At 44.1% G+C, this 111,408-nt stretch overlaps 1 protein-coding gene and 1 long non-coding RNA gene across 3 annotated transcripts; both read left to right on the top strand.

Annotated features, from left to right (window-relative positions):
- The first annotated feature begins 895 nt into the window (after positions 1-895).
- LOC120915507 lies at positions 896-6,358 on the top strand. Of its 2 annotated transcripts, none has more exons than XR_005743887.1 (2): positions 896-1,628; positions 6,243-6,358. It is a non-coding gene; the product is annotated as an uncharacterized LOC120915507 (long non-coding RNA). The 2 variants fall into 2 exon arrangements; XR_005743888.1 differs by having other exon boundaries at positions 6,233-6,358.
- Positions 6,359-21,083: 14,725 nt separating this feature from the next.
- LOC120915857 lies at positions 21,084-86,098 on the top strand. The gene is made up of 6 exons (XM_040326666.1): positions 21,084-21,239; positions 22,430-22,887; positions 37,323-37,344; positions 43,445-43,465; positions 45,589-46,026; positions 85,531-86,098. Exons 1-6 carry the CDS (start codon positions 21,152-21,154, stop codon positions 86,019-86,021), a joined length of 1,518 nt encoding a protein of 505 aa, XP_040182600.1. The 5' UTR covers positions 21,084-21,151; the 3' UTR covers positions 86,022-86,098.
- Positions 86,099-111,408: the final 25,310 nt, after the last annotated feature.

Raw genomic sequence — 111,408 nt, 5'->3', positions numbered from 1 at the left:
TCCACTACCCTACAAAATTGTAAAATGTTTACATTTATTTAGTGTGTGTGTAATATATATACATATATATATATATATATATATATATATATATATATACATGTGTGTTTGGGTTTTGGGGTGCACACCCCAATGCAATAAGCTGCGCACACTTATACCCCAAGTGCCATTGTCTCAAAGCTCTGGGACCCCAAGCGTCAGTGTGTCATTGCTATGGGACCTCAAGTATCTACTCAAGTAGTAGTTGGGAATGATAGAGGTATACTTGTTCTTCTAGGACAATGACATTCTCATTATCCTAGAAGCCCAAGTATAACTCTGTCATTGCCTATCTGCGGTCTATCATTTTTCAAAGGGCGGCATTGCAGTGGCTGGCATGCATTCAGAAGGCAATCCTGCTGGATTTTATATGAAAATACTGCACACAACTGTGAGCTAAGCGTTTGGGTGCAACCATTAACCTCAGTGGGCAAGTTGGACAAGCGGTCCTACCTGTCAAACTCTCCAGACTGAGTTAAAAATGCTTTGACTGTAAAACAAAACATTAGATACACATATGCGGCTGCATTGTTAGAATTTAGGTGGGTGGCTGGGGTGGAAAAACTGAAGCTCTGCTCAGGTACTGCCCCCTGGCTGCCCTTGTGAAAGAGCCCCCTACAGGTCTTATGTTGATGTCTCTCTCTTACTGTAAGTGGCCAACTGGACATCTGTAATTTCTGCAATCAGCTTGGGGCAGTGATCAGTCCCAGGATGGTGTGGGTACAGCACAGGGCCGATCCGCCCTATAGGCTCACTATGCAAGCCGCTTAGGGCCCCGCAAAGCTGCGGAGGACCCCCCAAAGTACTAGAGGCCCCGCCTGGTGAGAAGTAATTTTTGGCCCCTCACCCCGCTTCTTTTCAACTTTAATGCGACATGTAATTTTGCTTAGGGCCCCAGGGAGGTCAGGATCGGCACCTAACCTCTCTGATCTGCAGCTTCCTCCACAAATCATTGGAGTCAGCAAGTATCGCCCCCCCCCTCATATGGATAGGAACACATTTCGGGGCCTTGCCCCACTATCAGCTTAGCAACCAGATCCCATGCTGAGTCTTACATTTCATACATTTAGAACTTACAGCCAAGGATATAACAACTCTAAGCAAACAATACATAATTTGAATATCGATACAATTAAATACAGTTAATAATTTTGTTGGGATTTCATGAATGATAAATAATAATTCTGTTTGTTTTTTAAAATGACTTATTTTTCTCTGTTGACTAATGGGGTTGCTATACTGTATGTACATATGTATAAAGAAGTATAAATATGCCATATAAAGTGATTTATATATTCAGCTAATTTACTAAGTTCCTAACTTACAGCCAAGGTTATAACAACTGAAAGCAAAGTTATACAATACAAATAAAATAATTGGAAAATCAATACAATTAAATGTAAATAATCTGTTGAGATTTCATAAATGCCTGGCATTTAAAACTATTTTTTTTAATGTTTGATATATTGGTCTGTATTTTTGGTCTTAGCTAATCTATTGTTTTCTATTTTAAATTCTTCATTTAGCCAAGGTTATAGCAACAAATTTAAGCAAGATTATAAAATAAAATCATTAGAATATCAGTACAGGTATGAGTGTAAGAATGAGAGTATGGTTGTGGGAAGATGGGAGAGGAGAGGCCACAGGTGTAGCCCCACGGGGGAGCCCAGGTGGGCAGGGGGGGGAGGGGAGAGGGAGGGGGGTTTGGGGGAGAGGGAGGGGGGGCTGGGGGGGAGGAAGCTGGGAGGGTGTTCTGAGAAAGGGAGTTATCTTAATTAATACAGGAAAAAGGAGGAGTTGTAGCCTGCATGGCTGTCTGGAGGGGGGGGAGGGGGGAGGGCGGGAGAGAGAGAGGGGAGGGGGAGACCAGAAGGGGTGGCTCTCTATCTACTATCTCTACTTTTGCTACTTTTGCTACTCTCTATAATTGCTCGCTTCTCTACAGTCTATGGCATTGAGGGTTAGATCATGGAACGTACATGGACTGGGGGACCCCATTAAGAAAGCCTTGGTACTAGCGTCAATGGACGGGAGGGGGCCGGGGATACTTTGCCTACAGGAGACACATCTTACTAAAGATACAATGGCCCAGTTGGGCTCACGGAAATTTCCATTTCGCTATCATTCAGTTCACTCCTCTTATTCGAGGGGGGTGAGCATAATGGTGGGAAAGGATGTGCCATTTACCTGTGAGAAAAGCTGGATTGACGATCAAGGTCGGTACATATTTTTGGCCTGCTCTATCGGGAACAGGCCATTTGTACTAGCCAACATTTATATCCCCCCCCCCTTTAAATTTGACATCCTTCAGAGGCTGGTCGAATTTATGCTTGATAAAAACGATATCCCCCTGATTGCGGTAGGCGACTATAACGAAGTTCTAGATAGAGCCTATGATAGATTCCCTCTGACACACGAACCAAAGCTAGAACAAGTGAGCCGATTGACCCAATTCCTAGACGAGACAGGACTATTGGACATCTGGCGCACTCGCCATCCTGATATCCGACAGTACTCTTGTTTTTCTAGATCCTATTCTACCCTGTCGAGAATCGATTTGGCCTTGGGCAATGAGTTGGTAATGGATTTGGTTGAGAAGGTAGAGTATGGGCCAAGGGGGGTCTCGGACCACTCACCTTTGGAGTTAGTTATTAGGACAAACGTGAGAACTTCTCCAAGAGAATGGAAAATTAACCCATGCTGGCTTGAGTTGCTGGGCGAACCACAGGTACTTCTCAATAGCCTGAAGGAATACGTGCAAATAAACTCAGGCTCGGCAAAGCCTGGAGTGGTCTGGGACTCGCTGAAGGCCTACTTAAGGGGCTTGTTGATTCAGAGTGTGGCTAGAGTGCGCAGAGAGTCCAGGGCATGGGAGGAGGATCTAAGGAGTGAAGCGATGGTTGCCGAACAACGATATATCGATGCCCCGTCTCTAAACGCCCAAAAAGAGTGGCTGGACAAGCAAGAGGTTTATAGAATGGCGACTATGAGGAAAGCACAGAATCATCAAATATTCCAGAGACAAACCCAATTTGGGGAAGGGGAGAAAGTTGGACGAGTGTTGTCCATGCTGATACAGGCCAACTCTTCCTCTTCTAATATTGTAGCAATCAGGGCCCCTGCAGGAGATATTCGTACTGAGGGTAGGGAGATAGGACATGTATTCTATGATTTTTATAAATCTCTTTACAAATCCAAGGGAGGAAGTGAAGGTATGGAGTCCTTTTTTCGTGGAACTCCGGTTCCAACTCTGTCAGACGACGATAGGGAGAAATTGGAGTCCCCTGTTACATTGGAGGAACTCCGGCTGGTGATGGAGGGGATGTCTAACCATAAATCGCCTGGCCCTGACGGTCTCCCAATAGAGATCTATAAGCGGTATGGTGCAATTTTGCTACCAGAACTGCTTCAGACATTGGAAAGCGCGTTTCTGGAGGGACAGCTACCGTCCTCTATGATGGAGGCAACGGTTGTGGTAATCCATAAGGAGGGAAAAGATAAATTAGACCCTTCCTCTTATCGCCCAATTTCATTGCTCTGTACAGATGCAAAAATCCTTGCCAAGGTACTGGCAAACCGTTTAAAAGGGTGCATTGAGAGCCTTATCCATTCTGACCAATCAGGGTTCATCCCGAACAGGTCAACTAGCATAAACATCAGAAGAGCTTTCCTAAATATCCAGATTCCCACTGACATCGATAGGCCTAGAGCTCTGTTGGCTTTGGATGCTGCCAAAGCATTTGACAGCATCGAATGGCCATACCTATGGAAGGTATTGGAAAGTTTTGGATTTGGTCCAATATTTACCAAGTGGGTCAAACTCTTATATAACGAACCAAGAGCAAAAATAAAAATAAACGGTGAAGCCTCAGATATATTCAAACTTGAAAGAGGAACGAGACAGGGTTGTCCCCTTTCCCCACTCTTGTTTGCATTGGCAATGGAACCTCTTGCTATTAAAGCTAGACTAAACAAAGATATACTGGGGTTTAGAAGGGGCGCGGAGGAAGACAGGATATCGCTCTATGCGGACGATGTCTTGTTTTTCTTAGGAGATGTGGATAGATCGCTGGCTCCAGTGGTCCGTATGGTAAAGGAATTTGGAAGGTTTTCGGGACTGATTGTCAACTGGGATAAATCGGCTCTACTTCCAATAGATCCAATAGGGGAACAGACAACTGCCGAGATACCCCAGCTGAGAATTACAACAAAACTGAAGTATTTAGGGGTTTGGATTACTAGCGAGGCTAAGGAGTACACCAGTAACAATATAGCTCCACTATTGTTAAAACTGAAATTAAAAAAAGACATTTGGAACCGGCTCCCCCTCTCTGTAGCTGGGAGATGCAACCTGATAAAAATGATCTGGCTCCCCCAGATACTATATGTGCTACACAACTCTCCAATCTGGTTAAACCAAATATGGTTTAAACGATTTGAAACATTATTTAGGGAGTTAATGTGGAAGGGAGGCCAGTCCAGAATCAGATTGCAGACGATGCAGCTCCCGGTGAAGGAAGGGGGGATGGCGGTTCCACATCCAAGATCATATTTCCTGGCGGCTCAGTTACAGCAATTAGCGGGCTGTGGCAACCTAAATTTTGGTAATAACTGCTTTAGGTTAATGTTATTAAGGGCCCCACATAAAATTCTAATAGAAGCCCTGGAGGCAAACTCATTTGTCTACCAATGCCCGACTATAAGGCTAATTAACAAAGTGTGGCGGACTACGAAAGCTTTGTTGGGCTATATTGGGATAACTGAGTTTGCTCCCCTTTCGCACAATAAGAACTTAATGGAACTTAAAGATTTAGAAATTCCCAGAATTTGTGAGATTCAAGGAATAACACGGCTTCTACATATGTATGAGGGCAACCTTATTAAAACGTTTTCGAAACTGAGAGAAGAATATGATGTACCAAACAAAACTTTTTTTAGTTATCTACAGATCAGACATGCCCTCCAGACCCAGTTTAAGGCTTACCCAATGATTAGGACACATATTCCTGCGCTTCTTAAGACAATTCAAACGAATATCACGAAAGGCCAAATCTCAGTACTATATGACCAACTCGGCACTAAATCTATAAGCCAAAGTGGGGCGTCTAAGAGCCGAGAAAGATGGGAAAAAGATATTGGGTTGCTAACCTCGGAGCAATGGAACGATATTTTATATAGAGGGACATTGGTGTCAATCGCTCCAGCACAGAGATTGTCCCATTTATTTCTATTGCACCGGGTTTACCATACCCCTAAAAAAATGTTTTTTCTAGGTTGGAACCAGAGTGATGAATGCCCCAGGTGCAAGACATCTGGGGATCTTATTCATATGTTCTGGAGATGCCCGAAGCTTTTTAGATACTGGACAGAAGTGATAAACAGGATTAACAAAATTTTTAAAACTTCCTTAGAGCCGGAGGCTATAACCTGCTTGTTAGGAGGTATGGAAGACCATAGAATTCCCCCAGGAGCTATGGAAAGTGTACTTAGGTGTTTATTCCAAGCTCGGAAGCTGATAGCTCAGAGATGGCAAGCGCATGCCCCGCCATCTGTTGAAAACTGGGTTGAAACAATCAACGCTCTGATATGGTGTGAAAGGGTGGCCTTTATTAAGCAGTGAAACTATTGTAGATTTAGAAGAGTGTGGGGGCCGTGGCTAAGAGAAATGGGATTCCCCTTGGATAGATAATCGGTACAGGGGGTTTGAAAATCCTTTTTCCCCATTGGGTGCCAAAACTTCTTCATAGCTGTGGACTGTTGTTGAGGAAAAGCAAGGTCTCCCCACTCTCCAACACTTTTGGCTTGCTTACTGGCAATACCCCTCGGGCTTTCTTTCTCCTGACCTCCTCTTAATCTACTCTCCTGTGTTTGGATCACTAGACAGCCCGGATGAGGATACCTCTTACTAGGTTTTCCTCTCCTTTTCATTTTTTTCTTTTTTTCTTCTCCTTTAAACTCCTATAATGTTAATGGGGGGGTGGAAGGGGGGGAGGGGAGGGGGGAGGGAGGGAACATATGAATCTAGCTGATTTATAAATTATACGATTGCTTTATTCATGTATATGGTGTATTGATAATGTGTATCATCTACTTGTAATTTGATACACTTTTTTTGTATAAAAAGAAAACGGAAAACAATAAAGAGAAATTAAATCTAAAAAAAAAAAAAAAAAAAAAAAGAATATCAGTACAGGTAAATACAGGTAAATACAAATAATTTGTTGGGATTTCATAAATGGCAAATAATACTTATGTCTGGTATTTAAAATTCATAATTTTTCAATGTTGTCTAATAAACTGGTCTATATTTTTGGTCTTGGCTAAATTACTGTTGTATTTATTCAACTTACAAGCAATATTATAACAACAACTCCAAGCAAAGTTATAAAATAAAAATACAATCCTTAGAAAATTCATACAATTCAATACAGCTAAATACAAATACTTCTGGTGGGATTTCCTATCTGATATATTTATTATATCTGTTGTTTAAATGTCCTTATTTTTCATTGGTGTCTAATGGTGTCTCTATGTGTAAATATGCATCGAGAAGTATACATATGCCATATAAATTAGTTTATATTTCCAGTCTTAGATAAATTACTGTTCCCACTCATCACTGTTTCTAATTTTTTATTTGGCTAAGACTGATAAAATAGGAATAGTAATTTAACTAAGACTGAAAATATGATTATTTTTTCTAAACCCTGAATATCTTATGTACAGTAAAACCTTGGTTTGAGAGTAACTTGGTTTGAGAGCGTTTTTGCAAGACAAGCAAAATGTTTTAATACATTTTGCCTTGATATACAAGCAATGTCTTGATATAAGAGTAGCGTCATGTCACAACTGAGTATAAAAAAGAAGAAAGGAGCCTCTAAGGCCTCGTACACACGGGCAAACATGTCCGATGAAAACGGTCCGCCGGACCGTTTTCAGCGGACATGTCCCCTCGGAGATTTTTGTCTGATGGTTGTACACACCATAATACAGAAATCCACGCGTACACGATACGCGGTGACGAGGCCGCGCCGTCGCGACGTGTGCGGCCCTGGAAGTTCAATGCTTCCACGCATGCGTCGAAGTGATTCGACGCATGCGAGGGATGGCGGCCGCTCGGACATGTACGGTAAGTCTGTACAGACGACCGAACATGTCCGACGGACAGGATTCCAGCGGGCATGTTTCTTAGCATGCTAAGAAACATTTGTCCGCTCGAAAACTGTCGGGCGGACAAATGTACGCTGGAAACCTGTCCGATTGGCCGTACACACGACCGAACATGTCTGCTGAAACTGGTCCGCGGACCAGTTTCAGCAGACATGTTCGGTCGCGTGTACGGGGTCTAAGTGTAGAAATATGGTTACATTTAATGAAGGTACAACATTTAGCAACTTATTGCTTCAGAGGCGCCTCTCTTCTCTTTTATACCCTGTAAGAAAATGCTTTGATATACAAGTGCTTTGGATTACAAGCATGTTTCTGGAATGAATAATGCTCACAAACCAAGATTTTACTGTATTTATTTTCCTAGATTGCTTTGTGCTCTGGGGCGCAGTCATGTTGGAAAGGGCCATTCCCAAACTGTTCCCACAAAGTTGACACCTTAAGAGTTCCCTTCACTGGAACTAAGGGGCCAAGCCCAACTCCTGAAAAACAACCCCACACCATAATCCCCCCTCCACCAAATTATTTGGACCAGTATACAAAGCAAGATCCATAACGAGTTCTGACCTCAACCCGATATAACACCTTTGGGATGAATTAGGGTGGAGACTGTTAGCCAGGCCTTCTCATCCACATCAGTGCCTGACCTCATAAATGCTCTTCTGGAAGAATGGTCAAACATTCCCATAGACACTCCTAAACCTTGTGGACGGTCTTCCCAGAAGAGTTAAAGCTGTTATAGCGGCAAAAGGTGGGCCAACTCAGTATTTAACTATACAGACTAATGCTGGCCATACACTATACGAAAAATCATCCGAAATTCTGTCATTTATTTTTATTTTTTTTACTTATTTTTATTAAAGTAGTTTCAATGCTGTTGAAATACAAAACAGGGCCATAGGGGCATACCCCAGCCAATCATTGCACGTAACGACGTGCACCACAAAAAAAACAGAAAAAACTGTTAACATCACACCGTAACACTAGGCATGTCTAACTAAACAATACCTAAACACCTCTCAGGTTACACATGTCAGGACTACACAATAGGAGCTATTGTATCTTGTAGAACCTCATCTTAAAGGGTCACTAAAGGAAATGTTTTGCTGAAATGACTGTTTACAGGGTATAGAGACATAAAAGTTAACGGATTCCTTTTAAAAATGATTACAAATAGATTAAATTCAATCATATAATGTACCTGCAGTTTCACTTTCGTTTTTAAACTGGTTTCATGTTTCTGTGAAGTAAAGAGACCCACAGAACAAAAACAAACAAATCCAGGGCAGTGTTTTGTTTTTAAAATGAATCTGATTGGTTCTGAGGAGTTTTAGACACACAGCTTGGACCACAGTGAAAAGCTGTCATTAGATTTTTCATAAGGAGCCAGACAAGCAGGAAGTGTGGAGATCACAGCAGAATTACAGCAACTTCAAAGCAAAAACGAACAATGAGGACATGAAACCAGTACTGCAGTAAGGTAAAGGAAGTTATTTAGCTAAAACATTTTTTTCCTTTAGTGATCCTTTAATCGTCAGTGACTGAATTGAAAGCTACAGGAGCCCTTGGGAGTAAGTACGATCATCTCGTTATCTATGCTTCACCTCCTTTTACCTGTTCAGAATATGGATCTCGACTCTAAGTGTTGCAGGTGGATTCCAATGTAATCTTTCTGAGCTACTCCCCAGGGGGCTGGTCATCTGTTGTGGACTCCAGGTCTGTCCACAGGTGCCGGACTTTTTCATATTTTTTGGGGCATCCTCGGGCTAGATACGTCGCTTTGTAGAGGGGTATCATTGTATTAACTATCTGCTTCCATGCGTTCAGAGTGGGGTGGTTGACTTCCACTTCAAGACTATGGCTTTTCTCTCGTAAAAAAGAAGGATACTTATGAGGGTGCGTGTTGCTTTGGCAAATGCCAGTTGCTCCACCAGGCCGAGGATGCAGACACTAAGGCCTGGATTCACGTAGAACCGCGTATCTTTGTGCGGACGTAACGTATCCTATTTACGTTACGTCTCCGCAACTTCGACAGGCAAGTGCGGCGGCATATCGTAAATAGGCCGGCGTAAGTCCGCCTAATTCAAATGTGGTAGATGTGGGCGTGTGTTATGTAAATTTAATGTGACCCCGCGTAAATGCCGCTTTTTACGCCGTCCGTGAAAGTATCCCAGTGCGCATGCTCCAAATTAACCCGCAAGAAGCCAATGCTTTCGACATGAACCTAAATGACGCCCAGCTCTATTCGCAAACGACTTACGCAAACAATGTAAAATGTTCAAAATTTGACGCGGGAAAGACGTCCATACTTAACATTGGTACGCCTCATATAGCAGGGGTAACTTTACGCCGGGAAAAGCCTAACGTAAACGGCGTATCTGTACTGCGTCGGCCGGGCAAACGTTCGTGAATTTGCGTATCTAGCTGATTTACATATTTTTAGGCGTAAATCAGCGTACACGCCCCTAGCGGCCAGCGTAAATATGCAGTTAGGATACGACGGCATAAGAGACTTACGCCGGTCGGATCTAATACAAATCTATGCGTAACTGATTCTAAGAATCAGGCGAATAGATACGACGGCTTGGACTCAGAGTTACGACGGCGTACCTGGAGATACGCCGGCGTAACTCGTACGAGAATCCAGGCCTAAGTGTTAGGGGAATATGGATGGTAGTTAAGCTATGAATAAATTGAGTCACTTTGTACACGGAACTCAGTGAACATTAATCATTTATCACTGTACTTAGGACTCTGGAACACAGTAATTATGCAAGGTTTTATGGGTTTTGGTTGTTATAAAGTGTGGATATCTATACCTACCATAGTTCTATTAACTGCATACAGACCTGATTACTTCTCTCTTTTTATTATAACTTTTAGCTTGATTATAGCTTTTAGCTTTGGCTGATTAGAGCTCATTGGTAAGTTGTTGCCGACAGTCTGTTCCAAGAGCTGCCTCTTTTTCTCAGCACATCACTGCATTCTTTGAAAAAAATAAAATAAAAATGTAGAAACCCTGTGCACTGAAAACACCGCACATGCCCTTGTAGACAGGTGCAGTCTAGTTTCTTCACTGCAGGTGGCGCTCAACCTCAGCGGCATTGCAGACAGAGAGGAAGTCAAAAGGAACATGGTTCCTCTATGGCAGGCATGTCCAAAGTCCGGCCCGCGGGCTGAATGCGGCCCTTGTTCCGGTTTAATGTGGCCCCCCTGGTAATTTGGATATATATATCTTTTGCTGCCCCTGGGCTACTAAAGATATATACTGTATTTATTGGCGCTACCTCAGAGGGGACAGGGAGGGGGCATAACAAGTGCTTACTCAGCGGCATCTGTACTAGGAAGTTCTGTCTCCTGGGCTGCCATTGGACGACTGTTCTGTCTATCATAGAAGGCAGGACTTTGTATTAAAGAGGCCGCCGAGAAAACAGGATATTCTCCTGCATGTAATCTATTAGCACTCGTCCTGCCCCTCCCAGTCAAACATTCCCATAGACACACTCCTAAACCTTGTGAATAGCCTTCTCAGAAAAGATAACGCTGTTAAAGCAGCAAAGGGTGGGCCAAATTAATATGGAACCCTACGGACTAAGACTGGGATGCCATTAAAGTTCATGTGTGTGTAAAGGCAAGCATCCCAATAATTTTGACAGTATAGTGTATTACTTTCACATGCCAGTTGGGGGCACAGATGGCTTTCTGGGAAAAATAATGGTAGCTAGGTACATACCACATTGGTGTAGCACAAGCCATAAACTTGCAAAAGGAGGCTGATTCCATGAGCTGGAATAGGAGAAGCTGCGAATCCAACAGTTTTGCCCAGCTGCCATTAACCCCTTCCTGACTAGCCGCCGCAGTTATACTGCAGCAGGATGGCTCCCTGGGTGAGCCGTTGTCGCTGTATGTTGGCTCCTTAAGACGCTCTAGCAGGTGCGCGCACGTGCCCGCAGCATGTCCCCGGAGCTGATGCGCGTGCCCTACTACCTATGTGTGAAGAACCTCTACCTCTCACTTTAGGCCTGCTTGATTATATATATAATTTCTTTTTAATAATGGGGATTACCTAAATTTAATGGCAATTGTGGTAATAGGGTGATAAATATGTGGTGCTTTAGTGCATACTATATTACACATATGTTCGTGAATCGGCATATCTCCCTCATTTTCATATTTGAATAGATAATCAATGGGTGCGCCAAATACGTCCAGCGTAAATATGTGCCCACTCTAGGCAAGTTACGTCGGTCGTATGAAGCCTATTTTCAGGCGTATCTAGTTTTGTGGGCACGGCACACAGATACGACGGCGCATATTTGCACTTACGCGGCGTATCTCGATATACGTCGGCGCAAGTGCTTTGTGAATCCGGGCCATGAAGTCTACATTTTAAATGTTCTGAAGTGTATTTGTGTACTTTTTGTTAGCATTTTATTAACTTTTTAGGACAATGCAGTGTGGCATTTCAAAAAGGAAGCTCTCAAACTATACTATAAAATAGTTTTGTACTGGGTATTTACAATTACTGTTATAACCTTCTCGTCATTGTGCCTATATTTGTGTTCAATGTGTCTTTTATTGCTCACATTTTATTGCTAAAACCTCATAACCTTTGTTCTCAAGATTATACTGCTGGTTGGTTGTTACATTTTTTTAATTGCTGCTATGCGTGCCTTTTTTCAGTTGGAACATGCGCTGGTTCTAAATACTGGCACCTCCTGGCACTGGTCTCATACTGCATGCCTATTGCTAAATTGTAGTGTAAACTGCTCACTGCTCCCACGCCCATTGCACATATCTGTGATAACTGGGCACAGAAGAAGAGGAAGTCTATCTTCACAGATTTTATTTGAAGGTTGATTTATTAGATAATGTGACCTTCACCTGTTAGCTGCAAAGGATGTCTTTGCAGCAAGACTTCCTCTCCTGTGCCCAATGATTTCTGTATATATCCAGGGAGCAGTGATCTGTTTACATTGTCAATTAGCAGTGCTGCCGAATGAGGTCTAAGAGAATGTGTGTATTAGGGTGCCCACGTGTCCCGGATTGCCCGGGACTGTCCCAAAATTGACATGTCTGTCCCGGGTCCCGGGCACCTTCATTCCAGGACAATACAGTGTCCCGGAATGAAATAGAGGACACAGTCACCCCTACTAACTAGTAACTACATTTCCGGAACTGGCTGCTAGGGCCGTGGCTGCCTGGCGTCTTGCAACCAGTGACAATTTACTCTCAGACAATGAGGCCGGGAGAGAGGCCTGCGCCTACTGCAGCGCTGCTGTCCCCACCCACCTCGGCACCTCCTCCTTCTCCGGCACCTAGCGGCAAGCAGCAGGGACTGGTGGGATTTTCACTCTCTAGCTGACAAATAACCCACTGCCCAATTCCCCATCAACCCCAATACTACATTTCCCCCCCTCATGTTTTTTTGGGGAAGGTGAGGGGGGGCGGGGTGTCCCTGAATGGCAGTTTGGAAATGTGGTCACCCTAGTGTGTATGCATTGTAGTGGAATGTTAGTGGGAGTTGTGCAAAGGCAGCTCTGCCCCTCAGTCCAGTCTCCCTGATCAAAGCTCCTCCTGACTCCTCTATCTGCTCTGCCACAAATTAATATGCATGTAGCTGGCTGTAAGGGACAGCCTGTAGGTGGATGTGAGCTGATGAACTTGCGGTAATCACAGATGAATAGTGTCCTCCTGGGGCTTGCCACCTACAGCCAAAACAAATTAGCACTGGGAACAAAGATTTTTAACCAGACAGTGGGGTTTGTACATATGGAGGTCAGGCTAAAAAGCACACATTTTGTTCGGGAAAAAATGTCTTATTAGATCACTTTAGACTTCCTCTGTCATGAGGAGGTAGGGATTTGGGGGTAGCGGGAGAGAGCTCTGTACTGAAGGTGGGTGAGAGAGAAGTCTGCTCTGTGCAGCAGCTTGTGTGTTACCTACCGTACTGTAAGTACTGAGTACTGTAATCATTAGTAGGTAATGAGAAAAAAGAAAGTCCACAATCAGTTCCTTAAGCCACCCTGTTAGTTTTCTCAGCTGCAGGGGCGTGGGGGGCATCGTAAAGAGCGGGTGCTGAGACGGTGGGTGGGACCCAGGCTACACAAGTCTGTGTAATAATTCTGACTGTTGTATCTGAAATAATACGCTCTGGTTTTGTTTTCACATTTAACCTGCCTCATCTCTCCCATTCAAGATTCAGATAGCCCTGTGTAATGTTGTGCGGGCGTAACGTATCTCCGATACGTTACGCTGTCGTAAATTAGGGCGCAAGTTCCGTATTCAGAAAGAACTTGCGCCCTAAGTTACGGCGGCGTAACGTATGTGCTTCAGCGTAAGCCCGCCTAATTCAAATTTGGATGATGTGGGCGTGTTTTATTCAAATTTCATTTGACCCCACGTATTTGACGTTTTTTACGAACGGCGCATGCGCTGTTCGTGAAAGAATCCCAGTGCGCATGCTCAAAATTACGGCGCAAATCGTCAATGCTTTAGACGTGAATGTAACTTACGTACAGAACGACGTCCATACTTAACATTGCGTACGCCTCATATAGCAGGAGTAACCTTACGCCGGAAAAAGACTAACGTAAACGACGTGAAAAAATGCGCCGGGCGTACGTACGTTTGTGAATCGGCGTATTTTTCCCGGATTAGCATATTCCTTGCGTAAATCGACAGAAGTGCCACCTAGCGTCCAGCGTAAAATTGCAACTAAGATACGACGGCATAAGAGACTTACGCCGGTCGGATCTTAGTCAAATCTATGCGTAACTGATTCTAAGAATCAGGCGCATAGATACGACGCCGCAACTCAGAGATACGACGGCGTATCTGGAGATATGCCGTCATATCTCGTACCTGAATCTAGCTCACTGTTTTTAACTTCACATAAAAATCTGCCTTGTCTCTCCCTCTTCAATTGCAGCTTAGTAAAACTGCTTAATTTATGTGCAGCAAATCCATACAATATGTCTCTCTTTGAATGAATGAATGAATGAATGAATGACTTGTATGGCGCTACACATACGAACTGAATCGCCTCTAGGCGCTTTTTGCAGCCAGTGTCTTCCTGGCTGGTGCGTTCATTTTCCCCATAGGATCTTGACACGCTTGGGACACACAGTTGTACACACATATATACTGGGCCAATTTGGACAGGATCCAATTAACCTACCAGCATGTCTTTGAAATAATACTTTTAGTTTTTTACTTCTCTCTTTTACATGCCTCTCTCTTGCAATCTCTACTACTCAATATGCTAATATACTCTTTACTCTGTATTGCACTCTGTTTTGACTTTTTTTTGCTGGAAGTCCTTTTCCCATACCAGATCCCAAAAGACTGTATTGATTTTCTTGAAGTATTTAACCGCTTCAGCCCCAGAAGATTTTACCTCCTTCCTGACCAGAGCACTTTTTACAATTTGGCACTGCGCCGCTTTAACTGACAACTGCACAGTCGTGCGAAGCTGTACTCAAACAAAATTTGCGTCCTTTTTTCCCTACAAATAGAGCTTTCTTTTGGTGGTATTTGATCACCTCTGCGGTTTTTATTTTTTGCGCTATAAACAAAAGGACTTTATTAAAAGAGAACCAAATGCTGCATTCCTGTGTTTCTTTAAGAAAAAAAAAGGCACTTAAAAGAATATATAACATGACAGAGATTAAAACCAAAACTGGAACTTTTCAGAGACCTCATAAAAGCCAGAGATCGAGACTTTACGTACACACAAGATTCTTCAGTCACCTGGTAAGTCCCATCTTGGAGCAATCTGTGTTTAATTCTACTTTTTAGGAAGCAATATTTTCATATTTGTGTGATCAATGAGAAAATCTTATAGGATAGTGCTCTTTCTATTCATTTCTTTTCTCAGGCTATTTAGATATTAGCTCCTCATGTACAGTGAAATTAACCTGTAAGGAATTCAGAATGTCCTTTAGTAAAGGCTTTAGAATGATGTTCTACAATTCTTCCCTGGCAGGTACATACCATGGCTGCACATACATTTCTTTGTAATGAGTCTATCTCATATATTAGTTTGACCTTTTAAACGGCATCAGTGAAATAAATGAACTTTTGCACGATATTCACCTGTAAACAGAATTTCTTGATTTAGTAGTTACAGGTATCAAAGAACTAAATAGAAAGGAATTAGGCACCCTTTTTCCATGTGGTTTAATTGAAGATATTGAAACATTACAACAATAAATATGCTTTGCAAAAAAAAAGGGAAAAATAATTACTTTTCATCATTAGAGATCATAAACCACTTGCAATAACTAGATTTTGATAGATACATACGATACAATGTTTACAAATGGTTATAAGAGGCCTTAAAGGAGTTGTAAATAAAAAAAATGTTTTTGCTGAAATGACTGTTTACAGGGTATAGAGAAATAATAGTTAACTGATTCCTTTTAAAAAATTATTAAAATAGATACAAATCAATCATATAATGTACCTGTAGTTTCTAGTTTCGTTTTTGCATCTTGTTTCCTGCCTCTGCTGTACAGAGCCAATACAGGGCAGTGATGGTTTGGAAAACGAAACTGATTGGTGCTGAGGGGTTTAGACACAGTAATCACACCTCCTTGATTAGTGACCACAGAGAGAAGGCCTTCCTCATCTTCCTCTTTCCAGGCTCAGAAGGTCAGGATGTTCTGGCATGCGGAGAGTATGTCCACCGGCTGGCAAGCAAATACTAGGACAGCACTGGAGTGTATCGGACAATAATCAAGTCCATAAAATGTATCAGGAGTCAAAGTTCATGAAGTTCCATATGAATTAATAACTGTAGAATAATGCACCAGGGGCCACCATCATCAGAGTTTGGCCAGCTCTATTAAGATAAAAAGAAAAGGGGGGTAGCCACCTAAGTATAGTATGAAGATTAGAAGGTTTGTTAAAGCGGGAGTTCACCCGAAAACATTTTTTTTAACATTAGATTGGTGATCATTTTGTCAAGGGGAATCGGGTAGTTTTTTATAAATGAAGCCGTACTTACCGTTTTAGAGAGCGATCTTCTCCGCCGCTTCCGGGTATGGTCTTCGGGACTGGGCGTTCCAATTTGATTGACAGTCTCTGACAGGCTTCCGACGGTCGCATACATCGCGTCACGAGTAGCCAAAAGAAGCCAAACGTCTCTATACGGCGCCTGCACACCGACGTTTGGCTACTTTCGGAAAATCGTGACGCGATGTATGCGACCATCGGAAGCCTGTCGGAAGACTGTCAATCAAGTAGGAATGCCCAGTCCCGCAGCCCATACCCGGAAGCGGCGGAGAAGATCGCTCTCTAAAACGGTAAGTACTGCTTCTTTTTTTAAAAAACTACCCGATTCCCCTTGACAAAATGAGCCTCAATCTAATGTTAAAAATTTACATTTCTGGGTGAACCTCCACTTTAACAATAGATTAAACACACTCACAAGGTGTCAGGTAAAAGTATGCTTATCTAAAAACTCAGTATCCGCTGCTAGCCTCCGTTGTTCAGACACCGCTAATGGACCGGACAGCTGGGGATGGTGGAGATGGGCATTGGCGCTCATTAGTTACAGCTTTTAGATGAGCATACTTTTATCAGACATTTGTGAGTGCCTTTAATCTATTGTTAATAAACTTTTTGATCTTCATACTGCACTTAGGTGGCGCCTCTCCCCCCCCTTCTCTTTTTTTTTCAGGCCCAGAGCAGCTAGCGTCCCCAACAGCTGATCATGTGCATTCCTCTTCCTCCTGTTCTACTGCTAATCCTACCTAAGCCCACAATCTGGCATTGAGGAGTCGTTGAATTATTTCAGCACACCATCAGGAACCTGATGAAGGACTATGCACAAAATATCATGCTGTCAGATATAAAGGAAGAGAGGTAGAACAGCAGTGTGACTGTGGCAGGATATCAACCAGGGGTATGGGAGGTTTGCAGTAAACTGGAGGGAGGAGCCATACCATCGCCTACAGATAAGGGCCATTGCTATCCTCTGGGCCTCTCCAAACGATCTGTGTCCTTTTTTCACAAAAATGTTGCTGACAACACCTTTACAGTTTGTTTTGCTTCTTCCTGTGCTGTGTCAGTTGTGGTAAAACTACTAGACATTTTGGTACCACATGCAGGACGAGACACATAAATCTGCACCACAAAATGTGGTGAGAACTGCACATTGATGATACCAGTTGACATTTAAAGGCCAGCACTCCTCCTCCTACTCATTTTCAGCGGCCGCTGTTTTTTTTATTGGGGGGTAAACAACCACTACCCCCATGTAGATGAAAGCTGCTGGAAGCTGTCACTGTCTGTCACCATATGTCTTGAATGAAAATTGTAACTGAAGGAGCTTGGACCTACAACACTACCACACAGTGGAATCCACCATCAGAAGACGGAATTAAAAGACCTCTTATAAAATTCTGTTCCATGTCTCTTTTCTTTTTCGCCTGTCAAAGTAGAACTCCAGATGAATATAGAATCTTCTCTCCAACTCACGAACCATTTTACATTCAATGAAATCAATAAATAGACTTTTCTCAGGGGAGGGGGCACGCCACCATCAGGTGCTTCTGAAATGCATTGCAATGTTAGACCCCAAAACTATTAACCCCCACAGCTCCAGAAGTTCAGAGCAGGGATGAGGACTTCATATCACAGGACAGATGTTTTCTTTGGGAACCATCAGTGTGCAGGATGTGGGACATTCTTTGTTACAGGAAAATCTGACTACAGCAGCAGGTCAAAAAACAAAAACCGAATCTTCATATTTAAATGAAGGTATTGAAACACGATATCATCAATATACTCATTGATTCTTACCCCCCCTCTTTTTTTTTTTAAATACTTTGCAAGAAGTGAAAATACACCTATTTACCACTAGAGGGCATAAATCCCTTAGAATAAAATGTTTGCGCAATGAAAAGACATTATAGCTACTGTATAAATAAATGGGACTCGTGAGAAAACATTGAGACAGACACAATGAGGTTTATTTACGAAAGGCAAATCCTCTTTGCACTACAAGTGCAAAGTACACTTGAAATTGCACTTTGAAGTGCTGTCGCTGTAGATTCGAGGGGGACATGCAAGGAAAGTAAACAGCATTTTAGCTTGCACATGATTGGATGATAAAATCAGCAGAGCTTCCCCCTCACTTCAGATCTACCCCTCAGATTTACAGCGACTGCACTTCCAGTGCAATTTCAAGTGCACTTTGCACTTGTAGTTTACAGTGGATTTGCCTTTAGTAAATAACCCCCGATATATACAATATATAATTAGGATTCTATCAAAATAACACAAGTATGGGGAGTGATACATATTTATGCTTTACCTACAAATATTTTTTCATGATTTTATAGATTTTACCATTTCTTATATTCTCCTTTTGTCATGTGTGTGCCAAATTAATAAATAAAAATATATATAGATACACACATATATAATATATATATATATATATATATATATACACATATATATATATATATATATATATATATATATATATATATATATATATATATATATATATATATATATATATATGTATCTATATATATTTTTATTATTTATTCATTTGGCACGCACATTTTATTGCATTCTGACCAGTAGGAAAATTAGGACCCTTTCACATGAGTGTTCAGTTTAGATCCATCTGTCAGTTTTTCAGATGTGTCCATACTCAACCACTATGTATGTTTATGAGCAGGCAGAAGTAATTGGATCATTCATTTACATCTGTGTCCATTCAGGTCTATTTTTTAAACAGAATAAGGCTGTGTCCTTCTCCATTTATATATGTTTACATCCATTCTGTCGATGCCTCTTTTTATGCAAGAAACATTTAGGTCTCATTCACACATGACATGCGTGCCCTGTGCAGGACCGTGTTTTGCAGAAACGGGGATGCAAAGGTGTTGCATGCATCCCTTCTCAGCAGATACCAAGCTTATCAGTACCCCATCTCATTGATATCTAATGGGACACATGGCTGCACAGACATGAACGCAGTGTCCCAATATGACATCCAATGGTGGTATATTTATTTAGGGGGGGTGTGGCAAACAATCCACCCGCCGCCACACCTCCCTGATTGGTCGGTCGGGTCACAGGCACCCCCCGGTCAGTCGCCAGCCCCATACTTACCCCATCTAGGTCATGGGCAGTGATCCCTTTGGGCGTGTGATCCCTTCACACTACGTTTCCTCCTACTGGGCTTCAAGGCGGCTTATCCTGCGTCTCCTCCCTCCTCCTCCTCGGCAGCCAATAAGATCTCTTCTCCTCTCAGCCAATGGGGTGACGGGTCTCAGGAATATTAATTTGCTATTGTCACACTGTACAGGGGTCAAGTCCTGGGGAAAAAAGTGCGGCAACTCCCACCCAAGATCCACTCCCCCACCAAAAAAAAATGTGTCATATGCATAATTACTAAACTGCATATTTTTTTTTTTTTCGATCCACTGTACCTTAGTAATCCTTCATGTTACTGGCCACTTCCTGTATATGGATTTATCGGGTGGTTCTTTCTAAATCCTGTGATTACTCGCGGCAGACCTCCGCAATGTCTCCTGGGAACAATGACAAAAGCTCCCAGGAGACATTGCGGCATCGAGGAAGTGACGGAATACACGATAAATACATAAACAGGAAGCGGCCAGTAACATAAAGGATTACTAAGGTTCGCCTGCCCCTGACAGTGACTCGAGCTGGGCATCGCGGCTTAGTGAAGGATTGGCTCAGGCGACTCGGCTGCTCTCGGCTGCTCTAGTCCTGCAAAGGAAACTGCGTTCCTGCTGTGAAAAAAGTGCAGGGACTCCGTTCCCACGCATTCCCGCAGGACTTGACCCCCAAGCCCACCCATTTTTTTATAACCTATTAGAGCCTCTGGCTCTGCTTTCAGAAAATATAAAATGTTTGGGGGCTCTAATAGGTAGATTCATGTACGGCGGCTTAACTTTGTGCGGGCGTAACGTATGTTATTTACGTTACGCCACCGCAAGTTAGAGAGGCAAGTGCAGTATTCACAAAGCACTTGCTCCGTAAGTTGCGGCAGCGTAGCGTAAATTGGCCGGCGTAAGCCCGCCTAATTCAAATGTGGAAGAGGTGGGCGTGTTTTATGGAAATTAATCGTGACCTCACGTAAATGACACTTTGAACGAATGGCGCATGCTCCGTCCGTGGACGTATCCCAGTGCGCATGCTCCAAATCACGTCGCAAATAGTCAATGCTTTCGACGTGAATGTAACCTACGCCCAGCCCTATTCTGAATCGACTTGAAAAATACGACGCTGGTCCGACGTCCATACTTAACATTGGCTGCGCCATCTTTTTGGTGGTTTATCTTTACGTCTAAAAATGCCTTACGTAAATGGCGTATCTTTACTGCGACGGTCGAGCGTACGTCCGTGAATAGGCGTATCTTGCTGATTTACATATTCTAGGCGTAAATCAGCGTACACACCCCTAGCGGCCAGCGTAAATATGCAGCTAAGATACGACGGCGTAGGACACTTACGCCGGTCGTATCTTAGCAACATTTAAGCGTATCTCAGTTTGAGCATACGCTTAAATGTACGACGGCGCGGATTCGGAGTTACGACGGCGTATCTACTGATACGCCGTCGGAACTGTACATGAATCCAGCTATAAGTATTTTTCGAGCAAAAAAAAATGTATTTGAACATGTATGTAAAAAATAAAAAAATTCCCAGGTAGGCAAGCGATTAAATCTGAAACATGTGTTTAAAAGTTTCTAATTAACATTTGGACTGAATATATAATTGAAAATGTATTATGTTTAAAAGACATCCTGAAGACATAGATTCAACGTTTTATACAAGGGAAATATTATTTAGAGTATTAACATCTCACTTGTTGAAAGTGCATTTATGCTTCATTTCTAAAGTAACTTCCCAAGGCACTGATGAGCCAACTAATGAAAAGATCTGTGTCATGTTCCATGGGTCTACAACTATTGCAGCTGGGAGCACCGTCCGTGGAATTGGAATTCGTCAGTCAAGAGATGGCGTGCTAGGAAGAGGTGTCTATGAAAGTAGATGTTACCCCTTATTTAGCAAGGCAGACCAGGTTTTATGAAACGTAGGGTTACTGTACATAGGGTCATAAAAATGTATAGAAAAAAACACTTTCTGCAAAAGACATGGCATGATCATGGCTATGATACAGGATGAGTACCTCCATATGTGGTATGTTTGGAGGAAGAGTGTGTTTGGATCCCAATAGGATCAAGGCTGTTGGTGTAGCCCATGTGACTCCATGCAAAATGATGACACCAGTCATTAACAGGCCCGGATTTACTCCCTTTGCCGCCCCAAGGCCGGGTCCTTCAATGTCGCCCCCCACCTGCCAAAAAAAATTGAAAGTCCCCCCAACCCGCGCCCATCATTGCCGCCTCACTGTGCCCATCATTGCCGCCTCACCACCATTGCAGCCTTATCGTGCCCTCATTGCAGCCTCCCTCACCATCATTACAGCCCCCCCCCGCCATCATTGCAGCCTTACTGTGCCAAACAATGAAGCCTCACCAGTCAGTGTGTGCATTATGCTGTGTGTTACAACTGGCGCCTGCACCCACTGTCGCCCCGAGGCCTGGCCTCAATGGCCTTGTCGAGAATCGGAGCCTCGGATTGCAAGTAACGTGGCTAGCGGGCGTTTCGCAATACAAGCACTGTGTTTTAAAGAATTGTCTCGCAAAACAAGCATAATTCAGGCCAAAGCATTGTGCAGTACCGATCGGCGCCGTTCGGAAATGCACGGAAAGGCCTGAGGACAGTGCGGCTGACCTTGGCAAATCTTGGGTCTTTCTGAGGTGTGCCCAGGTCAGCCGAAGTGTCCTCGGGTCCTTTCGTCCGTTTCCGAGGCTCTCTGGCGCCCCCCGTCTCTGGCCGCATGCGGTATTGCAACCCATCGAAGTCAATGCGGAACAAATTATTTTTGTTTCCGTTGACTTCAATGGAGAAACTCGCTTTGATATGTGAGTACTTTGGATTACAAGCATTCTCCTGGAACGGATTATGCTCGGGGAGATGCAGACTAGAATACTGCAATCACTGAGCAGCAAATGATATCACCTGTGATGTATTTCAGTTATCTTGCAAACCTGGCCTGTTAGTGGGTCCTGAGGACGGGGTTGATGATAACCACTGCCTTAGAGTATTAACATCCTCCTTGATGACAATTTAATTGTTGTGTTTTTTTTTCTTCCACTAGCACTGGCCTTTAACTACATAAATGCCATTAATAGCATTGGAGACTTATGGGCAGAGGAGAGATTCTGCAACTTTTATGAAGAAACTCTTCAAGGAACTGATAAACCAACCGATGGAAAGATCTATGTCATGTACCATGGCACTACATCTTCTATAGCTGAGAGCATCATCAAGAATGAATTTCGTCAGTCAGAGGATGGCATGCTAGGAAGAGGCGTCTACGTTAGTAGAGATATAAGCAAAGCTCTACGTTACCCCTTGTTTAATAAAGCAGACCAGGTTGTTTTGAAACTTAGGGTTAATGTTGGGAAGGTTATCAAAATTGCCAGTAAACATCACCCCCTGAAAAAGACATGGCATCAATATGGCTATGATACAGCATGGGTACCCCCAAATTGTGGTATGATTAACAGTGGCTTAGAGGAAGATTGTGTTTGGGACCCCCAGAGGATCAAGGTTGTTGGTATAGCCCATGCCACTAACATGTATGTAGGGCAATATCTTCGCGTCGGGTATGCAAATTAGCTATTTCCGACGATCCACGAACGTACGCGCTGCCGTCGCATTCTCTTACGTCGTCTCTAGTCGGCTTTTACCGGCGTATAGTTAAAGCTGGTATTTTGCGGCGTATAGTTAGACTTGCCATGTTAAGTATGGCCGTCGTTCCCGCGTTTAATTTGATTTTTTTTTATTTTTTGCGTACGTCGTCCGTGAATCGGGATGGATGTAATTCACGTCTAAGTTAAAAAAAATGACATCCTAGCCAAGTCATTTAGCGCAATGCACGGTGGGAAATTTCGGGACGGCGCATACGCAGTTCATTCTGCGCGGGGACGCGCTTCATTTAAATGAAACACGCCCCCTAATTACCGATTTGAATTCCGCCGCCAGAGATACACTACGCCGCTGTAACTTACGGCGTGAAATCTTCATGGATTCGAACTAAAGCCAGGTAAGGTACGGCGACGTAGCGTATCTCTGATACACTGCGCGGGTGCAGATCTCTGTGGATCTGCCCCACGGTGTACAGAACACCCCCCCAGATATGCCATTTCCTGCTTGTGTGATTGGCTCACCGATTTTCCCAAAAGTCTGCACTATGATACAAGTCAGATTTTTGGCATCCCCTGCAATGAATATGTCATTTTTGGTGTGATACACTCAATAGGAAATCGCAATTAAAGGTATTTTTCTCAACAAAAGTGGTGTTACTCTTTAACCTGTTCGGGCCGAGAGTACCCAAATATGCGGCTTATCGGCAGGTGGGCCTTGACGCCAAAAGGCTGCATATTTGCGTACCCAAATGTAAACAAACCTGTGCTAAGAGAGCGCGCCCTGTGCACTCCCGCCACAGTTACCGGTGCCTGAAAGAAAGCTCCCGATCACTACTTGCGATTGGGAGATTTCCACTCACATGATCATAAACCCCACCCTGTCTCCTGGCCTCAAAACCCCTTAAAGGACTGCGAGGGGCTGGCGTTAAGGGGTTAAATGTGAAATGATCAGAAAAAAATGCAGAATGTTAGAAAATAACAACACTATTACAAAAAAATATATATTTGTTTGTTATTGGCATATACCTTTGTTACACAAGCCATTTTGTGATTTTATTTAATTAAATGTGCCATTGCATTTGAATTTACAGCCATAGTGATTTTATGTGACCTGTTAAAAAATTCCAATATTATTTCCATGCAACATGGCAACATGGTGGTGTTTCATAAAATATATATATAGTTATACAGATCTTTCCAGAAAATATCTGCTTTTCCCAGTTGCCTGGACCGAGCCATAAATACAGTTACAGGCACACCCTTGCAGAAAGTGCAAAGTGTAATTTTTGGTAAAATCTCTTTTAAGGTTTATTCACACATAGACAGCATCTATGTCTAGACAGCCCACCTTCAACACTTTATAGCCACCTTTCTAGCCAGGGCCAGATTAAGAACATCATGGGCCTGGTGCTGAGGATTTTGGTGGGGCCTTTTATGAATAATAAATAAATGCGTGGGAATGACATGAACGCAGCCCGGCCAAGGCAAGTGACCAAAGGCACAGAACCCAGAAGGAAGACCGGGTGAAGATGGAGGTGCCCGGGCCCCGCCTGATTCATCACAGCGCAGCACTGGAGGGCTCAGTCTGAAAATGTAAGTGTACACTAATGTGCTAATATGCTGTGCATACTTGTACGTTGTGGCATAACCTACCCCAGGGCCTCTAAAAAGTAGTAATGTCAGGAAAGTTTACTACCGCTTTATTATCACAGGATCCCAGGAGCCTCTCATGGGGCCCCTACTGACCCGGTGGACGGTGGCCCTTGGGCAGTGCCTAAGTGCACAGTTGCCAACATTTAAAAAATATTTTCACGGACACTTTTTTATATAAGTGCTATATTTAGAGTAGCTGAGATCCCCGATGTTCCTCTATACATCACAGTAGTAATCACAAAATTAAATGAGTACTAATAATGGGGCAGATTTTTTTTTAACCACTCGCGGTTTACTACCGTTTTAACTTAAACCTTAACTTAAATATGACTAAAGACATTTTTTTCATTTTGGATATAGTATGGAATGGTTAAACCCATGTCAAGTTTTCTTTTTGCCATTTTTAACCCTTTTAACAGATTTCCCTTTGCTTCCTGTCCTGTACACACAAATGGAAGTGAGAGGAAATCTATTTGAAATTAGATTAGTTCCCTCTGTAACAGGTGTAACATGTCCATTCTATTTCTGTTGTTGTGACTTTATTAACAATTTAGATCTTACCCCACTGACAAAGTCACCATAAAAAACAAACAAAAAAAAAGTTTCTATAACTGCTTAAAGAGGGAGTAAACCCAGTTAAAAATAAATAAAAAAACACCACCTGCAAGACAAAGGCATAGCATACTAGCTCATTATGTAATACTCACCTCAGATCAAAGCCCCCGCAGCCGTCCTCCAACGCTTGGGTAGCCGTCATCTTGCCCGGGGGTTACTTACGGGTATCGCGGCTCTGGCGCTGTGATTGGCCGGAGCCGCAATGACATCACTCCCTCGCATGCGTGTGGGAGCCGCCAGTGACGGCACGGCCTCAATCAGAAATGGTACTCTTCAGTGCGCTTGCACCGTAGACAGCGGCGCCCATTATTTTAGTAAATATCTCCTAAACCGTGGAGGTTTAGGAGATATTTTGAGCACCTACAGGTAAGCCTTAAAGCGGTTCTCCACCCTAAAGTGGAGTCCCGCTGATCGGAACCCTCCCCCCCTCTGTTGTCACATTTGACACCTTTCAGGGGGGAGGGGGGTGCAGATACCTGTCTAAAGACAGGTATTTGCACCCACTTCCGGCCACACGCTACGGGCAAAAGACGGGTTTTTCTGACTTCCCGTCTGTCGCCCGTTGTGTGCTGGGAACACTCGGCTCCCAGCACACAGCGTGTGAGCCAATCGGCGGGCGCAGCGCGACTCGCGCATGCGCCGTAGGGAACCGGGTAGTGAAGCCGGAGCGCTTCACTTCCTGGTTCCCTCACTGAGGATGGCGGGGGGAGCAGCAGAGAGACGAGCGATCGCTCGTCCTCTGCTGCGATCGGCGCTGGACTCCAGGACAGGTAAATGTCCTAATATTAAAAGTCAGCAGCTGCAGTATTTGTAGCTGCTGGCTTTTAATATTTTTTTCCCATGGCACATCCGCTTTAATCTAGTGTGTGTGTGGGTCTTTGCTTCTTTGTAACTGGCAGCCTCTGTACAGTACTGGGAGATCTGGGTACAGTCTCAATTGCCTCTACAGGGGTAAGTACTATATGTGGGGGCTCATCCTTGGATTATCCCTAGAGTACATACTGCTATTACCAATAGAAACTGACAGAAGATTAAGAAATTGGGGTTTTTCTTTGGACTGACCGGTATATGCATAACAGGAGGGCACTGCTACAGTGCCTATTAGCTGGGAGGAACAAAGTTTGCCAGAAAAATAGCTGCCAACACTGGGTGCATTTTCGGCTGGGCAGGGAAGAGTTAATCTGCACAGTGGGAGGAGCCTGGCCCCGGCCGGAGAAGGGCATAGCTACCAACCACAAGCCAAGGGGCCGTAGCTTAGCCACGAGAATGTGCATGTGAAGCTGTCCAAGATGGCACATTACCGCTACTTTACCAGGTATTGTGGTGAACCTCAACTGAACTTGCTGTCAAGTGACCCTAAACCCCTCTCCTAATAAAGTTCTTCAGCAATAAATCCTAAAAAGACATCCCCTAGATTAGGAGTGTCAAGCTCAATTTCATCACGGGACGCATCAGCATTATGGTTGCCCTCAAAAGGGCCAGTTGTATCTGTAAAGCCTCGTACACACGATCAGTCCATCCGATGAGAACGGTCCGAAGGTTAACCGATGAAGCTGACTGATGGTCTGTCACGCCTACACACCATCGGTTAAAAAAACGATCGTGTCAGAACGCGGTGACGTAAAACACAACGACGTGCTGAAAAAAACGAAGTTCAATGCTTCCAAGCATGCGTCGACTTGATTCTGAGCATGCGTGGATTTTGAACCGATGGTTGTGCCTACTAACGATCAGTTTTGACCTATCAGTTACCAATCCATTAGTTAAATTTAAAGCAAGTTGGCTTTATTTTAACCGATGGTTAAATAACCTATGGGGCCCACACACGATCGGTTTTGACCGATGAAAACGGTCCATCAGACCGCTGTCCTCTGTTTAACCTATCGTGTGTATAAGGTCTAAGATTAGATGTCCAGAGCACTTTCCCACTCCTTACATCAGATGTCAAGACCATCAGGAGACCAGAGTCCTCCACCCTCCCTCATATCACATGTGCTGCTGCCGGGAAGAAGCTGGGTGTGGAAATGGGAAGCAGGAATTGTAGGGTCTAGAGGAGGACCAGAGGAGCGCTGAAATCAGCTGCCAGAGTCTACTGAATGCTGAGACCAAGGGAGACAGGGACAAGGGTGTGCTGTGGCTGCACAGGATCTGTAGAAGGCAGTTCCGTCCTCATCTCTGCTGCTGATTGTTGAGACAGGAGGATGGCAGAGATGAGCCTCTCCACAGCTGCATGGGGAAGCACAGGATCTATAGGAGGAGTTCTGTCCTCCTCTCTGCTGCTGACTGCTGAGACAAGGTGGGGACAGAGATGAAGGGGGTTCCGCAGCTGCAGAAGAGGTGTGAGGGCCACATGGAATGGCTTGGCAGGCCGCATTCAGCCTTGTGTTTGTCACGTGTACCCTAGATTAAGCCTGAATTGCAGTGGGTTGTGTGACTGCCAGCCTCAGTTCTATACTGTAGACCTGGGTACACAATTAGGCGCCACTTTGAGTGTAAGCTCTATATAAACACATAGAAGGACCTATTTAAGCAAGTTCCATTGTGCTTTCATGTTTTGATGCAGAATCATTTTTAAATTAAAATAAAATGTAAAATATGAAAGGCAGCTGGGGTGTAACTGTATGCTACATGTTATTCTGTGACATGCAGTATTTCACATGATGAATCACATTAGTGCTCTAAAGTTTCTTTCTATTTCCAGTAAAAGGCGTTGTCTAAAGATACAAATCCAGGATAGAAAACAAACAGAAGAGTTCCGGTATGGAGGAAAGGAAACTAAAACTGCTGGATGACGTCCACGTATCTGACGTGTAATGGAATGCAGATGACCAGACTGCGTAAAGTGAGTTTTTAGCCAGTGCTATGTCAAGGGGGATTTCCAGACGTGAAAACAATCCCAATTTAATACACAGATGTTTTCATATGTATTGTGAAGAATAATTTTTAACCGCTTCTCATCTGGCTGCTTTCAATATGGGAGGTCAAAAATATATCCTGCATCGGCTGCTAGTGCATGGGTTTTAGAGTAGGCAGTGGCATGCCCTGTTATCGTTGTGTCTCTTGGACATAGTGGATCACAGGGCCTGTACCATGTGCTTGCTGTGTCCAATCACAGCAATCACAAATGCAAACAAAGGCTGCACGATGCAGCTATCGGCTCTCTCTCCTCAGAGGAGAGGAGACCGATGGTGTGTTCTCAGTACAGAGGAACACCGATCTGTCCCAGCTCCCTACAGTTAGTATCACTCCCTAGGATACACATTTAACCCCATGATCACCCCCTAGTGTTAACCCCTTCCCTGCCAGTCACATTTATACAGTAACCAGTGCATTTTTATTGCACTGATCGCTGTATAAATGTTAATGGTCCCAAAATAGTGTCAAAAGTGTCCGCTGCAATGTCCCAGTCGCAATAAAAACCGCAGATCGCCGCCATTACTTGTAAAAAATAACAAAAAAATGCCATAAATATAGCCCCTATTTTGTACTCTATAACTTTTGCGCAAACCAATCAATATACCCTGTAATTTGGGTACAGTGTTACATGACTGCGCAATTGTCATTCAAAGTGCGACAGCGCTGAAAACTAAAAATTGGCCTGGGCGGTGATCAGCGACTTATAGCGGGACTGCGATATTGCGTCAGACAAATCTGACACTAACTGACACTTTTTGGTGACCAGTGACACTAATACAGTGATCAGTGCTAAACAATATGCACTGTCACTGTACTAATGACACTGGCTGGGAATGGGTTAACATTGGGGGGTGATCAAAGGGTTAAATGCATGCCTAGGTTGCGCTTACTTACTGTGGGGGAGGTGCTTTGACTGGGGGGAAGGCAAAGATCCAAGTTCCTGCTTTGCAGAAACACAGGATCAATACTTTCCCCGCTGACAGAACGACAATCTGCCTTGTTTACATAGGCAGATCGTCGTTCTGTCTGTGTCCTGTGTAATCAATGGGCACTGGCGGACGTCAAGTCCGCAGTACCTGCCCCTGGACTCCTGCTGTGTATAATCACAGCGCGCGCCCCAGACCCGGACGTGTCAGATCACGTACTATGTACATGGTCTGGCACAGAGCGTCGTCCTGCCGCAGTAAATGTACGTGGGGCAGTCCGCAAGCAGTTAAACAAGTTCATTGTGATTTCATGTTTTGAAGCAGAACACCTGTAATAAAACAGAATGTAAAATATGAAAGGCATGCAGTATTTCACATGACAAATACTTTGCATTGGATGAAGTGTGTAAAAAGGTCACATGAACACTCTAAATTTTCTTTGTATTGTTAGTGAAAGGGCATCGTCTAAAAATACAAACAGCCACGATCCAGGAAAGGAAACTAAAACCGCCGGATGAGGTCCACTTTAAATGAAATGCAGATAACCAGATTGCAGACTGAATAAATCAGGTTCCTTTTTTTTCTAGTCTGTGGTATGTGAAGGGGGATTTCCAAATGTGAACATTTAGTATATAATGTGATAAGTCTTTTTTAAAGAGGACACATTGCTCTAAGCTAGGTAAAAGAACAGGAAATGCATGGACTTTGTATTACAATAAAACAACATACACCAGAAGCCCAGTGGTGTAGCGTGGGTTGTCAGCACCCGGGGCAAGGCAAGTAATTTGCGCCCCCTAACTCGAGGACTTTTAGCACTCCCAAGTCCTTGTCCCTTCCCTTCCTACAATAGTATTGACCAGCCTACCTTGACCACTACACTAACCTACCCGATTACTATACTGACCACTACACTAACCATTATACTGCACTGACCACCACAATACTCTGACCTACCTGATTCCTATACTGACCACTACACTAACCACTATACTGACCACTATACTACACTACACTACACTGACCACTATACTACACTACACTGACCACTATACTACACTACACTATACTGACCACTACACTACACGGACCACTACAAGGATCTTTGCCACAAATAGGCGAAACCTAATTTTGACACCCCCCTGCCCCTGACTATACGGTGTAGGTGGTGGGGGTGGAGATTTTTGTGGCACCTTCCAATGACTCCCCCCGCCTTGTAGTGGAGGTGTGCTGTGCGGTGTAGTGGAGGTGCGCTGTGCGAGGTAGTGGAGGTGTGCTGTGCGGGGTAGTGGAGGTGTGCTGTGCGGTGTAGTGGAGGTGTGCTGTGCGAGGTAGTGGAGGTGTGCTGTGCGGGGTAGTGGAGGTGTGCTGTGCGAGGTAGTGGAGGTGTGCTGTGCGGTGTAGTGGAGGTGTGCTGTGCTGGGTAGTGGAGGTGTGCTGTGCGGGGTAGTGGAGGTGTGCTGTGCGAGGTAGTGGAGGTGTGCTGTGCGAGGTAGTGGAGGTGTGCTGTGCGGGGTAGTGGAGGTGTGCTGTGCGAGGTAGTGGAGGTGTGCTGTGCGGGGTAGTGGAGGTGTGCTGTGCTGGGTAGTGGAGGTGTGCTGTGCTGGGTAGTGGAGGTGTGCTGTGCTGGGTAGTGGAGGTGTGCTGTGCTGGGTAGTGGAGGTGTGCTGTGCGGGGTAGTGGAGGTGTGCTGTGCAGTGCAGTGAAGGTGTGCTGTGGTCATAACTGTATGACAGGTGGGGGGAGTGGGCTGGTGTGTGGAAGTCCTGCGGATCCAATGTCATTGTTCATAGAACACACAGTAAGTGTCGTTAAAACTTCCAAAAGCACAGACCTGCTTCACTAACGCCACTTGCTCCTCCAGGCGCCACTTTCACTTTTTTTTTCCCACGCTTCGCCATCTTCAGACTCCGGCACCCTGTGATTGGGTGTGTGGGGGTCATGTGCGGCGGCAGGGCTGGCCTGTTTACGATCGCGGTTGCTCCTGAAGTCTCGCCTTCTCCCAATCACAGGGTGCAGGAGACTAAACAAGGGTGGAGGCAGGACTCCAGGATCTAACGCGATTGTGGACAGGCCAGCCCCGCCGCTGCTCATGACCCCATACGCCCAATCACAGGGCGCCTGAGACTGAACATGGCGGCAGAGCACCGGGACACAGTAAAGTACATTTATGAGGAAGCAGCCACTGTGACACATACTGGCGGGCGCCCCCTAAATGTTGTGCCTGGTGCCACGCCCCCCCGCTACGCTGCACTCTATTCAATACTTTAAAGTGGTAGTAAAGTCCACTTTTTTTATTTATACCTACAGGAAAGGCTATAATAAATCTCACCTGTAGGTACAGTAAATATCTCCCAAACATGCACCATTTAGGCCAGTCAAGTTCCTCCACCCCAAACTCGCTCATCTACGTCTTTATGGACCTTGCTTTGTGCACTGATGCACAGTCATGTTGGAACAGGAAGGGGCCGTCCTCTAAACTGTTCCTACAAAGTTGGAAGCATGAAATTGTCCAAAATGTCTTGGTATACTGACCCCTTAAGGGGCCAAGCCCAAACCCTGAAAAACGACCCCACACCATAATCCCCCCTCCACCAACCTGGACCAGTTCCTCCACCCCAAACTCGCTGATCCATGTCTTTATGGACCTTGCTTTGTGCACTGGTCCAAATCATTTGGTGAAGGGGGGATTATGGCGTGGGTTTTGTTTCAGGGGTTGGGCTTGGCCCCTTAGTTCCAGTGAAGGGAACCCTTAAGTCAGCATACAAAGACATTTTGGACAATTTCATGCTCCAAACTTTGTGGGAACCGTTTGGGGATGGCCCCTTCTTGTTCAAACATGACTGCACACCAATGCACAAAGCAAGGTCCATAAAGACATGGATGAGTGAGTTTGGGGTGGAGGAACATGACAGTCCTGACCTCAACCCAATACAAGACCTTTGGGATGAATTAGAGTGGAGACACTGTGAGCCAGGCCTTCTCGTCCACATCATGAGCTTCTGGAAGAATGGTCAAACATTCTCATAGACACACTCCTAAACTCAATATTGAACCCTACGGACTAAGACTGGGATGTCATTACAGTTCATGTGTGTGTAAAGCCTCATACACATGATCGGACTTCCATCGGACTTTTCTGTGGATTTTTGTTTGAAGGGGCGTTGGCCGTGAATTTGGTATGCATACACACGGCAGAACTTTTTCAGCTAACATTTACCAAATCACATGGTTTTTCAGCTCTTTACCGCCACCCTTTGGGCAACTTCTGCTATTGTTGTTTGATGTTAGCATTGGTTCGGATTATGCTTGTTTGTACTTTGGACTTTAGTCCGATGGACTTGTGTACACACAAATGGATGATCCTCCATCGGACATTTGTTGTCGGAAAGTTTGAGAGCATGCACAGTGAACATTTATTTGTTGAAAAAACGACAATTGTCCGATGGAGCATACAGACGGTCGGATTGTCCGCTAAAACGCGTCCGTTGTTGTCGGAAAGTCCGATCGTGTGTATGGGCCTTGAAGGCGTTGTAAAGAAAAAAAATGTTTCACCTTAATGCAATCTATGCATTAAGGTGAAAAAACATTTGATGCTGCCCCCCCCCCGAGCCCCTGTTATACTCACATGATCCGTCGAAAGTCCCGCACTTGGTCCCGAGATCCTCTTCGCCGCTCAGCCTGGCCGCTGATTGGCTAGAGCGGATGGATTGAGAGCAGCGCAGCCATTGGCTGGCGCTGCTGTCAATCACATCCAGTGACGCGTCGTGCCGAGAGGCGGAGCCGAGTGATACAGTGAGCGGCTATGGCCGCTCGCTGTATCACGGGAGCGCGCCTGCAATTACTCACCACCATGCAAGCTCTCTCGCATGACTGTGGTCAGTACTTGCGGGGAGGACCAGAGACAGCCGCCGAGGGACCCCAGAAGATGAGGATCGGGGCCACTCTGTGCAAAACGAACTGCACAGTGGAGGTAAGTATGACATGTTTGTTATTTTAAAGGACATTTTTTTTTTCTTTTACTAACCCTTTAAGAGCAGGTGTCCCAATACTTTTGGTAATATAGTGCATGTAATGTATTTACTTCCACCGACCACCAAACCTAAGGCATAGTTTATTCCTAGAATCCAGGAAATTTTCTACCCTCTCCGGCCACAATCTGGCCCCCCCAGAGTCCGAAGGCCATTTGTTTAGAAAGTTTGGAGACCCCCGTTGTAGCCAATAGGTACCCAAAACTGACTGGCTACAAGATACATTTTTTGCTGTTTCCATTCATCTTCTTATATGTGCTATTTATTAAAAGATAACCAAGTAATTTATTACTGTGTTTCCTTTAAGAAAAAAAAAAGGTGCTTTAAAAACATATAACACGACAGATGTAGAAATGGAAACTGAAACAAATCAAAGACCGTATAAAAGTCAGAGACATCTGGAAAGTATGCATACGTGAGAGTCCTCAACCGCCTGGTAAGTTCCTACTCGGAGCAACTTGAGTTAGAGACTTTTTGAGAATAATTTTTTTCAGATTTGTGTGATTGTGAGAAAATATTTGATCCCATTGTATACATTACTTTCTGTTATTTAGCTATTTACAGACTTTCTCTTAATTTTCATATACAATGGAACTTATCCTGTTAATTCTTAATGTTCCATAAATGTCCTACAGCAGTTCCCTGGCGGGCACATGCCCATGGCTATAAATACAGGGATCTCTGTGAAACAGAACCATTTTTTTTTTTGCAATGATTGCTGTAATAATGTAATGGTGTTAAAAAAAAAGGTAAATTGTACTTAGTGAACTTTTTTTTACTCAGCCTTGTACAAAGCATTTACAGTCGTGTAGAGTTTATATTGGTTTACACTTCTTTTTTCATCCATTTTGTACATGTCTGTTTTTTTTTAGTTGTAGAAGAAACGAGTCATAGGTGACAAAAATATCAATAAAATATATGTTTTTTGCCTAAAAAACTTACAGGTAAATGGAGCAAACTTTTATGTCCACAAAAATTGAAAAGGATGCAAACTAGGGTGACCACGTGTCCCGGATTGCCCGGGACAGTCCCGCATTTAGCAGGTCTGTCCCAGGTCCCGGGCACCTTCATTTCAGGACAGTACAGTGTCCCGGAATGAAACTGACACAGCCACCCGATGAGAGAGCGGGGCTGGGAAGCCAGCGTCCCTAACAACTGATGAGTCTTCAGCTGTCAATGGGCTTTCCCGCTGACAGCTAAATAAAAAATAAAGCTGGCAGTAAAAAAAAGTAAAAAAAAAAAAACACGGCGTGGGGTCCCCCTCCCCTAGTTCATTCCAGATCCTTTGAGTCCTTTGGGGGCTTCCAGATTCTGATAACCCCCTTTCCTGCATTCCACCACAACCACCAGCCAGGGTAAGATGGGGACGTGATGCTTTGGGGTGGGGGGTAGAGCCCATGGGTGCTGGTATGGACTGGGGGGGCACTAGTTTTTTTTTTTGCTTTTTATTTTTTTCAATAGCCGGGTGCCAGCAATTGTAACCATGAGTCAATTTAAATGTGATTTTTTCTTTAGAAATTTCATTTTTGCTGCAGCATGTTCTATACATGGTACACATGCCCCACTTTACAGGCAGACTAAGGGGACCCCCCAGGCACTATATTTAGAGGAATTGTTCGTTTTCATTGTTGCACTTTAAGCATAATTAGAATCACTGCTCCTGAAAAACTTTAAAATTGGTACATTTTTGTGAAGGAGGGGGGTGTCCCTGAATGGCAGTTTGGAAATGTGGTCACCCTGATGCAAACCTCTTCCATATTTTATCTGACTCAGATGTGAAAGGACTTACATCCGTTTACATCTCCTCGTCCATAGAGATACATGATGGTTCAGTCTGGATCCATCTGAAAAACTGATTGACGGATCCAGATTCAACGCTCGTGAAAGGGATCTGATTAGTGATAAAAGGATTTCAGAGTTGTCCACTGATTAGTCCTTACTAGACCTAAATAACCTCTCCTTCTCTGTTTCTCTGTTCTCTCTCTAGTTTATTTTACCAAAAGTATTGCTTTATTATACCGTTTGTATATTTTTTATGTTTTTTGTTCATTAAAGGTGTTGTAAATATTTGTTTTTTATTTTCTAAATAGGTTCCTTTAAGCTAGTGCATTGTTGGTTCACCTACCTTTTCCTTCCATTTCCCTTCTAAATGTTTTTTTTCTTTGTCTGGATTTCTCACTTCCTGTTCCTCCCCAGTAAGCTTGCCATTCTGGCTGGGGGTTAGTCAGCGTGCTCGCCCCCTACCATGGGACTACATCCCTGCATCGGGACGCACGCAAGGATGTAGTCCCAGGGGGGGGCGGGGGGCGAGCACGCTGACTAACCCCCAGCCAGAACAGCTCCGATGATGGGGGCAAGCTTACTGGGGAGGAACAGGAAGTGAGAAATTCATACAAAGAAATAAAACATTTAGAATTGAAATCGAAAAAGGAAAAGGTAAGTGAACCAACAATGCACTAGCTTAAAGGAACCTATTTAGAAAATAAAAAACAAACCTTTACAACCCCTTTAAGGGCCGGTCCACACCAGATGCAATCCAGTGCGTTTTTTTTTCTGTGTCAAAAACGCATGGATGGTGGGTTATATTGGTTCCAATGGCATGGTTCACACAGTGTACACAGTGCAGTAAAAAGATATTAGAACATGCATTTTTTCTTCACTGAACTGCACTGGAACCCATTAAAACACATCAAAAATTTACTGCAATGCATCAAAAACACACTACAGGGAAAAAAGGGAAAGAAGGGGAAAAGAAGCGGGGAAAAAGGGGGAACATGGAAAATGCATCAAAAACGCACCGCAATGCAGCAAAAACACATCTGAAATGAATCCAGACTGCATTTCTGTAGTGTGAACCAGCCCTTAAAGTGGTTTTAAAGGCTGACGTTTTTTTACCTTTAGCCTTCAGTATTCAGCTCCCTCCAGCCCTCCTTTTACTTACCTCCCTATACACACTTGCCCAATCTCAATCCAGCAGTCAATGTGCACGAAAGTATTTCTCCCTCCTCATTGGCTCGGAGACAGCAGAGAGAGCCATTGGCTCCTGTTACTGTCAATCACAGTCAGTAAGGAGGGAGTGGGGGCGGAGCTGAGCCATGCTTTGTGTGTCTACGGACACACAGAGCCAGCTCAGGAGCGAGCATGCATAAGTGCCCCCATAGGAAGTGGCTTGCTATGGGGGCACTCGGCAGGGTAAAGGAGCCAGGAGTGCCGGCGGGGGAAGAAGAGGAGGATCGGTGCTGCTCTGTGCAAAACCATTTCACAGAGCAGGTAAGTATGACATGTCTGTAATTGTTCAACTAAAAAAAAAAACAATGGCCCAGATTCAGGTACATTTGCGCTTTATTTGCGGAGGCACAGGGCAACGATTTTGCCCTGCGCCCCCGCAAATATTTTGCGCTGCCCTCGATTCACGGAGCAGTAGCTCCGTAAATTGCGAGGGCGCGCCGGCAAAATTGCCCTGCGTAAGCGCGGGAATCATTTAAATTAGGCGCGCTCCCGCGCCGAGCGTAGAGCGCATGCTCCGTCGGGAAACTTTCCCGACGTGCATTGCGGCAAATGACGTCGCAAGGACGTCATTTGCTTCAAAGTGAACGTGAATGGCGTCCAGCGCCATTCACGATTCACTTACGCAAACGACGTAGCTTTTAAATATAGCGACGCGGGAACGTGGGTATCTTATAGCATTGGCTGCGCCTGCTATTAGGATGTGTAACCTTACGCGAAACCCGACGTACGCAAACTACATAATTTGCGTACGCAGGGCTCGCGCAACGTTGTGAATCGGTGTTAGCATGCAATTTGCATACTATACACAGATCACAATGGGAGTGCCCCCTAGCGGCCAACGCAAGAATGCAGCCTAAAATCTGCGTGGCATCAGGAGCATTCGCTACGCCGGAGCACGTAAGCAATTGCGCTGTGTAACCTATGGTTACACAGGCGCAATTGCTTCTTTAATCTGGCCCAATCACTTTAATCTGTTCATTATTTGCAGTGGGAGCATTACAGGTTGTATTGTTTTTTTTTTATATGTGTATTTGTTTTTTATATTGTTTCGAGAAAATTCCCTTTGATTTTGGAAAAAAATAACTAAGGGACATTTCCAAAAACTATTACATAACAGCTCAATAAATTCTTCTTCACAGAGCAATATCCACAGACAAATGCAAATGACAGATTAGTATCACTTTCAATTATAGGTGGAGCACATCAAGCCGAGCCGTTCTCTTGTTTAATACCTTGGCTACTCTAAGTTATCCCTGGCATAGTTCTAGAATTAACTTGGACATCTGGGTGTTTCTTCACCCACTTTGCCTTTTCTAGAATCTACTGCCGCATTCTTTGTAATACAAAATAGTATAGTAATAGTTGCAGTGTAAATTCAGCATTAACCACTTAAGGACCTGAAGGATTTGCCCCCTTATTGACCAGGCCATTTTTTGCGATACGGCACTGGGCCGGTTTAACTGACAACTGCGTGGTGACAACATTTTTGTCCTTTTTTTTCACCCCAAATAGTGTTTTCTTTAGGTGGTATTTATTCACCTCTGCGTTTTTTGTTTTTTTTTGCGCTATAAACAATAAAATTAGCAACAATTTAAAAAAATATATATATTTTTTACTTTTTGCCCCCCACCCCAAAAAAGTTTTTTTTCCCCTTAATTTAGGCCAATATGTATTCTTCTAGATATTTTTGGTAAAACAAATTGCAATAAGTGTATATTGATTGGTTTGCACAAAAGTTATCGCGTCTACAAAACAGGGGATAGATTTATGGCATTTTTATTATTATTTCTTTGCTTACTAGTAATGGCGGTGATCTGCGATTTTTAGTGGGACTGCGACATTGCAGCAATAAGATTGGACTCTTCTGACACTTTTTTGGGACTAGACATTCATACAGCGATCAGAGCTAGAAATAACCACTAATTACTCTATAAATGTCACTGGCAGGGAAGGGGTTAACACTAGGGGCGATCAAAGGGGTTAAGTGTCCCCCAGGGAGGTGTTTCTAACTGTATGGGGGCTGGGCTGACTGGAGGAAGTGAGAGATCACTGTTCCTAATCACTAGGAACGACAGATCTCACTCTACTCCCCTGTCAGAATGGGGATCTGTTTGTTTACACTGACAGATCCCCGTTCTGGCTCTCTGTGGAACGATCGCGGGTGGCCCGATGTACAATGACGGCGATTCGCGCAGGGGAGCCAACCTCCTGCAGGACAACTGTGACGACTGGTCCGTAACTAGTTAAAGAGATATGTTGCAATAGAGGGCCAGTTTCATTTAAAAATATGGTTATACCGTGTTCCCCCGAAAATAAGACCTAGCGTTATTTTCCAGGGGGGTTGCAATATAAGCCCTACCCCAAAAATAAGACCTAGTTTAAAATGCTTGTAAAATCCTATAATCCACTCTATTACAGTAGTATAAAATGTACAATGTGTGTGTTTCTGTAATATAATTGCGGAGAAGAAAGCTCTGGCGGGTCACAGAAGCGTAGAGCGGCGCTATAATGAAGGTATTTGGCACAATTATATTACAGAAACACACACAATGTACATTTATATAATACTGTAATATAGTAAATTATAGGATTTTACAAGCATTTTAACTTGGTTCACCCTGGGGATTCCTGACAGGCAGGGAGGGAGAGGTGGAGAGAAGACAGCACATTACATGGTAAGACCTACCCCAAAAATAAGCCCTACTGTGTCCTTTGTTGCCAAAATTAATATAAGACCTGGGCTTATTTTCGGAGAAACACGGTAGGTGTTTATACTACTACTACTAATATTTATAATAATAATAATAATGTTTTACTTGAACACTTACAATACTATCATATCAACATTTTATAAGAGGATAACAATTGGTGGTAATGGCTGCAAAGCACGCGGTTTTGATTAGCTTGCTGCTGTATTTGTTATTCCCCAGTGTAAAGACAGACAAATTACAGAATAAAGGATAACTTTTTAATAATAATATAATAATAATGTTTAAGTTTAAGTTTACGCAACCCTGAACATAAGGACATGATCTCATTCTATAGTGGCTTTCTGGCCATCTCCTCTGGTCTTATATGTGAGTACTACCCATTTCCTGCAGAGGAGGATGTGGTGGAGGAGATGAAAGAGTAATGGTAGATGTGTTTTGTATGCTATGCATCAGTACAATAAGACAAATTATTGTTAACGGGGCAAAAAAAAAAAAAAAAAAAAATCCAAAAAAACGCCATTCAGCGTTGCCTCCTTAAAACAAGAAGTATTTATTGTACAGCATTGCTTTTTTTAAAAAAATAGGTGTTGTCATCACATTCGTCCCACATACAGGGAGATTATTTTCAATTAAAAAGGGACTTCGGACCAAAGTTATGAACTGAACGGAAATCGCATTCAATGTTATCTTCCTATTAAGCTATCTTGTTCTTGTGTTTAGATACACTTTAACCTCCTAACCTAACTATTAAAATAAACTTTCCAGTCCTTAAATCTTAATGTTCTCTGTAACACCTCCAAAAGCGATATACGTACCTTATTGATGTAAAAAATATCGGGTTGAGCAAAAAACAGTCAAAATGTTTTTTTAAACTGGGCTCTACTAACACCAATGCATTTAAAAAATACAAATATGAGTAATGTAGCAGCTATCCTAAAACACATCTGAATAACAGACTGTAGATCATACAGTAAATTATATCAATTAACCTCTTGCCGACCAGCCGCCGTCATTATACTGCGGCAGGTCGGCACGATCCCGTGAATCGTTGTAGCTGTACGTTGGCTCCTTTAGGCGGGATAGCAGGCGCGCACGCACCCGCTGCAGTGTGGGGGTGCCGATGACCACCGGTCATGGGTGATCGCGGGCACGAGAGCCAGAACAGAACAGGGATTTGTGTGTGTAAACACACAAATCCCTGTTCTGTTCTGTGAGGAGAGGAGAGGCAGATTGTGAGTTTCTACTAGCTTAGGAACAGCGATCTGTCATCTCCTCTAATCAGTCCCATCCTCCTACAGTTAGAGCACACACTAGGGATCACAGTTAACCCCTTGATCGCCCCTAGTGTTAACCCCTTCCCTGCCAGTGATATTTACACAGTAATCAGTGCATTTTTATAGCACTGATTGCTGTATAATTGTCAATGGTCCCAAAAATGTGTCAAAAGTGTCTGATCTGTCTGCCATAATATCGCAGATCAGAAGAAGAATGCCATAAATCTGCGTAAACCAATCAATATACGGTTATTGCGATTTTTAGTACCAAAAATATGTAGAAGAATACGTATCGGCCTAAACCGAGGAAAAAATGTGCTTTAAAAAAAAAAAATTGGGGAAATTTATTATAGTAAAAAATATTGTGTTTTTTTCAAAATTGGTGGTCTTTTTTTGTTTATAACGCAAAAACTAAAAACCACAGGGATGAGAAAGCTCTATTTATGGGGAAAAAAGGACGTCAATTTTGTTTGGGTACAGCGTTGGACGATTGTCAGTTAAAGCGACACAGTACCGTATCGCAAAAAAATGGCCTGGTCATAACAAATCAACATTAGACAAGTGAAAATAAAAACTAAAAAAGTTTCCCTCTTAGGCCAGGTCCACATATGTGTGAATTGGATGCGATTTAAACCTCATCCAACTCGCATGACATGCGAGTGTGACTGGCTCTCAATGGAACCAGTTCACACATGTCCGGGGTGGCCGCGGTGCGGTTTCCAAAAGGGTCCTGTGCGTTTTTGGGTCGGTCGAGGTGTAAATTCAGGCAAAAATTTGGACCTGAATCGCACCTGAACTGGTGAACAGAAACACACTGGATCCAAGGCTGGGTCAGATGGTTCTGTACATAAAGCCATACACGTGTCATGTGCACATAAGCACATGATATCCAGATAGTGAACAGTTTTAAAGATATGCAGTTCCCAAACCTCGATTAAAGCGGGGGTTCACCCTTAGAGGGCACTTTTCCCCCTTAGATTCCTGCTCGTTTTGTCTAGGGGAATCGGCTATTTGTTTTAAAATATGAGCAGTACTTACCCGTTTACGAGATGCATCCTCTCCGTCGCTTCCGGGTATGGGCTGCGGGAGCGGGCGTTCCTTCTTGATTGACAGTCTTCCGAGACGTTTCCGACGGTCGCATCCATCACGTCACGATTTTCCGAAAGAAGCCGAACGTCGGTGCGCAGGCGCAGTATAGTGCCGCACCGACGTTTGGCTTCTTTCGGCTACGAGTGACGCGATGGATGCGACCGTCGGAAGCCTCTCGGAAGACTGTTAATCAAGAAGGAACGCCCGCTCCCGAAGACCCATACCCAGAAGCGACGGAGAAGATGCATGTCGAAAACGGGTAAGTACGGATCATATTTTAAAACAAATAGCCAATTCCACTAGAAAAACGAGCAGGAAGCTAAGGGAAAAAAAAAAAAAAAAGGAATTGGTTGAACTCCCGCTTTAAGTAACTCGTATGCATAAACATGACCTAGTATGATGACATCATCAGACCAATCTAAACACGTCATCAACAAGTGACTTCTTCAGAAACATGCTTATATTTTTTTTCACTTGTATATTGTTAATTTATTAGATCATTGTCCGATACTTTATTATTTATAGGTTTTGTTATTTGGTTCCAAGATTCATTTCTGCAAGCTCCTGTAGCCAGGAAGTGCCAACAGAGACAATACTGCAACCAGTGGGAATGAGCAAAGATCATTTTATTTCTGTAGGTACCTTTACACACGATCGGAAATTCCGACAACAAAACCGTGGATTTTTTTTCCGATGAATTGTTGGCTCAAACTTGTGTTGCATACACACGGTCACACAAATGTTGTCGGATATTCTGAACGTCAAGAATGCGGTAAAGTACAACTAGGCCGCGATCAATGAAGTTCAATAGGCAGTTCGGCTCTTCTGCTTGATTCTGAGCATGCGTGTTTTTTTGTGCTTCGGGAATTGCATACAGACGATCAGAATTTCCGACAAGAACTTTTCCAGCTCTCAAATTTTTGTTTGTCAGAAATTCCGACAGCAAATGTCCGATGGAGCCTACACATGGTCGGAATTTCCGAAAAAAAGCTCACAACGAACATTTGTTGTTGGAATTTCCAATCGTGTGTACTGTACACGGCATTAGACTGCTAAAATCTCAAATTTGTTAAATTAGGAGGGCTCTGACATTTAATGACTATAAATATTTTAAATTATTATAAGCATAGTATAATAGATTCTTTAGCACAGTTAGGGAAAATAACATGCAGTAATACTAAATATTCTGATTTCACTCCATTTGGAATTTTCTTTGTGTGTCCTGTCTCACCGTTCACCCTTTTCTTTTTATCATGTATTCTAGCTTTGTACCAAAGGAAGGAGCTGTTGCAGTGAAGAACATTGCCGTCATATAGTGATATCTACTCCAAATTCTAGGTAAAGTAATTTTCAGAATTCATCTTGTATTAAAATATTTAATGCCTGACCTCACAAATGTTCTTCTGGAAGAATAGTCAAACATTCCCACAGACACACTCCTAAACTTTGTGAACAGCCTTCCCAGAAGAGATGAAGCTGTTATAGCTGCAAAGGGTGGGCCGACGTGGAAAGGCAGGCGTCCCAATACTTTTGGTAATATAGTGTGGCTGCTTTAATTTAAGACAAATTGTAAAGTTGTCTCTTAGGCATTCACGATTATGCCCGAGGTTGTACTAAAAGGCAACAGGGTCTCCAATGGAGGCTATGGTGAACTTTTCCGTTCATATGCTGTAACTGGAAACTGCAGTAGAATAATATGAAGTTTATTAAAATGTGTGAACGCTTTATAGCAAAATACTGACTACATACATTTAAAGTGATCCCGTCACAGGCAAAAATATTGGCTTTTGTTTACCAGTCCCGTCGTCTGCAACAACACACTTCACCATATTGAGGACATAATCTTACTGCATACTCTTCAGCTTCTGGCACAAATCTAAGGCCGGCCATACACAATTCGAACCGTTAATGGGCAGGCTGAATGTACCAAGTTGATCGATTTAGCCACTTGGGTACAGCCAGCCTGGCAGATTCCCTTGCGATTATTGCTAGTGGCTGCTATAGCAGCTAGCGATAACACTGTCTTCTCCCGGACTTCTAATGGCTCCTGCCCCAGCCGGGAGCAGACAATTGCTGATTGCCCTGTCAGTACTGTCTGTGTTGATGGGGGAATCATGCAAATTTCTTCAACCACGGGTTGCAGGAAAGAAAATTGCACTGTGTATGGCCATAATAAGTAAGTTGAATAATTGGTCCTCCCCCCATGCTCTGTGGTTCCTTCTCCTGGCTTCTATATCACAGCTAGGTCCTGTAGTAAAGTAGGTCCTGATGGATGGAACCACAAAGTGCAGTGGAGTCACAGGCATCCCCCACAGAGCTTTCAACAAAATGATTTTCCTAAATGGGCAGTGTGGTCGGTAATATCCAGTATTCAGAGAGCTGAGACAAAACATATACCACTGACAGTTTTTTTAAAATTTATTTAAAACTTTCCAAATTTTCAGAACAATCAGAATTTAGATTGGTCGAAAAATGATCAACTGATTTGAATTCTGTGTGAAGAATAGCTGGTTGTTAAGCAGTGGGCCAGGAATCCGGCCGCCGCATTCCTTAACAACTAATGACTCATTAGCTGTCAGCGGGCTTCCCCACTTACAGCTAAAATGTAAACAAAACAATGTCGGCGAAACAAACATTTAAAAAAATGACGTGGGTTCTCTCCCAAAATCCATACCAGACCCTTATCCGAGCATGTAGCCCGGCAGGTCAGAAAAGGGGGGGGATACAAGCGAGCGCCCTGGACCATACCAGGCCACATTCGCTAAACATGAGAGGGTGCTGTGGGGTGCTTGGGCTCTGTCCCCCCCCCAGAGCATCTTTGTTCCCCACCCCTGACCCCCACAACCACATCCCAGGGTTGTGGGGAAGAGCCCCCCCGCCCCAAAGCACGCCTCATATTAAGGGCATGTGATCTGGTAAGGTTCAGGAGGCGGGGTTCTCGCTCGTTCCCACCCCTTTACTGGGCTGCCAGGCTGCATGCTCGGATGAGGGTCTGGTATGCATTTTGGGGGGGACCCCACGCCGTTCTTATTTAAAATGATGATGTTGGGTTCCCCTTAAAATACATACCATAGCAGACAGCTGATGAATCATCGGTTGTTAAGAACGCGGCGTCCTTTCTATGGAGCTGGTTCACATATGTCCGGGTTGACAGCAGTCCATTCTTAAAAAGAGTTCTGTACATTTTTCAGCCTGGTTCAGATGCAAATTCAAGTGTCATACAATGTAAAAAAATTGCACCTGAATCAGTGAATGTAATTGCATTGGACTCCATAAAAAACACAAGGAAAACATGCCTGGACATACCTGTATGTGAACCGAGCCTTATGCCGCGTACACACGATCGGAACTTCCGATAACAAATGTTCAATGTGAGCTTTTGGTCGGATATTCCGACAGTGTGTAGGCTCCATCGGACATTTTTCTGTCAGAAATTCCGCCAACAAATGTTTGAGAGCTGGTTCTCAATTTTTCCCGACGCACAAAAATCCTACGCATGATTGGAATTAATTAGACGCATGCTCAGAATCATTGAACTTAATTTTTTTCATCATAGTGTTGTACGTGACTGTGTTGTTGACGTTCGGAATTTCCAACATTTGTGTGACCATGTGTATGCAAAACAAGTTTGAGCCAACATTCAGTCGGGAAAAAAATCCACGGTTTTGTTGTCAGAAATTCCGATCGTGTGTACGCAGCATTAGTGAGATTTCCTCATACACACTATCCCAATGAAAGAGTAAGGCCTCGTACACACGACAGAGTTTCTCGGCAGAATTCAACTCGGTCAGAGCTGGATTCTGCCGAGAAACTCTGTCGTCTGTACACTTTTGGCCCGATGGAGCCGCCGAGGAACTCGTCGAGAAAATAGAGAACATGTTCTCTATTTTCTTGTTGTTCTATGGGAGCTCTCGGCTCGCCGAGCTCCTCGGCGGCTTCATCCCTGAACTCGACGAGGAACTCGACGTGTTTGGCACGTCGAGTTCCTCTGTCGTGTGTACGAGGCCTGACAGAAACTGAGAGGAAATCTACCCAACATGGACTCAAAAAGCAATACAATTCTGGCAGATGTTCTGACTCTATCCAAAACTGTAAAATACGTTTTTACTGGAATATGTTTAATAGATCCTGACACCCTATTTGTATTATAAGAATGTATTATCTAAAGACATACTAAATTAATAGATTCACCATTTTATTTAAGAGAAACCAATGAAATGAAGAGCATCAACATCCTACTTGATGACAATGTAATTGCTTAATGAAAAACATGGTTTTATTTATTTTTCTTCCAGTAGCAATGGCCTACTATACGTATGGATATAACACTGTGGATTTATGGGCGGAGGAGAGATTACCCTACTTTAATGAAATAATTCTCCAAGGTGCTGATCAGCCAACTGATGGAAGGATCTATGTCATGTACCATGGTACTACATCTTCTTACGCTGAGAGCATCATCAAGCAAGGATTTAGTCAGTCAGCAGATGGCATGCTCGGAAGAGGTGTCTACGTTAGTAGAGCTAGAGACAAAGCTCTACGTTACCCGCTAGGAGATAAAAGTGATCAGGTTGTTTTGAAACTCAGGGTTAATGTAGGGAACGTCATAAAAATTGACAGACAACGTCACCCTATGCAAAAGACATGGCATGACCATGGCTATGATACCGCATGGGTGCCTCCATATTGTGGTATGGTTAAAAGTGACTTGGAGGAAGATTGTGTTTGGGATCCCCAGAGGATCAAGGTTGTTGGTATAACCTGTGCCACTAATCCATATGTACAGCAATATCTTCAAAAGTTGGTTCAACAGTATGCAACATAAAAATGAAATTTTCCAGATTATATAATAGACAGCGTATACAATTGTAATGGCTTCATTTTGTAATTGCCATTAAAATGTACCTTTCAATTTCAATCTGCATCCTTTGTAGTTTTCTTCGAACTGTCATTAAATTAAAATCTCTCTCCTATGTATAAACTATATGCACTACAGATTTTCCACAAAAATCACCTTTTTTTTAAATGTCTGTAATGAACTACAAATACAGTTACAGGGATCCCCTGCAATAGGAACATGATTTTTTATATACCTTATAAGGTTTATCCAAGCCTAAAAGGAATTTAGACACTGCAGTTTTTCTTATTACAACACTTGTAAGCAGGGTGCAATTTAGCAAGTTAGGTGCTGCCCCGGATGGGAGGTTTAGGGTTAATGTTTTTCCCAGGGCTTGGGTTGGTGGGTCTTTCTTGGGTCCGACCCACTGATCCTGTGCTGTAAAAGAGGGACAGTGGTCTGGAGCCAGGGCTCCTGCTCTTGCCATGCATAATTGGTCTGAAAGAGAATGGCGTTACACCTTTCGGTCATCATGAAATCTATCATTATGTAAGAGGTTATCGGAACCTGGGGTTCACCCTGAAGACACCAGCCACTGTGCAATGCCACTGATGGACCTTTTAGTACATGGATTCCACCTTTGCAGATATGCCGGGGCAGCACATAAACATAGGAAAGTAAAGGACAAGAACTGTTCGAAGTCTTCCTAAGTAAAGCATTGAAACTTTGCCTTCTGCCTGGTCTGACGTAATTTAAAGGAGTGTAATGAAAGCAAGCAGGTACAAACAAAAAGAGAGCACACTAAGGCCCAGATTCTCAAAGGCGTTACGACGGCGCAACACCATTTGCGCCGTCGTAACTCCTCATCTGGCCCCGGGTATCTATGCGACTGATTCTTAGAATCAGTTACGCATAGATACCCATTAGATCCGACAGGCGTAAGGCTGTTACGATGTCAGATCTTAAAAGCGATTTTTTTTCCCGCCGCTAGGTGTCGCATCGTCGTTTTCCCCGTCGTCTATGCAAATGAGGTAATTACGCGAGATTCCCGAACATACGCGCGGTCGACGCTGAGAATTTACGTCGTTTCCGTAGCGTACGCGACGCGTAAGGTTGCACCTGCTATTAGGAGGGGTAACCAATGTTAAGTATGGCCGTCGTTCCCGCGTCGAATTTAAAAAAAATTACGTAGTTTGCGTAAGACGTCTGTGAATGGCGCTGGACGCCATTTACGTAAACGTCTAAGCAAATGACGTCGGGGCGACGTCATTTAGCGCAATGCACGTCGGGTAATTTACCCGACGGAGCATGCGCAGTACGCTCGGCGCGGGAGCGCACCTAATTTAAATGGTGCCCGCCCCATTTGAATTGGGCGGGCTTGCGCCGAGCGATTTAACGATACACCGCCGCAAGTTTACAGGTAAGTGTTCTGAGAATCAGGCTGTAAACCTGTCAACCTGCGGCGGTGTAACGTAAATCACATACGTTACGCTGCCCAGGAGCAACGTAAATGTATGAGAATCTGGGCCATAGTGTAGTAGAGTTAAAAGTTTTAATGTTAAAATCAATTGCAAATTGGTCAACTCAACACTCCCAGCATGCATGCCTCTCTGTGTTCACACTTGTAGTCCTGGATAGCAGTGCTGTCAGATGGAGGAATAGCTGCAGCTGGAGAACAGACACAGGCGCAGTGTGTTGCAGGGGATCTCCTGAATGATGTCACATGCAGACGGATCAGAGGGCGTGTCTACGCATTTCAAAAGACCTCCTCCTTTGTCAAGCCTCTGGCCAATTTGCATTTTATTTTAACATTAAAGCTAAAGCTTTTAATTAAAGCTTAATTAAAGCTTGTAATGTTAAAATGGGCAGTGGCCACTCTGCTACTAGGAACGGTAGTGGAAAACATTGAACAGGTGGATGTGGACAAAGCTCAGCGTGTCCCTCGTAACTTCAAATTACAGTGAAAAAATTTACATTTACACCGAGACCCGAGAATTAACTGGAGAACAGTTAAGCCCTGTACACGCGATCGGTTTGTCTGATGAAAAAAGACCGATGTACCGTTTTCATCGGACAAACCGATCGTGTGTGGGCCCCATCGGTTTGTTTTCCATCAGTGAAAAAAAATAGAATATGTTTTAAAATCTTCCTATGGATAAAAAAACGATAGGAAAAAAACGATCGTCTGTGTGGAAGTCCATCGGTCAAAAATCCACGCATGCTCAGAATCAAGACGACGCACGCTCACAAGCATTGAACTTAATTTTTCATAGCATGTCGTAGTGTTTTACGTCACCGCGTTGGACACGGTCGGATTTTTGACCGATGGTGTGTAGGCAAGACTGATGAAAGTCAGCTTCATCGGATATCCGACAAAAAAATCCATCGGATTAGATTCCATCAGATATCCGATCGTGTACAGGGTGCAAGTGTACATGGTGTATGAGTAGAGGCCTGCCTTAAGGTTGAGTTTTCCCCACACGGGTGCCTCAGCCTTGTCCCAGGGCTAGAATGAAAATGGCACACAAGTGAACATACCCCATATGTGCAGTGAAGTGATCCTGTTACAGATGCCTAGCATAGCCCAGAATAACCCACCCGGCATAGGCCTTTCATGTGATCCATACCTGGTGCCCAACAAGGAGGGAAAAGGGAGGATGTCACGAGCAACCACCCCACCTACCCTACACTAATAATAGTTTAGTTTATTCTTATGTAAGAATTTTATATTTAGCCTTATACTGTAGATCTACAGTACCTGTAATGTTATCTTGCCTAATTAGAGTCTACCCAAAGCACTTTATAGTCACCTCTTCCAGTGCCCCCTGCTGCTTTTCATTCTGTGCCTGCCAACATACCCCATACCCCATACTTCCAGCAATGAAAGAGCTTGTGACCTTCTCCTTTGATGCAGTGCTTGGATATGATGGTCAATTGCTAGGCCCAAGCATTGTCATGTGAACACTCCCTATGAGCTATGACAGCAGGTAATGGTATTGCCAATCTAATGTATGCCCTCACCATCTCAAATTGATACTATCCTAATGTTACGCTATCAATTTATGTTCCCTGTGGGCACTGAAATGTAGCATCAGGAAAATTAAAGAAAATGAAGGAAAATTAAAGTGGAGTTCCACCCAGTTTGTCTGTGCTGCATGCTCTAATCTCATAGTGTTCAGAATGGACAATTTTTATTTAATTTGTTGCTTGTAAATACCTTTATTTTGTAGTCCTTCATTACTTCCTCCTCCTTATTTGCCTAGGCTATTTGCAAGGGTTTCTGGGATAGGCATCATGTTTCCCAGTAGTCCTTGCAAACCTGACTGAAACCTATTACATTGCTTGTGCACTGAGCATGTGCGAGATATGCAAAGCTGAAATCCAGGAAGTCATACCGTCTGGCTTCATGATGCCCACACTTAAGATGGCCACGGTCTATTTCTAGATTATAAACTAAATGCTGTAACAACCTAACAAAATGGACCTTAGTTTACAGACTAACTTAACTAGAATACATTAAGCTTGTGTATTACAGGGGTATTTATATTTAAAAAGTGAAATTGTGGGTGGAACTCCCCTTTAAGTAAAAAGCAACCCCTCACTTTGAGCTACCTGTATACCATTTTGCAATATTGGATAAAAAACACTCTTATGTGATAGATATATATATATATATATATATATATATATATATATATTACACACACATACACACACAGTATCTCACTAAAGTGAGTACACCCCTCACATTTTCGTAAATATTTTATTCTATCTTTTCATGTGACAACACTGAAGAAATGACACTTTGCTACAATGTAAAGTAGTGAGTGTACATCTTGTAAAAGTGTAAATGTGTTGTCCCCTCAAAATAACTCAACACAGCCATTAATTAATACAGCAAGGTACAGCGCTAAAACAAATAAACCGTGACAAACCTAATAAGTGAACATAGGTATAATATACATATGTATTAAAGCGGTTGTAAACCGCATATATAATTTTTTTTTTTTTTAAACCTGCAAGGCAAAAGGCATAATCAGCTAGTATGCACCGCATAATAGCTGATTATGAAATACTTACCTCGGAACGAGGTGTGTAGCACTTACCTGGTCCACGCCGAGCGAGATGTCATCTTGCTTCGGCGTGTCTTCCGGGTATCGCCGCTACAGCGCTGTTAGCGGCGATGACGTCACTCCTGCGCGCGGGAGATTTGAATTCGGCAAGGTCCGGCGGCTGCCGGTCCTTTCGCCGTGGATTCCCCCTGCGCATGCGCCGCTGCAATCAGTGGCGCATTGCGGGGGGAATATCTCCTAAACCGTAAATTCATACCCAACATGTCACGCTTCAAAATTGCGTCCGCTCGTGGAATGCCGACAAACTTTTACCCTTTAAAATCTTCATAGGCGACATTTAAAAAAATCTACAGGTTGCATGTTTTGAGTTACAGAGGAGGTCTAGGGCTAGAATTATTGCTCTCGCTCTACCAATCGCGGCGATACCTCACATGTGTGGTTTGAACACCGTTTACATATGCGGGCGCTGCTCACGTATGTGTTCGCTTCTGCGCGCAAGCTCGTCGGGACGGGGTGCGTTTTCTGGCTCCTAACTTTTTTAGCTGGCTCCTAGATTCCAAGCAAATTTGTCAAACCCTGCTTTAACTGACAATTGCTCGGTAATTTTTCCCACAAATTGAGCTTTTTTTTTTGGTGGTATTTGATCACCTCTGCAGTTTTTATTGCGCAATAAACAAAAATAGAGCGACAATTTTGAAAAAAAAAAAGCAATATTTTGTAAGTTTTGCTATAATAAATATCAAGAAAAAATGTGGCGCCAATAAAAACACAAATGCCCTGTAAGGCAATATCAGACTCAACAAAATCAATAAGACTTGAACAGTGAGTACATATGAAGAGATCAAAGGGACTCCCCCACAATCAGGTGAGTACCCGGATCAATAAATCGTGAATAATGAGTGTATCGACTCAAACCACATTCCCAATCAACAGGGAAGTGAAATCCACAATGTAAAAAACTGTGCACATGAATGAAAACAAGTAACTGTGATGTTCATAAAGTGTCAAAGTAAAAAAGAACAATGGTTGTCATGAACCATGAAGTCCCATTTAGTGCATATAAATAATTTGTATGCATAAAGTTTATACAGTCCCAGGGAACATCAATCTTTATGGTAAACGGTGTATTATCTCCAGACAAAATCAGCAGTAGAAATAAATAAGTTGTGCCCTTACCGGATGGAGTAGACCCACATCTCACCATACGGTGGGGGGTCTTCAAGGCTTGCGTAGGCCGATTGCCTTACAGGGGTAACTTTCCAGGCACTCCTAAAGCTCTTTTCCGGTGGGACCTTTCCACTCTGATTAAACCAGGAATCTGGAACTGGTGACAGTGATGATGATATTCCTGGAGGTAGTTGGAGTTCTCAGGGGATCCAGTGTACCAGTATAAATTAAAAAGAAAAGAAAAAACACCTCCTCATCGCATAAAAAATTTATTAAAAATTTCAAAAATAAGGATAAGCTCCCAAAAGTCTCAAATAAGGGATTCTCAATAAACCATTATCACACCAAAAAAGAAAGCAGCACTGCAAAAGCAATCTTAGCATCAAGGCACACACACTTCAGAGAAGGATAAAAGTAGCTGTGCGCAGTGTAGGATGGATATGATCAGATGCCCGACCGGTTTCGTATCAAAATACTTCTACTGGGGTGCATATCTGAATCATCTTATCCTCCTGCGCTTTAAATACCATCTCTACTTACCCCCATAGGACCAGCACTCATCGTTAATGGCGTGCGTTCCAATTGCTGACATTTCCGGTGGGCGTGCGCTCCAGGCGCCCGGAAATGACATCTATTCAATCCAATGGTTATAAAACACCTATCTTCCCTGTGTATGTTACAAGCGCTCCGGGCGCCCGGAAATGACATCTCCTGTGTATCAGCCCATCAACATGATCTCCCCTCAGCTCCCCTCCCTTCCAGGAGGATGAGCCAATCAGCACCAGTCCCAGCATGTGTGAGTCTAGTGAGGCGGAGCGCATCATAGGCCGACGCTAGCCCCGCCCCCTCATGACACAGCTCCATAGTAAGGAGATATGCAGACGTTGTGCCAGTGTGTAAACACAACAGCACCTGCAAATTAGTGTGTCAAAGAGGTTCATTGATCTATAATGGATCACAGGGCGATCAGTAGAGATGTGACAGGGAAAATATCAAAGGAAAAGGGAACATAAAGGATGGCTAGAACATAGAGACATGTATGGAGGGCCTCCTGGTGGTGGGAATTGGTAAATTGAAATTACCATACCACCTATATTCATGGGCTGCTACATAACACAACTCTCATATGTAGGCGCCATCTAGTGGTCAAAAACAAAAATGATGAAAATAATGACCATTTAAATCGTCCCATATTATTAAGCTATTAATAATCTATGAAAATTATAAATTACTTTTTGGATTGTAGATGGTGTCCTGGGAGTAAGTAGAAAAATGGAAAGATTCTTCAAAAAACAGAAAAAATATATATAGAAAAAATACACAATGACTTATAAAATTCCAATATATTAATACTGGTCATATAAATCAGGACTGGTTGATGAAGGAGTTAACGTCCCACTCCACATTGAGGCCGTGGGGGACGTAACTCTTCAATTGGTAGATCCAGAAGACCTCAAGCTTTGATACACCCCGAACACTGGGCTCACCTCTCCAGTGAGGAACGAAGTGGTCAATAACCTGAAAGGTCGTCCCCTCAATTCTTTTATTATGCTGTTCAAGAAAGTGCCTGGGTACAGTGTGTTTTGTGCACCCCTTCTTGATTTTGGCTATGTGTTCCCCTACCCTTATGGTGAAACTTCTAATGGTGCGGCCCACATATTGTTTCCCACAATGACAGGTAATGATATACACCACGTGTTTGGTGGCACACGTGGAAAATATTTTCATGGGGAATACAAGGCCGGTTACTGATGATGTAAAGCTAACTGTTTTTCTCTTATTAGAATTATGTAAGCATACCTTACACTTTCTACAAGGGTGATAGCCTTTGGATAAAGGGAAAAAGGAAATTTTACCTGGAGGGTCTGGTATATTTGGCGCAAGTTGATTTCTTAGAGGGACAGCCCCTCTATAAATCACACCAGCTTGTGCAGGAAGAACCGGTCCCAACAAGGGATCATTTTTCAAAACTGCCCAGTGTTTTTGGATGATACTTTTAATTTGTCTGTATTGGGTAGAAAAAGTGGTGAAGAACGAGTGTTTAAATTTGTTATCTTGTGCTATTTTGACCCTTTCCACAGTCAATGTGGACCTATCTACTGCAGAGATTTTCTTAATTTCTTCTTCTATGGCCAGATTACAGTATCCCTTTTCCACAAACCTTTCTTTCAAAGTTTGTGCCTGGACCTTGAAATCATTTAAGTTAGAGCAGTTCCGTCTTAGTCTAAGCATCTGACTACGGGGCACCGAGCCTAGCCAGGACGGGTGATGGCAACTGTCCTGTGGGATGAACCCGTTGCGGTCCGTGCTTTTAAAGTATGTCCTAGTTTTAAGTTGATGGTTTTCAACAAAGATTTCAAGGTCAAGGAAATGTATACTTAAGGGACTCGCCTCATAAGAGAGACAAATCCCAACTTGATTGTCATTCAAGATAGTCATGAAGGTATCAAGGGAGGTACGATCCCCTTTCCATAGGAGGAGGATGTCGTCTATATATCGAGCCCACAGAGCGATCTCAGGTCGCTCTAGAGCATAGACGACATCCTCCTCCCATTTGGCCATAAAAATATTAGCCAAACTGGGGGCAAACTTGGCCCCCATGGCTACACCTTTCTCTTGTAGATAAAAGTCACCTCCGTACCAGAAATAGTTGTGAGAAGTTGCGAACCTCAACAGGTCCATGATGAATAACTTCTGTATCACAGGAATAGTTTCTACTCTATCCAGAAAGCGGTCAACAGCTTGAAAGCCTAAATGATGGGCAATACTGGTGTATAACGAGGCCACATCAGCTGTGACTAATAAAAGGTCCTCCGTATAGGGTACCTCTTGTAATTTGGCGATAGTGTGTCTGGTGTCCTTCAAGTAGGAGGGTATACCTTTCACAATAGGTTGGAGATGGTAGTCTATGTATTTCCCTACTCTGGATGTTATTGAATTAATACCACTTACAATAGGCCGCCCTGGTGGACGGGTACTATTTTTGTGTACTTTGGGCAAGTAGTACATGACTGGTATACGCGGAACCTTAGGCACAAGGTAACTCTTCTCTTTATTGTCCAATATTCCCTTTCTAGCCCCCATATCAATAAGTTTTTTCAAAGAAACCTTAAATTTAGAAGTGGGGTTCGAGGGTAATTTAATATATGTGGAACTGTCCCCCAGAATATTATACATCTCTTCGTTATAAGCAGTTTTGTCAAGAACCACTATCCCTCCTCCCTTGTCCGCAGGACGGATCACCAGATCCCTCCTTTCACATAATGTCTTTAATCCAAGTTTAATATTAGGGTCAGAATAATTCCTTTTGACAGGAAGTTCTTCCAAATCTTTGATGACTAAATCTCTGAACACTTTGACACTAGGTGCTATTGGACATGAAGGGTTAAAGAGGGAAGGGTTAGAAAGCCCCGTATGTATAATCTCTGTAGTAACCTCTGGGAGACTAGGTCTACAGGGATTGGAAATAAAATACCTTTGGATATTCATATTCATTTTTCTCACGAACTTTTGTACATCAATAAAAGTATTAAATTTATTGAGAGTTCTGGATGGAGCAAATTTTAAGCCCTTGTCTAAAACCACTTTCTCTGCATTGGTAAATTCAGCTGAACTTAAGTTAAAAATTCCCGCCAATGTTATACTCTTCTCCTTTTTCTTCCTGGCCCTCCTCCCCCCTCTCGTCCCCCGTTTCGTTCGTCCCCCCTGGGGAAGTTCTCTGGTCCCCTGTGAAAATCCCCCGGATGGGTGGATTTGGGCAGATTTTGATTATAATTATAGGGCGGTCGATCAAAGTGGTCGTCATCCCTTCCCATATAACCATAATGGGACTCGTGGGTCCTAGATGGATAGTCATATCGAGGTGTACGTGGTCCACCTGGTGTACCGTATGATCTAGGGGGGTAAGCAAAATAATCCTCTCTCCTGTAAGGTGATCGATCATGGTAGGATCTATCTCTTGATCTTTCTTTATGACCTTGTGGTTTCCCTTTCATACCTTTACCCCTTCCCCTATTTGGGGGTGGGGGACCACCATTGGAATAGTTGGGAGTTCTAGGCCCTGTTCCAGTGGTGTTTTGTCTCATGTCTTTAGGCATAGAGACCTGAGTCATAGATGGTTGTGAAAAGGAAAGGACTTTGGCCTCACTAGTGGAGGGCTGTGATACCTCCATTTCAAAATTGGAAGCATTGACATTGGGATCAGTGCTTATTTTGGCCTGCCAGCTGAATACTGACCCGGCCTTATAATCAGCAAAATCCCTTGTATACTTCTTCTGTTTTTTGTTCTTTTGGTCTTTTTCTTCCTTCTCTAAGTGATTCCTCAAGTTGGTTGATAATGTAATATATTCTGTAGTAGATTTGGAAGATAGGAGTTTCTCCTTAATTTCCTTTATTTCTCTATCTAGAGCGGTCATCCTAGTTTTCTTCTTTTCTATTAAAAATTTCAAAAGGGAAATACCCTTTGAATTAAAAAATTGGAACCAGGAATCAAAGTCTGGGTCCCCTTGTTGGGGGTGTACATCCATAATAATAAATATCCCCAATTAAAAAAAAAAAAGTTAATTTCTTCTCAGTTTAGGCCGATCCGTATTCTTCTACATATTTTTTGTAAAAAAAAATTGTAATAAGCGTATATTGATTCGTTTGCGCAAAAGTTATAGCGTCTACAAAATAGGGGATAGTTTTATGGCATTTTTATCATTATTATTTTTTTTTTACTAGTAATGGCGGCGACACATTGCACACTTTTGACACATTTTTGGGACCATTGTCATTTCTACAGACAACGTGTGACTACCTGACAGTAAATGACAACGAATCCACATCTTTGCACAGAATTGGCCTTTTAAAGGCATGTGGTCCTAAACTTTTGATCAGCTGAAAAACAGCCTGTTTCAGTTTATTCGTTGTTTTCATTAAATTGAATGCTCAAAAAATGTTTTGTCTCACTCTCATTTCTTCTTGTTGCATGTTGAAGCTCTACTTGGAACCTTGTTAAGACCCAACAATGTAAAATATGATTTTTTCCATTTTTCAAGTGCTCTTAAACTTTTGATCAGGACTGTATTTGCTAGCACACCATGGATCGACATAAAATAGCATCCAAACGGATAGTTTATTGCATGATCACAACACAAGGAGAGTGCAACGTTTCAGAGTCACGCAAGACACCTTCATCAGACATGTATGTTTATAGTATAGAGAATGTCTACAACACGGATTGTGACATTTTCTTTGAAGATCCCCCCATTTAGGGATTCACCTGGACAGTCAGGGTTTGGAACTATGGACCAGATTCACGTAGAAGTGTGGCGGCGTAACGTATCGTAGATACTTTACACCGCCGCAAGTTTTCATCGCAAGTGCCTGATTCACAAAGCACTTGCAATGAAAACCTACGCTGGCGGCCTCCGGCATAAGTCCGCGTAATTTAAATGGGCGTGTGCCATTTAAATTAGGCGCGCTCCCACGCCAGACCTACTGCGCATGCTCCGTTTCGAAATTCCCGCCGTGCTTTGCGCGAAGTGACGTCATTTTTTCGAACGGCGACGTGCGTAGCGTACTTCCGTATTCCCGGACGTCTTACGCAAGAAGGAAAAATTTTCAAATTTCGACGCGGGAACGACGGCCATACTTTATACAGCACATACGTGTGCTGTGTAAAGTTAGGGCACCAAAAACGACGACTAACTTTGCGACGGGAAACTAGACTAGCAGCGGCGTAGCGAACGCGAAAAACCGCCGTGGATCGCCGTAACTCCTAATTTGCATACCCGATGCTGGTTTACCACGTGAACTCCCCCCAGCGGTGGCCGCGGTACTGCATCCTAAGATGCGACAGTGTAAAACAATTACACCTGTCGGATCTTAGGGCTATCTATGCGTAACTGATTCTATGGCTCCCTAAGTAACTGAGATAGTCACTCAAAAATCTGTTGCCAGCCGGGAGCTGCAGGCCACTGTCTGGGGGCAGGTTTGGCATCTGGGAGGGGGGGGCAATAATGTCAGCAAGAGCAGTTTGGCCACATCCGCTGTTTTCCACTGGGTGGCACTCTCTTTGGGGCACCCAAAAATGTCCCAGGTCTTTTATAATCCTATAGTGTATACTATAAAAAAAAAATGTGCCCTGTGCCGCTAAAGTGTTCGGGTTTGGCTTAAGGAAAAGGTGGCAACCCTACCCCCATTACAAGTGAAATGGAAACATAAGATAAACAGAGGGCGCATAGGCCTAGTGCATTATCCTTGATGCAAAGATAATTGTATCAAGGATAATGCACTAGGCCTATGCGCCCTCTGTTTTCTCTTATGTTTCCAGTGACTTTGGACTCCCCCAGTCTCTAGAGGGCAGCAAGGTGTGCATAGTCAATATACACTTACACGCCTAACAAGAGTAAAGCCTCGTACACACGCTTGGTTTTCTCGGCAAGAACCAGCAAGAAAACTGCAGGCAGAGCGGTCTTGCCGAGTAAACTGAGTGTGTGTACAAGGCTTTCAGGTTTCTCATCTGAAAATCTATCTAGAATCTCAACGAGAAAAATAGAGATCCTGCTCTCTATTTTCTCGTCAAGATTCTTGTCGGCCTGTTTCTCGATGAGAAACCCGATAGTGTTTACGTTGGACGTGTGTCTGGATGGGCGTAGAGTACGTTCATGGCGTAGGCAGTGATCTGGCGTATCTTAGGTAGTTGTTCCGACGTGGTTATGAGCATGCGCACGGGGATGCGTCCATGACACGACGCATTCGCAGTTCGTTCAACGTACTTGTCTAGCTCTCAAACCATCATTTGCATGGGGTCACGCCTCATTTGCATGGCTTTGCATGGGGCAAGCCCACTTCCACCTACGCCGGCCTGCGCCTTCGAAATCTACGCCACGCCGATGCAGCTTTGGGAGCACTGGCTTCCTAAATTCCATGCTTGCCTCTCTGCGCTGCGTCGGCATAATGTACATTGAGATGCGCTACGTCGGCGTAATGTGCGCCCGTTCTCTGTGAATCCGGGCCATTATGTTTATATGTCACAGAGAGTTTATGGTATTTTGTATTAAAGCAGTAGTAAACCTATTTTCAGACTACACCTCCTCCATGGGTCAGCTGATAGCCTTCCACGGCTTCCAATAACACGCTGATGACACTCAAATCTATTTCTCTACCCCTCAACCCACTCCTTCAGTCTCGTCACGTATCACTAATTTACTATCAGCCTTGGAAGTCGGGATGACGCGATGCCCCGATTGATGGCAGTGACGTCAGCGGAGAGCGGACTTCAGACTTCTCTCCACTGAAAACGGGTCACAGGAGTGCAAAACGAATTGCACTCCTGTGACCCTTACACCCCTTTCACACTGGGGTGGTAGCGGTGGTAAAGCGTTGCTATTTTTAGCTGCGTTTAACCACTAATTTTGCAGTGGTAAAGGGGTTAAAACCGCCCTCAGGCTTTCACACTAGTGAAAAAGCAGCCGCTGTTTAGGGTCGGTTTGCAGGGGCTATTTTTGGCGCAATAGCGCCTGCAAACCGCTCAAGTGTGAAAGGGGTCTAAGGAGAAGCCCAGCCTAAAAAGCTCAGGCTGGACTTCTCCTTTAATTCACTCCCTGGTCATCTCTCACCTCGATTACTGCAACTCCCTCCTCATTGGCTTACAGTACCTCTGCATACTCTATCCCAGTGGTCCCCAACCTATTTGGCACCGGGGACCAGCTTTGTGGATGAAAATTGTACCAAGGCCCAAGGCGGTTTTTCGCAGCCAATTTGTTGGGAATGGCTGGTGTTAGCACTTCAATCATCACAACACCATGGTTAATATGGTGTCAGGATGATTGAAGCGCATTGGGGTAGATTCAGGAAGCAATTACGCCTGCGTATCCATAGATACGCAGCGTAATTGCTAAGTAGCGCCGGCGTATCGACTTTCTGTATTCAGAAAGCTCGATACGCCGACTGTAGCTAAGATATCCCTGGCATAAGGCTCTTATGCCGTCGTATCTTAGGCTGCATTCTGACGCTGGCCGCTAGGTGGCGTTCCCGTAGTTGTCAGCGTAGAGTATGCAAATTGCATACTCACGCCGATTCACAAACGTACGCTCGCCCGGCGGTCGTGTTTTACGTCGTTTGCGTTCGTCGCTTTCGTCGTAAGGCTGCTCCTGCTATTAGGAGGGGCAGCCAATGGTAAGTATACACGTCGTTCCCGCGTTGCGATTTTCGAAATTTGCGTAAGTGAATCGTGAATGGCGCTGGACGCCATTTACGTTCACGTCGAAGCAAATGACGTCCTTGCGACGTCATTTACGGCAATGCATGTCGGGAAATTTTCCCGACGGAGCATGCGCAGTACGTTCGACGCGGGAACCTGCCTAATTTAAATGATCCATGCCCCCTACGGGATCATTTAAATTACGCGCGCTTACGCCGGCCCCTTTTACAAAACGCCGCCGCAAATTACGGAGCAAATGCTTTGTGAATGAAGCGTAGCTCCAGTAATTTACGGAGGCGCAGCGTAAAAACGGTACGCTGCGCCGCCGTAGCAGTGCGCTCCCCTACCTGAATCTATTTTTATTATTATATTGTAATATAAAATTAAATAGTTAAAGGAGTTGTAAAGGAAAATGTTTTTTCACCTTAATGCAATCTATGCATTAAGGTGAAAAAACATCTGATGTTGCAGCCCCCCCCCCCCGAGCCCCGTTATACTTACCTGACCCCTCTCGAAAATCCCGCGGGGTCCCGATATTCTCTTCGCCGCTCAGCCTGGCCACTGATTGGCTAGCACGGATGGATTGAGAGAAGCGCAGCCATTGGCTGGCGCTGCTGTCAATCACATCCAGTGACGCGGCGCGCCGAGGGGCACGGCGAATGATACAGTGAGCCGCTAAGACTGCTCGCTGTATCACGGGAGCGTGCCCGCAATTAGTGACCACCATGCGAGCTCTTGCATGACTGTGGTGACTAATTGCGGGGGAGGACCGAGACAGCCGCCGAGGGACCCCAGAAGACATGGATCGTGGGCACTGTTTGCAAAACGAACTGCACAGTGGAGGTAAGTATGACATGTTTGTTATTTAAAAAAAAAAAAAAAAAATTCCTTTACAAACCCTTTAATTGAACTCACCATAATGCCGAATCTGCCACCAGATGCAGCTTATCACTTGCCACCAGATGCAGCTTATCACTTGCCACCAGATGCAGCTTATCACTTGCCACCAGATGCAGCTTATCACTTGCCACCAGATGCAGCTTGCCACAGTGCCTGTCACCAGATTGCCACTTGCCACATCGCCTGCCACCAGATGCAGATTGCCACAGTCACTTGCCACCAGATGTAGATTGCCACATGCCACCAGATGCAGATTGCCACAGTCACTTACCACATGCCACCAGATGCAGATTGCCACCAGATGCAGATTGCCACAGTCACTTGCCACCAGATGCAGATTGCCACCAGATGCAGATTGCCACAGTTACATGCCACCAGATGCAGATTGCCACCAGATGCAGATTGCCACAGTTACATGCCACCAGATGCAGATTGCCACCAGATGCAGATTGCCACAAGCACATGTCACCAGATCCAGATTGCACATGTCACAGTCTCCTGCCACCCAGACGCAAATTGTCACTAAGCATGGAGGAAGTACAGTGGAGTGGTGGGTTCCGCGTGAGGGAGAACAGTGGTGATGCAGGGCCACCAGGTTCAGATTGCCACAGTCACATGCCACCAGATGCAGATTGCTACAGTCACATGCCACCAGATGCAGATTGCCACCAGATGCAGATTGCTACAGTCACATGCCACCAGATGCAGATTGCCACCAGATGCAGATTGCTACAGTTACATGCCACCAGATGCAGATTGCCACCAGATGCAGATTGCTACAGTTACATGCCACCAGATGCAGATTGCTAACAGATGCAGATTGCCACCAGATGCAGATTGCACATGCCACAGTTTCCTGCCACCCAGACACAAAATGTCACTAAGCACGGAGGAAGTACAGTGGAGTGGTAGGTTCCGCGTGAGGGAGAACAGCGGTGATGCAGGGCAGGCATTGAGAGATGATGTAATCTCTCTGCTCCCCCGCTTCAACTCCAACAGTATACCGGCCGGGCTGTGTGGGCAGAACATCGTGATGCAGGCGGGCGGTGAGAGATGATGTAATCTCTCTGCTTGCCCGCTTTACTCCCAACAGTGTAGCGGCAGGGCTGTGTGGGCGGAAGAGCAGTGATGGCGGTGATATCTCACTGCTCGCCCGCCACACCTCAGTGCAGACTTCACGGCCCGGCTGCAAACAGGCTGCGGCCTGGCAGTGGGCCACGGCCCGGGGGTTGGAGACCTCTGCTCTATCCTCCCTTCAGTCCATCATGAATGCTGCAGCCAAACTCATCCACCTTACCAACCGCTCTGTCTCTACTACTCCTCTCTGTCAATCCCTCCACTGGCTTCCGCTCACCCTACAAATTAAATCCAAAATACTAACAACTACAATTTTCTGGTTTTTCGAATTTCCGACTTTCAGATTTTTTTTGAATATCCGAATTACGGATTTTTTTTGAATTTCCAAATTTCCAACTTTTATTGAAGTTCAGAATTTCAGATTTTTTTTTTATTTAGAAATTCCAGATTTTTTTTAAATTTCCGATATTTTTCCGATTTTTTTTTTATTTCAGATTTTTTTTGAATTTCAGATTTTTTTTTAAATTTCCGTTTTTTTTTTAATTCAGATTTTTTTCTTTATTACAGATTTTTGCAATTTTTTTTGAATTGACGAATTGCCGATTTTTTTTGAATTTACGTTTTTTTCTGAACTTTTTGGAATTTCCATTTTTTTTTTTAAATTTACGATTTTTTTTTAAATCGACGAATTTACGTTTTTTTTCTAATTTAGGAGCAAAGCTGTCCCAAACTGTATCAGGGCATGCAAAATGACAGAACCGAGGCTGTGTACAGGAGAAAAGTCCCAAACACATCTCTGCCGCTTGATCATTTTTAAGTACCAAAGTTTGGCGCCATTCCATGAGTGTGTGCAATTTTAAAGCGTGACAAGTTAGGTATCTATTTACTCGGCGTAACATATCAACGTATAAATATTTTTTAATTCACGAAACCGTTTAAAAAAAAAAAAAAAGACGTTTGAAAAATTATTGCGCAAATACTATATATATATATATATATATATATATATATATATATATATATATGGGCAGATCCACAGAGAGAGTACGCCCGGCGTATCTACTGATACGCCGGCGTACTTTCAAATTACCCACGGCGTATCTTTAGTTTGAATCCTCAAACCAAGATACGACGGCATCTGGGTTAGATCCGACAGGTGTACGGCTGTGTACGCCTTCGGATCTTAGATGCAATACTTCGGCGTCCGCTGGGTGGAGTTTGCGTCGTTTTCTGCGTCGGGTATGCAAATTATCGATTTCCGACGATCCACGAACGTACGGACGTCCGTCGCATTCTTTTACATCGTCTCTAGTCGGCTTTTTCCGGCGTATAGTTAAAGCTAGTGTTTTGCGGCGTATAGTTAGAATTGCCATGTTAAGTATGGCCGTCGTTCCCGCTTTTAATTTTTTTTTTTTTTTTTTTGCGTAAGTCGTCCGTGAATCGGAATGTACGTAAGTCACGTGTAAGTTAAAAAAAATGACGTCCTAGCGACGTCATTTAGCGCAATGCACGGCGGGAAATTTCGGGACTGCGCATGCGCAGTTCATTCGGCGCGGAGACGCGCTTCATTTAAATGAAACACGCCCCCTAATCGCCGATTTGAATTCCGCGCCCTTACGCCGCTTGAGATACACTACGCCGCCGTAACTTACGGCGCGAATTCTTTGGGGATTCAAACCAGCCTAATGTAAGTTACAGCGGCGTAGCGTATCTCACATACGCTGCGCAGATTTATTTGTATGTGGATCTGCCCCATAATGTTTGGGGGTTCTGAGTAATTTTCTAGCAAAAAAATGATGATTAGAGAAGTGCCAGAATAGGCCCAGTAGGAAGTGGTTAAAAAAAACCACATCAGTCTTCTGAAGTTTCTATTTCCAGTAAAAGGGTGTAGTTTAGAAAAACACATTAACAGAAAAAAAAAAAAAAAAGTGTGTCAGGATAGAGTGAAGAAAACTGAAACTGCAGGTTGATGTCCACATATATGACATGCAGATAACCAAAGATTGTTTACATACTTGCATTATTATTATATTATACAGGATTTATATAGCGCCAACAGTTTGTGCAGTGCTTTACAACATGAGGGCAGACATTACAGTTACAATACAATTCAATACAGGAGGGATCAGAGGGCCCTGCTCGTTAGAGCTTACAATGTAAATAGGAGGGTCAAGTGTTATAAAAGGAAATAACTGCGGGGGATGAACTGATGGAAAAAAGTACAGTTGTTAGGTGGAGGCAGGATAGGCTTCTCCGAAGAGGAGGGTTTTTAGGGATCGTCTAAAAGCAAACAGAGTAGGAGATAGTTGGATAGATTGGGGTAGGGAGTTCCATAGGATGGGAGAGGCTTCAAAAAAGTCCTGGAGGTGAGAATGGGAAGAGGTGACAAGGGAGCTAGAGAGAAGGAGGTCTTGGGAGGAACGAAGAGAACGACTAGGTTGGTAATTTGAGACTGGGCTAGTGATGTAGCTGGGAGCAGAGTTGTGGGTGGCTTTGTAGGGCAGCATAGTGGTGTAGTTGTTAGCACTTTCACCTAGCAGCAAAAGAGTCGCTGGTTTGAATCCCAACCATGACACTATCTGCTTGGAGTTTGCATGTTCTCCCTGTGTCTGCGTGGGTTTCCTCCCACACTCCAAAGACATGCTGGTAGGTTAATTGGATCTGGTCCAAATTTGCCCAATATATATGTGTGTACGACTGTGTGTCCCAAGCCTATGGGGTAAATGACACTGGCTGCAAAAAGCGCCTAGAGGCGATTCAGTTCGCATGTGTAGCGCTATACAAGTCACTCATTCATTCATTTGTAAGTTGTTGTTAGTATCTTGACCTTAATTTGTTGGGCGAGCCAATGGAGGGATTGACACAGAGGAATAGCAGACACTGGCCCGGATTCAGCTAGATTTGCGCATTTATTACGGAGGCGCAGGGCAACGTTTTTGCCCTGCGCCCCCGCAATTTTTTTGCGCTGCCCTCGATTCACGGAGCAGAAGCCCTGTAAATCGCGCGGGTGCGCCGGCAAAATGCCCGGCGCAAGCGCGCACAATTTAAATGATCCCGTATGGGGCGGGAATCATTTAAATTAGGCGCGTTCCCGCGCTGATCGTAGAGAGCATGCTCCGTCGGGAAACTTTCCCAATGTGCATTGCGGCAAATGACGTCGCAAGGACGTCATTTGCTTCAAAGTGAATCACTTACGCAAAGTACGTAAAATTAAAATTTCGCGACGCGGGAACGACGGGTATACGTAACATTGGCTGCCCCTGCTAATAGCCTTACGCAAAAACCGCCGTACGGAAACGACATAAATTGCGTACGCAGGGCTCGCGCAACGTTGTGAATCGGTGTTAGTATGCAATTTGCATACTATACGCTGAGCACAACGGGAACGCCACCTAGCGGCCATCGCAAGAATGCAGCCGAAGATATGCGGGCATAAGAGCCTTATGCCGCGCAGATCTTAGGCTGCAGTCGCGTAACGAGGTTCCTGAATCAGGAGCACTCGTTACGCCGCGGCAAGTAAGCAATTGCGCTGTGTAACCTATGGTTACACAGGCGCAATTGCTTCTTGAATCCACCCCACTGAGCGGTTGGTAAGGTGGATGAGCCTGGCGGCAGCATTCATAACAGGCTCAAGGGGGGATAGCCTATGGAAAGGTAAGCCAATGAGAAGGGAGTTGCAATAGTCGAGGCGGGAGATGAGTGAATTAGGAGCTTTGTGGTGTCATTGGTTAGAAAGGGGCGTATTTTGGAGATGTTGCCATGGTTGGTTGAGGCGGCAAGATTTGGACAGTGATTGGATGTGGGGCTGAAATAATAGTTCAGAGTCCAGGATTACATCAAGACAGACACCATTTTTGTTTTATCCAGCTGTAATTACTCAGTGCAACTTATAACATCCAAGTGAAAGATATAACACCAACATGTCAGAATTTTTAAAACAGATTCAGTGAGTTGGAAAAGGGATCGCCCCCCCTGTGTCAGTATTTTGTTGAATCACCTTTTGCTTTAATTCCAGCCTTTAATCTACTAACTTTACACATCTATAGCTAGATTCAGGTAGGGGCGTGCATCTTTGCGGCGGCGTATTTACACTACGCCGCCGTAAGTCAGAGAGGCAAGTACTGTATTCACAAAGTACTTGCCTCCTAAGTTACGGCGGCGTAGCGTGAATAGGCCGGCGTAAGCGCGCCTAATTCAAATGAGGATGTGGGGGGCGTGTTTTATGTATATTAACTGTGACCCGACGTGATTGACGTTTTTTACGAACGGCGCATGCACCGTCCATGTACATATCCCAGTGTGCATTGCTCCAAAGTACGCCACAAGGACGTATTGGTTTCGACGTGGACGTAAATTATGTCCAGCCCTATTCACGGACGACTTGAAAGAAGCCGAACTTCGGTGCGCAGGCGCCGTATAGAGCCGACTCGCAATCCGGCTTCTTTCGGCAACTTGTGACGCGCTGTATGCGCCGGTCGGAAGGATGTCAATCAATTAGGAATGCCCAGTCCCGCACATTACATACCCGGAAGCGGCGGTGAAAATAGGGTATGTACGGCAATGAAATAAAAAAAAAACAGCCGATTGTCATTCTGACAACTCGGCTGAATGTAATGTTAATTTTTTTTTTTTTGGGTGAACCCCCGCTTTAAGTCTGGGCTCTGACTAGCCCATGCATGGACTTTTTTGCTGTGTACTTTGGGTCAATGTCATGTTGAAATGTAAACATTGACAACTTTCTGGCAGAGGGCAGCAGATTGTCCTCAAAAATGTGAGTGTATTTTTCCCCCACCCATTTTCCCTCTATCCTGACAAGTGCTCCAGTCCCTGCTGCCAGGGCCGTCTTAATAGCATTATGGGCAAAGTAATGCTCTGAGGTACTATTCCTCCCAATGATACTAATGATGGGCACTATTAGCTAGATTCAGAAAGAGTTAGGCCAGGGTATCAGTAGATGCGCCGACCTAACTCGGAATCTGCGCCGCCCTAAGTTTAAGTGTATTCTCAAACTGAGATACACTTAAACCTATCTAAGATACGACAGCCTGCGCCGTCGTATCTTAGGGTGCAATATTTAGGCTGGCCACTAGGTAGTGCTTCCATTGAGTTCGGTGTAGAATATGTAAATCACTAGATACGCCTATTTACGAACGAACGTGTGCCCGTCGCAATAAAGATACGCCGTTTACGTAAGGCATTTTCAGGCGTAGTTATTCCATCAAATAGCTGGACTAGTCATTGTTAAGTATGTAAAAATATGAAGTGTAGCGCCAATGACTCCTTGCGGCGTACTTTGGAGCAATGCACACTGGGATATGTACACGGACGGCGCATGCGCCGTTCGTAAAAAACGTCAATCACGTCGGGTCACAGTTAATATACATAAAACACGCCCCCCACATCCTCATTTGAATTAGGCGCGCTTACGCCGGCCTATTCACGCTACGCCGCCGTAACTTAGGAGGCAAGTACTTTGTGAATACAGTACTTGCCTCTCTGACTTTACCGCGGTGTAGTGTAAATACCCTACGCTACGCCGCCGCAAAGATGTGCGCCCCTACCTGAATCCAGCTATATATCTTTTCCTACTGACCACCATGTAATTATTTATTCCTATTCAATTCAGGACATTTTGTACCCCCACTGGCCACAATTTGGCCCCCCTAAACTGAAGGACAGTAAACTGTGTGGAGACCCTTGTTGTAGACAATAGATAACCATGATTGACTGCCTACAAAATCTTTTTTTTGCTGTTTCCATTCATCTTTTTATATATGCTATTTATTAAAAAATTACCAAACACCTCATTACTGTGTTTTCTTTAAGGAAAAAAAAGTACTTTAACCATTTGCTGTCCGCCGCACACAGATGTACGTCAACAGAATGGCACGGGCAGGCAGACGGGCATACCTGTTAGTTTGGAGCTTAAGTGGTTAAAAACATATAACATGACGAATGTAGAAACTGAAACAAACCAGAGGCCTTTTAAAAGCCAGAGACATCTGGAAGGTATGCATACGTGAGATTCTTCAACCGCCTGGTAAGTTCCTACTTGAAGCAACGCAAGCTTATTTTTTACTTTTTTTAGAATCATCTTTTCAGACTTGTGTGACCATGAGAAAATCGTATATACCATTGTTGTGTCTTTTAGCTTCTGTTTAGAGATTTGCCTATAATTTTCATGTACAATGGAATTTATCCTGTTAATTCAGAATGCACAATGTCCTACAGTCCTATCCTGGCAGGCACATGCCCATGCTATAAACGCAGGGATCTCTGTGAAGCAGAACCATTGCCAGTGTTTTTTTTTTGTAGTGCCCTGGGTTTTAGTCAGAGAGCTCCTCGCCAAATTCCTTGTCAGAAGTAGCAAGTGTAGTTAATTATTAAGTTTGTCCTGGTTGTACTTTCCTCTTCTACCACCAGGTGGCTGGGCACTTGGTGGTATTAGATTGAGAAGGACAACTCAAGGTCAGGTTATGGGTACAGGGCCAGCCTTTGGGGTGTGCGAGCTGTGTGGCCGTGGGCAACAGGGGCGCCGTGCGGCAATTCAGAGGCGTACTAAGGGGGGGGGCCCCCGGGTACCACACACTGGAGGGGTGTCAGACCGGCACCCCCCTCCGCGTTTGTATTACACCCGCAGTGGCAGCGGGGGTCCAGAGCTGCAGGGTTCTGTGTAATGTAAAGGGGTCCAGTGATGCAGGGTGCTGTGTAATGTAAAGGGGTCCAGAGGTGCAGGGTGCTGTGTAATGTAAAGGGATGCAGGGTGCTGTGCTATGTAAAGGGGTCCATTGATGCAGGGTGCTGTGTAATGTAAAGGGGTGCAGGGGGCTGTGTAATGTAAAGTGGTGCAGGGGGCTGTGTAATGTAAAGGGGTCCAGAGATGCAGGGTGCTGTGTAATGTAAAGGGATGCAGGGTGCTGTGCTATGTAAAGGGGTCCATTGATGCAGGGTGCTGTGTAATGTAAAGGAATGCAGGGTGCTGTGTAATGTAAAGGGGTGCAGGGGGCTGTGTAAAGTAAAGGGGTCCAGAGATGCAGGGTGCTGTGTAATGTAAAGGGGGTGCAGGGGGCTGTGTAATGTAAAGGGGCCCAGAGATGCAGGGTGCTGTGTAATGTAAAGTTAAATTAAAAAAATTATTTGTTACAAATATTTTTTTCCTCTTTGTGTATGTTTAGGTGACCAGGGGGCAAGGGGTGAAGATAGGATGGGGGGGGGTGCCACAGGATTAGCTAGCACAGGGCGCCTGAACACCTAAGGCCGGCCCTGTATGGGTATATGGGGTATCTCAGCCAATGGGCAGGTATTTTGTTGAATCCCTTGGCCTGCTGGGAGAGCCTATATATTCGGGTGAGGTCAGGGGATCCAGGTTCTTGTGTGCCACCCAGACCGCCATCTGGGTGGACGGGTGTCGTCTGCCCCGGGCTGCAAGGCCAGAGTTTGGGCCTATTCCGGGGGCATCAGGCTGCCAGGCTGTGTGAGGGCCTATCCAGAGTAAGAGGGCAGCGCAGGGTTGGGTTTGCGGCTTGCAGTCCAACCAAAAGTGACGGTTCTGCCGGCCGGAGAACCAGTTGTGGTCGGAGGTAGAAGGTAAGCTGTCGCCACTAAGGGACCAATCGCCTTTACAAGGGACCACAGTGAGTAACGGAAACAAGTACCGGAGCAGTATTTCTACCAAACGGGCACAGTGGAGAATGGGGAAACTTCAGGGGGTGACCAAGTCAGGGACCCAACCACCGGAGGTGACGCTTGCAGAGCAGCCTTGTGTGCCAAACTAAGAACCGAGCCGGTCAGCAGGGGTGAAGCTTGAAGGTATCCGAAGTGCCAAGCTAGGGACCCAGTAGGAAAGCGTGGATGACACAAAAGGCCTTGAGGAGCTCACAGGATTCAGAGTCAGTGAATCAGAGGGTCTAGTGAGAGACCGGGAGCTCAAGAGGCTGAAGAACTACAAGGAGAAGTTGTAGTGCAGCTGAGAGAACTGTTACTTTGAGTTATGAACTGTTTAAGTCTGTTACCATAGGAGTCGGCAATCCTGCACGTGCAGAAGTGGCACCTTGCTGGGGCCCGTTCCCATACGGTTGTCCTCCTGTTAAAGTCTCGGAGTGCACCATTTGAAATTGCAACTACTTAATGGTGTCCTGGCCCTAACCCTCTTTCCCTTTGCAAAATACACCCTCTGCAGCTATAACAGCTTCAACTCTTCTGGAAAGGCTGTCCACAAGGTTTAGAAATGTGTCTATGGGAATGCAAGCCAGTCAAGTTCGTCCGCCCCAAATTTGCTCATCCATATCTTTATGGACCTTGCTTTGTGCACAGGAAGGGGCCATCCCCAAACTCTTCCCACAAAGTTGGGAGCATGAAATTGTCCAAAATGTCTTGGTATGCTGACGCCTTAAGAGTTCCCTTCACTGGAACTAAGGGGCTAAGCCCAACCCCTGAAAAACAACCCCACACCATAATCCCCCTCCACCGAATGATTTGGACCAGTGCACAAAGCAAGGTCCATAAACACATGGATGAGCGAGTTTGGGGTGGAGGAACTTGACTAGCCTACACAAAGTCCTGACCTCAACTCATGGGCTGCACCCCCCCCCCCCCCCAAGAAAATTGAACACCAGCCACCCCTGGCAGGAAGTTAGACTTGAAAACTAAAGTGCAGAGATGTCACCTACAGAGTAGTTTGTCTAAACGAATATCAGTATTGGTTGGATCACCTAAAACAAAGTGCAATTATCTTCAGCTAAATCTCCTTCTCTGACCTAACCTAAAACCACCAACTTCCTCCCAAGATGCACTAACGTAAAGCGCAACTAAACCCTCCTATCCTTCACAACCAAGGAAGCTGCTATCTTAGCCTCTGATTGACCTGCAGTTGCCATGGTGCTACATATGTGATTAGTTATGACACTAGTCATTTGATAGCTTGACAGTTTGGTTGAGAACACAAGCAACTGTGGCAGTTATCATTCATGGCATGTCTTGAATGTAACTGTGTTGGGAAAAACTGCCAAGGCTACTGCTATTTGTTTTCATTCTGCTCCCCAAATTTTTAGCATCCTGACCACACTAGACTTCTATGGGGCTGTGTCATAAGCATCTCTGGCCTCAGGAGATCTTCCCATAGAAGCCTATAGCCTGTAGTGATTAAAGAGGAGCTTCAGACAGGTTTCCAAAAATTAAAAGCCTCCTGATCCAGTCCACATAGACAAAGGGGGACAGACCCCCCCCCTTTTTTTTTTAGTGGACCAGATCAGATAGGAGGTAGACGGGTGTAAACCGACACAAGTCCGTTTACACCTGTCGCTCCATAGGGATACATGACCCATCCAATCAGATCTGCCTGAAAATCTGACAGGGGGACCCGATTGGATCACCTTTGTGAAAGGAGACTAAATATATTTTTCTTTTTATTCTTTATTTAAAGGTCAAGGAGTTATACAAAAGCCATTATCAAAAAGAATGTTAGGGTACTGTAGACCATGGATTATTACGAATTATTACTGACTCGGTTAGCTGAAGTAGCCAGAGTCGCGGAAGGTGATCTATCCTGGTTCTCCTCCTTTTTGGAAAACCGATCACAAAGGCCCCGTACAGACAACCGAACATGTCTGCTGGAACTGGTCCGCGGACCAGTTTCAGCAGACATGTTCGGTCGTCTGTACAGCCGAGCGGACAGGATTCAACTGTACATTTGCCCGCCGGGCCTTTTTCGAGCGGGCAAATATTTCTAAACATGTTTAGAAACATGCCCGCTGGAATCCTGTCCGTCGGACATGTTCGGTCGTCTGTACAGACCTACCGTACATGTCCGAGCGGCCGCCATCCCTCGCATGCGTCGAATGACTTCGACGCATGCGTGGAAGCATTGAACTGCCAGGGCCGCGCACGTCGCCACGTCATATCGTCGTGGCGACAGCGCGGCCTCGTCGCCGCGTATCGAGTATGCGCGGATTTCTGTATGATGGTGTGTACAGCCATCATACAGAAATCTCCGGGCAGACATGTACGCTAAAAACGGTCCGGCGGACCGTTTTCATCGTACATGTTTGCTCGTCTGTACGGGGCCAAATAGTGAAATTGGGACCTTTCACTTCTGAAAAACGAACGGTGTCATGCGGAGTCCCTCAAGGATCCCCTCTGTCGCTGGTTCTGTTCAATATCTATCTCCGCCCTCTCTTTGAAATCATTGGTAGCCAAAAGTTACATTACCACTCTTATGCAGATGACACACAACCGTACTTTTGCATCTGCAACAAAGTACATCATCATCTCGGTCTAGAGACATGTCTCTCTTTGATTGAAAGCTGGATGACAAAGAGTTATCTTAAACTCAACGGTTCGAAAACAGAACTTCTCCTGTTTCACACCAATCTAAAGAATCAACCAGCAACAACATGGATACCCCCGCCCATTTTGGGCAAAATCATCACCCCCAGCACCAAAGTCAAACGTCTTGGAGTCATCTTCGACACCTACATGACAATGGATGCGCAAATAGGGTCAGTAGTCAGCGGATCGCACCATCTGCTGCGCCTACTACGCAGACTTATTCCATTTATTCCAAAAGAAGACACAGCAGTCGTGGTGGAAACAATTGTTAACTCCAGACTTGACTATGCAAATGCCCTCTATCTTGGACTCCCAAAGTACCAAATCACTCGTCTACAAGTCGTTTAAAACACGGTCGCTAAACTTGTGACTGTAAAAAAACCCTGGGAATCAATCTCACCTTCACTGAGAACCCTTCATTGGTTGCCAGTAAAAGACAGAATTACTTTCAAAGCACTCTGTCTGACGCATAAGTGTTTTCAAGGAAATGCCCCCCAATATCTATGCGAAAAACTAACAACCCCAATCGCATTCTGCGATCCACCAACCAAAATCTACTTCAGATACCCAAAGCCAGATACAAGTCCAAAGGAGAAAGAAGATTTGCGGTCCAAGGCCCCAGACTATGGAACGCTTTACCAACCAGCATTCGGTTGGAGGAGAACCACTTGGCCTTTAGGAGAAAGATCTAAACCCATCTCTTTTGAGGACAAAGGAGAAATGGACAACGAGCGCCCAGAGGCGATTGGTTCGCATGTGCTACGCTATATAAGTTTCTCACTCACTCAAACAAAAAACATCTCAAGATACCTCCCTACAGCAGCAATGTGCCACATACATCATATCAACTGTCATCAGGGCTCAAGTCCTGTGGTAACGCGTGGAAACAGATAGGTAGATTCACAGTTAGGCAGTAGATTCACAGTTATCTACAGATAAACCGACCTAACTCTGAATCTAAGCCGACCTATGTTTAAGTGTATTCTCTAACAGAGATACACTTAAACATATCTAAGATAGGACGGCTTGCGCCGTCCTATCTTAGATTGCAATGTTGTGGCTTACCGCTAGGTGGCGCTTCCATTGCGGCCGGCGTAGATTATGTAAATGAGCATTTACGAACGCGAGCCCGCCGCAGTCGATTAACGTAGTTTCCGTAAGCGATAGGCCACCTAAAGTTATTTCACCTATGAGGTGGAATAACAATGTTAAGTATGGCCACCGTTCCCGCCGCAAGGTTCGAATTTTTTACGTCGTTTGCGCAAGTCATCCGCGAATCGGGATTTACGACGTTTACGTACGTGTCGAAATCAATAGGCCCGTACGGCCTACTTAGCCGCAATGCGCACTGGGAAATGTAGTCGCCCGGTGCATGCGCAGTGTCAAAAAACGTAAAAAACGTGAGGTCAAGCCTCATTTCCATACAACACGCCCCCCTCCAAGTCATTTGAATTAGGCGCGCTTACGCCTGCTCGTTTTAGGCTACGCTGCCGAAAATTAGCAGGTAAGTGGTTTGAGAATCACTACTAGCCTAACTAATTTACGGCGGTGTAGCCTAAAAAGACTAGGCTAGGCCGCCCTAAAGTTAGGCGCCCCTACGTGAATCTACCTAAGAGTCTCTGCACTTTTTTCACAGCAGGAACGCAGTTCCCTTTGCAGGACTAGAGCAGCCGAGAGCAGCCGAGCCGCCCGAGCCAATCCTTCACTAAGCGGCGATGCCCAGCTCGAGTCACTGTCAGGGGCAGGCGAACCTTAGTAATCCTTTATGTTACTGGCCGCTTCCTGTATATGGATTCATCGGGTAGTGTGCGGGTATTCCGTCACTTCCTCGATGCCGCAATGTCTCCTGGGAGCTTTTGTCATTGTTCCCAGGAGACATTGTGGAGGTCTGTCGCGAGTTATCACGGGATTTAGAAAGAACTTGCTTAAAGGATTACTAAGGTACAGTGGATCGGAAAAAAAAGAAAACATGCGGTTTAGTAATTATGCATATGAGCGTATCATTTTTTTTTTTTTTTTGGTGGGGGAGTGGATCTTGGGTGGGAGTTCCCACACTTTTTTTCCCCAGGACTTGACCCCTGACTGTCATGTATGCACCAACCAACATAGTCAGCGTGTACCCCATTCCGTAAGTCTGGATGCTTGATCTCAGGTCTCAGTAAACTCTCTGTTTGTTTTTGAAGAGTATTACTATAAGGAATAATAATAATAATAATAATAATAATAAAAAAATAGAAAAGATATAAAGACAGTGGCGGCTGGTGCTCAACATTTTTGGGGGGCACAAACAAACTGAAAAATTCTGGGGAAAAAAAATCATTTGCAGCCTCACTGTGTCATCAAACACAGCCACTGAGCCCATCAAAAGCTGCCACTGTGCCCATCAAATGCAGCCACTGTGCCTATCAATCGTAGCCACTGTGCCCATCAAACGCAGCCACTGTGCCCATCAATTGCTGCCACTGTGCCCATCAAACGCAGCCACTGTGCCCATCAATTGCAGCCACTGTGCCCATCAATTGCAGCCACTGTGCCCATCAATTGCAGCCACTGTGCCCATCAAACGCAGCCACTGTGCCCATTAATTGCATCCACTGTGCCCATCCAATGCTGCCACTGTGCCATCCAATGCTGCCACTGTGCCATCCAATGCTCCCAATTCTGTCACTGTGCCATCCAATGCTCCCACTGTGCCATCCAATGCTGCCACTGGGCCCTCCAATGCTGCCACTGGGCCCTCCAATGCTGCCACTGAGATCACCCCGCCCGGCGAGCGGTGTCTTCCATGTGGCTTCTCCCCTCCATGTGTCTTCTCCCGTCCTCCTCTCCTCCTGTCCTCTCCTATGATTGGACGCCTGATAGGCATCAAATCACAGCGCCTGACGTTTCAGCCAATCAGGTGACAGATAATAGACCCGAGCACCTGATTGGTGGAGAGAGGCGGTTCAGTGTTAGAACAGCGAAATATTCATTTGCTGTTCTAACATAGCTGGGTGAACTGTGGCGCTCGCAGGTAACAGTTGTTGATGCCTATTAGAGCCTATGGCTCTAATCAGGTGCTTCAAAAACACCCCGTCACTGTAATTCAGGTGTTGGGTGCCTGTATAGGGGGTGGCAGGAGAGAGGGGGCCACGCCCGTGCGCCCTTATGGACGCACCGCCACTAATACTCTTGATTACTTATTTTTTCTTAGCAAGTTGCAAGTGAAGTTTTAGTTTGAATCCTGAGGATTATGGAAATGTTGGTATACACTGCGCTGCCTAAATATATAGCTGCTAACACGGCTGATTTTGAATGAAAAAGCAAAAAACGGAAAAAGGAAACAAAGTGTAGCGCTTAAACCATGTAAATTATGACAATATACCTGGATGAAATAGCAATGTGATTAGTGATTAAATAGGATTGCAACTGCAATCAACGCAGAAGATGTTGCTGTCTTCCTTAAAGAGATGAGACACCTCCACCAGTGTGAATATCAGCTTACCAGAAAAGGTGGACTTATGGGGACATATGTCGCCAAAAGTCAGACAAGGCTTTGGAATATCATTCCAGGGTCTTGAAGATATAGACTGGATAATGGACTCATCAAGTGCTTCTGATGCCAGGCAGCTCCAAGGGAAATTGAGTGTGGCAAGAAAGATTCCTGGACAATACCTCTCCAAGTGGTATCATTGGGGTTTTTAGGAGAAAGAAGAGAAGGGTGGCCACATAGCGTAAAATTGTATAATACATTTTTTTTTTATTTTAAAACAGCAAATACACACACATGCAGGCTGTGGATATCAAACGTGTGTACACAGATGAGGTGGCAGTGGAAGCGACCCAACGCGTTTCGTATGAGAATACTTCATCCTGAGGATTAAACTGACACCTCATTGCAAACAGAACAGGTGTCAGTTATACCTCTGTCAGCAAGCATGTAGCAAGTCAGCTTTTTATACCCAGTGTAAGTAAATCATGGAGACAGTGAGCAGGATAGAATTTCACTTTATATAAGATATAATGCAAGGATAGAGGAAAGCAGCAGTGTACCATTTCCTTGCAGCAGATAAAAAATGGTTAACACTCACAGCTCCTCTATAGATGTCAGCAAGTCAGAGCGATCATAATACAGATAGCAGAACAGAGAGTTTTACTCACTCAGACTTTCACTTTTTCTTCCAGCTTGCTGTTCTATCACATGAAATTCTGTCTGTAAACTCCATTACACATCAGTGTATTTACCATCCGATCCGTAGCTCAAAGTGTAACACAAGCTGCTGTGTATTCCTCTCTCCCTGCCAGCTCACATTAGATTGTCCACCTGAGTTAGGGGTCCGGCTTCACACAGTGATTCTGATCGCACTCCGTCTCAGTTCTCTGAGCAGGGAAACTGGAAGTGATGCCAACGCTCTGAGGGACAGTACGGAAGGAAGCATTCAGGCGCACTCCATAGCGCTGCAAAGCAGATTAAAACCCCGCAAATTAAGCGTGTTGTCTGCAATCACGTGATTGCATAGATGTCATGCTTCCCATAGGGCACTATGTCCGGCGCCCGAACACAGTGTACTTAAAGGACCTTTTTGATTTTTTTTTAAAAGGCCCTTTTTTGTGACTAGGGCCCATGCGGCCCCTATGGACAGGCCGCCACTGGATAGAGATAGAGGAAAGGGAAAGTAGAAAAGAAAAAAAAGGCAAGGGGGTGGGCGAGACTGTGGATTGTCTTACAACATAGGATTGGATTAGAAGCGCTGCTGCACCTGGAGAGCACAGAACGCCAGACCCTATCCACCTGCAGGAACTACAGCTCCCAGATCCTTCGTGATATGCTTTTATGATCTTCTCTCTGGTAAGGGGCTTATCTGTCCGCTTTTTATTATATTGCCTACACTGCATGGATGTTCATATATCTCCATACTGAAGAAAGACGATCACTGTTGTCAAAACCAGGAATGTGATTTTGTGGACTGTTAATTGATTCCAGGCAATCAATACCACTATTAGGCTGGGTTCACACTACTACACTACTTTCATCCTACTTTGCTCTGCTACATTGGTCCTACATTTATCCTACATTGGTCCTACATCCATCCTACTTTCATGAACAGGATACTACTTTGGTCCGACTTCAATGATATTCAATGGGCCTGAAGTAGGATCAATGTAGGACCAAAAGTAGTACAGGGAGCATTTTCAAAGTCGGACCGACTTGTGTAGGACGCTACAAGACGCTCTCATAGGGAAACATTGAACACAGAGCAAAGTAGGATGAAAGTAGTGTAGTAGTGTGAACCCAGCCTAACACTTGCTTTGGACTGTTTTTCACATAGATGGTTTTGATATAGACTTTTTTCTATTTTTGTTCAATTTATTTCTTTTTGATATTTTCATATATATGTTTGTGGGTTGCGCAGAATTTTCACTTACATACACCATTTGCTTGCTGAATATTCCAGCAGATTTTATTATTGCAGCACCATATTAGAAGTTTTCTATCACAAACTTATTTTTCTTCGCTCATTGTTATATCTAATTGGAGCCTTAAGCTGTCTGATTGGGGTTTTGGGTTTAACCCTTCATCATCATTTATTGACCGGTTGTTATCTGCTATCACATTTTATATATTTTTATATTTAATACTACTAAGGAGAAGCGCAAATTCACCTTGCCTTACACGGTGGGCGAGACCTGGCAGGGAAATCTCCCTGACTCGTTTACTTCACCGAGTGTTCCACTTGCTGTGATGCCAGTAGTGTCTGATCCCTATAGAAGAAATAGGGAGTCCAGATCTTCCAGTATTTATCGTCCTGCTCCTATAAAGTCATGGTTAGATCCTCATAACCTCAAGATTTGCGATTCTTGTTTTCCAATGTGAAATGGTAGGGGAACATGTACTTTTCCATAATGCTGGAATACAGGCTCTATCCGCTATAACAAATGCCTCAGCAATGAATTCTAATGCCTCGTACACACGACCGTTTTTCACGGCGAGAAAACTGCCATTTTTTATATTGGTCGAGAAAACCGGCCGTGTGTATGCACCTTAGCAGTTTTCTCGACGCAAAAACTGCCCGCAAAAAAATTGAAACCTGGTCTCTTTTTTCTCATCGCGTTTTACGTCAGTCTTTTTCTCATCGCGAAAAACGGTCGCGTGAATGCTTTTCAGAGGGTAAAAAAACATGCATGCTCAGAATCAAGTATGTAGCCCAATAGCAGCCCAAATGGTGACGCCATTTGAAAGGAACTTCCCTTTTATAGTCCCGTCGTACTTGTTGTACGTCACTGTGCTTTGGTCGGACGTTTTTTTTGCATGAACGTGTGTATGCAAGTCAGGCTAGAGAGGAATCATGTCGTGAAAAGCGTCAAGTTTTTGAACAAGAAAAACGATGGTGTGTACGTGGCATTACGTTTTTTAGTTGACATTGGGTTGTCGTTTCAGAGGTAGGCCGCCGGATTCTACTCAAGTGAAACTTGGGTCGAAAGGAGATGAAATCTTAAAGTTCTGTGTAACACCTCCAAAAATGATATACATACCTTATTGATGTAAAAAGATATTGGTGCGAGCAAACAAAACAGAACTATAACATTGTATACCAAAAACAGGGCAGAATCGAAATTTTGTTTCAAAGTGAACTTCACACTTTAACGCCAATGCATCTAAAAACACAAGTTGATGGGTAATGCAGCAGCTATCCTAAAAACACAACTGAATAACAGACTGTACATTTAAATGATATCAGCGATATAAGATCTAGTCTCTGCAAGCTCCTGCAGCCAGAAAATGGAAACAGACTCACAATATTGCAACAGTGGGACTAAGCAAAGATAATTTTATTTTTTTAGCGCCTTAAAAGCTACTAAAATCCCAAACTAGTTGAGTTAAGACACCCTAAGGCCTCGTACACACGATAGGTTAACCAGAGGACAACAGTCTGATGGACCGTTATGATCGGTCAAAACCGATCGTGTGTGGGCCCCATAGGTTATTTAACCATCGGTTAAAAAAAAGCCAACTTGCTTTAAATTCAACCGATGGATTCCTAACCGATAGGTCAAAACCGATCGTTAGTAGGCACGACCATCGGTTAAAAATCCACGCATGCTCAGAATCAAGTCGACGCATGCTTGGAAGCATTGAACTTCGTTTTTTTCAGCACGCCGTTGTGTTTTACGTCACCGCGTTCTGACACGATCGGTTATTTAACCTATGGTGTGTAGGCGTGATGGACCATCGGTCAGCTTCATCGGTTAACCTATGACAACGGTCCTTCAGACCGTTCTCATAGGATGGACTGATCGTGTGTACGAGGCTTGACATTTAATAGCCATCATTAATTTAAATCATTATAAGCATTTGAATTATAGTTTCCTTAGGATAATTAGAAAAGACAGCAGGCAGTAATAATAACTGAACTGATTTTTTTTCTTAATTGAGATTTCTTTGTGTGTCCTGTTTCACTGTTCCCATCCTGTTTTTTTTTATTATCATGTAATCCAGCCTTTTACCAAAAGAAGAAACTGTTGGAGTGAAGAACACTGCTGTCATATACTGATTTCTTCTCCTGATCCTAGGTAAAGTAATTTTCAAAATTGATATTTAATTTATAATTTATTAAAATATTTTAATTACTCTGTTTTGTGAAATAAGCATGCAAAAAAAACATTTAACACTAGTTGTGGACCAAATTTGGAATTGACCTTTTTCCTTAATGGTTCAAAAAAAAATGGCTTACATTCTGCCCGTGCGTATGTCGGTCTGTCCAGCAGAAGCTTGCTGATCGGCCTTGCATGTGTTAAGGAAATTTGTAAGTTCTGTATATAATTGTATTCTATTTTGTATGTATTGCACACTGCCCTCACTATGCACACGGCAATAATAAGGTTTTCATTACATGTTTGCATTCTTTCGAGTCCCAATTAGAATTAGTCTGCCTATGTTGCGCCCCTTGTTACCATAAACATACAATTGTAATATTAATGTGATACCTACGTAATCATGTGTATAAAAACTAATAAGAACAGTTATTTGGAAAGATGCTGAGTGTATCTTTTGTGTCTGTTCCCTACTGCAGTAGTTATTATTAATTTGGAAACACTAATCAATATGTGGATAGGAGTTGCCTATCTATAAAATGTCCAGGTCATGTGCATACTGGAAAACCCAGCAGTCGACGACTCCCGATCAGCACTCTCAGCCAATGGCCGAGGACGCTGATCGGAGTGTTCTTGCGGGTGGGGGGCATCCCCTTGTTAGATACAATAGCTCAGTGAGGGAGATCACTGGACTAACCTTGCATAGTTAGGACAGGGGCTCTGATTGGAGCTGACGCTTTTTGTAGTGTACCAGGCTTAAAGTGATTGTAAAGTCTTGTTTTTTTTTTCTATAAAAAATAGCTGCTTTGTGTAGTGGTTTTGCACAGGGCAGCCCTGATCCTCCTTTTCTCGGGTCTCTCTTTGGCTCTCCCGGCCCCTCCCTCCTGTTGAGTGCCCCCACAGCAAGCAGCTTGCTATAGGGGAACCAAAGCTGAGCTGCAGCTCCGAGTGTCCATTCAGACACAAAGCCCTAGTTCAGGCCCCACCCCCTCTTTCTTCTGATTGGCTAACTGACTTTGATTGACAGCAGCAGGTGTGAATGGCGCTGCTGCTGTGTCTAAGCCAATCAGAAGAGAGAGTCCCGGAAAGCCGAGTGGACATCACTGGATAGATATGGGGCTCAGGTAAGTATTAGGGGGGCTGCGGCACACAGAAGGCTTTTTACCTTAATGCATAGAATGCCTTAAATTAAAAAAAAACTTCTGCCTTTAGAACTACTTTAAGCCAATGCGTTGAATCACTTCACTTTATTGTACACAAAACATATAAACATCACAAATTTAAATTGTCTAAAATTAACCTCCATATAGCTCAGTCAGAATCTGAGAGCTCTCAAAAATACTGTATGATCTTAATATCACTTGTTATACCCGGCGGACCCAGGAATGATCTACTTTTGCCTAAAGTTCTTGTAAATATTGTAAAAATAGTTCCTTCTCATGGATCAATTTGTTCCAAAAACAGCAATGCCTCTGCACAGTGTACTGATATACTGTAGCAAAAAGAGACAATATGTATTGCTTTGCTTTGAAATAGGACTAAGAGATCATCTAAACCAGTGGTTCTCAACCTGGGGGTCGGGACCCGCTCGGGGGTCAAATGAGGATTTGCCAGGGGTCACCAAATCCTGGGCTGTTCTTGAAGCCCAGGATTATAGTTGCCATTAAAAGTCCCCACTACAGTTCTCAGATCAGCAGACAACCTTGATCAAGAGCACTTAATCCACTCACCCCCAACCAAGAAGTAAGAGAAGGAATAAAAATAGAGAATACATGGAAGGGCGTGGAAAAGAGGGGGAGGACCAAAGAAAACGGGAGAGAAAGAACAAGAAAGATGGCTAGAGAGAGGGATGGGGAAAACAACAAGAAATTAGGATAGAGAGATATAATAGGGAAAGAAAGAACAAAGAGAAAGAGGGGTACATCCTAAAATGTACCATAAGGGGTTTTAATACTGTATGAGTGGAAGGGACTCAGGGGAGTGCTAAATATCCGTGGGTTAGTGGTGAAAATTACTTGTCTTGCCTTGGGTGCTGACAACCCACGCTACGAAAATAATTTTACTGTTAGGGGTCCCCACAACTTGGGAAATTTTATCAAGGGGTCACCGCACTAGAAAGGTTGAGAACCACTGATCTAAACTAAAGCTACTGGGCAGTTTCACCGGTTCTCCTAGCTGCATCAGAGGAACGGCTGTGTTGTAACTATATACTTAGTATCAATCATTTCCTATCATTCTCTGATTCTGGATGGGATTTATTGTGCAGTATAAGATCTCACTATACTACAGTGCCTTGAAAAAGTATTCATACCCCCTTGAAAATGTTCCACATTTTGTCAGGTTACAACCTAAAACATACATTTATTTTACTGGGATTTTATGTGATAGACCAACACAAAGTGGCACATAATTGTGAAGTGGAAGGAAAATGATAAATGGTTTTCAATTTTTTATTTACAAATAAATATGTGAAAAGTGTGGCGTGCATTTGTATTCAGCCCCCTTTACTCTGATACCCCTAACTAAAATCTAGTGGAATCAATTGCCTTCAGAAGTCACCTAATTAGTAAATAGTGATAAACAAAGTGTGGTAACAGCGCTGTGGGGGAAGGGATAGGCAAGGAAGGGGAAAGGAAAAGGAGGGGGGTAAGGGGAACGTGGCTGAACTAAACAGTGAGGAAAAAGATATCTAAATGATACCAACAGAACAATACAGATAAAAGTGCAGTGAACAAACACCTACAATCTTGTAATAATTAGCAGTGAAGGTACATAGTATAAATGCTACTACATATACAAACACCCAAAAGTGCATATAATGAAGTGAAAAAAATGAGTGCGAAAAAACACAAAAATCACACATGTGATAAAGTCCTATCCATAAGTAAAGACCAGATCTAAAAGTCCAATAATAGCTCCACAAAGAAGTGTCTAGGTGAAATACCTCCACCCAAGATGCAGCATGCCAGATGAAATCTTCAGTGATAGCACCTCTGAGTGTACTAGCAGCTCACCTCACGGCTGGTTGTCCAAACAGCTAGCAGAAACATAGGTCAGAAGCTGGATGAGTGGGCTGATAAACACCTCCTAGTTCCTAATACAGCTACTGTATCAGCAGCCAATGTGGGTCATGGAAAAGAGAAGGAACCTCAAAATCGGTGAAGTCTTGAGATAATGCACTCACATATGTAAAGAGACAACGGGCATCAATCCACGAGTGCCGAACTCGTATCCCCCTCAGAGTGTCAGCTATACAGGTATTCTGATCTTCACACATCCAAATGGCAAGGCTTAGTATTTTTAATAAAGAACACTCACGGGCCACTGTTCTGTCTCTGAACGTGAACGTGTGAAGATCAGAATACACTCTCACCTGTATAGCTGACACTCTGAGGGGGATACGAGTTTGGCACTCGTGGATTGATGCCCGTTGTCTCTTTACATATGTGAGTGCATTATCTCAAGACTTCACCTTTTTTTGAGGTTCCCTCACAGTGTCACACTATATGCATTGCATATATCTTCTCTTTTCCATGACCCACATTTCAATCCATCATCCGAAAATGGAGAGTATGGCACAACTGCAAACCTACCAAGACATGGCCATCCACCTAAACTGACAGGCCCGACAAAGTGAGCATTAATCAGAGAAGCAGCCAAGAGGCCCATGGTAACTCTGGAGGAGCTGCAGAGATCCACAGATCAGGTGGGAGAATCTGTCCACAGGACAACTATTAGTTATGCACTCCACAAATCACATAGGTCCCGTTTGTAGAGACGAGACCAAAATTTAACTTTGTGGCCTAAAAGCAAAACACTATGGGGCAGATCCACAGACAGAGTACGCCGGCGTATCTACTGATACGCCGGCATACTTTCAAATTTCCCGCGTCGTATCGTCGTTTTGAATCCTCAAAACAAGATACGACGGCTTCTGGATTAGATCCGACAGGTGTACGTCTTCGCACGCCTTCGGATCTAAGATACAATTCTTCGGCGTCCGCTGGGTGGCGTTCACGTAGTTTTCCGCCTCGGGTATGCAAATTAGCTATTTGCGACGATCCACGAACGTACGAGCGGCCGGCGCATTTTTTTACGTCGTCTGTAGTCGGCTTTTTCCGGCGTATAGTTAAAGCTGCTATTTTGTCGCGTATAGTTACATTTGCCATGTTAAGTATGGCCGTCGTTCCCGCGTCGAAATTTGAATTTTTTCTTTTTTTTGCGTAAGTCGTCCGTGAATCAGAATGTACGTAAGTCACGTCTAAGTTTAAAAAATGACGTCCTTGCGACGTCATTTCGCGCGATGCACGGCGGGAAATTTTGAAACGGAGCATGCGCAGTTCAGTCGGCGCGGGGACGCGCTTCATTTAAATGAAACACGCCCCCTAATCGCCGATTTAAATACAGAAATACACTACGCCGCCGTAACTTACGGCGCAAATTCTTCCAGGATTCGAACCAGCCAAAAGTAAGTTACAGTGGCGTAGCGTATCTCTGCACCGATCTAATTCTATGTGAATCTGCCCCTATGTGTGACAGAAAACTAACACTGCACATCACCCTGAACACACCACCCCCATTGTGAAACATGGTGGTGGCAGCATCATGTTTTGGGGATGCTTTTTTTCAGCAGGGACAGGGAAACTTAGGTTTACCTTTTTGTGCATATGTCGTTTTGGCTCCAGAAACCCTATCCATTTTTGGTTGAGTTGGCAGAATACCACTCATGTACTAATATTCAGTGTTGTGTTTTTAGATCCCCTACATTTACATTGTATATGTCCACTCATCACATCTCTTTCAACAGTGTCCACTCATCATATACCTCTCATCAGTTTCCACTCATCACAACCCTATCATCTGTGTCCCCTCATCACAACCCCATCATCGGTGTCTCCTCATCACAGCCCCATCATCAGTGTCTCCTCATCACAACCCCATCATCAGTGCCTCCTCATCACAGCCCCATCATCAGTTTGCACTCATCACAGCCCCATCATCAGTTTCCACTCATCACAACCCCATCATCGGTGTCTCCTCATCACAGCACTATCATCAGTTTCCATTCATCATAACCCCATCATCAGTGGCTCCTCACCACAGCCCCATCATCGGTGTCCCCTCATCACAACCCCATAATCAGTTTACACTCATCACAACCCCATAATCGGTGTCTCCTCATCACAGCCCCATCATCGGTGTCCCCCTCATCACAGGCCCATCATCAGTGTCCCCCTCATCACAGGCCCATCATCAGTGTCCCCCTCATCACAGGCCCATCATCGGTGTCCCCCTCATCACAGGCCCATCATCGGTGTCCCCCTCATCACAGGCCCATCATCGGTGTCCCCCTCATCACAGGCCCATCATCGGTGTCCCCCTCATCACAGGCCCATCATCGGTGTCCCCCTCATCACAGGCCCATCATCGGTGTCCCCTCATAACAGGCCCATCATCGGTGTCCCCTCATCACAACCCTATCATCAGTTTCCACTCATCTCAACCCCATCATCAGTGTCTCCTCATCACAGCTCCGTCATCTGTGTTTTTTCATCAATGTCACCTGCCTATGTCAGTCAAAGCAACAGGTTCATTTTATTGATGGCCCCATCCTCAATCACATAAATAAAGATTATCAGGCTGCTCCACTGCTATGGTCACCAGCCAGGTGTGAAAAGAAAACCCAGTGTAAGCTCAGTTGCTGATATTATAACTCAGGCAGAGCTATGGACTTCCCTGTAAGAGCACTGATTGGTCCATGACTGTCACATATGTGAGCCACATGCTCCTCCATACTAGGAAGTACTGGGTGTTTCCATGTTGGCTGTAAGGTGGATCTAAATTCTATTATAACCATTAGTGTCTCTCCACCTGCTGCTCTTTAACCTATACAAGTCCAAACACCATCACTATACTCACTGTTTTGGTCTTTCTAAAAATATCAAAAAGGGACTCAAACGGCAACAGAATTCCGACAGAAGTTCTAACTCTCTTTTTACTGGATTTGGACTCAAAATAAATAAAAAAAACTGATTAACAGATTCTAAATGCCATTCAATTTTGATATCTGACATACAAATAAATATGTATTCAAGAGAAACCAATGTCATGAAGAGTATCAACATCCTGCTCGATGACAATGTAATTGCTTTAAAAAATAAGGTTTTATTTATTTTTCTTTCTGTAGCAATGGACTTTTGGGCAGAGGAGAGGGCACCCAGCTTTCGTGAACAAAATCTTATTTCCGATGAAAAGCCAACTGATGGAAGGATCTATGTCATGTATCATGGAACAACATCTACTTCAGCTGACAATATCATGAGAAATGGATTTAGTCAGTCAAAAGATGGCATGCTAGGACGAGGTGTCTACATTAGTAGAGATTTAAGAAAAGCTAAACGTTACCCCTTAAATGATAAATCGGATCAGGTTATTTTGAAACTCAGGGTTAATGTAGGCAGGGTAAAAAAAATAAATCGTCAAGGTCACCGTCTGCAAAAGACATGGCATGATGAGGGCTATGATACAGCATGGGTACCTCCAAATTGTGGAATGGTTCCGAGTGGCTTAGAGGAAGATTGTGTTTGGGATCCTAAGAGGATCAAGGTTGTTAAAAAAATTGTGACAAACGATTCCACTGAACCGCAAGTAGAGCCATATTTTTGCAGGTTAGTTTAACTAAATAAAATAAAAGTGGAATTTGAATGGCTTCATTTTGTAACTGTGTGCCAATAAAATGTATCATTCAGTTTGAATCTGCACCCGTTGTGATTTTCTTCAACCACTTCAATACCGGGCTTTTATACCACCTCAATACCGGGCTTTTATACCACCTCAATACCGGGCTTTTATACCACCTCAATACGGGGCTTTTATACCACCTCAATACCGGGCTTTTATACCACCTCAATACCGGGCTTTTAAACCACCTCAATACGGGCCTTTTATACCACCTCAATACCGGGCTTTTATACCACCTCAATACCGGGCTTTTATACCACCTCAATACCAGGCTTTAATACCACCTCAATACGGGGCTTTTATACCACCTCAATACGGGGCTTTTATACCACCTCAATACTGGGCTTTTAAACCACCTCAATACTGGGCTTTTATACCACCTCAATACCGGGCTTTTAAACCACCTCAATACGGGCCTTTTATACCACCTCAATACCGGGCTTTTATACCACCTCAATACCGGGCTTTTATACCACCTCAATACGGGGCCTATTCTGGCACTTCTCTCCTACATGTACAAATCATCATTCTTTTGCTAGAAAATTACTCAGAACCCCCAAACATTATACAGGGAGTGCAGAATTATTAGGCAAGTTGTATTTTTGAGGATTAATTTTATTATTGAACAACAACCATGTTCTCAATGAACCCAAAAAACTCATTAATATCAAAGCTGAATATTTTTGGAAGTAGTTTTTAGTTTGTTTTTAGTTTTAGCTATTTTAGGGGGATATCTGTGTGGGCAGGTGACTATTACTGTGCATAATTATTAGGCAACTTAACAAAAATAAAATATATACCCATTTCAATTATTTATTTTTACCAGCGAAACCAATATAACATCTCAACATTCACAAATATACATTTCTGACATTCAAAAACAAAACAAAAACAAATCAGTGACCAATATAGCCACCTTTCTTTGCAAGGACACTCAAAAGCCTGCCATCCATGGATTCTGTCAGTGTTTTGATCTGTTCACCATCAACATTGCGTGCAGCAGCAACCACAGCCTCCCAGACACTGTTCAGAGAGGTGTACTGTTTTCCCTCCTTGTAAATCTCACATTTGATGATGGACCACAGGTTCTCAATGGGGTTCAGATCAGGTGAACAAGGAGGCCATGTCATTAGATTTTCTTCTTTTATACCCTTTCTTGCCAGCCACGCTGTGGAGTACTTGGACGCGTGTGATGGAGCATTGTCCTGCATGAAAATCATGTTTTTCTTGAAGGATGCAGACTTCTTCCTGTACCACTGCTTGAAGAAGGTGTCTTCCAGAAACTGGCAGTAGGACTGGGAGTTGAGCTTGACTCCATCCTCAACCCGAAAAGGCCCCACAAGCTCATCTTTGATGATACCAGCCCAAACCAGTACTCCACCTCCACCTTGCTGGCGTCTGAGTCGGACTGGAGCTCTCTGCCCTTTACCAATCCAGCCACGGGCCCATCCATCTGGCCCATCAAGACTCACTCTCATTTCAGCAGTCCATAAAACCTTAGAAAAATCAGTCTTGAGATATTTCTTGGCCCAGTCTTGACGTTTCAGCTTGTGTGTCTTGTTCAGTGGTGGTCGTCTTTCAGCCTTTCTTACCTTGGCCATGTCTCTGAGTATTGCACACCTTGTGCTTTTGGGCACCCCAGTGATGTTGCAGCTCTGAAATATGGCCAATCTGGTGGCAAGTGGCATCTTGGCAGCTGCTCGCTTGACTTTTCTCAGTTCATGGGCAGTTATTTTGCGCCTTGGTTTTTCCACACGCTTCTTGCGACCCTGTTGACTATTTCAATGAAACGCTTGATTGTTCGATGATCACGCTTCAGAAGCTTTGCAATTTTAAGAGTGCTGCATCCCTCTGCAAGATATCTCACTATTTTTGACTTTTCTGAGCCTGTCAAGTCCTTCTTTTGACCCATTTTGCCAAAGGAAAGGAAGTTGCCTAATAATTATGCACACCTGATATAGGGTGTTGATGTCATTAGACCACAAACCTTCTCATTACAGAGATGCACATCACCTAATATGCTTAATTGGTAGTAGGCTTTCGAGCCTATACAGCTTGGAGTAAGACAACATGCATAAAGAGGATGATGTGGTCAAAATACTCATTTGCCTAATAATTCTGCACTCACTGTATATGTTTTTTTTTTTAGCAGACATCCTAGGGAATAAAATGACGGTCATTGCAACTTTTTATCTTGCATGGTATTTGCGAAATAATATTTCAAACGCCTTTTTTTGGAAAAAAATGGTTTCATGAATTAAAAAATAACAAAACAGTAAAGTTAGCCCAATTTTTTGGTAAAATATGAAAGTTGATGTTACGCCGGGTAAATAGATTCCTAACACGTTACGCTTTAAAATTGCGCACACTATTGGAATGATGGAATGTCACCAAACTTCGTCACCTAAAAATCTCCATAGGCGACTCTTTGGAAATGTTTACAGATTACCAGTTTAGAGTTACAGATTCTGATAAGCCCCCCGCCCGCAGACCCCCACAACCACCGGGCAAGGGTTGTGGGGATGAGGCCCTTGTCCCCATCAACATGGGGACATCCTCCCCATGTTGAGGGCATGTGGCCTGGTACGGTTCAGGAGAGGGGGGGCACACTCTGTCCCCCCTCTTTTCTGCGGCCGGCCAGGTTAATGTGCTCGGATAAGGGGTCTGGTATGAATTTTTGGGGGAACTCCAAGACATTTTTTTTTAATTTGGGGTGGAGTTCCCCTTAAAATCCACACCAGACCTGAAGGGTCTGAAATGGATATTTGGGGGAACCCCACATAATTTTTTTTTTAAATTGACAGCGGGGTTCCCCTTAATATCAATTCCAGACCTGAAGGGCCTGGTAATGGAATTTGGGGGGACCCCCACGCTATTTATTTTTATTTTTTATGAATAAATTCTCTCTGAATTGCCAGAGCCGACAATTCATTATAGCCGCAAGTCCGGTTTTAAAAGACTTTTTTTCCTTTCAGAAATGACACTTTGTGCAGGGACAGTTCTATGTACGGGAAACATGCGATATTTCACATGCTAACTTTACACCCCCCCCCCCTAGGTACGAAATTTAAAGTAATATTTCACTTTTATTGTTTCACTTTTAGCATTATTAAATTCACTGCTCCCGAAAAAACTTCAGTTTTTAAAACTTTTTTTTGCATTGATACATGTTTCCTGGGACAGGACCCAGGTCCCCAAACATTTTTGGGACAATTACTTGCATATTAGCCTTTAAAATTAGCACTTTAGATTTCAAATGTTCGAGTCCCATAGACTTTAATAGGGTTCTAAAGTTCACACGAACATTTGGTGTGTTCGCAGGTTCTGGTGAGAACCGAACGGGGGGTGTTCGGCTCATCTCTAATGGCTATATATTATTCTCAAGTAATAAGCTGTTAAGCTGTAAAACTATAAAAACCTGGCTATTGAACCTGACTGGGAGAAACCCGAAACAGAAAAAAGGGACAAATATTTAAGGAAAACAGTAAATGGATGGACTAGCATCCATCAAAGAAATTCAAGATAAGAATCCATTTCCTTTAGAGCCCTTTCACAGCAGCTTTTGAGCGCTGAAAAAATTGCTCCAAAAATGCCCCTCTCCATTAAAATTAATTGAAAACGCGGTAAAGCGCGGTAAAATCGCGGTAAAATAGCTGTGTTTTACCGCTATTTTAACGCTCCGCTATAGGCGTTTCCAGTGTGAGCCCTTTCACACTGGAAACGCCTATAGCGGAGCGTTAAAATAGCAGTAAAACACCGCTATTTTACCACATTTTTACCACGATTTTACCGTGTTTTCAATTCATTTTAATGGAGAGGGGCGTTTTTGGAGCGTTTTTTTTCAACGCTTAAAAGCTGTGCCAGCGCTCAAAAGCTGCTCCAGCGCAACGCCTCAGTGTGAAAGGGTCCACTGAGATGCATGGGGAGCGTTTTAACAGCGAAAATGCGGCAAAAACGCCACAAAAACGCACCAGTGTGAAAGGGCTCTTAATTTTACGATTGTATGGGTATTGACACCAATGTGGATACACACATAGCCCGATAAGAATGGAATGGACAGAGTATATCGCAATCGAATACATGCTGGAACGCAAGACTAAGGCCCCATACACACGATAGAATCCATCCGCGGATAAATCCGTGCAAATGGGTTTCAGCGGATAGATTCTATGGTGTGTACACTCCAGCGGATAATTATCCGCGGATATTTTTCCGTCGAATCGCTTTTCAGCAGATCAAATATTTGCTGACATGCTTAACAAATATATCCGCTGTGAAGCTATCCGACGGATATATCCGTTGGTTAGTACACAATATCCGCGGATAAAAATCCCGCGCATGCTCAGACGAAATAAGGGGATGGGAGCACTCGTTCAGGTAAAACTCTCGTTTGTTTGTGATATGGCACATTCGTCCTTTTAAAGCTCTATTGTGTCGTTTCTTGCCTCTTTTTTTTTCTGCGTTCTCTTGCTAGAATAAACCCGTTCTCTTGCTGATGCTATCTATCCAGATGTTGTAACTTTATTTTAGTCCTCCACATGTCTATGTTTTTTGGTTTATTTTTAAATGCAATGTTTTTTTTTTTGGTGTTTATTTATTTTTTTTTCTTTGTGCAATTTATGGCACCATTGTTTTTTCTTGCACATTTTTTTAGTTATTTTGTTTTGGTGTGCAATTTATGGCACCATTGTTTTTTCTTGCACATTTTTTTTTAATATTTTTTTGGTGTGCAATTTATGGCACCATTGTTTTTGTTTGCACTTTTCTTTTTTTTTCTTTGTGCAATTTATGGCACCATTGTTTTTTCATGCACATTTTATAATTTTTTTAGTTTTTTGTGCAATTTATGGCACCATTGTTTTTTCATGCACATTTTATAATTTTTTTTTTTTTTTGTGCAATTTATGGCACCATTGTTTGTTCTTGCACATTTTTTTTTTGGGTGAGGTTATGTCACCATTTTTGTTATGCGTGTGTTTTTCCTTTTTGGTTTCACCAAGTTGGTACACCAAATGTCCCCCCCCCCCCAAGGAGTTGGTGTCCTTTCTAAATGACACATATTACCAAAAATGTTTCATGCCTAATCAACACAGTGTAAAAAAACAATAGACAAGGTATTTCTGAAAATAAAATCACCATTTATTTCAAACCTAATTCACCACAAAAATAACTAGAAGGGCAGCACTTGCTGAGATAGCAACATACATGCAGACTTGTGTTCCAGACTGCACAGGCAACATAGTCAAGGACAAAATGGCAAACCTTGAGGACCGCATACCGACAACTAAAGAGAACAACCACAAAAAACAAAAACCAGGAGCAGCAGCAAGTGAGCCAATGGAGCCCAGGCTGTGGTAGTCCAAAAAGCAAAAAGTTTTTGGGGGATCAAATGGAAGGCCGGGAATCATCTTCTCCTGTTCCTTGTAACCCTCCTTGCAGCAGATCTTCCACGGATCCGGAAAACGGCCTCTTGCAGATGGGGAGGATGTGGCAGCAGGAGGAGGTAACAGATGTTGGGCAGGATGGGCCGGGTCACTGAGCTCGGTGTCATCGGTCAACCAGCCCCTCTGCATCCATAGAATCACCTTATTAAATAGGTTCCTGGCACGCCTCTGATCTTCCTCCCCCCCTGTTGATAGTTCGTGTGCCACATAGGCACTGTAGGCCTCAGTGCGGGTCAGGGGGGCCCTCATTATGGCGCTCGCCTCCCTGATCATCTCGAGGCTCCTATCCTCAACTTCCCTCCTGCGCCTCATTAGGCCTGCTTGCCTGACCTGGGGGGGAGGGACATGCATGCTTGTGCTAGCCCTGGGCCTGGGGCCCTCCTGACTAGTGCTTGGCCCGGCCTCCTCCTCCTGGCTGCCAATGACCCCTTCCTCCTGGCTGGCATGCATCTCGGGCTCAGTAGCCGTCAAATCCAGGCTGGTCACTTCTTCCTGTGGCAAAAAAGGGACATTTTTTACAATTTGACACCAGCAAATCACACACATTTTCATGCTCTAGACTGGTTTGTTTTATCTTACTTTAATCTTTAATCTACTCTCCTTCTGATCCCTGCACTTGTCATCCAGGACCACTATTTTTATGACCACGACTTTTCTAGGCCATTTTTTCTTTTGTGCTTACAATATCAACTCAAGAATTAAACCATAATTAGCAGCACAAAAATTTGGTGTAAAATACTCTACCTCATCAGAAGAAGTGCTCAGTCGAAGATCTGGACGCATGCCAGCCAGCCCCTCACTGTTCTCCTCCTGTCTACGGTGATCCGTGGAAGGTCTGCTGCCCTGCTGTCTGGGAGGAAGGCTTGACATTGATCGCCGGCCATCCATTTGATCCCCCAAAAACTCCAGCTCCTGGTAGTACCACAGACTTGGCTCCGTGGACTCGCTTGCTGCTGCTCCTGATTGTTGCTCCCGTAGTTGTTTTCTTTTTGTGCGGAATGCGGCCCTCAGGTTGTTTATTTTGTTCTTGACTATGTGGCCTGTGCAGTCGGGAACCCATGTCTGCATATATGTTGCAATCTCAGCAAGTGCTGTCCTTCGGCGCGCCCGATTTTTATACAGGGGGTGTCTGCTATCCCAAAGTAGGGGCGTCTCACGATACTTCGCAATAAGGCGACTTATAGCTTCTTGGCCCACAATCTGGTCCATTTTATTTTTGTATGTTTTTTTCCAAAACACACAATTAACACACTGTAAAAATAAAAATAAAGAAGCATTAAAAAATGCACAGCATTCACATTGTAAGAATATGTGGCACCAGATTTCAAAACTACTATGCAAACACAGTGTCTCCTGCAGCTAAAATGCTGCCCAGCTCTGCCCCATTGTTGTGACCAACAATTATTTCACATGCAGACCATTTTTGAATAAAGTTTGCTAAATACGTGTCATCTCTAACCATCCTCCATTTTTGATATTTTGACCATTCCTCAAGGCACTATTTCATGTGTACCTAGCATGCCCCTCATCATTCCTGACATAGAAATACACTTCACATACTAACCTCTGGCCAACCAACACAGAACAATACTTGCATGATCACAATACACCTGGCAAAAACTACAAATACGTAGAGCATTCTTCAAATCTAGATTAAAGTGATGTGTGAAAGCATTGTGAGAAGGAATTACCGTTTTGGGGACACAAGAAACATAAGTAGCGTTAAAAGGGTGCAAACAACAGACCAAACCCCAATCCCATGGCTCTATATTTTTTAGGCCTCTGCTGATCCCATGTTCCAATTTTCTTACCTTATTATCTCTAGCTCCTCGTGAAGCACCTTGAAATAATCTCTGCGTAACGTACGTAACCACGTAGGTTCCCTTTTATACACTCCGCGTATGCGTGACACCCCGCCTTCGTCACCTTTGCCATGCCCCCTAATCAATGTTAACTCAAAAAATATGGCGTTAAGTGTGTAACTTCTGTCAAATGTTATAATCATCTCCGCGTAACGTACGTAACCACGTGGCTTCCCTTCTATACATTCCGCGTGTGCGTGACACCCCGCCTTCGTCACCTTTGCCATGCCCCCTAATCAATGTTAACTCAAAAAATATGGCGTGAACTATGTAACTTCTGTGAAACGAGCGAATAATCTCCGCGTAACCTACGTAATTACGTCTTATTCATTCTCTACACTCCGCGTATGCATGAACCGCCGCCCTCGTACACGCCCATGACGGGACATTTCCTGGTTTCCACGCCCCTAATCTCTGTGGGGATGAAAGATGGCGATGACAGGCGAGCATGCACGGAGCTCTCAGGCCAGAAGTGAGGGGACAGAGGCAGGAACGTCCCGATCCCGTCCAAAACGGTATAAGGCCACTAATATGGCTTTTGAGGAAATGATTGAGCTTGTGGATATAATGCGGAGGATGGACTATGATGGCCAATATGGGCCATACAAGACCCCCAACCGCAGAAAGGGGAAAATAATGGAGAAGGTGGCAAGAAGAATGAAGAGAATGTTTGGGATCACCAGGTCCAAGGAGCAGCTACGGAAGCGGTGGTCTGATTTGAAACTGAGGGAGCCACATCAGTACAAGAGGATCAAAAAAATCTTAAAGAAAAGTAAGTTAATTATATTAGTTGGGGGGGGGGGGGAACCTTTTTAGATTTTTAGCTTGGTCAGGTAAATTTCTACATCTGTCTCCTTGGCCTGGTTGTACTTCTGAGCTCATGTTGAAATAGAAGGTGTTTTTCACAAACATTTTGCTTGGGCAACGACTGTTAATAGTAAACATCGTTGACATCAGCTTATTTCTCCCAAATACGATGTTGGCCCAGGAACAAAACACCTGGACATGCCTCTCTGGCCAAAAACATGGTTTGTAAACATTGTGTACAAATAGAGTTGTGGAAAATGCAAATCCAAGACTGTGTAATGCCAACAGTGCTACTAAGCTGGTGTTTTCATATCTGAAATCCAGAGCACCTGTGTCTCCACCTAAATATTAAGATTGTAATTTGTATGGTCTCCATGTTAAAATTTAAGGGGGGGACATCCATGTGTGTCACTTCGCTAAAAAGGGCCCGAATCAGAGCTTGCCATAGAAGTCATCCCAAATTTTTGAGTGGGGGGGGAGAAGACCCAATTTAGCCCCAAAAAAAAGCCTCTTCCTTAATAAAGCAATGTATCTGTGTGTTGATGAGTATACCTTTTTTTCTTTGTTTATTTAGGGGAAAGAAGACGCCTGCAGTTTGAGGAGGCTGAGAGGGCCAGACAAGGCCAACATCAAACATCTCGCCATGTGGAGGAGGAGGAGGATGTGGAAGGAAGAGAGGAGGATGTGGAGGAGGAGGAGGATGTGCAAGGAAGAGAGGAGGATGTGGAGGAGGAGGAGGATGTGCAAGGAAGAGAGGAGGATGTGGAGGAGGAGGAGGATGTGCAAGGAAGAGAGGAAGATGTGGAGGAGGAGGAGGATATGCAAGGAAGAGAGGAAGATGGAGTCATCTTGGATCTTGTACTTGTGGATGAGGAAGGGGAATTTGATGAGGAGGATTTTTGCAATTTAGAAGATGGTGGATTGATGGAAGGAGGAGTCGTGGAGGATGATGGGGAAGTGGTGCAAGAAGGAGGAGTGATTCAAGATGTCGAAGATGTGGAGGTTGGAAGGAGCACACCATCAGGTCAGTGTCACACCAGCTTGATATGGAAAAACAGATGTAGATAGGCTTGCCACCTCATCCCTTTATTCCCAAACACATATGGATTACACATGTTCTGTGGCTAGTGTAATGCTGATATGGCACCAGATGAGTTTAATTACCACCTTAATCAGCCACAGAACCTGTTAAATTAATATGTGTTCTGGTTTAAAGGGATGAGGTGGCAACCCTATATAGATCTAGACAGGCTTTTTCTCACATTGTATTTTTTTGGCTTCATTTTGTAGGGGATGAAGATGTTGGTCATCATTTTTCTGCCGCCAGTGCTGGAATAATTATACAGCAAGTGATGGAGTGCAGCAGTGAGATGGACAACATGCGCCAAAGACTGCTTCTCATGGAACAGAATGTGAAAAGTTACTTTTTAGAGTGCTGCACGGAGCTGGAAACTATGCGCCAAAAAATGATCGGGATAGAACAGAACTATAAAAACATCATTGACATGATGGGCCGGGTCAAAGACTGAACACCCCCCCCCACCCGCCCATCCCCCAACCAGTTTTATTTTGTGACTCAGCAATACGCCAAAATTTGAAGATGCACACACAGTGTGGCAACATGTGCTATCTGCCATCACAGAATCTTGATTATCTGTGCTTTGTGGGTACAACCCCCTCCTCGATTCTCAAGTAGTTTTGGAGGAAGGGTTTGCTCCCACATAACACAGACATTGATCACTCATGATGGCAGATAGCACATGTCACCCTTTGTCGGTGTTTTTATGTTGTAGAACTGACATTTGGCCATTTGTGTGTGCATCTTCAAATTTTGGCGTGTTCAGGTTTGAACTCACACCATGACTGGGATGTAAAAGTGACACATTTGTCTTTTATATTTTTTACACATTTTATATGTTTTAAAAAAAAAAAAGGCTTCAATCAAAAAGCCTGAAGAAAAAAAATAAATAAAAAATTATTAAAATTAAATTAAAAATTAAAAAAATAAAATATTTTATAATTTTTTTTAAAATTTTGTAAAATTATCAAAAATATTAAATAAATGAAAAAAAAAAAAATGGTAAAATAGAAGTTTTTTAGAATAAACCTTTCAAAATATTCTAAGTTTCACTAAAAAAGTTGGGTGAGAAATATGTCCAAAAAATTGGACCAAGATTTGAGCAATAATACAAAAAAAAAAAAAAAAGTTTTTGAAAAAAAATAAATAAAATAAAAAAATCTTGGTTTCAAAAATTCACACACAAAAATTCTGTTAAGTTTACATTTGTGAAATATTCTATTTGTGTGAAAAATGTTAAATTGTAATACATTGTTGGTGAACTTCAAAAATATAGGAGAATAATGATTGTAAAAAAAACGAGAATTCGATAACTAAAAAATATAACAACAAATAAAATCCTTGCAAAAACTCAAAGTTGACATGTTTGTTAGTAAAAATTTGAGTAAGCAAGGAAAATGAAAAAGCTCAAAATAAAAAAAGCTTTTCCAAAAACCAAACAATGAGTGGCTTTCTTCTTTTATATGCTGGATACCCAGTTTGTAGATGAGTGAATAATGTGCAATTGTGTTTATTTACTAAAACCTGAACCCTACATTTGGCACTAGAAGTGCACTATTTTTGGTGCAAACCAGGAAGACAGATAAAAAGCGAAAAAGCAGTAATGACAAACAACTGTATAAAGTCCAATGGTCTAATTATTTATAGTTCTGTGAATATTCCTTTCTTTTGGGGGCCGAATTAGAAAGTAATATCATCTGGCATAGCAATGGCCCCCCGACACATGAAGTACTCAACATATTTGTCGCGTACCTCACGAGCAGATTGGGTGCCAATGCCAGCGCGACCAGTGTCCAGCCCAGGGAGAGGATCTGAGAGTAGTCTTGCCTCAGAAACGCTGTCGGGTAGGTACGTCTGGGAATGCCTGCGTAAAAAGTTGTGCAAAATGCAGCAGGCAAATACAACGGTGTTCAATTTATATTCCGCCAGATGTATAGCTGTCAGGAACAGGCGGAACCGGTTGGTGAGAATCCCAAAGGCATTCTCGACTACCCTCCGAGCTCTGGACAACCGATAATTGAACACCCTCCTCTCGTAGGTGAGAGTCCTATGGGGAAAAGGCCGCATTAGGTGAGGTCCAAGCCCAAAAGCTTTGTCCGCTAGGAACACAAACGGAAGTCCTTCTACATTATCTTCATCTGGTGGCAATGCCAGATCACCAGTTTGGAGACGATCGTAGAATTCAGTCCGTGAGAACACTCCCCCATCTGACAGCCGGCCGTTCTTCCCCACGTCCACATAGAGAAACTCATACTGTGCCGACACCACCGCCATCAACACAATACTATGAAAACCCTTGTAGTTAAAATAGTAGGACCCCGAGTGGGGTGGGGGCACAATGCGGACGTGCTTCCCATCTATTGCACCACCGCAGTTCGGAAAATCACAACGCTGGGCAAATTGGGAAGCCACAGACTGCCATTCCTGTGGTGTGGAGGGTAGCTGTGGGGACAAACAAAAAAAAAATGTTTACTAATTTATCAGATAAACATTGCAATCACAATACAAAAACCATCATTGTGCAACTTCAACAACAGGATTCTAATTTCATACAATCATTGTGAAGTGAGTATTTAGTTAAAACAATATAGGCCCACTTAATTATCAGACTCCACATCCCTCTGATGATAGAGCAATAAACTAATTTCGGGGGGGGGCAGAGCTACAATTGATTAGCCAAAAATGCAAAAATTGGCTAGGTGGGTTTGGGCCTAGCAAAGCATGCTGGACAGGTTTATGGTGGGTAAGGACAAAATATGCAGGTAGGCCCAAAAAAAAAACATGTAAAGGTTAACAACATGCATGGGGAGAAAAGGGAACATCCCACACACAGCAGATTCCAATCTCATGGTTATTATGGAAGAAAAAAATATTAGACTTTCTCACACATTTAAAAAAAAAACATTGTGATGTTAAAATTAGGGAACTTACCTTAATATACTCCTCCTGCAGAACATGTATGATGGCAGTACACGTCTCCGGTATGATGACCCCAAGCGCCTGGGGAGAGATGCCTGTCGAGAACTTGAGGTCCTGCAGGCTCCTCCCAGTCGCCAGGTACCGCAACGTGGCAATAAGCCTCTGCTCGGCCGTGATGGATTCCTGCATCACAGTGTCCTGCCTCGTGATATAGGGGGACAGAAGTTCCAGCAGACGGTGGAATACGGGGTCCGTCATGCAGGGAAAATTCCTAAAATCATCAGGATTATTCTCCTGGAGTTCCCTAAGCAGAGGCATATGAGAAAAATGGTCACGCTGGCACAACCAATTCTTGGTCCAGAAACGCCTCCTCCCAGTGTTCCTGCCCAAACAACTGATTCGCTGAGCCTGTCCATAAGCAAACCCATAAACACCACCAATTCGCGAGAATCGACGATGCTGCTCCATCATGGATTCAAACCGACAGGCTGGTCAGTCAAGAACACACTCCAACAGAAAGCACCCCCAAATCCAGCACAACCTGCTAAGCCCGCACAACACACAGATACGAGCGCACAGTACGCGGAAACGTGCTGAAAGCCTGTGCCCGAATGCCAACTGCAAACCCGCAAGCACACGCACTGAACCCAAGAATACCACCTGTCAAACCGCGGAGACTGAAAAGCACGAATCGGCTCTAACCAAACCTTAACTAGCACGCGGTCACACGGAACTAGCAAAAGCGGAACAGAGGGCGGCGCCGTTGACTTTGGTCTTCCCCTTTATAGTGACGTCTTACGTGGTTTACGTTGCATACGTTCTGGTTCGCGGGGATTTTTATACGCTAGTGTGTACGTGACAGCGGATCAACAGATAAATCCGCCGATCCGCTGAAACCGATCCGCGGATAAATTCAAGCGCATGGATTCTATCGTGTGTATGGGGCCTCAGCTTTGGATGGAGTGGAGTGGAGAGGGATTAGAACCCCTGTCTGGGCCCCCATTAGGGAGATCCACCCTCTATTTGTCCTGTTTCCTGTTTATCATCGAAAGTGAAAGAAAATCCCAAATTCTTTTTGGGATGACATCGGAACACTAATGGAGGAAATAGTTACACACAGAGGCCCAGATTCTCAAAGACTTACGACGGCGTATCTCCAGATACGCCGTCGTAAGTCCGAATGGCCGCCTTCGTATCTATGCGCCTGATTCATAGAATTAGTTACGCATAGATTTGGCCAAGAAAATTAAAATGGTCCCAAAAATGTGTCAAAAGTGTCCGATGTGTCCGCCATAATGTCGCAGTCACGAAAAAAATCGCTGATTGCCGCCATTACTAGTAAAAAAAGAATTATTAATAAAAATGCCATAAAACTATCCCCTATTTTGTAAACGCTATAAATTTTGCGCAAACCAATCGATAAACTCTTATTCCAATTTTTTTTGTTTACCTAAAATAGGTAGAAGAAGACGTATCGGCCTAAAAGTTTTTTTTATATATTTTTTGGGGATATTTATTATAGCAAAAAGTAAAAAACATAGACATATAAAACTATATAAAATGCCAAGGGAACAGGATCTGTTTTTTTTTTGGTAACAAACATTTTTAATATCTCATAAAATGCTATCACCTTTCCAAGTTCTTTACGGTCTACTATAAAATACCTCCCATTGTGTTAAGGGTTCTAACATACATATTTTTTTAGGATGACAATACTCCATAGATACAGTACAGTGCACTGTTTAGGAGATATTTGCCATATAGGCTTGCGCCGACGTTATCTTCGCATGCGCACTGAAGAAAGGACACGATTGTGCTGTTTCTAAAGGTCCCGTGCCGTGACCGGTGGCAAACGGCAACTTCGGCCAGTCACAGAGCCGGAGTCCACGGCCCCGGAAGAAAGAGGCGTGAAGATGGATGTGGCCAGCGGGGACATCGCCAGCTTCGCTTGCAGTTAAGTGGCACATAATGGGCTAGTATGCGATGCATACTAGCCCATTATGCTTTTACTTTGCAGGGGGAAAAAGAGGAAGGGTTTGCTTCCTCTTTAAGTCAGGGACAAGTTCTGCATACTTGTATGCCTACATTCCTTATCTGCATACTTGTGTCAGATTAGTGTTTCAAAGTATTAGAACAAAAGGTCAGCATGACAGACAAGGAACTAGCATTTCCAGGAGGAAAGGTCAGCCATTGCAGCCTTCATGCTACTTTGCATGGGGGGTATAGTGAGGGGAACCTTTATAACAGATACATGGATAGCATTAATGGCTGTCACACTCCAGTAGCTGTGTTGGTGTGGAGAATAGGCCGACTACAACTTTACTTTTTCTAGCAACTTTTTTGGAATATGACAAAATTCCATTCATTATTTTTATTCACAGCAGCACATTGCAACACGCTGCCATGAAAAAAAGTGATGCACAGATCACGCCCTGCAGTCACGCCCGGGACAAGGGAGATGCAGGTGCAGTGTGGGATGGGGCATCACATGGTAAAATACACTGTGATCCCCATCTGTTCTCCCCCCAGGGGGCACAGATGCTGATCAATAATCTCCCTGTAGGTGAGAGAGAGGCAGAGCCACCGACACTGCCAGGAGGTACAAGAGCTGGGCCGGGAAGGTGAAATGCGTGGAGGTGGGGAGGTGGAGTGGAGATGTGTGCAGAGGTCAGAACTGAGGGGGGGGGGCGTGACACTCCTCAACTCTGAACTGTTTACACAGCACACCCCTTAACTCTGCACTCTGTACAAGGCGCACCCCTGAACTCTACAATGCACATGACAAATCGTGTGAATCGCCTAAGGCTCCATTCACATTAGCGTGTCTCTAAAGTCACACGATTTCCAGTCTGACTTTGGAGCACAACTCTGATCCAACTTTACATTCAGTGGTTCTATGTTGCATCAAAAGTCGCACCAAAGTAGTGCAGGCAACTTTTAAAAGTCACTGCGACTTTAAGTAAACCCCCCCCCCCCCCAGGTCCGTACCAGGCCCTTCCGGTCTGGTATAGATTTAGAGTGGACACCCCCATGCGCGCCAATAAAAAAAAAAGGCATGGTGCCCCCCCCCCCCAAAATTCATACCAGACCCTTATCCGAGCATGCAGCCCGTCAGGAAAGGCAGGGGTCGAACGAGCGCCCCCTCTGAACCACACCAGGCCGCATGCCCTCGACATTTTCTTTCCAACAACCCCCAGATCCTAACCCCCCCTCCTCCTCCATGTGAATGAGTAGGGGGTACCCCTAACCATTCCTAAAAAAATGTGCAGTTTTACAAAACACAAGAGACAGTTTTTGACAAGTCTTTTATTAAAACTTTTTTTTTCTCGTCTTGTCCCTCTGGTGCTTCTTCTTCTTTCTCTTCTATCTCCGCTGGTTTCTTCTCCCTCTTCGCTCCGGTAATGTCGTCGTCTTCTTTGTCTGCTGCAGCCTGCAGAAAAAATAAAAAATAACAAACAATCTTCCCCTGTTTCTGGGTGCCTGCGTTGCGTCGGCTCCCGCTGTCTGCCATTATTTATATAGCCAGGGGGCGTGGCCATCGGGTGACATCACACAGAGATCCCGCCCATGTTATGCCACGCCCACTCATCCCCTCCCTTTCCTGACCTGCCGGGCTACATGCTCAGATAAGGATCTATTGATTTTGAGGGGGACCCCGTGCCATTTTTTTACAATTATTTTTGGCGTGGGGGTGTCGTATCCAAATCCATACCAGATCAGAAGGGCATGGTATGAACCTGAGGGGGGACTCTATGCTGTTTTTTTTTTTTTTTTTTGCCGACACTTTTTTTTTCATTCAGTTGTCACTGGGGAAACCTGCTGACAGTTGATGTCTCATCGGTTGTTAAGAATGTGGCGGCCGGCTTCACAGCCCACTCCTTAGCAACCAGCTATATACAGTGTTTAAAAGGGAAACATACTTGCGTTTCTGGCGCGCTTCCATTGAAGTCTATTAAACACAAAACGTGGGGGATAAAAAGGTCCCTGAACCTTTCCAAAAACGCAGCGGCTGCAAAAAGCATAGATGTGAACGTGTACCATAGGAAACCATGTTAAATGGACTGTAGTATTTTTTTAAACTTCAAAACACACTAAAAAACGCATAGATGTGAACCTAGGGTAAAATAGCATTGACTGTCTGGGACCTGCAAAGCATTTTCACAAAATAATTGTGGATGAAGATATTGGGTCAGATCCACAGAAGAATTACGCCGGCGTATCTATTGATACACCGCGTAATTTCAAATTTCCCGCGTCGTATCTTTGTTTTGTATCTACAAAACAAGATACGACTGCATCTGGGCTCGATCCGACTGGCGTTCGTCTTAGTACGCCGTCGGATCGTAGGTGCATTTTTTCGCCGGCCGCTAGGTGGCGTTTCCGTCGAATTCCGGGTCGAGTATGCAACTTAGCTAGATATGGCGATCCACGAACGTACGTCCGGCCAGCGCTTTTTTTACGTTGTTTGCGTTCGGCTTTTTCCGGCGTATAGTTACCCCTGCTATATGAGGCGTACTCAATGTTAAGTATGGCCGTCGTTCCCGCGTCGAATTTTGAATTTTTTACGTTGTTTGCGTAAGTCGTTCGCGAATAGGGATTTGCGTAGAATGACGTCACCGTCGTAAGCATTGGCTTGTTCCGGGTTAATTTTCGAGCATGCGCACTGGCATACCCCCACAGACGGCGCATGCGCCGTTCAAAAAAAAACTTAATTTACGTTGGGTCACGACATATTTACATAAAACACACCCCATCACAACGATTTGAATTACGCCGCCAAAGATACACTACGCCGCCGTAACTTACGGCGCAAATTCTTTGATGATAAGGAAATTACGCTGTAAGTTACGGCGGCGTAGTGTATCAGAGATACGCTACACCGGCCGCAACAATGCGCCGCGCTACGTGGATCTGGCCCATTGTTGGGAAATCCCAGAATAAGTGGCCTGGACAAGAGTGGATATTGTAGAATAAAATCCCAAGAATCTGGCAAATGATTAGTTATGGATACATATCTGTGTACTCGAGCAATGGAACATTTCTCACCCAACAAATTAAATTCAAATTTAATTCAAACTACTAACAACTACCTACAAAGCCATCCACAACTCTGCCCCCATCTACATCACTGACCTAGTCTCTAATTACCAACCTAAACATTCTCTTCTTTCTTCTCAAGACCTCCTACTCTCTAGCTCTCTCATCACCTGCTCCCATGCTCGTCTCCAGGACTTTTCCAGAGCCTCTCCAAGCCTATGGAACTCCTTACCCCATAATTGATGCTGTGCTGTTGCTGAACTAAAGTGTAACCAATGTGTCACAAAATGATAAACGTACTAAAAAAGAATGCAAAAACAAAGAGATAGTGGAGTCGGGACTTTAAATGAGGCATAAAGGTGTAATGAATAGAATATAGGAAAAACCTTGAATGTCAGAGTTCCCTATGAATTGGCATGATACGGTATAAATGAACCAGTAATCGTGTTACATTTATGATACAGAAATGTAATCACAAAAGATAATTGATAATCATCATTAATTTAATAACACATGATTAGTTAGGGACCATGATTAATGACATACAAACACAATAATAAATAAATACATTAAGGACTGATTAATAAATAAATAAGCTACATGGTCAACATAGGCAACAGTAAATAAGCGATGATATAAGTTTCCATAGAGCATCCAAGGCTGTGTACTCTACGCGTTTCGTGGGCGCCTGCCACTCAGGAGTTTGGATGCATGAAGAGTAATCTAAAATGAAATAAATATAAAGATTTGTAGTGGTAGTTTCTGGGGATCCACTACTCCCCATGGACAAGCCCCCCCAAAAAAAGGTCCTCCTGAGGAAGCGGTTTTACCGTGAAAGTGGTCGAGGCATAGACCAGTCTATACATTTGTAATAACAGATATTGCTTAGGGGCACCCTGAGTTTCTGTTTTTTTTTTAATCTTAATCCTGTATTCTATGTTCAATTTTATGTAATAAAAATTTATTTTTTACTTTAACATGTATGTCACTCCTTACCAAGTACCGAGATAGTCCACCAACCCTAGGGGGAGGGAATGCTATAGGGTCAGCATTAGCCACTGTCCCTTGTCTCCTTGCCCCCACCCTTCTCATCTTAATATTAACCTGGATGATGGTACGCTCTTAAGATTAGTTATTCTCTGGGCCTGATTCTCAAAAGAGATACGCAGACTTAACTGCTGTTCAGCCTGCGTATCCCTGTGCCTAACTTTGGAAACGATTCTCAAAAGGCTTTTTCCAAAGTTAGGCAGAAAATCTGACATGTGTAAGACACTTACACGGTCAGATTTTAGGATGCAGTACCGCATCCGCCACTGGGGGCATTTCTCATTGAAATGCAGCTTTGCGTATGCAAATGAGGACTTAAGCAGATTTTCAAAGCATTTCATCACTGTGATTTCTGCCTAAGTTCCGAATTTGCCTGCGCAAAACTAGGGCTGGTTTTATAATGTGGAAAGTTAGTCACACATTGTAAAGGCCCATTCCAGCGACGGCATTTGGTATGCATTCCCGAGGGAGAACTCCACGGCAATTTTAAAATTCAAAACCGGCATGGGTTCCCCCCCAGGAGCATACCAGGCCCTTAGGTCTGGTATGGGTTGTAAGGAGACCCCCCCCACGCCGAAAAATTGATGTAGGGGGTCCCCCTACAATCCATACCAGACCCGTATCCAAAGCACGCTACCCGGCCGGTCAGGAAAGGAGTGGGGACGAGCGAGCGCCCCCCCCCCCTCCTGAGCCGTGCCATGCTCCGGCAGGTACCCACGTGGTGGGTGCACGTGGGTAGGCACCCACCACGTGGGTACCTACCGGAGCATGATGGGACGGTGATGCCTATATAAATGGGATGCAAGGCGCGCTTCCATCATTACAGCGACAAGATGCGACGAGTCAACATCGGAAGAGGGGAGAAGAACAGAAGACCCTGACGTCACAGAAGACCGCGCCGGCTGCCTGTTACTAATTGAGCTAACACACAAACATAGCAGGCAGCCAGCGCTGAAGAAGAAGGCACCGGACAGCTGGAGAAGAACCGGGGGTTCGCCGAGTCAACAGCGGAAGAGGGGAGAAGATGGAAGAAGCCCCCCGGAGAGCGGAAGAAGAAACCCCCCCCGGAGAGTGGAAGAAGAAGCCCCCGCTGGAAATAGAGCTAATAAAGAAGACAGGGGGGGCATCCGGAGCAGAATAATAAATTATTTTAAAAAGCCTTGTGTTGTGTGTTTACTAACTTTTACTGTTTGCCTCCAGGTGAATGGATAGGGGTACGATGTACCCCATATCCATTCACTTAGGGTGGGGGGCCGGTATCTGGGGGCCCCCTTATTAAAGGGGACTCCCAGATTCCGATAAGCCCCCGCCCGCAGACCCCGACAACCAACGGCAAGGGTTGTCGGGAAGAGGTCCTGTCCTCATCAACATGGGGACAGGGTGCTCTGGGGTGGGGGGGCCCGCAGTGCGCCCCCCTGCCCCAGAGCACCCAACCCCCCCATGTTGAGGGCATGCGGCCTGGCACGGCTCAGGAGGGGGGGGGGGCGCTCGCTCGTCCCCACTCCTTTCCTGAGCGGCCGGGTAGCGTGCTTTGGATACGGGTCTGGTATGGATTGTAGGGGGACCCCCTACGTCAATTTTTCGGCGTGGGGGGGTCTCCTTACAACCCATACCAGACTTAAGGGCCTGGTATGCTCCTGGGGGGGGAACCCATGCCGGTTTTTTCTTTGAAAATTGGCATGGAGTTCTCCCTCTCAGGAATGCATGCTGAGCGACGCTGTAATTTTTTTTTATAATTATTTGTTTTCCCGGCGCGTCTTTTTTTTTTCACCCGTCGCAACTTTAGTGTCCCGTCGAAATTCTCAAAGCCGCCCGGCGTTAATTACGTTTGCGCGCTGCACGTCGGGAAAATGACGTCACACGCATGCGCAGTACGGCCGGCGCGGGAGCGCGCCTCATTTAAATTTTAAACGCCCCCAGGAGAGGAGGACCGCCTTACGACGGCGGCACTTAAGTTACACGGCCTGAAATTTCTAGGTAAGTGCTTTGACGATCGGGCACTTAGGTAGAAATTTTAAGTCAGTGTAACTTAACTGCTGAAATTTAAGTTAGGCAGGTTTTTTGAGAATTTGGCCCTCTGTTTATATGAGGCCATACTCAACATTTTTGTATAATTATAGGGTGGATAACACACTGGTTTCTCCTCTTTCTGAGTGCCTCAAGCTTGTAATCATTATTAACCTAATGGTAATTGCATCGATTACCCTGGAGGTTGTCCTTGGGCTATCTGTACATATTGACGGCTTCGGCACCCAGTAGACAGGTTCCGTCACTATTACTATACTATTTAGTTAGTGCTACTGTGTCATTCAAGTGTATCAGGGAGTTTGGATAATATTGGCTTTAATTATTAATGCAGTGATTATGTCTATCAAGTAGGACCAATTCAGCAATATTCACGAGTCTTTACCCAAGACTATGTGCTCAATGGACCGGACAAGTTTCCGACCCAATAGGATTTCCATATGTTACCTACATTTGGAACTTTAAGCTGATTTTTACCCTCCTTAGACATATCACTGCATTGCCCTAATTTTAGCAGTTTGATCTCCCCTTTATCTCAAACGTTGTCATCATAGGGATATACCCCTCTCTACGAACCTGCAACTAAGTTAATAACACCCAAACGGACACTGCCGTCCCATAAGGCTGCATTCACACCTGAGCGTTTTGTCGCCTGAAGCGCGACGCTCAAAAACGATAGAGGGGAAAAAATACATTATTCCCTATGGAGATGGTTCACATCTCTACTCCAAAACGCCTGACGCCGAACGCCTGAAGCTCAAACAAGTTCCGGACCCTTTTTTGTCGCACGTATCGGGCGGTTTGGTCGTTTTTAAGCGTTTCCATTTCCCATAGAAAGTAATGGAAACGCTCGACTCAAGCGATTAGCGCGACAACAAGCGTTTGCTACGGGCGTTTCGTCGCTTTAATCAATAGAACATTTCACCCAGGCAGAAGATAAAAAAAATCTACCAACATAGCAACAAGTGATGAAAAGATGATAATTTTTCCTATTGGCTAAAATAAAAAACATCGAAGTACAAAAACGTCGGACGACGCTGTATGCAAACGCGCAAATAAGCATAAATACGACAAAACGCCGGGAAAAAACGCCGAAAAAAAACGTCCGAACGACCGACACTCAGGTGTGAATGCAGCCTTAGTGAGTTTGTCACTGTGATGCATTGTTCCACATCCTGCAAACTAGGTAACTGCGACACAATTGTGTCCTAGACCCCTTACTGTCCTACACCTCTCACCCACTCATCATTCTTCCCCTCTTTCCATTATTTCACTTTTATTTAGGTTAGTTTTTCAGTGTATTCATTTAATTAAGTACTTAGGGCCAGATTCTCAAAAGAGATACGACGGAGTTGCACCGTCGTATCTATGCGCCTGATTCTTAAAATCAGTTACGCATAGATTTCCTTTAGATCCGAAAGGCGTAAGTCTCTTACGCCGTCAGATCGTAACTGCATATTTACGCTGGCCGCTAGGGGCGTGTACGCTGATTTACGCGTCAAAATATGTAAATCAGCTAGATACGCAAATTCACGAACGTACGCCCAGCTGACGAAGTACATTTACGCCGTTTACGTTAGGCTTTTCCCGGCGTAAAGTTACCCCTGCTATATGGTGGCGTAAGTGCGGCGTACCAATGTTAAGTATGGCCGTTGTTCTCGCGACGAAATTTGAAAATTTTGCGTTGTTTGCGTAACTCGTCCGTGAATGGGGCTGGACGTAATTTACGTTCACGTCGAAACCAATGACGTCCTTGCGGCGTATTAGGAGCAATGCCCACTGGGAGATTTCCACGGACGGCGCATGCGCCGTTCGTGAAAAACGTCAATCACGTCGGGTCACAGTACATTAACATAAAACACGCCCCCCTGTCCCACATTTGAATTAGGCGGGCTTACGCCGGCTGATTTACGCTACGCCACCGCAACTTACGGAGCAAGTGCTTTGAGAATACTGCACTTGCCCGTCTAAGTTGCGGAGGCGTAACGTAAATCAGATACGTTACGCTCGCACAAAGTTACGTGCTCCTACGAGAATCTGGCCCTTAGTCATCACAAGCACTTTTTCTATACTTATTTTGAGTATATTCACTATCACCTCATTAGCTCTGGTGCCACACGCTCCTATATACATTTTTTTGTCTATCACCCTGTCCCTAAAGGTTAATTTTTTTATTTTCTAAATAGGTTCTTTTAACCACTTAAGCCCCGGACCATTTTGTTGCTAAAGGACCAGGCTTCTTTTTGCGATTCGGCACTGCACCGTTTTAACTGACAACTGCGCGGTCGTGCTACATGGCTCCCAAACAAAATTGAAGTCCTTTTTTCCCCCCAAAAATAGAGCTTTATTTTGGTGGTATTTGATCACCTCTGCGGCTTTCATTTTTTGCGCTATAAACAAAAATAGAGCGTTCATTTTGAAAAAAATTCAATATTTGCTATAATAAATATCCCCAAAAAATATATAAAAAAACTTTTTTTTTTTCCTCAGTTTAGGTCGATACATATTCTTCTACATATTTTTGGTAATACAAATCGCAATAAGCGTTTATTGATTGGTTTGCGCAAAAGTTGTAGTGTCTACAAAATAGGGGATAGTTTTATGGCATTTTTATTAATAATTTTTTTACTAGTAATGGCGGCGGTCAGCGATTTTTTATCGTGACTGTGACATTATGGCGGACACATCGGACACTTTTGACACCATTTTTACAGCGATCGGTGCTATAAAAATGCACCGATTACTGTGAAAATGACACCGGCAGTAAAGGGGTGAAGTGTGACCTAAGGGAGTGATTCTTACTGTGTGGGGGCGTGGCTTGGCATGTGACGTCACTGTTGTCATATCTCTGCTCCTCTCCTGTACATAGTTCCCGCTGTCATACCCTACACACTCCTCTCCTGTACATAGTGCCCGCTGTCATACACTTCTCTCCTGTACATAGTGCCCACTGTCGTACTCTCCACACTCCTCTCCTGTACATACTGTTTACTGTCATACCCTCCAAACTTCTCTCCTATACATAGTACCCACTGTCATACCCTCTACACTTCTCTTTTATACATAGGGCCCACTGTCATACCCTCAACACGTCTCTCCTGTACATACTGCCCACTGTCATATCCTCCCCACTCTTCTTCTGTACATACTGCTCACTGTCTTACCCTCCACACTCATCTCATGTACATACTGCTCAGTATCATACCATCCACACTCCTCTCCTCTCCTGTACATACTGCTCGCTCTCATACCCTCCACATTCCTCTCCTGTACATACTGCCTATTGTCATACCATCCACACTCTTCTCCTGTACATACTACCCACTGTCATATCCTTCCCACTCTTCTTCTGTACATACTGCTCACTGTCTTACCCTCCACACTCATCTCATGTACATACTGCTCAGTATCATACCATCCACACTCCTCTCCTGTACATACTGATCACATTCATAAACTCCTCTATTGTACATAGTGCCGACTGTCATACCTTCCACACTAGTCTCCTGTGCATACTGCCCACTATCATACCCTCCACACTCCTCTCCTGTACATACTGCCCACTATCATACCATCCACACTCCTCTCCTGTACATACCGCCCACTGTGATACCCTCCACACTCCTCTCCTGTACATACTGCTCACTGTCATACCCTGCATACTCCTCTCCTGTACATACTGTAACCCAACCTTACCCTTCACACTCTACATACTGCCAACTATCTTTCTCTCCACATTCCTCTTCTGTACATACCGCCCCCCCATCATACCCTTCACACTCCTCTCCTGTACATACTGCCCACTTTCATACCCTCCACACTCCTCTCCGGTACATACCACCCTCTGTCATACCCTCCACACTCCTCTCCTGTACATACTGCCCACTTTCATACCCTCCACACTTCTCTCCGGTACATACCACCCTCTGTCATACCTTCCACACTCCTCTGCTGTGCATACTGCCCACTGTCATACCCTCCACACTCCTCTCCTGTACACAGTGCCCACTGTTAGACCCTCCACATTCCTCTCCATCACCTGCACATACTTCCCAGTTTTATACCGTCCATACTCCTCTCCTACGCCTCTTACCCACAAAAACAGTTCTTTAAAATTATACTGAATATCCTCAATGTTACCAGCTCTAGAATGGGCACACTTTTGTTAGTTCAAATAAAGGAAATCTTATCAGTCCTCATTGTTGTTCTGCCCATTATTAGTACTTATTTAATTTTGTGATTACTACTGTGATGTATAGAGGAACATAGGGGATCTTAGCTACTCTAAATATAGCACTTGCAAAAAAAGTGTCCCTTAAAAATAGTTTTGAAATGTTGGCAACTATGCACTTAGGCACTGCCCAATGGCTACCGGGTCAGTAGGGGGCCCCATGAGAGGCTCCTGGGAGCCTGTGATAATAAAGTGATAGTAAACTTTGCTAACATTACTACTTTTTAGAGGCCCTGAGGTAGGTTATGCCATAGTGTACAAATATGAACAGCATATTAGCACATTAGGGTACACCTAAATTGTCAAAATGAGCCCTCCAGTGCTGCGCTGTGATCAGTCCGACGGGTCCCGGGCTCTTTCTATCTTCACCCGGTATTCCTTCTGGGCTCTGTGCCTTCGGTCACTTGCCTTGGCTGGGCTGCGTTGATGTCATTCCCACGCATGCTCATGCGCATCCTCTCTCTCTCATCCCCCATTTCTCTCTCATCCTCCCTCCCTTACCCCTTACCCCTCACCCCTCTCTCATCCTCTCTCTCTCTCTCTCTTTCTCATCCTCCCTCTCTCTCTTTAATTTAATTTGTTATAACAAAATGTTTTTGTATATTTATTTATTATTTATAAAAGGCCCTACCAAAATCCTCAGCACCAGGCCCATGATGTTCTTAATCTGGCCCTGGTTATACCCATATTCAGGGTGTAACATGTTCCTATTCACCCACCTCCCACCACCAGATCCCCCCCTCCCTGTGACAGTGGGTGGGGGTTCCTCTTCCCACAACTGTTGTCACATTTTGAAAACAGACACTATATTCATTAACAACAATCTGTAAATAAATTAGTCTTCTACCGCAGCAAATGGAATTGTAGTTTCAAT

The sequence above is a fragment of the Rana temporaria genome, chromosome 10 (assembly GCF_905171775.1).
Source record: "Rana temporaria chromosome 10, aRanTem1.1, whole genome shotgun sequence".
In the NCBI taxonomy this organism is placed as follows: domain Eukaryota; kingdom Metazoa; phylum Chordata; class Amphibia; order Anura; family Ranidae; genus Rana; species Rana temporaria.
The sequence above is the reverse complement of the archived record's forward strand: the minus strand, read 5'-3'. Positions and strand labels throughout refer to the sequence as shown.

Bases quoted from the DNA above. Each gene is read 5' to 3' on its own strand.
- LOC120915857 (XM_040326666.1), top strand. From the start codon at position 21,152: ATGTTCCATGGGTCTACAACTATTGCAGCTGGGAGCACCGTCCGTGGA. The intron at 21,240-22,429 runs GTGTCTATGAAA...TTCTTCCACTAG, and splicing joins AGATGGCGTGCTAGGAAGAG to CACTGGCCTTTAACTACATA. The intron at 43,466-45,588 runs GTCCTGATGGAT...TAATTCTCCAAG, and splicing joins TAGGTCCTGTAGTAAAGTAG to GTGCTGATCAGCCAACTGAT.